At 47.8% G+C, this 144,179-nt stretch overlaps 4 protein-coding genes, 1 long non-coding RNA gene and 1 pseudogene across 13 annotated transcripts in view; 4 read left to right on the top strand and 2 right to left on the bottom strand.

Moving 5' to 3' along the window:
- DIXDC1 (DIX domain containing 1) overlaps positions 1-54,521 on the top strand; it is a 190,007-nt gene extending 135,486 nt beyond the window's left edge. For 3 of the 4 annotated variants that reach the window (XM_073657127.1, XM_073657125.1, XM_073657124.1), the window contains 14 exons: positions 2,558-2,703; positions 18,240-18,329; positions 18,417-18,470; positions 29,992-30,042; positions 36,167-36,271; positions 36,891-36,944; positions 37,193-37,285; positions 37,642-37,716; positions 41,977-42,066; positions 42,383-42,544; positions 45,075-45,141; positions 46,341-46,452; positions 48,335-48,443; positions 48,918-54,521. In XM_073657127.1, the coding sequence (XP_073513228.1) occupies positions 2,558-2,703; positions 18,240-18,329; positions 18,417-18,470; positions 29,992-30,042; positions 36,167-36,271; positions 36,891-36,944; positions 37,193-37,285; positions 37,642-37,716; positions 41,977-42,066; positions 42,383-42,544; positions 45,075-45,141; positions 46,341-46,452; positions 48,335-48,443; positions 48,918-48,998 (1,289 nt within the window). In that variant the 3' untranslated portion in view covers positions 48,999-54,521. The remainder of the gene's footprint in view (positions 1-2,557; positions 2,704-18,239; positions 18,330-18,416; positions 18,471-29,991; positions 30,043-36,166; positions 36,272-36,890; positions 36,945-37,192; positions 37,286-37,641; positions 37,717-41,976; positions 42,067-42,382; positions 42,545-45,074; positions 45,142-46,340; positions 46,453-48,334; positions 48,444-48,917) is intronic. The other variant, XM_073657126.1, reaches the window with a different exon arrangement.
- A 2,584-nt stretch (positions 54,522-57,105) lies between these two features.
- DLAT (dihydrolipoamide S-acetyltransferase) lies at positions 57,106-73,616 on the top strand. 2 transcript variants are annotated; one of them, XM_073657122.1, is made up of 14 exons: positions 57,106-57,463; positions 59,495-59,596; positions 59,704-59,828; positions 61,373-61,523; positions 64,976-65,102; positions 65,578-65,753; positions 69,691-69,823; positions 70,070-70,143; positions 70,342-70,437; positions 70,758-70,865; positions 71,500-71,618; positions 71,695-71,857; positions 72,459-72,595; positions 73,155-73,616. In XM_073657122.1, exons 1-14 carry the CDS (start codon positions 57,242-57,244, stop codon positions 73,282-73,284), a joined length of 1,863 nt encoding a protein of 620 aa, XP_073513223.1. In that variant the 5' UTR covers positions 57,106-57,241; the 3' UTR covers positions 73,285-73,616. The 2 variants fall into 2 exon arrangements, with proteins under 2 accessions (XP_073513223.1, XP_073513224.1); XM_073657123.1 differs by having other exon boundaries at positions 70,070-70,144; positions 70,358-70,437.
- Positions 73,617-82,230: 8,614 nt separating this feature from the next.
- Positions 82,231-92,182, bottom strand: PIH1D2 (PIH1 domain containing 2). The gene is made up of 6 exons (XM_073657116.1): positions 91,884-92,182; positions 89,218-89,436; positions 87,592-87,715; positions 86,334-86,567; positions 84,837-85,144; positions 82,231-83,375 (listed from the first exon to the last, which is right to left on the bottom strand). The coding sequence occupies exons 2-6, from the start codon at positions 89,398-89,400 to the stop codon at positions 83,241-83,243; spliced, it is 984 nt and encodes a 327-aa protein (XP_073513217.1). The 5' UTR covers positions 89,401-89,436; positions 91,884-92,182; the 3' UTR covers positions 82,231-83,240.
- On the bottom strand, positions 91,361-91,660 carry LOC141171808 (DET1- and DDB1-associated protein 1 pseudogene; annotated as a pseudogene).
- On the top strand, positions 91,935-102,248 carry NKAPD1 (NKAP domain containing 1). 5 transcript variants are annotated; one of them, XM_073657117.1, is made up of 7 exons: positions 91,935-92,067; positions 96,729-96,805; positions 97,253-97,350; positions 98,421-98,474; positions 99,484-99,636; positions 99,904-99,957; positions 100,592-102,248. In XM_073657117.1, the coding sequence occupies exons 2-7, from the start codon at positions 96,737-96,739 to the stop codon at positions 101,094-101,096; spliced, it is 933 nt and encodes a 310-aa protein (XP_073513218.1). In that variant the 5' UTR covers positions 91,935-92,067; positions 96,729-96,736; the 3' UTR covers positions 101,097-102,248. The 5 variants fall into 5 exon arrangements, with proteins under 5 accessions (XP_073513218.1, XP_073513220.1, XP_073513222.1 ...); XM_073657119.1 differs by having other exon boundaries at positions 91,950-92,023; XM_073657121.1 differs by having other exon boundaries at positions 92,014-92,170.
- A 14,865-nt stretch (positions 102,249-117,113) lies between these two features.
- Positions 117,114-120,098, top strand: LOC141172675 (uncharacterized). Its single transcript, XR_012252512.1, has 2 exons — positions 117,114-117,540; positions 119,362-120,098. It is a non-coding gene; the product is annotated as an uncharacterized lncRNA (long non-coding RNA).
- The last annotated feature ends 24,081 nt before the right edge of the window (positions 120,099-144,179 follow it).

Genomic DNA, 144,179 nt, shown 5'->3' with positions numbered 1-144,179 from the left:
ACATCATAATACTGCCATATCGTTCCTACATCATAATACTGCCATATCGTACCTACATCATAATACTGCCATATGGTACCTACATCATAATACTGCCATATCGTTCCTACATCATAATACTGCCATATCGTACCTACATCATAATACTGCCATATCGTTCCTACATCATAATACTGCCATATCGTACCTACATCATAATACTGCCATATCGTTCCTATATCATAATACTGCCATATCGTACCTACATCATAATACTGCCATATCGTTCCTACACCATAATACTGCCATATCGTACCTACATCATAATACTGCCATATCGTACCTACATCATAATACTGCCATATCGTTCCTACATCATAATACTGCCATATCGTTCCTACATCATAATACTGCCATATCGTACCTACATCATAATACTGCCATATCGTTCCTACATCATAATACTGCCATATCGTACCTACATCATAATACTGCCATATCGTTCCTACACCATAATACTGCCATATCGTACCTACATCATAATACTGCCATATCGTACCTACATCATAATACTGCCATATCGTTCCTACATCATAATACTGCCATATCGTACCTACATCATAATACTGCCATATCGTACCTACATCATAACACTGCCATATCGTACCTACATCATAATACTGCCATATCGTTCCTACATCATAATACTGCCATATGGTACCTACCTCATAATACTGCCATATGGTACCTGCATCATAATACTGCCATATCGTTCCTACATCATAATACTGCCATATGGTACCTACAACATAATACTGCCATATCGTTCCTACATCATAATACTGCCATATCGTACCTACATCATAATACTGCCATATCGTTCCTACACCATAATACTGCCATATCGTACCTACATCATAATACTGCCATATCGTACCTACATCATAATACTGCCATATCGTTCCTACATCATAATACTGCCATATCCTACCTACATCATAATACTGCCATATCGTTCCTGCATCATAATACTGCCATATCGTACCTACATCATAATACTGCCATATCGTACCTACATCATAATACTGCCATATGGTACCTACATCATAATACTGCCATATCGTTCCTACATCATAATACTGCCATATCGTACCTACATTATAATACTGCCATATCGTTCCTACATCATAATACTGCCATATCGTTCCTACATCATAATACTGCCATATCGTACCTACATCATAATACTGCCATATCGTTCCTACACCATAATACTGCCATATCGTACCTACATCATAATACTGCCATATCGTACCTACATCATAATACTGCCATATCGTACCTACATCATAATACTGCCATATCGTTCCTACATCATAATACTGCCATATCGTTCCTACATCATAATACTGCCATATCGTACCTACATCATAATACTGCCATATCGTTCCTACATCATAATACTGCCATATCATACCTAGATCATAATACTGCCATATCGTTCCTACATCATAATACTGCCATATCGTACCTACATCATAATACTGCCATATTGTTCCTACATCATAATACTGCCATATCGTTCCTACACCATAATACTGCCATATCGTACCTACATCATAATACTGCCATATCGTTCCTACATCATAATACTGCCATATCGTACCTACATCATAATACTGCCATATCGTTCCTACATCATAACACTGCCATATCGTACCTACATCATAACACTGCCATATCTTTCCTACATCATAATACTGCCATATGGTACCTACCTCATAATACTGCCATATCGTTCCTACATCATAATACTGCCATATCGTTCCTACACCATAATACTGCCATATCGTACCTACATCATAATACTGCCATATCGTACCTACATCATAATACTGCCATATCGTTCCTACATCATAATACTGCCATATCGTACCTACATCATAATACTGCCATATCGTACCTACACCATAATACTGCCATATCGTACCTACATCATAATACTGCCATATCGTTCCTACATCATAATACTGCCATATCGTTCCTACATCATAATACTGCCATATCGTACCTACATCATAATACTGCCATATCGTTCCTACATCATAATACTGCCATATCGTACCTACATCATAATACTGCCATATCGTTCCTACATCATAATACTGCCATATCGTACCTACATCATAATACTGCCATATCGTTCCTACATCATAATACTGCCATATCGTTCCTGCATCATAATACTGCCATATCGTACCTACATCATAATACTGCCATATTGTTCCTACATCATAATACTGCCATATCGTTCCTACATCATAATACTGCCATATGGTACCTACATCATAATACTGCCATATGGTACCTACATCATAATACTGCCATATCGTTCCTTCATCATAATACTGCCATATCGTTCCTACATCATAATACTGCCATATCGTACCTACATCATAATACTGCCATATCGTACCTACATCATAATACTGCCATATCGTTCCTACATCATAATACTGCCAAATCGTACCTACATCATAATACTATTATATCGGTTCTCTGCTTCTCTTGATCACAGATGAAGCCCCCGTTCCTCCACCTGACTGTCATCCCACCTGCCCCGCCATGTCCCCAGACACCTCCTGGGAGGACCATCTCTTGGAGCAGCAGGACCATTTGGAGAAGGAAATGGAGGAAGCCAAAAAAATGATATCCGGATTACAGGTGAGTCAGAGGTGGAAAAAGCTAAAATCCTGCCCCCTGCAGTCAGTAAAGTGTACTGCCCTATACAAGATTCCTACTAATGATGAGTGAGCACTAAAATGCTCGGGTGCTCGTTGCTCGGGTCGAGCACATTGGAATACTCGAGTGCTCGGTTCGAGTAACGAGCCCAATGTAAGTCTATGGGAAACTCGAGCATTTTTCAGGCGGCTCCCCCCGGCTGTCTGCAGAGGGCCTAAAAATTGCCCAAATCGATGGGAACAGTGCTCAAATGACATGGAAACAGCATGGGGAAGACCCCTGGAAGCATTTCTGACTCCCAGGTCACTGCTGTCAACAATGTTGTCAGAGTATTACGCCACTTTTACGGACTCACAATAAAACATACCGAAACGAAACCAAAATGGATTTTCCTGGGAAATATGTTAAGGAACATCCTTTCCAGTTTAATGACTTGTATATAAGGCAAAATAAATAACCAAAACCAAAAATATTCCTCCACACCTTGGGCTATGTTCACACATAGTGCTTTTGATGCGTTTTTGCACTTTTGCATTGCTTTCAACCAAGACAAATGCATTCACCAGGAAATGTCATTTTAACATTTTACAACCTTATCTGGCCATGTGGTGTGTGACACATCATCAGACACATGCATACAGTGCTGAAAAGACATGGGAACAGCATGGGGAAGACCTCTGGAAGCATCTCTGACTCCCAGGTCACTGCCTAAAAGTGTGCCCATCATAAATGATCCTTGGCGCATGCGAAGATGCCTCCCGCCATGCACCTGTCGTTGCAGACTTGCAACAATCACTGTCCACGTCCTTGTCCCAGTGCAGCGTTCAGTTGTCCCTATCCTTGGAATGCAAGCGCAAGTATGCAGCCAGCCACCCACCCACTCACAGGCTGCAATACTATGCTGCCAAATTTTTGACAGCTGCTTGCACTTGAAATGTGGCCTTTTAGGCTTGTGGAGGCAGAAGCTGTCCACAATCTTATGGCGGCGGCGACTGGGTGTCCATACTCGGTCCCCAGCCGCCACTATTTCTCCCGGTATCGTCTCCGCCTTCCACAAGCACGGGTCCCACAACATTACCCGTGCCCTCCCCAGTGAACTTACTGGGAAGGACCGCCTAACCACAAACACGTGGACTGGTGAATGTGGCCAGGGACGGTACGGAGCCAGTCCACAGCTTTTTTTGCTGAGTTGTATTTCACCACAGCCATATTCTTTACCTCGGTGAAAGGACAGGCATAGAGGGAAACCGTATCTACTCCAGCTGTCATTTCTCCGTCACCAGGTTTTGCCCATTGTCACACACGACCATGCCTGGCTGCATGTTCTGCAGTGAGAGCCACAGATCAGGCTGCTGTGTTACAGCTTTCAACAACTCTGCAGCGCTGGGTGGTTTGTCATCTAAGCATTAAGCATGTTATCTTCAGCACAGCCTGTTGCCTGTAACGGGTCTGGGAGGTGGAACCTCTGAGCTACTATACAAAGGGGCAGTCCTTGTAAGGAAGCGGGTGGCTCCCAGGGGAGGCGGGCAGGTAGACACGGCAAGTGACAGGAACAGGTTTGAGGAGAGATACATGGAAGGAGTTAGGGATCCGCAAGTTGGCCGGGAGTTTCAATTTATAGGCCACCGGGTTGATTTGTTTGATAACTTCCAGTGGGCCGATGAACCGAGGCCCTAACTTGTAGGAAGGAATCTTGAGCCGGACATATTTGGACGAGAGCCAGACTTTATCTCCAGGACAGAATTGGGGCGGATCCAGACGTCTTTTGTCAGCCTGTTTCTTCATCCGCTCGGAGGACTGAAGAAGTGCGGATCTGGTACTCTCCCAAATGGAGGAGAATTCGCTAGCAAGAGATTCCGCGGCCGGATTATCCACCGAGGCGGAGACGGGAAACGGGATCCGAGGATGTTGACCGTAGACAATAAAAAACGGGGATTTGGAGGAAGACTCGCTCTCGTGATTATTATAGGAAAATTTGGCCCACGGTAAAAGGTCCACCCAGTCGGAATGGTGGGCATTAACAAAGTGCCGGAGGTAACTGGTTAAAATTTGGTTGATCCGCTCTACTTGACCATTGGACTGTGGGTGATAGGCAGAGGAGAAGTCCAAGGTGACCCCCAGCAGTTTACACATGGCTCTCCAGAAGCGAGAGGTGAACTGAACTCCTCGGTCGGATACCATGTGGAGAAGGAGACCATGGAGACGGAAAATATGATGGATAAAGTCTTTAGTCAATTCAGATGCAGATGGAAGACCCGGCAGGGGAATGAAGTGAGCCATCTTAGAGAAGCGGTCAGCGACCACCCAAATGACCGTACAACCAGCAGAGACAGGGAGATCCGTTATAAAGTCCATGGCTATATGCTGCCACGGGGCAGCAGGTATGGGAAGAGGCAGAAGGCGGCCGGCTGGTAGATGTCTAGGAACCTTGTTGCGGGCGCAGGACGCACAGGCTGAGACAAAGTCTATTACGTCCTTGTGCAGGGTAGGCCACCAGTAATGCCGGGTAATAAGCAGGAGGGTCTTTTTCTGGCCAGCATGGCCAGCTAGCTTAGACGAATGTCCTCAGTGTAGGACTTTCTCATGATCAGGTACTGTTACAAACGTCTTACCAGGTGGAAGACGATTTAGATCCACGGGAGCCACCAGCATTACCTTGGTGGGGTCGATGATGTGCTTTGGCTCCTCCTCTAGATCGGAGAACAAAAAGGATCGGGACAAGGCATCAGCTTTGATATTTTTAGTCTGCCGGGCGAAAATGAAGAATGAAATCAAAGCGGGCGAAGAACAAGGACCACCGGGCTTGGTGCGGGTTAAGTCTTTGGGCACTCTGGAGATAAGCCAAGTTTTTGTGATCCGTGTAGATTATTACCGGGTGAAGAGCCCCCTCGAGCAGGTAACGCCACTCCTCCAGTGCCAACTTAATGGCTAACAATTCTCGGTCTCCTATAGAATAATTGCGCTCAGATGAGGAGAAGAGTTTGGAGAAGAAGCCGCAGGTTACCATTCTTCCGGATGACGACTTTTGGGTGAGCACCGCTCCGGCTCCGGAGGAGGAAGCGTCTACTTCTAAGAAGAATTTGTTGTTGCTGTCCAGACGGTGCAGCACAGGAGCGGAGGAGAAAGCTTGTTTCAAAGACAGGAAGGCCTCCTCTGCCTCAGGCGGCCATTCTTTGGGATTAGCGCCCTTACGGGTGAGCGCAGAGATAGGGGCAGTCCGGGAAGAGAAGTGCGGAATGAAGAGGCGGACGTAGTTGGAGAAGCCCAGGAACCACTGGATAGCCTTCAACCCCTCCGGTCGGGGCCACTTCTGGATGTCAGAAAGTTTCTCAGGATCCATTCGTAGACCGGTCTGAGAGATGATGTAGCCCAGAAATGGAAGCGAGGGCTGCTCAAAGAGGCACTTCTCAAATTTTGCGTAGAGGTGGTTTTGCCTGAGCCTGAGCAAGACCTGACGAACGTCCCTCCGGTGTGTGGGGAGATCCGGAGAGAAGACCAAGATGTCGTCCAGGTATACCACCACGCAGGAGTAGAGAAGGTCACGGAAGATATCATTGACCAACTCTTGAAAGACGGCGGGAGCATTACAGAGACCGAAGGGCATTACGAGGTATTCATAGTGGCCATCCCAGGTGTTGAATGCCGTCTTCCATTCATCCCCCTGACGGATACGAACCAGGTTATAGGCCCCACGGAGATCCAGCTTGGTGAAGATTCTAGCACCCCTCAGATGGTCAAATAATTCAGGAATGAGCGGAAGGGGGTATTTATTCTTCACCATGATCTGGTTAAGGCCTCTATAGTCTATGCAGGGACGAAGTGAGCCGTCCTTCTTTTTAACGAAGAAGAAGCCTGCTCCCGCCGGGGAGGTAGATTTCCGGATAAATCCCCGGGCCAGGTTCTCCTCGATATATTCAGACATGGACCGGGTCTCAGCAGCGGACAAAGGGTAGATACGCCCTCGGGGCGGAGTAGCGCCAGGTACCAAGTCGATAGGGCAATCGTATGGTCTATGAGGAGGTAATGTCTCTGCTTCCTTTTTATTAAAGACATCAGCGTAAGACCAATAGGGTACCGGCAGGCCGGGTAGATTGGCTGGGGGAGGAGAAGGACGGGCAAGGCGAACGGGAACTAAACAAGTCTTATGGCAGTCCTGTCCCCAGCGAAGGACTTCTCCGGTTTGCCAATCAAGCACGGGTGCATGTCTCTGGAGCCAAGGTAGGCCAAGCAAAAGGGCATGAGAGAGTCCAGGTAGAACATGAAAGAAGATGCTCTCAGAGTGCAGCATTCCCACCTGCAGAGTTATGGGTTCGGTGATAAGTTGGATGGGATGCGGTAAGAGACCCCCGTCCACGGAGGCGACAGATAAGGGTTCGGCCAGAGGTTTGGTGGGAATGCAGTATTTCTCTACCAGGGACTGAGAAATAAGATTTCCGGCAGCTCCAGAATCAAGTTGAGCTAGTTCAAAGTAACGGTTCTCCCCGCAGATGATAGAGACCGACAGCATCAGAGATGGAGAGGGTTTATTCTTGTCTAGGACGACCTCTCTGAGCGATCCTAGACACAGGCGTTTCCCGACCTCTCCGGGCAGGAACGGATCCGGTGCTCCTTGCTGCCACAGTAGAAGCAGCTCCCCTCGGCACGGCGTGACTCTTGATGGGTTTTGACCATCTTGGTCTGGTCGACCTGCATAGGCTCGGGTGAGTGCGCCTGGGGAGTAACAGAGGAAGTGACGGGATTCTGGAAGGTAGGAGCAAGGCGAGGAAACCTCCTCTCACGGGTGACCTCTTTGGTACGCTCCTGGAACCGGATGTCAATCCGGGTGGCAAGTGTTATTAAATCTTCGAGAGTGGTAGGAATGTCCCGACCGGCAAGTTCATCCTTAATCTGGCCGGATAGACCTTCCCAGAAGACGGACACCAGGGCGTCGTTATCCCAGGCAAGCTCAGAAGCAAGGGTACGGAACCGTATGGCATATTGGCCCACGGTGAGACTCCCTTGACGGAGGCGTAGCAGAGATGAGGCGGATGAGGTCTTTCGTCCTGGTTCGTCGAAGACTTTCTGGAAGGCTGTGAGAAAGGCTGGCAGGTTGGACACCAGGGGGTCTCCTCTCTCCCATAGAGGATTTAGCCAAGCCAGCGCCTCCCCAGTGAGATGGGACATGATGAAGGCCACTTTGGCTCGGTCGGTGGAAAACTGGTGTGCCAAAAGTTCGAAGTGCAGGGTGCACTGGTTAATGAAGCCTCGTGCCTGACCGGGATCTCCACCAAAACGAGGCGGGGCGGAAAGGCGGGGACCGGGAAGGGATGCCATGGTATTGATGGGCAGCGGCGCTGCCGGTGTAGTAGTTGTGCGAGTGGAAGCAGCTCCTGACGAGGCAGTCAGTGTGTCCAGGCGGGAGTGAACACTACGCAGGTGGCCCAAGATGGAGTCCTGTTGGGACCTCTGACGGGAAAGTTCATGACATAGGTCCGAGAGCGAGGGAGATTGGGTGCCACCGGGTTCCACGGCCCGAGCAAACTGTAACGGGTCTGGGAGGTGGAACCTCTGAGCTACTATACAAAGGGGCAGTCCTTGTAAGGAAGCGGGTGGCTCCCAGGGGAGGCGGGCAGGTAGACACGGCAAGTGACAGGAAGTCTCTGGGTAGAAGGGCAGGTGGTCACGGCAAGTGACGGGGAAAGTCTCTTGACAGGCGGGTGGTCACGGCAAGTGACAGCAGGGTAAGAGTCTCTAGACAGGCAGGTGGTTACGGCAAGTGACGGCAAAGCCTCCAGGTAGGCTAGCAGGCGGGTAGCAGGTGAGCGCTCCCAGGTGAGCGGGTAAGAGTCTCTCGGCTGGCTGGCAGGTGGTCACGGCAAGTGACGGCAGAGCCTCCACCGAACGTTGGATAGCGGCCGGCAGAGTCCTCACCAGCCGGTCGACCACCACCCTCTCCACCATCTGGGCTGGAGTCAAAGACTCAGGCTGGAGCCACCTCTTGACCAGCTGCAAAAAGTCATAAGCCTGAGACCGGGCGGGTCGGGTCTCCACATAGGCCCATGAAAATACATCCTGAGCCCTCACGTATGTATTGACCCCCAGTCGGGCAAGGATCTCACCTTTGAGCTTCTGATAGTCCTGGGCGTCCTCCCGACTGAGGTCGAAATAGGCCTTCTGGGCATCGCCGACCAAAAATGGAGCCACCACTTCCGCCCACTGGCCGGCTGGTAGGTTTTCCCGCTCTGCTGTGCTTTCGTAGACGGTCAGGAAGGCTTCCACGTCGTCCTTCGGTCCCATCTTCCTCAATGTTGAGCGAACCTTGTCCCGGGCTTCTCGACGTTCTGGAATCAGTGTTGCGGCCGTTTCTCGCAGGGCAGCAATCTGTTGCAGCAACAATTCATTTGTTTTTTTGCTGCTGCTGGTACAGTAACTGCTGCTGATTATGCTGCTGGTCCCGCTCCTACAGTTGCCGTTGGAGACTCTGGTGCTGCTCCTGCTGTTGCCATTGGAGACTCTGGTTCTGCTTCTGCTGTTGCCACTGAGACTGCAGCTTCTGCTGGGTAAGTACCAGCTGCTTTAACAGCTCCTCCATTTTGTCCACGGGGTGGGGCTGAAAGGTGGCAGGCCGGTTTGTAGTCATGCAGCTGCCGGTGGGGTATGCCTCAGTCACTATGCCCGCATTCTCCACCAAGCTGTAAGGTGGCGATGTTCACACCGTGCAGTAACTGAGGCAGTGACCCAAGCAAGTCCAACATAAACAGCTTTATTCAGCTACTCACGGGTAAACAGAAAAGTCCTCCGGTTCTCAGCCGGGTTAACACGAGTCCATAAACAACGGTTGCTGGGGACAACGGCCGCGCCGGGCCGCTCCGAGCCTGACAGGTGCAGAGCCTTCCCAGGCGTGGTTCAGCTATACACCGTTCTGCCAAGTTTTCCTGCTATGCTCCTAGCAGGTCCCAACACTGTACAACACTAATCCTTAGTGCTGGGTTTTTAAAGGACCTGTGGCAAGAGCCACTGGAAAACCCAGGTTGGAGGGAGGAGGCCGCCCCACTGCCTTCCTGTAGCCTCCTCCAAGAAATGAAGGCCCTGCCGGGTTTTACTTAATCTGCCTTAGCCAGGTAGTCTGACCGCAGGTGTGTCTGTGACTGCAATGCACTCCAATGATTTTAATAGGTCTCTGTACACATTCTGGGGATATATAACGTCCTTCGTATACGATCCCAGTCACTGCCTCACAGCAGTGAGTCCATCGGCTGACCAATTTTAGGAAAAACCCCACTAAGAATTTAAAAACACCTAGATCAGGGCCACAGTAAAGACAAATTCTCATTAGAAAGGAGAGGGTCTCCCATAGTGTTAGCCTATGCAGTGAATGCAAGGACTGCCAAAAATTGGGGGGGCACTCCAATGCCCCTTGGAAGAGACGTGGAGGAGGGCCTCATAAAAAAATGTTCCCATTAGAAAGGAGTGGGCCTCCCATACTTGTAATGCCCATGCACTAAGTGTATGGGCTGACAAACATTTACCCCTGGGGGGTATACATGAACATACTGTATAATTTTTTTTATTTTTACGGGCATCATAAACACCCTTTAAAAAAATTATGTGGGTGTTGCATCACGGACCACTGTCACCCTGGAGATATGGTGGTGGAGGATGAGGAGAAAGAGGAGGACAAGAGCAAATAGCCAAAATCAGGAAGCGTATACCCATGTCTGGGTGTAAAAAGGTGCATAGGAATATACCTCCCAAGAAAAGACACTGGATTTGAGATTATGTTACGCTGCTATCATTTGGTGGTGTTAAGAAGTCTGGCCCAATCCAGCCCTTGTTCATTTTCATAAGAGTCAACCTGTCAGCATTTTCAGTTGACAGGCGGATGCGCTTATCAGTTATAATTCCACCAGCGGCACTAAAAACCCGCTCTGATAAAACGCTGGCGGCAGGGCAGGCCAGGACCTCCAAGGCATAGAGAGCCAGTTCATTCCACGTATCCAGCTTGGATACCCAATAATTATAAGGCACAGAGGAATCACGGAGGATGTTGGTACGGTCAGCAAGGTACTCCCTCAGCATCTTCCCAAACTTTGCACTCCTTGTGAGAGTACCCCGCACTTCAGGGCCTATGCTATGGGAGGGTCTGAGAAAACCTGCTGGCCTGGCAGGTGGTGCAAACTCCCTTTTTGAGGTTATCGGCAGAGTCTTTAAAAAACAACCAGACTCGGGAAGACCTAACAGTTGTACTGGCAACTTACTTCGTATTGGTGTTACGGGGAACGGTTGCCTGCCTTCTGTCTGTGGCCACCACACTGCTTCTTCCTGCCTGTTGGGGTGCTCTGCCTCCCTCCCCCTATGTGCTGCTGTCCTCGCTCTGCTTGTCCTCCTGCCAGGTTGGATCAGTTACTATATCAGCCACCACCTCGTCTTCCACTTCCGCACTCTGGTCCTCCTCCTGACTTTCTGGCAATTGTGTCTCATCATCGTCCACCTCTTTGGAAACTTTCCCACCGTCGCCTTCGTGTGACCGTGCCTGCTCGAATATTTGGGCATCGCTATACGTGATCTCCGCTTCAAGTGGACAGGGCGAGAGGCCCGAATCTATAAATGGGAAAGTAAATAGCTCTTCGGAGTATCCAAGTGTGGGATCAGTTGTCACTGGGCACTCGGCATGGTGGGAGGAAGGATGATCAGGGTGAGGAATATGCGGTCCAGACTCATGGCTACTGAGACTTGACCGTGTGGAAGACAGGGTGGTGCTGGTGGTGGCTAAGTGACTGGAAGCATTATCTGCTATCCAACTAATAACCTTTTCACACTGCTCTGGGTTCAATAGTGGTGTGCTGCGGTCCCCTATTAATTGGGACAGGAAGTTCGAGCGAGAAGATGTGGGTGTTTGTTGTGGCACAATTTCAGCTTGCCCACGGGCTTGGCCTCTGCATGCACCATTACCCGCTCTGATAAAACGCTGGCGGCAGGGCAGGCCAGGACCTCCAAGGCATAGAGAGCCAGTTCATTCCACGTATCCAGCTTGGATACCCAATAATTATAAGACACAGAGGAATCACGGAGGATGTTGGTATGGTCGGCAAGGTACTCCCTCAGCATCTTCCCAAACTTTGCACTCCTTGTGAGAGTACCCCGCACTTCAGGGCCTATGCTATGGGAGGGTCTGAGAAAACTGTCCCAGATCTTTGACAGTGTTCCCCTGCCTCTGCTGGATTGTATTTGTGGCTCTCTCGCCTGTTCTCCTTGGTTGTCCAACGAAGTGTGCCCTCTGCCGCCAGCGTTTTCAGATGGGAATTTTTTTAATAGTTCCGCAACAAGGGCCTTCCGGTACTGCCCCATTTTTGTAGACCTGTCCGCCTCAGGAATAAGAGATATAAAGTTCTCCTTGTAGTGTGGGTCTAGAAATGTCACCAACCAGTAATGACTGTCACCCAAAATTTTGAGAACGCGAGGGTCATGGGAAAGGCAGCGTAACATAAACTCAGCCGGAAAGGCAGCGTAACATAAACTCAGCCATGCGTGCCAGACTAATAACAGGCAAGACTTCCGTGTCCTCACCAAGAGGATGACTGACCATGCTCTCCTCCTCCTCCTCTCTGTCCTCTGGCCATCCACGCTGAACAGACAGTTGTGCAGGTAGTACCGTCTATAGCGCATGAAACTAGCTCCTGTTTTTCCTCCTCCTCTTCCTCTTCCTCATTGTCACCCAATCCACGTTGGGATGAGATGAGGCTGGGCTGTGTGTAATCACCCCGTATGGTTCCTTGCTCCATCACATCGTGCTTCGCCTGCAATGCATCCTCTTTGATTGTGAGCAGAGAGCGTTTCAGAAAACAGAGAAGTGGGATGGTGATGCTAATTATGGCGTCATCGCCGCTCACCATCATGGTGGAGTCCTCAACGTTTTGCAGGATGGTACATATGTCTGACATCCATGTCCACTCCTGAGGTCTTATGTGTGGAGTCTGAACTGAATACAGACGGCCTAGTTTATGCTGATACTCAACAACTGCCCTCTTCTGCTCACAAATCCTTCCCAACATCTGCAGTGTAGAGTTCCAATGCGTGGGGACATCACATACCAGTCTGTGAGCTGGAAGCTGTAAACGCTGCTGAAACACGGCAATGGCGGCGGAAACTGTAGGTGACGTTCTAAAATGGGCACACAGGCGTCGTACTTTAACAAGCAGATCTGGCAGCTCCGGGTAGGATTTGAGAAACCACTGAACCACGAGGTTAAGCACATGGGCCAGGCATGGTACATGTGTGAACTCGCCTCAGAGCCGCCACCAGGTTCCGGCCATTGTCATACATGAGCATGCCTAACTGTAGGTTCACCGGTGTGAGCCACAGATCTGCCTGCTCTTTCAGAGCTGTCCACAACTCTTCAGCATTATGCGGTTTGTCATTTAAGCATATTAGCTTCAGCACAGCCTGTTGTCGCTTGGCCGAGGCAGTGCTGCAGTGCTTCCAGCTTGTGACTGATGTGGTCATTTCGGAGATGGAGGCTGAAGAGGAGGAGGAGGATGAGGCGCAGGAGCTGTAGACTGTGGGGGCAACCCTGATTGACCTACGGCCCGCAATCCTCGGCATCGGGAGGACGTGTTCTGTCCCAAGGTCCGACTGAGTCCTGGCTTCCACTATGTTAACCCAGTGTGCCGTCAGCGAGATGTACCGTCCCTGCCCATAAGCACTTCTCCACGTGTCCATGGTCAGGTGGACTTTCCCGGTAACTGCGTTGTTGAGGGCATGGCTAATGTTTTGGGACACGTGCTTGTGTAATGCGGGGACGGCACACCGGGAGAAATAGTGGCGGCTGGGGACTGAGTACCGAGGGACGGCCGCCGCCGTCAGGTTGCGGAATGCTTCCGTCTCCAAGAGTCTAAAAGGCAACATTTCGAGCGCAAGCAGTCATGAAATGTGGGAACTTAGTACTGTGGCCTGTGAGTCGTTGGCTGCGTATTTGCTCTTGCGTTCAAAGGACTAGGGTATGGACAACTGAACACTGTGCTGGGACAAGGACGTGGATGTGCTTCCTGATGCTGCTACTTGAGAGTGTGCAACGACAGGTGCAGGGCAGGAGGCATCTTCGCATGCACCATGGACAGGGGATTGGCTTGCATGCACAACAGCGGAAGAAGCAATGGTGCCACCCGCAGACACTGTTCCTGGACCCTGGGGTTCGGCCCACAAAGTCCGGTGCTTTGCTGCCATGTGCCTGATCAGGCTGGTCGTTTGGTGGTCAGGCTGGTCTTTTTGCCACCCCTGCTGATGCTGGCCTGGCAGGTGGTGCAAACTCCCTTTTTGAGGTTATCGGCAGAGTCTTTTAAAAAACAACCAGACTCGGGAAGACCTAACAGTTGTACTGGCAACTTCCTTCGTATTGGTGTTACAGGGAACGGTTGCCTGCCTTCTGTCTGTGGCCACCACACTGCTTCTTCCTGCCTGTTGGGGTGCTCTGCCTCCCTCCCCCGGTGTGCTGCTGTCCTCGCTCTGCATGTCCTCCTGCCAGGTTGGATCAGTTACTATATCAGCCACCACCTCGTCTTCCACTTCCGCACTCTGGTCCTCCTCCTTACTTTCTGGCAATTGTGTCTCATCATCGTCCACCTCTTTGGAAACTTTCCCACCGTCGCCTTCGTGTGACCGTGCCTGCTCAAATATTTGGGCATCGCTATACGTGATCTCCGCTTCAAGTGGACAGGGCGAGAGGCCCGAATCTATAAATGGGAAAGTAAACAGCTCTTCGGAGTATCCAAGTGTGGGATCAGTTGTCACTGGGCACTCGGCATGGTGGGAGGAAGGATGATCAGGGTGAGGAATATGCGGTCCAGACTCATGGCTACTGAGACTTGACCGTGTGGAAGACAGGGTGGTGCTGGTGGTGGCTAAGTGACTGGAAGCATTATCTGCTATCCAACTAATAACCTTTTCACACTGCTCTGGGTTCAATAGTGGTGTGCTGCGGTCCCCTATTAATTGGGACAGGAAGTTCGAGCGAGAAGATGTGGGTGTTTGTTGTGGCACAATTTCAGCTTGCCCACGGGCTTGGCCTCTGCATGCACCATTACCATCACGTCCAGTTCCCCGTCCCTTGCCACGTGCCTTGCCCATTTTAAATGGAGGACAATATCTTCCACGCTCACAACAAATGACTGAATTTGGAACGAACGTATATGTGAGCCATGTGACGCAGAAAACACAGTTTTAAATACCTGGCCTGTAGGTAAGTAGTTTGAACAGCAAACTGGTGTTAAAAACTTTGCTGACACAGTGAAAATAAATTGAATGGAGGCCAGAAATGGCAGTATTTTCTGAAAACGTATATGTGATCCGTGTGACGGAGAAAACACAGTTTTAAATAGCTGGATTTCTAGCTCTGTAATATGGAAAGGACCTGGCTGTATTCTGCAGTGCCAACAAGCAAATGGCGCAGAAAAACTGTGTTCTCTGGATTGCTTTTTAAGCAAATAATGAGGATTAAGATAAAAAAAAAAGTATTCCTGGCCCCTGAGACCTGGGCCTTAGTATAGAAATATCTAACAGCAGCAGAAGGCAGAATTGGAATGGAGCCTCTTGTGCTATATGCACTGCAGTCTGCTATATACACTGCCTGCCTGATATCTCTGCAGATGGATTAGTCCTCAGAAGTACTGTTTGTTGAGATGTATATGTGTCTCTAATATAGTTTGGTACACCATCACTAACTAGAAACAAGCAAATCTCTCCCTGACGCAGCAGCACCTCTCCCTACACTGTCTGATTCCGGAGTGACTGTGACGAGCATGGCGGTGCCAGGTCTGATATAGACCCGATGATGCTGTGCGGCCAGCCAATCACTGTAATGTCACAACCAACATGGCTACGGCATTACAGTGAGTGGCAGGCAATCCCTGCATGTTGATTGGTACTCTAAAGAGCGCCAAACATGCAGGGAGGGGTCCCGAGCTCCCGCCGAGAAACACCGGAAATACTCGGTGAGTGCCGAGCAGTGAGATGCTCGGGCGAGCACCGAGCAGTAGCGAACATGCTCGCTCATCACTAATGCCTACTAATTTTTGGGGACATTTTGCTCCATACAGATCTGTAAATTTGGAGCCTTGTACGCGGCTTTATCACATTTATGAGAGGCCGTTTTGGTGAAATGTGTAAATCACATCCAGAATTACAGGGTTTTCACAATGTGGTCGGAATAGAACCAGGAGGTGCAAACAGAGGATCCCGGGTGTTGAGTCATTGTCATGCATGTGACGGCTGTGAGTGGGAAGGGGTGCGGGTGGATTCTGGGATAAGGCACTGGCGTACCTTCTAATTATACTTCAGAGAGGACGGTAGCGTTATGACGGCCGCCGCATCTGTGGTGTGAAACCATAATTATCACTCACTTCATGGGGCTTCTCTATTATCTGCCCGTCTGTCATCCGTGTGCAGTGGGAGGAGAACCTGGGAAGATGAGCGATGGTGTTTTATGGGGACAAACTGGGATCACACGGCATATATCTGCCCATAACGAGTGCCGATCATTGGGGTCACACGGCATGTATCTGCCCATAACGAGCGCTGATCATTGGGGTCACACGGCATGTATCTGCCCATAACGAGCACCGATCATTGGAGTCACACGACATGTATCTGACCATAACGAGCGCCGATCATTGGGGTCACACGGCATGTATCTTCCCATAACGAGCGCCGATCATTGGGGTCACTGGGGTCACTTGGCATGTATCTGCCCATAACAAGAGCCCTTTTGGCTCAGGAATAAAAGTTAATCTGAGTCAATTGGTAACTATTTTAGACATGTATGCTCAGTTTCTTCGTTCTTTGTGGAGATTGGGCCTCTTGCATTGGTTTAACTCACATCATAACAAAATCCCCCATCTTTCTCTTCCCTGACATCTTCTATCAAAGGAGAGTCCCCCATACATATTAGGTGTTCTTGCACCCCACCAAAATAAATTGGCTCAGCATATATTATTCTAATGTGCTTAGGGGAATTAAAGGGGTTGTCCAGGACTAAGAATAGGTCGTCAATATCAGATCGGTGGGGGCCCGACACCTGTCACTGTCACTGATCAGTTGTTTGCAGCTGTCACGGTGGCCAGATGCACATGGCCTCTCTGTATGTTGTGTAGAGACCGTTCTAAGGTTCTGCAGCTCAGTTCCTACTGAAGTGAATGTGATATGAACTGCAGAATTAAGTGTATCTTTTCAGAACAAGCTGTTGTGTGTACATGTTGGAATAACATTATTTCTGGCCATTATATGGTTTGTATCCTGCAATTTTCACCAGTTTCCCCCCTGTAGACTCCTATTTGTCAGTTGTCTCTAAGCTAGTTGTTAAGATATTACAGTACACACATAGATGAAGGATTCCTGCTCTCCTGTCTCTATGTAGCACATTTTCAGAAGCAGCAGGAGTTTGGGGTTGACTATGCAGCAGCACTGAGCTGTGTAGCTGTGTATCCTGCAGTCAGGTGAGATTAATGTTTTTTTTTAAATGAGCAGTATGGAGGACATTATACAGGAGAACTGAGCTGTGTAACTGAACATAGTACTGGGATGAAATAAAACACTAGAAAGCAGCAACATGTAGGTCATTATACAACAGTACTGAGCAGTGAAACTGTGAATCCAACTTTGGGATGAAATAAAATATAAATATAAATCAGCAAGATGGGAGTAATTATACAGCAGTACTGTGAAAACTGCTCTGTGGTGAAACAAAGCACTTAGTAGAAAGCAACAGCAGCATGGAGGTCATTATACAACAGTAATGGGCAATGTAGCTGTGAATCTAGTTCTTGGATGAGGCTAAACTCTACTATAAAGCATCATGGAGAACATTATGCAACAGTATGGAAAAGTGTAGCTGTGAAACCAGCTCTGGGGTGAGATAAATCACTTAGTAGAAAGCAACTGCAGCCTGAAGGTCATTATATGTCAGTACAGAGCAGTGTAGCTGTGAATGCAGCACTGTTGTGAAATAAAACACTGGAAAGCAGCAGCATCTACGTAATTATACAACAGTACTGAGCAGTGTAGTTGTGAATTCATCTTTTGGATAGATTAACCACTACTCTAAAGCAGCTTGGAGAGCATTATGCAGCAGTACTGAGCAGTGTAGCTGTGAAACCAGCTCTGGAATGAGATAAAACACTTAGTAGAAAGCAGCAGCAGTGTCTTTTTTTGCTCCTATCCCCTCTCTGTCGGCTTTAATAGACAGATGGAATCTAATTCCTCAGTGAGGTTGCAGTCCTTCTTGTCTTGAGAAGTGGCTCATAAGTGGGAAAACAATACTTTTACATAAATAAAGTGTGCCCCAGATTCTGTAATTTTTGGGGCTGAAGTTAAGAATATAAGCGACACAATGTTATTGCTTTTTTTATTCATTGTGACTCAGGTCACAGAAATGTCGTCCTATTTTATCGTTCACAATGGAGCTCTTTATCTTCACCTTCATGGGCTCCGGTAACAGGCGGCTGCGCTCCTTTCTCCCCCTTGGTTACAGTATTGTGTTTCCTATTCAGGCCTTACTGCTAAATGGATCCCTTCCCGAAGACGAACAGGAGAGCTTGTTCTGCCTGCGTGAGGATGGGGCGTGCCCGGAGGAACAACTGGTGAGCCCGCACCTTTCCTTACCACTCTGACCACATGCACCCGGCCACCGCGCCGCCGGACCCCACTAACGAACACTCTCCTTTCAGGTCATCATCAAAAGTCGGCTGGACCAAAGTATGAGTGAGAACCAGGCTCTGAAGGTGAGCGGCGGCTGCGTGCCCTGGGCGGCTTATCTCTGGGGTAGATGGGAGTATATATATATCCACGAGGTGATGACTGATGAGCATTGTCATAGTTATCAACACGGCAATACCAAATATGCGTAATATTTTTCTTCTTTTTAATTTGTTTTTGGATGCTTTATTTGTTTTTGTCACTTTATTTTTAATTTTCCCTTAGGGAAGATCTCTGGAACCCCCACTGATCGCAAGAACGAGGGTCCCAAAGACGCCTGTGTGAATGGAGTGCAAGTGAACATGTGCAATCACTGCTCCATTCACTATAAGGGTGGTGGGGACACATCATTCACTGCAGGCCTTGGGACTCTGTGTTTGGGATTGGTGGGGTCTTACAGTAGCATCTGGACCTCCAGCGATCATACATAAGTTGTTTACGGGATAGCCCCTTTATGGGATGTAAAGGTGGCTCCTGGTGGTAATGTTGGGGGGAAGATTTCCTGATCTTTGCCCTCTATAGACATGTCTGCTGATCTAACGACAAGCAAACAAATGCATAAAACCGGGACATGAGCTGCCGACAATCATAATAGTGTAGGGGGTGACCGTGCATCAATGATGTAACCCAGGAGTGGGGAACCTTTTTTTCTGTCGGGAGCCATTTGGATATTTCTACCATCCTTCGGGGGCCGCACAAAATTATCAACTTGAAATTTATCCTGCGATATTTGGTCAAACATTTAATTACCTCCGCCCTAATGTGACAGCTGAATGAGTGGCTTCTCTTTGGTGCGACAATGTTAGGTGGTATGGATGATGTTTCTACTCGCAACTGCTTTAACAGATTTGCGTCGGTCTTTGAGATGAATTTTGAAAAGAACTCGTAGCAGTAAATTCTGAACACAAATGTATATTACACTGCAGGTCTCCCCACAGAGGGAAATCAATGCTCACGTTACATTTGTAGAACTCAAGCAGTGGGAGGTTTGCTGTATATACATCACATAGGAGATACCGAGACTGCTTTATATACATCACATAGGGGACACTGAGGCTGGTGTATATACATCACATAGGAGACACTGAGACTGGTGTATATACAGTGCCTACAAGTAGTATTCAACCCCCTGCAGATTTACCTGGTTGACACATGCGGAATTAACTTGGCATTGTGACATTTGTACTGTAGATCAGCCTGGAAGTGGGAAATGCACTGCAGCAAATTTTTTTTTTTTTTTTTTGTAAACGTAAAAAGTTAATTCAGAGTGTCATTTATTATTCAAACCCTCAAACCACAAGAATTCTGTTTGGTCCCCCTAAAGTATTAAGAAGTAGTTCAGGCACCAAGAATAATGAACTTCACATGTGTGGATTAAAGATCTCTTTTGCCAGCCTTTTCTGACTATTTAAGACCCTCCCCAAACTTGTGAACAGCACTCAGACATGGTCAACATGGGAAAGACAAAGGAGCATTCCAAGGCCATCAGAGACAAGATCGTGGAGGGTCACAAGGCTGGCAAGGGGTACAAAACCCTTTCCAAGGAGTTGGGCCTACCTGTCTCCACTGTTGGGAGCATCATCCGTAAGTGGAAGGCTTATGGAACTACTGTTAGCCTTCCACGGCCAGGACAGCCTTTGAAAGTGTCCTCCCGTGCCGAGGCCAGGCTTGTCCGAAGAGTCAAGGCTAACCCAAGGACAACAAGGAAGGAGCTCCGGGAAGATCTCATGGCAGTGGGGACATTGGTTTCAGTCAATACCATAAGTAACGTACTCCACCGCAATGGTCTCGTTCCAGACAAGCCCGTAAGGTACCTTTACTTTCAAAGCGTCATGTCAAGGCTCGTCTACAGTTTGCTCATGATCACTTGGAGGACTCTGAGACAGACTGGTTCAAGGTTCTATGGTCTGATGAGACCAAGATCGAGATCTTTGGTGCCAACCACACACGTGACGTTTGGAGACTGGATGGCACTGCATACGACCCCAAGAATACCATCCCTACAGTCAAGCATGGTGGTGGCAGCATCATGCTGTGGGGCTGTTTCTCTGCCAAGGGGCCTGGCCATCTGGTCCGCATCCATGGGAAGATGGATAGCACGGCCTACCTGGAGATTTTGGCCAAGAACCTCCGCTCCTCCATCAAGGATCTTAACCCCTTCAGGACCCAGCCTATTTTGACCCTAAAGACCTTGGCATTTTTGTCAATTCTGACCAGTGTCCCTTTACGAAGTAAAAACTCTGGAACACTTCAACGCATCCTAGCGATTCTGAGATTGTTTTTTCGTGACATATTGGGCTTCATGTTAGTATTAAATTTAGGTCGATAATATTTGCGTTTATTTGTGAAAAAATCAAAAATATGGGAAAAAATTTGAAAATTTTGCAATTTTCAAATTTTGAATTTTTATTCTACTAAACCAGAGAGTGATGTGACACAAAATAGTTAATAAATAACATTTCCCACATGTCTACTTTACACCAGCACAATTTTTAAAAAAAAAAAAATTTTGGTAGGAAGTTTGAAGGGTTCAAAGTTCATCAGCAATTTATCTTTTTTCCAGCAAAATTTACAAAACCATTTTTTTAGTGACCACATCACACTTGAAGTCCCTTTGAGGGGTCTTTATGACAGAAAACACCCAAAAGTGACACCATTCCAAAAACTGCACCCCTCAAGCTACTCAAAACTACATTCAAGAAGATTATTAACCCTTCAGATGGATCACAGGAACTAAAGCCACATGGAAGAAAAAAATGAACATTTTTATTTTTCTAACAAAAATTTTCTTTTAGCCTAAATTTTTTAATTTTCACATGGGTAACAGGATAAAATGCATCCTAAAATTTGTTGGTCAATTTCTCCTTAGTACACTGATACCTCATATGTGGTCATAAACCACTGTTTGGGCACACGGCAGGGCTCAGAAGGGAAGGAGCGCCATTTTACTTTTTGAATGGAAAATTAGCTCCAAAAGTCAAATTGCACTCCTTCTCTTCTGAGCCCTGCCATGCGCCCAAACAGTGGTTTATGACCACATATGAGGTAGGTATCAGTGTACTCAGGAGAAACTGACCAATACATTTTAGGATGCATTTTATCCTGTTACCCATGTGAAAATTAAAAAATTTAGGCTAAAAGAAAATTTTTGTGAAAAAATAAGTACTTTTTTGTTTTCACAGATCATTTTGTGAAGCACCTGGGGGTTCCAAGTGCTCACTATGCATCTAGATAGGTGCCTTGGGGGGTCTAGTTTCCAAAATGGGGTCACTTGTGGGGAAGCTCCACTGTTTAGGCACATTAGGGGCACTCCAAACGCAACATGGTGTCCGCTAACAATTTGAGCCGATTTTCCATTCAATTTGTTAGCGGACACCATGTCGCGTTTGGAGAGCCGCTGTGTGGCCAAACATTGGAGCTCCCCCACAAGTGACCCCATTTTGGAAACTAGACCCCCCAAGGCACCTATCTAGATGCATAGTGAGCACTTGGAACCCCCAGGTGCTTCACAAATTGATTCATAAAAATGAAAAAGTGGAAAAAAAAACACTTTTTTATTTTTACGGATTAATTTGTGAAGGACCTGGGGGTTCCAAGTGCTCACTATGCATCTAGATAGGTGCCTTGGGGGGTCTAGTTTCCAAAATGGGGTCACTTGTGGGGGAGCTCCAATGTTTGGGCACACAGCGGCTCTCCAAACGCAACATGGTGTCTTCTAACAATTTGAGCCGACAATTTGAAAGCGGACACCATGTTGCTTTTGGAGAGCCGCTGTGTGCCCAAACATTGGAACTCCCCCACAAGTGACCCCATTTTGGAAACTAGACCCCCCAAGGCACCTATCTAGATGCATAGTGAGCACTTGGAACCCCCAGGTCCTTCACAAATTAATCCGTAAAAATAAAAAAGTGTTTTTTTTTTCCACTTTTTCATTTTTATGAATCAATTTGTGAAGCACCTGGGGGTTCCAAGTGCTCACTATGCATCTAGATAGGTGCCTTGGGGGGTCTAGTTTCCAAAATGGGGTCACTTGTGGGGGAGTTCCAATGTTTGGGCACACAGCGGCTCTCCAAAAGCAACATGGTGTCCGCTTTCAAATTGTCGGCTCAAATTGTTAGAAGACAACATGTTGCGTTTGGAGAGCCGCTGTGTGCCCAAACATTGGAGCTCCCCCACAAGTGACCCCATTTTGGAAACTAGACCCCCCAAGGCACCTATCTAGATGCATAGTGAGCACTTGGAACCCCCAGGTCCTTCACAAATTAATCCGTAAAAATAAAAAAGTGTTTTTTTTTTCCACTTTTTCATTTTTATGAATCAATTTGTGAAGCACCTGGGGGTTCCAAGTGCTCACTATGCATCTAGATAGGTGCCTTGGGGGGTCTAGTTTCCAAAATGGGGTCACTTGTGGGGGAGCTCCAATGTTTGGGCACACAGGGACTCTCCAAACGCAACATGATTCCAATTTGTTAGCGGACACCATTGTAGGTGTATGTCAGGTTGGTGTGCGGTGTGGTATATTGTAGTGTATACACCACACACACACACACACCAACCTGACATAGCCTCCTAAGCTTAGTACGCCCTAGACTGGGATGAGTGGGACGGGCGGGACATTTTGTGTGCTGTGTGCGTGAGTAAAAAAAAAAAAAAAATCGAAACTTTATTATAGTGTGAGTGTACGTGTGTGTGTGTGTGCTTGGTGTAACCTTCTGCAGTCACGTGTGGGGGCTGTCAGGCGTAGGGGGCTGTCAGGCGTAGGGGGGGGCTGAAGAGATGGAGGAGCCAGCAGCTGCAGCAAGGGGGGTGATCACTGGGGCAGGAGCCGGCAGCAGCAAGGGGGGTGATCACTGGGGCAGGAGCCGGCAGCAGCAAGGGGGGTGATCACTGGGGCAGGAGCCGGCAGCAGCAAGGGGGGTAGGAGGCCGGCAGCATCAGGGGGGTGATTACTGGGGCAGAAAGGGGAGCAGGAGCCAGCAGCAGGGGGGTGATCACTGGGTTTGCGGGGGGGGGGGATGATCACTGGGATGGGGGGGTGCACACTGGGGATGGGGAGTGAACACTGGGGACAGGTGGGGGTGAACACTGGGGACAGGTGGGGGTGAACACTGGGGACAGAGAGGGTGAACACTGGGGACAGGGGGGGTGAACACTGGGGACAGGGGGGGTGAACACTGGGGACAGGGGGGGTGAACACTGGGGGCGGGTGAACACTGGGGATGGGGGGGTGAACACTGGGGGGAGGGGTGATTATTGGGAGGTGGGGGGTGATATCACTGGGACTGGGGGATGGTGGGTTTGATCACAGGAGCAGGGCATTTACACTGAGCCTGCTGCTGCTGTGATCACAGTCCACCGGCTGTCAGAAGGAGAGCAGCAGCCGGTGGATGAAGACGTGGGAGAGGGAGCAGAGGGAGCGGAGGTCGGGGTGCAGGTATGAAAGTGCAGGGAGGGTCGGGGGTGGAGGGGGGGTCAGGATGGAGTGGAGGGAGGGTCGGGGGGGAGTGGGGGCAATACTACCTGATGCAGATCAGCGGTGGCAGCAGGCGATCAGCAGCGGCAGCAGGCGATCGGCGGCGGCGGCAGAGGGTCCACGGGGGGGCAGCAGCAGAGGGTCCACGGGGGGCAGCAGCAGAGGGTCCACAATGGCCGGCACACGATCCATGGACGGGTAGGAGCTAGGCAGTTGCGGCCATCATGAAAAACTCCCTCCACATCTGATTGAGGCTAGTATCCATGTGACGCTAGCCCCCCAATCAGATCTGGGGGGAGGGGGGGACAGAGGTGACACTCCCCTCAGCCAATGGCTGATGCTGTAAGCATCAGGCCATGCCCAGATTTAAATATTACACCAATTTTCATTGGTGAAATATTTAATTCATACCGATTGGCAGTTTCACTAAAAGTGAAAATGAAACAGCCAATCGGAGGGGTCCCAGGCACGGGGGGGTTAATCCACCCCCCGGGGGGTCGACTTCAGGATGTCCAGTTGCAGTAGCAACTGTGAAACCTGAGCGAACCCGCTCGCAGGCGCTGCAGGGGCTCTTTCCCTCCATGTCACAGACGCTGTGACATGGTTCGGGAACGAACTGTTTTCCATGTCACAAACGGTGTGACACGGGTCGGGAAGGGGTTAAGATGGGTCGTAATTTCATCTTCCAACAAGACAACGACCCAAAGCACACAGCCAAGAAAACCAAGGCCTGGTTCAAGAGGGAAAAAGTCAAGGTGTTGGAGTGGCCTAGTCAGTCTCCTGACCTTAACCCAATTGAAAACTTGTGGAAGGAGCTCAAGAATAAAGTCCACATGAGACACCCAAAGAACCTAGATAACTTGGAGAAGATCTGCATGGAGGAGTGGGCCAAGATAACTCCACAGACCTGTGCCGGCCTGATCAGGTCTTATAAAAGATGATTATTAGCTGTAATTGCAAACAAGGGTTATTCCACAAAATATTAAACATAGGGGTTGTATAATTATTGACCCACACTTTTATGTTTAAAATTTAATAAAATTCAACTGAGCAACATAACTTTTTGGTTTGTAAGATTTATGCTTCTGTTCATAAAACCTACTCTCGTTTGCAGTTTGAAGGCTCTAACTTATTTGCATCTTATCAAACCAGCTAAATCTGCAGGGGGTTGAATACTACTTGTAGGCACTGTACATCACAGGAGACAATGAGACTGGTGTATACTGTATATATCACATAGGAGACACCGAGACAGCTGTATATATATCATATAGGAGACACTGAGACTGCGCTATTTACCGTACATCACACAGGAGACACCGAAACTACTCTATATACATCACATAGGAGACTCCAAAGACTGCTCTCTATATATTACATAGGAGACACCGAGACTGCTGTATATACATCACATAGGAGACATCAAGACTGGTGTATATACATCACATAGGAGACACTGAGACTGCTGTATATATACATCACATAGGAGACACCAAGACTGCTCTATATACATCATATAGATGACACTGGGACTGCAGCACATGCATCACATAGGAGACACTGAGACTGCTCTATTTACATCACATAGGAAACGCCGGTGCACATACTTCACAGGAGACTCTAGGGGCAAATACATCACAGGAGATGCCGGGGCACATACAGTACAGACCAAAAGTTTGGACACACCTTCTCATTTAAAATTTTTTCTGTATTTTCATGACTATGAAAATTGTACATTCACACTGAAGGCATCAAAACTATGAATGAACACATGTGGAATTATATACTTAACAAAAAAGTGTGAAACAACTGAAAATGTGTCTTATATTCTAGGATCTTCAAAGTAGCCACCTTTTGCTTTGATGACTGCTTTGCACACTCTTGGCATTCTCTTGATGAGCTTCAAGAGGTAGTCACCGGAAATGGTCTTCCAACAATCTTGAAGGAGTTCCGAGATATGCTTAGCACTTGTTGGCCCTTTTGCCTTCACTCTGCGGTCCAGCTCACCCCAAACCATCTCGATTGGGTTCAGGTCTGGTGACTGTGGAGGCCAGGTCATCTGGCGTAGCACCCCATCACTCCTTGTTGGTCAAATAGCCCTTACACAGCCTGGAGGTGTGTTTGGGGTCATTGTCCTGTTGGAAAATAAATGATGGTCCAACTAAACGCAAACCGGATGAAATAGCATGCCGCTGCAAGATGCTGTGGTAGCCATGCTGGTTCTGTATGCCTTCAATTTTGAATAAATCTCCAACAGTGTCACCAGCAAAGCACTCCCACACCATCACACCTCCTCCTCCATGCTTCACAGTGGGAACCAGGCATGTAGAGTCGATCTGTTCACCTTTTTTGCGTCGCACAAAGACACGGTGGTTGGAACCAAAGATCTCAAATTTGGATTCATCAGACCAAAGCACAGATTTACACTGGTCTAATGTCCATTCCTTGTGTTCTTTAGCCCAAACAAGTCTCTTCTGCTTGTTACCTGTCCTTAGCAGTGGTTTCCTAGCAGCTATTTTACCATGAAGGCCTGCTGCACAAAGTCTCCTCTTAACAGTTGTTGCAGAGATGTGTCTGCTGCTAGAACTCTGTGTGGCATTGACCTGGTCTCTAATCTGAGCTGCTGTTAACCTGCGATTTCTGAGGCTGGTGACTCGGATAAACTTATCCTCAGAAGCAGAGGTGACTCTTGGTCTTCCTTTCCTGGGGCGGTCCTCATGTGAACCAGTTTCTTTGTAGCGCTTGATGGTTTTTGCTACTGCACTTGGGGACACTTTCAAAGTTTGCCCAATTTTTCGCACTGACTCACCTTCATTTCTTAAAGTAATGATGGCCACTAGTTTTTCTTTACTTAGCTGCTTTTTTCTTGCCATAATACGAATTCTAACAGTCTATTCAATAGGACTATCAGCTGTGTATCCACTTGACTTCTGCACAACACAACTGATGGTCCCAACCCCATTTATAAGGCAAGAAATCCCACTTATTAAACCTGACAGGGCACACCTGTGAAGTGAAAACCATTTCCGGTGACTACCTCTTGAAGCTCATCAAGAGAATGCCAAGAGTGTGCAAAGCAGTCATCAAAGCAAAAGGTGGCTACTTTGAAGAACCTAGAATATAAGACATATTTTCAGTTGTTTCACACTTTTTTGTTAAGTATATAATTCCACATGTGTTCATTCATAGTTTTGATGCCTTCAGCGTGAATGTACAATTTTCATAGTCATGAAAATACAGAAAAATCTTTAAATGAGAAGGTGTGTCCAAACTTTTGGTCTGTACTGTACATCACAGGAGATGCCGGGGCACATACATCACAGGAGACGCCGGGGCAGATACATCACAGGAGACGTCGGGGCACATACATCACTGGAGACACTAGGGGTACATACATCACAGGAGACTCAGGGGCACATACATCACAGGAGACTCCGGGACACATACATCACAGGAGACTCCGGGACACATACATCACAGGAGACTCAGGGGCACATACATCACAGGAGACACTGGGGGCACATACATCACAGGAGACTCAGGGGCACATACATCACAGGAGACTCAGGGGCACATACATCACAGGAGACTCAGGGGCACATACATCACAGGAGACTCAGGGGCCCTTACATCACAGGAGACTCAGGGGCACATACATCACAGGAGACTCAGGGGAACATACATCACAAAAGACTCAGGGGAACATACATCACAGGAGACTCAGGGGCACTTACATCACAGGAGACTCAGGGGCACATACATCACAGGAGACGCCTGGGCACATACATCACTGGAGACTCCGGGGCACATACATCACTGGAGACACTGGGGGCACATACATGACAGGAGACTCCGGGGCACATACATCACAGGAGACTCTGGGGCACATATATCACAGGAGACTCAGGGGAACATGCATCACAGGAGACTCAGGGGAACATACATAACAGGAGACTCAGGGGCACATACATCACAGGAGACTGAGGGGAATATACATCACAGGAGACTGAGGGGAATATACATCACAGGAGACTCAGGGGAACATACATCACAGGAGACTCAGGGGAACATACATCTCAGGAGACTCAGGGGAACATACATCTCAGGAGACTCCGGGACACATACATCACAGGAGACTCAGGGGCACATACATCACAGGAGACTGAGGGGAACATACATCACAGAAGACTCAGGGGAACATACATCTCAGGAGACTCCGGGACACTAACATCACAGGAGACTCGGGAACATACATCACAGGGGAACATACATCACAGGAGACTCAGGGGCACCTACATCACAGGAGACTCAGGGGAACATACATCACAGGAGACTCAGGGGAACATACATCACAGGAGACTCAGGGGAACATACATCACAGGAGACTCCGGGGCACATACATCACAGGAGACGCCGGGGCACATACATCACAGGAGACTGAGGGGAATATACATCACAGGAGACTGAGGGGAATATACATCACAGGAGACTCAGGGGAACATACATCTCAGGAGACTCAGGGGAACATACATCTCAGGAGACTCCGGGACACATACATCACAGGAGACTCAGGGGCACATACATCACAGGAGACTGAGGGGAACATACATCACAGAAGACTCAGGGGAACATACATCTCAGGAGACTCCGGGACACTAACATCACAGGAGACTCGGGAACATACATCACAGGGGAACATACATCACAGGAGACTCAGGGGCACCTACATCACAGGAGACTCAGGGGAACATACATCACAGGAGACTCAGGGGCACATACATCACAGGAGACTCAGGGCCACATACATCACAGGAGACTCAGGGGAACATACATCACAGGAGACTCAGGGGAACATACATCACAGGAGACTCAGGGGAACATACATCACAGGAGACTCAGGGGAACATACATCACAGGAGACTCAGGGGCACTTACATCACAGGAGACTCCGGGGCACATACATCACAGGAGACTCGGTGGCACATACATCACAGGAGACTCAGGGGCACTTACATCACAGGAGACTCAGGGGAACATACATCACAGGAGACTCAGGGGCACTTACATCACAGGAGACTCCGGGGCACATACATCACAGGAGACTCGGTGGCACATACATCACAGGAGACTCGGTGGCACATACATCACAGAGACTCGGTGGCACATACATCACAGGAGACTCGGTGGCACATACATCACAGGAGACTCGGGGGGACTTACATCACAGGAGACTCAGGGGTACATACATCACAGGAGACTCCGGGGCACATACATCACAGGAGACTCTGGGGCACCTACATCACAGGAGATTCGGGGGAACTTACATCACAGGAGACTCAGGGGTACATACATCACAGGAGACTCCGGGGCACATACATCACAGGAGACTCCGGGACACATACATCACAGGACACGCAGGGGCACATACATCACAGGACACGCAGGGGCACATACATCACAGGACACGCAGGGGCACATACATCACTGGGGGCACATACATCACAGGAGACTCAGGGGCACATACATCACAGGAGACTCAGGGGCACATATATCACAGGAGACTCAGGGGCATATACATCACAGGAGACTCCGGGGCACATACATCACAGGAGACTCTGGGGCACATAAATCACATACATGATACAGGACAAAATTCTTTATTCCACGCGACACAGCGTTCAGTAGTGAGCATTGCTTGCACGCAGTATCAGGAGCAATTGAAGGAGCAAAACATCGGTCGCCGGCCTGAACACTGCGATCCTCAGGAATCTGCCCAGTGGCCAGAGAAAGGGACGTCTCTCGCCATAAATGGCCCTTGGGCCGGAGGTTCCTCACCCCTTTTCTAAGCAAACCAAGGATTTACAGACGTTATTTTGTACACAGATGCTTATTAAAACCTCATTTAATGGGGATGTCCACGATTACAAAAGTGAATGGTGCTGCAATACCAGTCACGGCCTATAGCTAAGAGTGGTGCTCTTTCCTGAAAAAAAAGTCAATTTTTCTAATTACGGACACGGCCGGGCCGAAAGCTGACGTTAGTAAATCTCACTCATGAAATGTTCTCATTGCAGAAGGAACTTCAGAGCTGCAAGCAGGAAAATCGCAACCTGCAAGCGATAAAGGTGAGGAGAGTACAGGGTGTGATGGCGGAGCCGTGTACCTAGCTGATCCTGGCTTGACACAGTTCCTATACCAATCTCACTACTAATATGTGTGACTAATACGATAATGGGATTTCGGAGAGAAGCGTTATCTGCTTATTGGAGGGAGGGCGGTTGAGAATATCATGTCTCATCCGCTGTCTGGGAAGATTCGGGGGCCTCCGTACACATTAGACGGCTGCGGACGCTTTATATCTGGACATCAGAAAATCCTCTGCTGGATATAGTAAGCGGAGAGGCCCTTGTTCTAGGACCGTAGGGATTGCAGGACCTTTGATCCGTCTCCTGGTGGCCCCCTACCCCTCACACACATATCCGGCTGCCCGTCTTCTCCTGCACTGGCAGCACTGTATGGCATCCCGTCTCCTCCTGCACAGGTGGCACTGTATGGCATCCCGTCTCCTCCTGCACAGGCGGCACTGTATGGCATCCCATCTCCTCCTGCACAGGCGGCACTGTATGGCATCCCGTCTCCTCCTGCACAGGCGGCACTATATGGCATCCCGTCTCCTCCTGCACAGGCAGCACTGTATGGCATCCCGTCTCCTCCTGCACAGGCGGCACTGTATGGCATCCCGTCTCCTCCTGCACAGGCAGCACTGTATGGCATCCCGTCTCCTCCTGCACAGGCGACACTGTATGGCATCCCGTCTCCTCCTGCACAGGCGACACTGTATGGCATCCCGTCTCCTCCTGCACAGGCGGCACTGTATGGCATCCCGTCTCCTCCTGCACAGGCGGCACTGTATGGCATCCCGTCTCCTCCTGCACAGGCGGCACTGTATGGCATCCCGTGTCCTCCTGCACAGGCGGCACTGTATGGCATCCCGTCTCCTCCTGCACAGGCGGCACTGTATGGCATCCCGTCTCCTCATGCACAGGCTGCACTGTATGGCATCCCGTCTCCTCCTGCACAGGCGGCACTGTATGGTGTAGCACCCTGAGGATTCGGCTGCTACAGGGGTATTGCACCTCAACCCAGAGGTGTGGTATTCCACTCCCGGGTAAGGATGGAGTGTGGAACTGAGCTAGTAGGCTGCATGCACTACATACATCCCATTTCCGGGGGACAGAACTACGGTACTCCCACCAGTATATGTGCAGGTACGACAGCGTCTGTCCCTGGCTGGAGTGGGAGGGGGATGGAACATCCCAGTAGTGTAGGGGCAGATAGGGGGAGCAGTCTGGGTAAAGCTAGGAGCTCATTGGGTGCTGGTCACCTGGGCTCACACATAGAGGGAGTATAAAAGGTGGGCACCATCTTAGATCAGGGTGAGTTCAGCCTGAGGAGAAGCAGAGCAGAGGAGCTCAGCCAGGAGGGCTGACAGGGAGCTGTGGCTCCGGCTGGGCCCAGCTCCAGAACAGAGCCTGCTGAGAGAGAGAGAGAGAGGAGTAAGAAGGACCCAGAGAGGAAACAAGAAGAGAACCCCAAGATCCCAGAATAAGGACAGAAGGGTGAAGGGTTGGCGGACAAGGGTACCGGATCCCAAGCTGGCAGAGGCCAAAACAAACCTTAGCCAGGAACCGGAGGTCGTGGTCAGGATCTGCCACGACCCTCACCAAATCCACTAGAAAGGCATACCAAGTATAGGGTCAGGGAGCCCAGAGGAGGCTTGACCACCAAGAGACCCGAGGGAGCCGGCCAAAAGTGGATCCCTGGTGGGAACGGCCAGAAGAAGGGAGAGTCAGAAAGGAGCTCAGGACCACGCTCCGGAATTGCCTGGGGGTTGGCCGAGTCCAGGACCTGGTGGACGCAGCACGGCTCGGGTGGTCACTCAAGGCCAGAGTGACTAAAAGGACACCAGTAAGTAAAAACCCTGAACTGCATCTCCCGACTCTGAGTCTTCTTACTGCACCATCACAACCCCCATCATCCACACCTGCTGCCCTGAGGCCATACCCCTCCCGTTGGGGGTTATACCATCACTGCTGCACATATACCACCGGCCTCAGCGGACTGCTCTGCAGCGGCGGCTTCAAAGCCGCACTCAACGGGTGGCGTAGTCGACACTTAACAACATCTACTGCCATAGACTGCCACTTAGTTTGACACCCTGGGCACGGACCGGGTCACCGCCACAAGGACTACTACCCCCATACAGATCCGGCTCCGGGTATCCCCCTGAACATGGCCCAGGGGGCGCGTCAACTTTTGGCGTAGTCGGCAGGATCACGTGCTCGCAACCACCGGGTACTGCGTGCCTGAAGAAAAGTTCGCATTTACCTCAAAAAGAAGTCTCCCGCCGATTCCGGAGGGTCCCCGCCATCGGACGCCATCTCGGATCGGTTCCCGCCATTTGCCCGTCATCTGCAGTCTTTTCCCGCCATCTGCAGAGTTTCCCGCCACTGGGAGACGATTCCCGCCATCAGAAAAGATTTCCCGCCCTGGCAGAGCGGACGCCATTATGGGCGTGCCAGAGGGTGGCAAGAGGCCACCTCCCATCGTGGGCCAGGACCAAGAATGGCGCCAAAAACGAAGACCGCCCCCACCAGCAGAGACTGTGATGCTTGAGATGTCCATCAGCGTGAGGGGACTGCCCCTGGGACTGACAATCACCAAGTTGCCCCGGGACCACCCTCAGTGTGGGCGGACCGAGAACAAAAGAGTGAAGATGGGAGCAGCTTGGAGGAGTCTGGAGGAGCCGTACCCGGAGATGGAGGGAGAGTCAGGCAGCACCGACCCAGTGGTCAGGAGCCTGTTGCAAGCGACAACCCCAGAAGGCCTGGTGGAGATCCTGGCGCAGCTCCCCAGAGATCGGGAGCATGCACGGACCGCACTGGAGGGCTTGGCTCAGAGGATGGCCCGAGTGCAGCGAGACGTACTGGCCGCATGGAGCAGAGAGATGGCCCAGCAGGCTGGAGCCCGCCAGCGAAGCACACCACCCGCAACGAGGAGCACGCCTGCCCCTGAAGAGGATGCAGAAGGGACTGAGGCCGGAGACGACGCCACAGAGGGAGCTGAAGATACGGAGGCAAGTAAAGGGGACGTCACTACCCCAAGCCCGGCCACCGTAAGCCTACCCCCGCTCCCCGTCGCAGAGCCCGAAATCCCACCGATCGTGCCCGTTGCCGCTCCGCTACCGCTCCAGACTAGGCCTCAAGCAGGAGCCGCGGCCACGCCTCTTGTGACGTCACGCGCCTCAATCCTGAGCGCGGCCAAGCAGGAGACGCCACCGGCCTGGTCGCAAGGCTGAGTGCCCCCGGGCGCCGCAGTACCAACAGCGCCCTCTACCTCTGCCGAGCCACCGGCCTGGTCGCAAAGTCAGGAACACCCGGGCGCCGCCGTCTTCACGGTGCCCTTCACGTTCAGGGTACCCCAAGCCTGGTCGCAAGGCCTGGTAAACCTGGGCGTCGCTACCACCACCGCGCCCTCAACTTCCACTGTGCCGCATCTGGGTGAGGACTTGTTGGCCCAGCACACTTGCCCGGATGGGCAGCCCTTTGTGTGGCCACCGGAGTACCACCATCCCCGACTCCGGAAAGAAAGACCCCTGTGCGAACCCCTGATCCCGGCTCCGGCGCCCGCCAAGATCACCCCACTCTCGTTGGAGGAGGCGCAGTTCGAGTGGGACCCCGCAGGAGGAGACCTCATCGGGTTCACCCAAGAGACCCGGGCGGCCGCAGCTGAGCGTGCGGAGTGCTGCCGCCAGCAGTTGGACGTCTTTGACCGAGAACGAAGAGAGAGGCGGGTCCGCGAGCAGCGGCTGCAAATAAAAAGTGCAGAACAAAAGAGCCGGACCCGAAGGAACCCCCGTGCAGCCCACGGTCCCCGTGCCACCGGGACTGTAATTAAATTCCAGTTGCAGCACGGTTGGGGCTTCATCAGAGACCATCACACCCCCGGCGACGTCTTCGTGACCAGAAGAGATGTCGAGTCCCACCTACCGGAGGGACACAGAGGTCGTGACCTTTACCTGGGTGATGAGGTCACCTTTACCCGGCACCAATGTGCCAAAGGACCCTATGCCCTTCATGTACATCGCCTGACAGAGAAAGAGCTGAGGTGTCAGGAGGAGCAAGAGGACCTGGACGGGTCTGAAGGGTACACGGAGGAAGTATTAGGAGGACGCCGCTACTAGAGTACGGTAAAAAGAACTGTGCATAGTTACCCGTATGTTCCTTCTTCCCACTGACCGAGGACTGAGAGCGGTCATTCTTTCCTTAATCCCACTGGTCGAGGACTGAGAGCGGCCACACCTCCCCTTGTATATAGTTGCGCTTTTTAAGGCGCCCCCTACTGGTTTTATAGGAAACTGTGTTTTTTCCAGAAGAGACTGTTGCACTTTACCCGGTCACAAGTTGCACCGTGGCCGGAGGAACAAGAATGTTTACTATGAAAAGTTTTATATGAAAAGTTTTATGCTGATGATATATATATAGTGTTTTATATGTTTATGATGTTTTTGAAAGAAAATTTGTATGTTTGTGGATGTTTTTATTCTTTTACAGCCCGAGGACGTGCTGTGATTTACCAGGGGGGAATGTAGCACCCTGAGGATTCGGCTGCTACAGGGGTATTGCACCTCAACCCAGAGGTGTGGTATTCCACTCCCGGGTAAGGATGGAGTGTGGAACTGAGCTAGTAGGCTGCATGCACTACATACATCCCATTTCCGGGGGACAGAACTACGGTACTCCCACCAGTATATGTGCAGGTACGACAGCGTCTGTCCCTGGCTGGAGTGGGAGGGGGGTGGAACATCCCAGTAGTGTAGGGGCAGATAGGGGGAGCAGTCTGGGTAAAGCTAGGAGCTCATTGGGTGCTGGTCACCTGGGCTCACACATAGAGGGAGTATAAAAGGTGGGCACCATCTTAGATCAGGGTGAGTTCAGCCTGAGGAGAAGCAGAGCAGAGGAGCTCAGCCAGGAGGGCTGACAGGGAGCTGTGGCTCCGGCTGGGCCCAGCTCCAGAACAGAGCCTGCTGAGAGAGAGAGAGAGGAGTAAGAAGGACCCAGAGAGGAAACAAGAAGAGAACCCCAAGATCCCAGAATAAGGACAGAAGGGTGAAGGGTTGGCGGACAAGGGTACCGGATCCCAAGCTGGCAGAGGCCAAAACAAACCTTAGCCAGGAACCGGAGGTCGTGGTCAGGATCTGCCACGACCCTCACCAAATCCACTAGAAAGGCATACCAAGTATAGGGTCAGGGAGCCCAGAGGAGGCTTGACCACCAAGAGACCCGAGGGAGCCGGCCAAAAGTGGATCCCTGGTGGGAACGGCCAGAAGAAGGGAGAGTCAGAAAGGAGCTCAGGACCACGCTCCGGAATTGCCTGGGGGTTGGCCGAGTCCAGGACCTGGTGGACGCAGCACGGCTCGGGTGGTCACTCAAGGCCAGAGTGACTAAAAGGACACCAGTAAGTAAAAACCCTGAACTGCATCTCCCGACTCTGAGTCTTCTTACTGCACCATCACAACCCCCATCATCCACACCTGCTGCCCTGAGGCCATACCCCTCCCATTGGGGGTTATACCATCACTGCTGCACATATACCACCGGCCTCAGCGGACTGCTCTGCAGCGGCGGCTTCAAAGCCGCACTCAACGGGTGGCGTAGTCGACACTTAACAACATCTACTGCCATAGACTGCCACTTAGTTTGACACCCTGGGCACGGACCGGGTCACCGCCACAAGGACTACTACCCCCATACAGATCCGGCTCCGGGTATCCCCCTGAACATGGCCCAGGGGGCGCGTCAATGGCATCCCGTCTCCTCCTGCACAGGCGGCACTGTATGGCATCCCGTCTCCTCCTGCTCAGGCGGCACTGTTGGCATCCCTCATCTTCCCCCATCTTCCCCTTTTCCATATAAAGTGGTGGGAAGATGAGGGATCACTCTGTACAATGCTTAGGGTGAAATCTTCAGAAAATCCGCATACATGTCTGTGCTGCGAGGACGGCTAAATGAGTAAAATCCCCGCAGAAAATCAGCAACAAAAATCGACACGCAGAAAAACAACATTAATCTTTATTTATGGAGCGCCAACATATAGCGCAGCTCTCCAGATTTTGTTGTCATCCACATGGCAGGTATTTCTGTCCCGTGTGAACGAACCCTTAGTGTTCACGTCTCCTCTTCCCCGCAGGATGCTCTGCAGCAGAGGATGGCCCAACAAGAGAGCAACGTGCTGCAGCTGAAGCAGGAATTACTAAGGACCAACATGGACAAGGATGAGCTGCACAACCAGAGCGTGAGTCGCACCGCCCAAATCTGAAGGGGTCTGGACAAGCTCTGCTGTCTCCGGGGGGTAGTGACTATCACTGTGTGAAGGAAAAGTGAAGGGATTGCCTATAGCCAGTATTAGACCACTGCCAAAAAATACTTAATTGGCCACTATCAGCAACTCTTTTGCTTCCTCTTTGATCTAATTTTGATAAATTCACATATACTCAGTCCCAATTCCCATGCTCTACCTTTTGCCTTCCGATTTTTTTTTGAGTAGTTGGTTCCCCTTTAATAGCATTCTGCTTGCACAATAGGTACTGGACCATACACCAGTGTGCATTGCATTTATAAATGCACATATAGTCAGTCTTAATTCCCATGCTCTACCTCTTGCCTTCCAAAAAAGTGGAAGGCAAGAGGTTGAGTCATCAGTTCCCCTTTAATAGCATTCTGCCAGCATAATAGGTGCTGGAATGTACACCAGTGTTGTGCATTTGGTGGTATTGTCTTTGGTTTTGCCAGCACTGCTCAAATGTCTGCAGTCACATGAGGCACTGAAGGGAAACCCTAGTGTTTTTGGGAAGTTTTGTGCAGGCAGATTTGATATAGACTAACACTTAAGACAATGTGTTTTATTTTTTTAGGTGGATTTGCAAAGAAAATTGGAAGAAAGAAACCAGATTATTGCAGAATATAAAGTACGGCTTTATTTTTATACTAAAGTACGGCTTTATTTTTATACGAGTTGCGTGAATGGATAAAGTGATATTGTATTGTAAGAAGTTACACAGTAATACTGGGATGAAAGTTGACTATTGACTATCTGACTATTGCGGGTGACCAGGAGGGATCGTGTTAACCCATTATTACCTGTGCATGGAAGGTTACACCCGCTGACTATACTGAGAAACACGTAATAAAAGGCGAAACCTCTTCTCTCCTGCAGAAAGAAATCACACAGAAGGACTGGCTGATACAGCAAATGCAAGGAAAAGTGGATGAGGCGCATCGAAAAGTGTCCGACGCCAATCACCAAAAGGTGCTGACTGCAGCCGAGCCCACAGGATATATCAGTATTAACCCCTCGTGCACATAGAGAAAGGTCGGCCGAGCCTGCTGATTTCGGGGGGACAGGCTGACCCTCTGATGTACAAGAGAATGGTACCACGCACAGCCACCATGCTCCGACCTGGGCCACCTCCGCAGTGCCGTGGCACCTTCAGGAGGTAGATTTATGGCGGTGCTGAGGTCATGTGATATTAAATCCTAAGGACAGGTCATCAGTATAAAACCCTAGAAAGATGTCTTCTGCGATCTCCTGACATGTCTGTATTAAACCCTAGAAAGATGTCTTCTGCCATCTCCTGACATGTCTTTGTTTGTTTTTTCATGCAGAACGATCTCCAGAAAGAGTTAGACAACAGGAAGGTTCTTCTCCAGCAGTTCCTAAGCCGGGAGGAAGATGACCAGGTACGTCTCCACCGTCTCCTTAGGTCTTAGCACTCAGATCAGCTCTGCAGGGCAGTCAGAAGGGTGAATTTCCTATGTAACTTGGTGTAATACACTGGCCCCAGTTACAGGAGAGATCCGTAATAAATAGAAATACTGGAACTGTAAAAAGCCTTCGTGTTCGGACAGAATGTGCGGGCTGAAGCTGATTGGCTGCAGCAGTCACATGACGCCCCCTTCCGGCTGTCGATGTTAGGAGAGTTTTAGTTTCTTTTCTTACACCACTGTGAAGCCATTGAAGGTAATGTGTACAGTAGTGGACATCGCTATGTTAATATTATCAGCCATTTCTCATCCTGATACTACAGTAATGAGCGGAGCATTTATACCGTGAGCCAATGATCCACACTTTTGTTTTTTGTAATATGCTGCATGTAGCGGCCGTCCATCCAGCACCTGTGCAAGTGCAGGAATAATAACTGCCGCCATCGCGTGCGCCAGGTACATGCTCACCGTGATAGCTTCCTCCCAGGCTAGGTCAGCAAACCCCTCCTAAAGTAGTTCAATAGCCCCTCCTAGATTAGGTCAGTCGCCCCCTCCTCCATTAGGTCAGTTGCCCCCTCCTCCAGTAGGTCAGTCGCCCTCTCCTCCAGTAGGTCAGTCGCCCCCTTTTCCATTAGGTCAGTTTCCCCCTCCTCCATTGGGTCTGTTGCCCCCTCTTCCATTAGGTCAGTTGCCCTCTCCTCCAGTAGGTCAGTCGCCCCCTCCTCCAGTAGATCAGTCTCTCCCTCCTCCAGTAGATCAGCCTCTCCCTCCTCCAGTAGATCAATCACCCCCTCTTCCATTAGGTCAGTTGCTCCCTCCATCATTAGATCAATTGCCCCCTCCTCCATTAGGTTAGTTGCCCTCTCCTCCAGTAGGTCAGTCGCCCCCTTTTCCATTAGGTCAATTGCCCCCTCCTCCATTGGGTCAATTGCACCCTCTTCCATTAGGTCAGTTGCCCTCTCCTCCAGTAGATCAGTCACCCTCTCCTCCAGTAGATCAGTCTCTCCCTCCTCCAGTAGATCAATCGCCCCCTCTTCCATTAGGTCAGTTGCCCCCTCCTCCATTAGGTCAGTCGCCCCCTCTTCCATTAGGTCAGTCGCCCCCTCTTCCATTAGATCAGACGCCCCATCTTCCATTAGGTCAGTCTCCCCCTCCTTAATTAGATCAGTCTCCCCCTCCTCCAGTAGATCAGTCTCCCCCTCCTCCAGTAGATCAGTCTCCCCCTCCTCCAGTAGATCAGTCGCCCCCTCCTTCATTAGGGTCAGTCGCCCCCTCCTTCATTAGGTCAGTCGCCCCCTCCTTCAGTAGATCAGTCGCCCTGTCCTCCAGTAGATCAGTCTCCCCCTACTCCAGTAGATCAGTCTCCCCTTCCTCCAGTAGATCAGTCGCCCCCCTCCTCCAGTAGATCAGTCGCCCCCTCCTTCATTAGGTCAGTCGCCCCCTCCTCCAGTAGATCAGTCGCCCCCTCCTCCAGTAGGTCAGTCACCCCCTCTTTCATTAGGTCAGTCACCCCCTCCTCCAGTAGATCAGTCTCCCCCTCCTCCAGTAGATAAGTTGCCCCCTCCAGTATTTCATTCGCCCCCTCCTCCAGTAGATCAGTTGCCCCCTCCTCCAGTAGGTCAGTAGCTCCCTCCTCCATTAGGTCAGTCGCCCCCTCCTCCAGTAGATCAGTCGCTCCCTCCTCCAGTAGATCAATCACCCCCTCTTCCATTAGGTCAGTCGCCCCCTTCTCCAGTAGATCAATCACCCCCTCCTCCAGTAGATCAGTCACCCCCTCCTCCAGTAGATCAGTCGCCCCCTCCTTCATTAGGTCAGTTGCCCCCTCCTCCGGTAGATCAGTCTCCCCCTCCTCCAGTAGATCAGTCTCCCCCTCCTCCAGTAGATCAGTCGCCCCCTCCTCCCTTAGATCAGTCTCCCCCTCCTCCAGTAGATCAGTCTCCCCCTCCTCCAGTAGATCAGTCGCCCCCTCCTCCAGTAGGTCAGTCGCCCCCTCCTCCAGTAGGTCAGTCGCCCCCTCCTCCATTAGGTCAGTTGCCCCCTCCTCCATTAGGTCAGTTGCTCCCTCCTCCATTAGGTCAGTTGCCCCCTCCTCCATTAGGTCAGTTGCCCCCTCCTCCAGTAGGTCAGTCGCCCTCTCCTCCAGTAGGTCAGTCGCCCCCTTTTCCATTAGGTCAGTTTCCCCCTCCTCCATTGGGTCTGTTGCCCCCTCTTCCATTAGGTCAGTTGCCCTCTCCTCCAGTAGGTCAGTCACCCCCTCCTCCAGTAGATCAGTCTCTCCCTCCTCCAGTAGATCAGCCTCTCCCTCCTCCAGTAGATCAATCACCCCCTCTTCCATTAGGTCAGTTGCTCCCTCCATCATTAGATCAATTGCCCCCTCCTCCATTAGGTTAGTTGCCCTCTCCTCCAGTAGGTCAGTCGCCCCCTTTTCCATTAGGTCAATTGCCCCCTCCTCCATTGGGTCAATTGCACCCTCTTCCATTAGGTCAGTTGCCCTCTCCTCCAGTAGATCAGTCACCCTCTCCTCCAGTAGATCAGTCTCTCCCTCCTCCAGTAGATCAATCGCCCCCTCTTCCATTAGGTCAGTTGCCCCCTCCTCCATTAGGTCAGTCGCCCCCTCTTCCATTAGGTCAGTCGCCCCCTCTTCCATTAGATCAGACGCCCCATCTTCCATTAGGTCAGTCTCCCCCTCCTTAATTAGATCAGTCTCCCCCTCCTCCAGTAGATCAGTCTCCCCCTCCTCCAGTAGATCAGTCTCCCCCTCCTCCAGTAGATCAGTCGCCCCCTCCTTCATTAGGGTCAGTCGCCCCCTCCTTCATTAGGTCAGTCGCCCCCTCCTTCAGTAGATCAGTCGCCCTGTCCTCCAGTAGATCAGTCTCCCCCTACTCCAGTAGATCAGTCTCCCCTTCCTCCAGTAGATCAGTCGCCCCCCTCCTCCAGTAGATCAGTCGCCCCCTCCTTCATTAGGTCAGTCGCCCCCTCCTCCAGTAGATCAGTCGCCCCCTCCTCCAGTAGGTCAGTCACCCCCTCTTTCATTAGGTCAGTCACCCCCTCCTCCAGTAGATCAGTCTCCCCCTCCTCCAGTAGATAAGTTGCCCCCTCCAGTATTTCATTCGCCCCCTCCTCCAGTAGATCAGTTGCCCCCTCCTCCAGTAGGTCAGTAGCTCCCTCCTCCATTAGGTCAGTCGCCCCCTCCTCCAGTAGATCAGTCGCTCCCTCCTCCAGTAGATCAATCACCCCCTCTTCCATTAGGTCAGTCGCCCCCTTCTCCAGTAGATCAATCACCCCCTCCTCCAGTAGATCAGTCACCCCCTCCTCCAGTAGATCAGTCGCCCCCTCCTTCATTAGGTCAGTTGCCCCCTCCTCCGGTAGATCAGTCTCCCCCTCCTCCAGTAGATCAGTCTCCCCCTCCTCCAGTAGATCAGTCGCCCCCTCCTCCCTTAGATCAGTCTCCCCCTCCTCCAGTAGATCAGTCTCCCCCTCCTCCAGTAGATCAGTCGCCCCCTCCTCCAGTAGGTCAGTCGCCCCCTCCTCCAGTAGGTCAGTCGCCCCCTCCTCCATTAGGTCAGTTGCCCCCTCCTCCATTAGGTCAGTTGCTCCCTCCTCCATTAGGTCAGTTGCCCCCTCCTCCATTAGGTCAGTTGCCCCCTCCTTCATTAGGTCAGTTGCCCCCTCCTCCAGTATATCAGTTGCCCCCTCCTTCATTAGATCAGTCTCCCCCTCCTCCAGTAGATCAGTCTCCCCCTCCTCCAGTAGATCAGTCTCCCCCTCCTCCAGTAGATCAGTCGCCCCCTCCTCCCTTAGATCAGTCTCCCCCTCCTCCAGTAGATCAGTCTCCCCCTCCTCCAGTAGATCAGTCGCCCCCTCCTCCAGTAGGTCAGTCGCCCCCTCCTCCAGTAGGTCAGTCGCCCCCTCCTCCATTAGGTCAGTTGCCCCCTCCTCCATTAGGTCAGTTGCCCCCTCCTCCATTAGGTCAGTTGCTCCCTCCTCCATTAGGTCAGTTGCCCCCTCCTCCATTAGGTCAGTTGCCCCCTCCTTCATTAGGTCAGTTGCCCCCTCCTCCAGTATATCAGTTGCCCCCTCCTTCATTAGATCAGTCGCCCCCTCCTCCATTAGGTCAGTCGCCCCCTCCTCCATTAGGTCAGTCGCCCCCTCCTCCATTAGTCGTCCCCTCCTCTTTATATGATTTCCTTTTCTTCCTTTCTATATTTCTTTATGTTGTGGTCTCGCTGTTCCCAGGTCGGCAGTTATATCAGTCGCCCGTCACAGACTAATGGATTCCTGCAGACGTCCGGCAAAGCTCCTACACGAGACCCTGTGCCTCGTACGGTGGGTAAATCAGGCCGGGGGGAGTCAGAAGGAATTGTGCAAAACTGCCCCATGTAAATATATTGTCAGTCCGTAGTCTCCAACCTGTGGCTCTCCAGCTGTTGTGAAACTACAACTCCCAGCATGCCGTGCTGTGCAGCCCCAGGTTGGAGACCAGGCCTTGTACTGGACAATAGTGACCCCTGCTGGTCATGATGATGAACTACTCTGACCTGATATGTCATACTGAAGTCCAGAGAGGTCAGATTGTGTATTGGTGGAATCTGAGCCTTACAATCTGTATACACAGAGATCTAATCCAGTGCCATCTGTTTAGGCGAATGATCTGCAGCTGGTCCGCGATGCTCTGCGCAGTCTAAGAAATAGCTTCAGTGGTCATGACCCCCAACATCACACAATAGACAGCCTGGAGCAGGGGATAGCAAGCCTGATGGACAGACTGCACGCCATCGAGAACCAGAGGAGGCAGGACAGGAAGGTAAGCGCCGTGTAACGTGCACCCATGGCACTCAGGCACCGGGTGATAGAAAGTATATACACACTGCACACACACAAAAGCTACACACAAACACTGCACATACCAAAACTGCACAGACATGTACATACATGCCCAAACACTACACACACATACACTGTACATACCAAGACTGCACGCACACACATATATATATATATATACCCAAACACTACACACACATACACTGTACATACCAAGACTGCACACACACACATATATATATATATATATATATATATATACCCAAACACTACACACACATACACTGCACACATACAGTATACACACTCACACTGCACATACCAAGACTGCACACACATACACACATATATATATATATACATACCCAAACAATACACACACATACATTGTACACATACAGTATATACATACGCTGTACATATACAGCATATACACACACACTGCACACAAACACTGCACACATACAGTATACACACATACACACACTACACACACAGTATATACAGTCACATATACACACATACACACACAGATATATATATATACACATAAATATATACACACACATACAGTACAGGCCAAAAGTTTGGACACGCCTTCTCATTTAAAGATTTTTCTGTATTTTCTTGACTATGAAAATTGTACATTCACACTGAAGGCATCAAAACTATGAATTAACACATGTGGAATTATATAGTTAACAAAAAAGTGTGAAACAACTGAAAATATGTCTTATATTCTAGGTTCTTCAAAGTAGCCACCTTTTGCTTTGATGACTGCTTTGCACACTCTTGGCATTCTCTTGATGAGCTTCAAGAGGTAGTCACCGGAAATGGTTTTCACTTCACAGGTGTGCCCTGTCAGGTTTAATAAGTGGGATTTCTTGCCTTATAAATGGGGTTGGGACCATCAGTTGTGTTGCGCAGAAGTCAGGTGGATACACAGCTGATAGTCCTACTGAATAGACTGTTAGAATTTGTATTATGGCAAGAAAAAAGCAGCTAAGTAAAGAAAAACGAGTGGCCATCATTACTTTAAGAAATGAAGGTCAGTCAGTGCGAAAAATTGGGAAAACTTTGAAAGTGTCCCCAAGTGCAGTTGCAAAAACCATCAAGCGCTACAAAGAAACTGGTTCACATGAGGACCGCCCCAGGAAAGGAAGACCAAGAGTCACCTCTGCTTCTGAGGATAAGTTTATCCGAGTCACCAGCCTCAGAAATCGCAGGTTAACAGCAGCTCAGATTAGAGACCAGGTCAATGCCACACAGAGTTCTAGCAGCAGACACATCTCTACAACAAGTGTTAAGAGGAGACTTTGTGCAGCAGGCCTTCATGGTAAAATAGCTGCTAGGAAACCACTGCTAAGGACAGGCAACAAGCAGAAGAGACTTGTTTGGGCTAAAGAACACAAGGAATGGACATTAGACCAGTGGAAATCTGTGCTTTGGTCTGATGAGTCCAAATTTGAGATCTTTGGTTCCAACCACCGTGTCTTTGTGCGACGCAGAAAAGGTGAACGGATGGACTCTACATGCCTGGTTCCCACCGTGAAGCATGGAGGTGGTGGTGTGATGGTGTGGGGGTGCTTTGCTGGTGACACTGTTGGGAATTTATTCAAAATTGAAGGCATACTGAACCAGCATGGCTACCACAGCATCTTGCAGCGGCATGCTATTCCATCCGGTTTGCGTTTAGTTGGACCATCATTTATTTTTCAACAACACAATGACCCCAAACACACCGCCAGGCTGTGTAAGGGCTATTTGACCAAGAAGGAGAGTGATGGGGTGCTGCACCAGATGACCTGGCCTCCACAGTCACCAGACCTGAACCCAATCGAGATGGTTTGGGGTGAGCTGGCCCGCAGAGTGAAGGCAAAAGAGCCAACAAGTGCTAAGCATCTCTGGGAACTCCTTCAAGATTGTTGGAAGACCATTTCCGGTGACTACCTCTTGAAGCTCATCAAGAGAATGCCAAGAGTGTGCAAAGCAGTCATCAAAGCAAAAGGTGGCTACTTTGAAGAACCTAGAATATAAGACATATTTTCAGTTGTTTCACACTTTTTTGTTAAGTATATAATTCCACATGTGTTAATTCATAGTTTTGATGCCTTCAGTGTGAATGTACAATTTTCATAGTCATGAAAATACAGAAAAATCTTTAAATGAGAAGGTGTGTCCAAACTTTTGGTCTGTACTGTATATATATATATATATATATATATATATATATATATATATACACATACGGTATACACTGATGTTATTATGCTGCTAAGGACAATGACTTGCACCTTAAAATACACATAACAGCTGCTGCAGAACCTTTTGGAGGACAAATAGGAAATATTCCTGTTGCGAAATACAAATGTCTGTTGATTACCAATTGTTATCCAAGAGGTTCTGCAGCAGCTTGAGTGGGGTCCTGATTTTTCTCTTTTAAGAATTATTTTCCCATTTTTACAGAAAAATTGTCACCTAATGTTTTGTGTCACCTCTCCCACATTTAGGCACGAGGACGACTGTCTGGAAATAAGGAGTTAAATGAATACAGAGACTCGTGGCCTCCAAATGCAAGTAAGGAAGGCAGACATTGTGTGAATGTGGCTGTACGTGTGAGAGCGTCCGCCTGCAGCTCGCTGCGCTCCAGAGTAATGGGGAAGTCATCTGTCGGCCCCACACCCTGGTTTATGCCCCATCCTGGAGACGTGTGATATAAGTAATATATATGGAGAGGTGATCTCCGCTCTTATCTCATCTTAGTAGTCTTGAACCAGGGTGGTGATAATAAGTGATCGGCTGAGAACTCGCTGACAGATAACGGGAAATCACAGAATAATGCAAATACAAAGTAGAAAAGTGCAAATATGTGAGAACAGAGAAGGGTTTTCCATAAACTGGAGACTACAATTATCCCCAGTGTCTTGTGCTGAAGATGAAGATTTCCTTTCACTAGAACTAAGGGGCTGAGGGGGTAACGTTCTCCTGGAATCACCAAACCCAGACTCCTCCATGAGACGCCAGATAGAGAAGTGCGATCCGTCACTGCACAGAACACGTCTCCTCCAGAGTCCAGTGGTGGCGGCTTTACACCACTCCGTCCGACGCTCGGCATTGTGCTTGGTGATGTACGGCTGCATGCAGCTGCTCGGCCATGAAGCACCCGGTGGGGGTGCAGTGTTTGTGCTGATATCAGAGGAGGTCTGTACTCTGCAGTTATGGGGTCAGCTGAGCGGTGGTGATTTTTCTGCCCTCTGCCCCTCAGCACTTGGCCCCTCGCTTTGTAATGTTACGGGGTCTCCACTTCGTGGCTGAGTTGCTGCGGTTCCTTCCACTTCTCAGTAATATCACTCACAGGTGATGGAGGAAGATTCAGGAGGAAGAAATGTCATGGACGGACTTGTTCCCCCAGTGGCTCCTATTACAGGACCACGCTGGTATCAGTGAGCTCTGCACCACCGACCGGTCTGTCACATGTTAATAAAGGCAGGCGGGGGGCCGAAGATTATATACTAGGGGAGAGGGGTCAGAGGTTATACACTGGGGGAGAGGGGCCGGAATTTATACACTGGGGGGAGCCAAGGGGTCAGATGTTATACATTGTCGGTGAGGGGCCAGAGGTTATTCACTGGGGGGCAAGAGGAGCCGTAGGTTATAGACTGGGGGGGGTAATGAGGCTGAAGGAAAAACCTGAGTTCAGTGATTAAGACGTGTCCTATCCTTCTCTCCGCATCTTACGCATAGAGAGTAATTTCTATGATTATCTTTTCTTCCAGAGATGCCGCATTCTCAAAGTGCCCCGGTTATGGGAAGTAGTAATTCCTGCACCAAAGTGCTCTACTTCACAGATCGCTCGCTCACACCCTTCATGGTTAACATACCAAAGAGGTAAAGTGCGTCATGTACTGTGATTTATCAATGCGCTTCACCCACCAGATCCCCTAATACCACTGCTGGAGATTGTGCAGTAGACAAGTGCCGCCGTGGCCTGTACCGCACTAATACAGTTGTGCTCAGAAGTTTACATACCCCGCAGAATTTTTCCTTTCTTGGCATTGTTTCAGAGAATATGAGTGATAACAAAAAAACTTTTTCTCCACTCATGGTTATTGGTTGGGTGACGCCATTTATTGTCAAACTACTGTGTTTTCTCTTTTTAAATCTTAATATCAACCAAAAACATCCAAATGACCCTGATCAAAAGTTCACATACCCTGGTAATTTTGGCCTGATAACATGCACAGAATGTGACACAAATGGGTTTGAATGGCTACTAAAGGAAACATCCTCACCTGTGACCTGTTTGCTTGTAATCAGTGTGTGTGCATAAAAGCTGAGTGAGCTTCTGGGATTCAGACAGACTCTTGCATCTTTCATCCAGCCACTGATGTTTCTGGATTGTGAGTCATGGGGAAAGTAAAAGAATTGTCAACGGATCTACGGGAAAAGGTAGTTTAACTGTATAACACAGGAAAGGGATACAAAAAATATCCAAGGAATAGATAATGCCAGTCAGCAGCGTTCAAACTCTGATTAACCAATGGAAAATAAGGGGTTCTGTAAAACCAAACCACGGTCAGGTAGACCAACAAAAATTTTGGCCACAACTGCCAGGAAAATTGTTCAGGATGCAAAGAAAAACCCACAAATAACATCAGCTGAAATTCAGGACTCTCTGAAAACTAGCGGTGTGGCTGTTTCAAGATGCACAATAAGGAGACACTTGAAGAAAAAGGGGCTGCATGGTCGAGTCGCCTGAAGAAAACCATTACTGCACAAATGCCACAAAGTATCTTGCCTACAATACGCCAAACAGCACAGAGACAAGCCTCAAAACTTCTGGAACAAGGTAATTTGGAGCGATGAGACCAAAATTGAACTTTTTGGCCACAACCATAAACGTTACATTTGGAGAGAGGTCAACAAGGCCTATGATGAAAGGAACACCATTCCTACAGTAAAGCATGGAGGTGGATTGATGATGTTTTGAGGATGTGTGAGCTGCAAAGGCACAGGAAACTTGGTGAAAGCTGAAGGAAAGATAAATGCAGCACGTTATCAGCAAATACTGGAGGCAAATTTGCACTCATCAGCCCGTAAGCTGCGCAGGGGACGTACTTGAACGTTCCAACATGACAACGATCCAAAACACAAGGCCAAGTCGACCTGTCATTGACTACAGCAGAACAAAGTGAAGGTTCTGGAGTGGCCATCTCAGTCTCCTGACCTCAATATCATTGAGCCCCTCTGGGGAGATCTCAAGCACTCAGTTCATGCTAGACAGACCAAGAATTTACAGGAACTGGAGGCTTTTTGCCAAGAAGAATGGGCAGCTTTACCTTCTGAGAAAATAAAGAACCTCATCAACAACTATCACAAAAGACTTCAAGCTGTCATTGATTAAGAACTGGGGTATGTGAACTTTTGATCAGGGTCATTTGGATGTTTTTGGTTGTCATTAAGGTTTAAAAAGAGAAAACACAGTAGTTTGACAATAAATGCCTTCACCCAACCAATAACCATGAGGGGAGAAAAAGTTTTTTTGTTATCATTCATATTCTCTGAAACAAGGCCAAGAAAGGAAAAATTCTGCCGGGGTATGTAAACTTTTGAGCACAACTTTATATCCTAGAATCAGCTACCAGTAATTTATATATTTTGCATTTTTAATAAAATGATTGGCAGAGGTGACTGTGATCAGTGCAGAACGCAGGGCACTATGGCAATGGTGCCCGCTCCTTGAGACTAATGACGGATTATATGTCCCCAGGTTAGGAGAGGTGACGCTGAGGGATTTCAAGGTCGCCATTGACAGAGAAGGAAACCACAGATATCACTTCAAAGCTCTTGATCCCGAATTTGGAACAGTCAAAGAAGAAGTAAGTTCTTGCGAGCAGTGTGGGTCACGGAGGTCAGACCCACATGGACATCCATGTGATACTCCATCCATCGTTATTACTCATGTGACCATTTAACCCTTATACAAGGTGCCAGATTTCTTGCAGATGCCACATTTATACCCGCTTCGTCTTATTTTCGGTTGCATAAGGGCTAATGTGTATGGGTGTATGTGCCCGTGCTGCCCCCCATATCCCACCGAGCTCATGGTAAAATGATGGCATGCTTTTTTACATCCTCCTATGGGAGAATATATCTCTATAGCACCTGGCAGAGCCTCTGTGGCTTCTCCCCGAGGCCATGAGGCTCCATACTAGAGATACGTGTGCCGCCATATGGGCCATAAATATGTCTGCAAATGGGACTGGATGGAAATATTGAATTTTTGCATAGGTGATTGGTAAATCCATAAGGTTGGTTATGAGGTCTAACTCTGCTTTCTTCTATTTTCACAGGTATTTCATGATGAAGATATCATTCCAGGCTGGGAGGGTAAAATCGTGGCGTGGGTAGAGGAAGACCACGGAAGCAACTAAGATCACCCAACACCTTCACCCGGAGGAGACAAGTGACGGACTCATCGTCTGAGTGCATTATTCTTCAAGCTGCCAAAAAAGGTCCCTATGGGCACCTTAAGGACATTGCTTATACAGAGAGCAGTGCCGACGATTGTGTACAGAGGAACGTGGTGGACGTGGTGGTTTACACAGCAGCTTGTCCACGACTTGTGGACATCACAAGCTTCTTGTACATATCCTAACGGAGCAGATTCAGTATTTTTTGAAAAAAAAGGGGGTGAAATGTCACCTTTCACTGAGGTTTTGGAGCGTCCTATTTTGATAGATATTAGTTTTCCTATAGACTTTCTGACCTCCGAGTTCTCACTGACGATACGTTTTAGATTGAGATACTTTATATTCACAGCATCAGAATATTTTATAACCAATGCCAATATTAGTGCAACAATATAACGTTCCGGACAGCGGGGCGAGGATCTGCTGTCACAGAGAGCGAAGGACGGGGATCCTGCAGGTAATGCCAATATCCTTGGCTTCTAGTAGCTGCAGACACTAGATCCTCAGAGCAGCTCCATCCACCATATGGCACTACACCGGCCTATGGGAGGATGATGGCCCCAACTCCAAACCACGGATACCTTGACTCATAGTCTGAGCATTTCTACCCTAAGCTACCTGGCAAGTGCTCAGGGGACAGTCCCTATCATGGCAAGTGCTCAGGGGGCAGTCCCTATCACAGCAAGTGCTCAAGGGGCAGTCCCTATCATGGCAAGTGCTCAGGGGGCAATCCCTATTGCGGCAAGTGCTCAAATTCCTCTTTGGCTTTAACTTTGGCATGTGCGGTGTGTGTCCATTCCTGACGCACGGGTGGTGCTCGCCCTGCTGTAGGCAATTCACACTTACCTACTTGCAAAATTCATTTTCCCCTTAACGCCAATTCTATCTGCAGCCAAAAAAAAGGAAGTTTGCACTTGTGTTTTAATCCCAAGCCCGACACTGGTATTGCCCCTCTCCCTTTAAATATGACTCCATTATTTGCGTATCTGCACTGGTAATGGTCACGTGTTTGATGGTTTACACTGGTGACTGCACGCTCTGAATATTGCCTGTGATGTGACCCACTATAACCTTGGCATTCAGATTAATATTTCACTTTGTATCTGGAGCGAGTTTCGTGATTTTTCCCCTTTTTAGTTTTTAGATCCCTGCTCTCTCACATCAGTAATCCCCCCATCAGTAGCACCTTTCCATGATCTGCTTTTAGGGTGCAGCAGACAAGTGTCATTTGTACTTGGTGCAGGGGAGCATTTGGGGACTTGGTAGATTCATTGCTTGGCTGCAGTCGGATCAATCATCCCTGACGTCCAGATCACTCTGTAGCGGTGGTCCTGAGGACTGGCTGATGTCTCCTCATCACTCTGTAGCTGTGGTCCTGAGGACTGGCTGATGTCTCCTCATCACTCTGTAGAGGTGGTTCTGAGGACGGGATGATGTCTCCTCATCACTCTGTAGAGGTGGTCCTGAGGACGGGATGATGTCTCCCCATCACTCTGTAGAGGTGGTCCTGAGGACGGGATGATGTCTCCTCATCACTCTGTAGCGGTGGTCCTGAGGACAGGCAGATGTCTCCTCATCATTCTGTAGCGGTGGTCCTGAGGACGGGCTGATGTCTCCTCATCACTCTGTAGCGGTGGTCCTGAGGACCGGCTGATGTCTCATCACTCTGTAGCCGTGGTCCTGAGGACGGGCTGATGTCTTCTCATCACTCTGTAGCCGTGGTCCTGAGGACGGACTGATGTCTCCTTATCATTCTGTAGCCGTGGTCCTGAGGACGGGCTGATGTCTCCTCATCACTCTGTAGCCGTGGTCCTGAGGACAGGCTGATGTCTCCTCATCACTCTGTAGCCGTGGTCCTGAGGACGGGCTGATGTCTCCTCATCACTCTCTAGCCGTGGTCCTGAGGACGGGCTGATGTCTCCTCCTCACTCTGTAGCTGTGGTCCTGAGGACAGGCTGATGTCTCCTCATCACTCTGTAACCGTGGTCCTGAGGACGGGCTGATGTCTCCTCATCACTCTGTAGCCGTGGTCCTGAGGACTGGCTGATGTCTCCTCATCACTCTGTAGCGGTGGTCCTCAGGACGGGCTGATGTCTCCTCATCACTCTGTAGCCATGGTCCTGAGGACGGGCTGATGTCTCCTCATCACTCTGTAGCCGTGGTCCTGAGGACGGGCTGATGTCTCCTCATCACTCTGTAGCCGTGGTCCTGAGGACGGGCTGATGTCTCCTCATCACTCTGTGTCCGTGGTCCTGAGGACGGGCTGATGTCTCCTCATCACTCTGTAGCCGTGGTCCTGAGGACGGGCTGATGTCTCCTCATCACTCTGTAGCCGTGGTCCTGAGGATGGGCTGATGTCTCCCCATCACTCTGTAGAGGTGGTCCTGAGGACGGGCTGATGTCTCATCACTCTGTAGCTGTGGTCCTGAGGACGGGCTGATGTCTCCTCATCACTCTGCCGCCGTGGTCCTGAGGACGGGCTGATGTCTCCTCATCACTCTGTAGCCGTGGTCCTGAGGACGGGCTGATGTCTCCTCATCACTCTGTAGCCGTGGTCCTGAGGACGGGCTGATGTCTCCTCATCACTCTGCAGCCGTGGTCCTGAGGACGGGCTGATGTCTCCTCATCACTCTGTAGCCGTGGTCCTGAGGACGGGCTGATGTCTCCTCATCACTCTGTAGCCGTGGTCCTGAGGACGGGCAGATGTCTCCCCATGATTCTGTAGCAGTGGTCCTGAGGACGGGCAGATGTCTCCCCATCACTCTGTATTGGTGGGTTTCATCCAATGCCCCCGCTCCTATGAATGACACTTGCCTGCTGGCGCCCCCTTATCCTGCTACCTCCTAGTTCTTCCCGGCTTGCTGCTATCTTCATTATGACATCATCATGACATCACTGGTAAGAACACAAATACTCATCAGCTTCACAAGGACATTCCATGCGTTCACCCCCAAACTGCTGCTATAAAACCTGCTATACCTCATAATCACACGTTTCCCCAATCACATGCAGTATTATGCACCAAGAACTATTAAGAAGGGTCGTCCAGCGGTCAAAAGTAACAAATTGGCGGGGATCCAACACCAGGCACCGCCACCGATCAGCTGTTTGCAGCAACCGCATATAAGCAGTGAACGGAGCAGAACAGTGCAGCACCGTACACTAGTGGCCGTTTTCGGTACTGCAGGTCAGATAATCTGACCTTCAATTTTAAAGTCCTGGACAATCCCTTTAAGGCGAGTTATATCGCTGCTCAGTTGTTGATGGAGTTGGCTCTTGCAGTCATCACCTTCATCACATACAATGCAGATATCTATTCCCAAACCTCCATTATTCAGGAATATTCGGGGAGGAGAAGGGAAGGTCGGGAATCTGGGTATGTGCTGAGAATAGACTATTCCAGAGGATATTCACACCCCATTGTGTATCACTTATCTGCAGATGTTCTTATATTTTCTATGACTTTGGTGACTATATCGGTGGCGTCATGGAGCAGCGGAGGCAGCAATAGGTGGACAATGTAGTGGCCTCATATGTGAAGTGCCTGTACAGACTAAGCAGCGACCTGCTGCACGTACTTCCACCTTCTGCGCGGTGTGGACGGCGGCTCTGTGTTATTTGTGTAGTAATTGTGATTGTTGTGATGTCGGATATTACGGCGGGATCGTGAGAAGACGAAAATCCAGCCATGATGGAAATCGGTAACCACCCAGAGGTTCCCATTGTTGCTCTTCAGGCCCCGATGGTTTGGGCTGCGGGTAACTCCAGGCAGAGGAGATCCTCCAGATCTGGACGCTCATGAGTAGATCCAGCGTGATTAACTCTGGAGGTCGTACACATTACAACAATGGTAGTGGGACCATGAGACAATTTAGGCTGAGGCTACACCGCGACATTGCCCAAGACATCTGCCAAGTGGCAACGTTTTTTATGCGTCGCTGCTACGTGAATTGGGCCACGTTGCGACCCCGATGGTACTGCGGACGCAAAAGGCAAGTCACAAGGAATCTGACGCAGTTGGACATTTTGCGATTTGCTTGTCGAAATCGCAGAATCCTCTGGGTCGCAATGCCACCCCATTCACTTGTTGCATTTACCGCGATGTAGCAGCAGCGTGTAGCGAGTTTTGGTTGCGCCAAAGTTGCCGTGCAGCCCCAGCCTTAATGTGTCTGGAGGGGTGTCCCGACTTTCCCAGATATGAGGGCAGAGAAGGACCGGGCTGTTACATTTCAGCATGCCTGACCCTTTGTTTTTTAGCCAGATAAGTCACTGCCAAAAGTGTCTGGAGGGAATAGAGGGAGAAAAGGGTCTAGAGTGGACAGGTGTTTGGAGGGGTCAAGAGGGTGACAAATGGGTTTAGTGGAAGACAGAGAGGAGTCTGGAAGGGAAAGGTGTGTGGCAGGGTCTAGAGGGGAGTGGGGTTTCGGAAGAGGGACAGAAGGGTCTGGAGGGGGACTGAGGTGTCTGGAGAGGAATAAAGGAGTCTGGAGGAGGACCCAGGTGTTTGGAGGGGGACACAGGTGTCTGGAGAGGATTCTGGAGGAGGACCCAGGTGTTTGGAGGGTCTGGAGGGGGACAGAGGTGTCTGGAGAGGAATAGAGGAGTCTGGAGGAGGACCCAGGTGTTTGGAGGGTCTGGAGGGGGACAGAGGTGTCTGGAGAGGAATAGAAGAGTCTTGAGGAGGACAGAGGTGACTGAAGGGGACAGTAGGGTCTGGAGGGGGACAGAGGCATTGGCTTAACCCCAATGTCATGTAGAGTGTGCATGTGTATGAAGGGGTCTAGGCAACAAATTTAGGGATGGGGTGGGAGGTTCAAGTACGTTATGTAGAAGTATGGAGCGAATGTGTCCATGCTGGGAGAGAGCAGACACTTTTAACCTGATAAACCATTTCATGGACAAGGACGTGGCTCCTGGGTGCCTCGTGCAGTGGAGCCTCAGTGCTGAGATTTTCCACATATAAATCAGGTTTATTACAGGAAGTTTCTGGTTTCGTGTAATTAAATGAGACGTTCTTCTCTTATTTTGGGGTTCAGTTTCTCCCCACCTTCAGCATTTCTGCCGTCAGTGAATTTTCTCCGATTTTCGTATCTGTGATGTGTGACCCCCGGCATCTGCCTGCCATGATGTTCGCACTGTACACCGCCTCATTGTATGTAGGCGCCATGCTCTGTGCGAGTACAGACCGCCTGTGTGTAGACGACATCCTTCTTTTCTCGTACTGTATCCGATTTGTATCTCATTGTATTTCGTACAGTTTTTTTGGCCAGAGTCGCGTCTATTTTTACAGGTCTTTGTATCGGCAGACGTACCGTCCGCAGCAGACGTTTCTCTACATGACTTGTACGGTTATTACTGTCTTCTGCCTCCAGTTCGTACTGAGAAAATTTCACTATTAGCTTTATTTTATTATAAAATGTTGGGGTTGTTCCCCCCGCACTGTACATAGCGAGTGTCTGTATATAAAGGATGTGTCACACCGTCTGCCGGCTGCTTATTTACCACCATTGATGACTTACTCCACACATATGAGCCCTGATACATCAATCATTGGCTTCACCTCCCGACTCCGGACAAACCCTCTAAATTACCTATGAGATTATTCCTCCTGACCTCCCATGCAGTGCTCGCCTGGCTCAGTGAGTATATGTTCACAATAGCGAGAGGAGACTTAGTCGCTGCCAAACTTCTCTTGAATCCAACATCCTGACCTTTCTTTCTTCTGACATTTCCCTGGGGTAGAGTTGGGACCTTACGACTCTTCATATATTCCTGAAAAAAATCAATTGCGACTGCCAATGTCCTCAGAATCCCGCCCCTCTAGTTATGCTTGTAGGGCTCAATACACTGACGTATTGGCTTGGCAGGATCTTCACCTGTCGATGCACATTTTGAGGTCCTCTGAGCCTCGGATCTGAGGGCTGCACATTATCTACGTGTTCGACTTTGCAGTGATTGGTGGCAGCTCATGGTCACTCTTCATCCACACAGGAGCGCGTCAGTGAAGGCCCCGTACGCATTAGACAAAGGTGGGTCAACCACAAACGCCCCTCCCTTCCCCCCAAAAAAACCATCTCAGTCTGTTTACGCCAAGTGCCGCCAGCGCCTATCATTGGCCGAAAAAATCTGATGGATCATTTTCATGATAACAACCGGTCAAAAGGAACAAACATTTGTTTCACCGACAATCGCTTGTTATGGAGGAAATCGCCCATATAGACCGACCTTTTATCTTGTGTCTACGGCGGCCTGAACGGCACATAGCAAATTGGGAATGATCCCTCTCCTTGATGTCGGTGGGGGTCTCAGCAGGTGGTCTCGACCAAACAAGCATTATGGCGGGATACTTTATACTTGTATATTATTATTATTATTTATTATTCTAGCACCATTTATTCCATGGCACTTTACATGTGAAGAAGGGGTATACATAGCAAAAACAAGTACAATAATCTTGAACACAATGTGACAGCGACTGGTACAGGAGGAGCGAGGACCCTGCCGGCGAGGGCTCACAATCTACAAGGGACGGGTGAGGATACATTAGGTGAGGGTAGAGCTGGTCGTGCAGCGGTGGTTACTGCAGGTTGTATAGCTGGAAAACCCCTTTGTAGCGCAGATGACCCCTACAGCAAAAAGTCCACGTACTCATAAAGGGTGCACTCAGCATAGAGGCTGCTGCGGGGCCCCTGTAGTGTGTGAGGGGCCCTGTGTTAGTTTATTCTGTGTACTTTACTACTGGGTGGTGAGAATCTATAGAGGACGGAGGAGCCGCATTGTTAGCTATTGAGTCACAGCAGAAGTGTGGAGGTGTTAGTGGGGCCGTCGCGGCTTCATCACCCATAGACTTGATGGCCAAGTGCGTTCCGATTATCGGAGGCAACATGTGCAGCTGCAATTTTTCTCCTCTCACCACTAGGTCCGAGGAATAAAATGGGACATTGCATGGCCTCATAGCACTCGTTATTATAGGTCATCAGTATCAGATCAGTGGGAGTCTTACATCCAGTATCCCAGCGATCAGCTTCAGCGGTGGCCAGACATACACAACGTACAGTGCTGGCACAGCGCCCCCTGTAGTGTCCATTCGCTCAGCTCCAATTGGAGTGAATGTGATCTGTGCTGCAGTACTGAGAATGGCCACTATATGGTGTATGGAGCTGCTTGGTGCACTGTTACTTCCACCCATCCCCGAACAACCCCTTTAAGCAAACACCAGACCTTTCTGCCCGGTTAGGTCCGTTTAGATTTTGGCAATGGGAAGCCAGGAAATAAATGTCTGTCTGATCTATGAGGAGCAGAACGATTGGGGGGCGGCACAGCATGGGCCTATAATGGGAGAAGCCAGGCCAATGGTGTACAGGAGTCACAGGTGCCTACCGGAGGGCTTCAGGTGGCCACCATACCCGTCTGCAGGCCATGCAGTGGTGGCAATAAGCCGCCTTACATGTGAGCCCGGACATCACATCAGACAATGGGAATGGGGGGGATTCACATGTTCCGATGCAGTTATCCCACCTGACACCTGCAGGGGTCACACCATCAGGACAATGAAAAGGAATATACAAAATAAAAGAAACATGGCTCATTTCTGCCAGAAAAACAGCGCCACATGTGCGCACAGGTTGTGCGCAGCACTGCGTCTGTAGAGAGCATGGATCCCGCCCCTCACATGCGCAGAGCGCCCCCTCCTGGCAGCCACAGTGTATCAGCTCCTCCCGGCGCCGATCAGGACGTGACCTGCGAATTCCCTCAGACGCTGCTCGTGTGATCACGTGACCTGCGCGTTGCCAGTAGCAGCTGTCGCTCAGTGACACCCCCCGCCACGCCCATCCAACGACCTCACGTTCCCCGAGACGAACGTCAGAACGCGCCATCTTACTGCACCCGAGTCTTCGGGTCACCGGAAGTCTCCAGTCGCCATCTTTGTCCTCCCCTTTGTGATGAGACTTTCGCCCCGTCTGTGACAGTTTTCCCTCCCTCTATATCACTATGAGGATTAGATCCGCGCACGGTCTGATACGTGACGTGTTTTGAGTAATACTACACGGGGTTTTCTTTTTCCCGTGGGTGTACTAAGATGGCGGCAATGGTAAAAGCGCGACCTCTAGGGGGAGGCTGAGGTTGCAGCGTCTGCCGTCAGTGTTCCCGTATCGCCGGGGAGGTCATTGAGGACCGAAGCCCTGAGTGTTCCCTCCGCAGCCATGCTCCGCCTGTGCCTGAGGCTCCGCGGCCCTCTCCGATCTGTCCTCCCGGCCCGGGGGAATGGGAGCCAAGCAGGGCGGCTGCGGCGGTACCACACGGGCACAGGCAGCCGGCTCCGGGCTCTAACAGCGGCTCCAGCTCAGGGGTGTACGGCCAGGCTGCCGGGGCTACAGGGACCGGAGATCGGGCGGCGGTGGTACAGTCTGCCCCCACATCAGAAGGTGAGGACGGCACCGAGGCCCCCAGAGCGGAACGACCAATCACAGCGCAGCTCTCATCCTACCAGCGCAGCGTGTTACATGAAAGCTACGCGCTGATTGGTCGCTACGGGCAACTGACACTAGTTCCTCAAGTATGGTTGTTATGGCTGCCCAGGAGTCCTGATTACACGGTATGTGTGCAGCACCGCATCGTCATGTCACAGGCGCAGCTTAATAGCCAAAATGTAGATTCTGCGATGGTCATGCTCCATTATGTGGCCTGTGTGTTTGGATAATGAGGGCACATTCACACATTGCAGAAAATGTCCTCTGCAGATTTGCTCACAAATCTGCAACATATCTGCAGTCAGAATCTGTCTCCTTTCATTCCTCCGCTGCGGTGGGTGGCTCTGTGGGGTCTTCTCCTTCACCCGTGAGGTGGGGGGGGTCTCCTTTCCTTCCTCCGCTGCGGTGGGTGGCTCTGTGGGGTCTTCTCCCTCACCGGTGAGGTGGGGGGGGGTCTCCTTTCCTTCCTCCGCTGCAGTAGGTGGCTCTGTGGGGTCTTCTCCCTCACCGGTGAGGTGGGGGGGGGTCTCCTTTCCTTCCTCCGCTGCAGTAGGTGGCTCTGTGGGGTCTTCTCCCTCACCGGTGAGGTGGGGGGGTTGCCTTTCCTTCCTCCGCTGCAGTGGGTGGCTCTGTGGGGTCTTCTCCCTCACCGGTGAGGTGGGGGGTCTCCTTTCCTTCCTACGCTGCGGTGGGTGGCTCTGTGGGGTCTTCTCCCTCACCGGTGAGGTGGGGGGGGTCTCCTTTCCTTCCTCCGCTGCGGTGGGTGGCTCTGTGGGGTCTTCTCCCTCACCGGTGAGGTGGGGGGGTTGCCTTTCCTTCCTCCGCTGCAGTGGGTGGCTCTGTGGGGTATTCTCCCTCACCGGTGAGGTGGGGGGTCTCCTTTCCTTCCTACGCTGCGGTGGGTGGCTCTGTGGGGTCTTCTCCCTCACCGGTGAGGTGGGGGGGGTCTCCTTTCCTTCCTCCGCTGGGGTGTGATTGCTCTGTGGGGGCTCCTTCTTCCTTCCTCAGGTGTGTGGCAGCTCTGTGGGGTCTTCTCCCCCTCCAGCGCAGTGGGGGGGGGGGGGGCGCGTCCCTCTTTCTCCTTCCCAAAACAAGTTACAAAACTTTTGCAAAATAACTGTAACTGTCCTCACAATGTGGCAGACTCCAGGTAAAGGCTGATTTTCGTGCTGCAGTTTGTGACTGACGATCTGATGGGCATTTCCAAAGATGTGATCCTTGCGGCTGGCAGGAAGGACGTCGCCATCGGGCAGGGAGCGCCGTCCTCTGGATAGCGGGTGCTGGCAGCTACGTGCAGTGTTTAATATCAATGTTGCTCGGAGCTGATGGCGGCATTAATAATGAGTAGCGATGAGCGAACGTGCTCAGATAAAGGGTTAACAGAGCACGCTCAAGTCCTAACTGAATATATTGGGCATGCACATATATTATGTGCGAGTCCCTGCAGCTGTTAGCCTCAACACATGCCTTGATTGCCTGTTTGTTAGGGAATCCTCACCATGTGTTGAGGCTGTCAAACAGCCATAAATCGTGCAGGCTCAGGGACTCGAACAGAACATAATATACGAGCACACCGAAGATACTTGGTTAGGACTCGAGCGTGCTTGGTTAACCCCTTATCCGAGCACATTCGCTCATCAGCAATAATGAGGATGTTGGGATCCTTCCTTGTCAGGTGGGTCTTGTACATACGCGTTACGCAATTGGTGGCCAGCGATCGCACTCAGTTTGTGACTTCAGAGCAGACAGCAAAAAAAGTGCCTCGACCCTCCCCCGCTCTCCTGGTTCTGCATTCATTGCTGTGTTTGGCATCCACCAGCCATATGTAGCTTTGTCTCATTCTTTATCCCTTGGCTCCTTTTTTTTTCCCGCTTTCTGAAATAATACACTTTTTATGATCACAAATGACCTCTGTCCCCCATTATGTGGATGTTGGAGGCATTCAGTGCCGGGTTTTTCATCTGACTGGATCTGCTCTTCTCTCAGGTGCCTTTGCCGGCTCTTTCCCCCACAATGCAGATGGGGACCATTGCTCGATGGGAAAAGAAAGAAGGGGAGAAAATTAGCGAAGGGGATCTGATCGCGGAGGTAATCATGCATGCGCCATCCATATTGGGAGGAATGTGACGGAGCGCAGGGGCCTTCATCCACTCTGTGCACAATTGCTCGGCTCTGATATGTTTTCTTATATACAGGTAGAGACGGACAAGGCCACAGTAGGATTTGAGAGTCTGGAGGAGTGCTACCTGGCTAAAATTCTCGTCTCAGAAGGAACAAGAGACGTCCCTATCGGCTCCATAATCTGCATCACGGTAGACAAGTGAGTGCCGGGTAGCGAGTGAATATTCTGTGTGTGGGCAGAGATCATAGTAATGTAGGTTGAAAAAGACCTAGGTCCATCAAGTTCAACCTTTTCTCCCCAAAATGTACTCCCCATACCAACACCCATCCCGCGTGATACAGGAGAGGCCTCCCATCCCGCGTGATACAGGAGAGGCCTCCCATCCCGCGTGATACAGGAGAGGCCTCCCATCCCGTGTGATACAGGAGAGGCCTCCCATCCCGTGTGATACAGGAGAGGCCTCCCATCCCGTGTGATACAGGAGAGGCCTCCCATCCCGTGTGATACAGGAGAGGCCTCCCATCCCGTGTGATACAGGAGAGGCCTCCCATCCCGTGTGATAATCTAATTGCCGCCTTTGAACTGACTCTAACTTCTGAATATCTTTTTCAAATGTGGAGCCCAAAACTGGATCCCATATTCCAGATGTGGCCTCACCAGTGATTTATAAAGGGGTAACAGTACGTTGGGATTGCGGGATTTTATTTCTCTTTTTATACATCCTAATATCTTGTTTGCTATTGCAGCTGCTGCTTGACATTGAGTACTGCTGCTCAGCCCTATTTGTAACCAGAAAACCCAAGTCCTTCTCCTGTTCTGTAGTCTCGGTACTCCCATGTAATGTGTATGCAGCAATAGGATTACTCCGTCCTTGGTGCATTACTCTACATTTATCTACATTAAACCTCATCTGCCAAGTGTTTGCCCATTCAGTCATCTTAACCGGATCGTTTTGCAATATCGTAATGTCAAGATCAGATTTTAATATCCTACATTGTTTGGTGTCGTCAGCAAAAACTGACACTTTACTCTCAATCCCATCCCCAAGGTCATTAATAAGGATGTTAAAAAGAATCGGTCCTAGCACAGATCCCTGTGGCCCCCACTGCTTACTATGTCCCATTTAGAGAACGTACCATTTATGACGACTAGTGATGAGCGAGTATGTTCTATTAACCCTTTGGGCGAGTATGCTCGGGCCGAGCTCCGAGTATTTACAGCTGCTCGGTGATATGTTTGAATCGCTCCCCTGTGCATGATTTGTGACTGTTTGACAGTTTTATTACATGAGAGGAATGTCTGCGTCTTACACATTCCTCACATGTAATAAAACTGTCAAACAGTTGCAAATCATGCACACGGGAGCGATTCAAACATATCACCGAGCAGCTGTAAATACTCGGAGCTCGGCCCGAGCATACTCGGACAGAACATACTCGCTCAACCCTAATCATTACCCAAAAGATAGATTTAAATTGTTATTCCAACGCCGCTCACGTCACATCTGCACACACCGACGAGGTGCGTATACAACTGGCAATATAATGAACAGGACGGTTGCACACGACCGTCGGGTGAGATGATCAGCACCACTCTCCTCCTAATAGAGAAGTGAACACCGTCGGACTAATGGTTTAGTCGGTTGTGGCTTTGACGCCTCTTAACATTTGGTATAGGACAGAATGCTTGGTTTAGGATGACTTATCCTACTAATACATATGTTTTCATTTCTTATGCTACAGACCAGAACTAATTGATGCCTTTAAGAACTACACCTTGGACTCCGCAGCTCCTGCCACTTCTGCAGCCCCGGCCGTCGCACCACCGGCTCCTGCACAGCAAGCTCAAGCACCTGTCCAAGCCCCCGGCAGCTCCTATCCCACTCACATGAAGGTAATCCAGACACCGCCGTCGTCCAATAGACAAGGACATGGCTTCCATTACCAGCATGTTTCTGATTTTCGGTGGATTTTTCATCTGGATTTTCAGATGGAAAATTTGCATCTTTTTGCAATAACTGCACATGTGGTGGATAATTTCCGTGCAAAAATTATCCTGTAGTGTCGATTTTTAAGTCAACCATTTGTCAACTCCATGCAGTGCATAAGATAAAATCAGTGGCGAATCCACTACAGATTTATCTCTTCAATCACATCTGGACATAGTGGAAATGTCTGCGTTACAGACAAGGCGGCCATGAAAGGGCATATATGGATGTAATGGTTGCACCGTCGCCGCCACCAGTAAGCAGTTTTGGAAACTCTGTCCCATGTTGTTCACATTGTTGGAAGGTCGTCAATAATCGGGTGAATGTATTGTCCGTGGTCTTATGTTCTGTACGAATCGCTAGGAGAGACTTGAGCGTATGTGTCTGCAGAGCTGCGGTGCCATAGACGCTGCAGTCACGTGATTAGATCAGTGATTTATGGCTGAGCGGTTTCTCCAGCGCTCAATCATGAATACTGAGTAGACATTAACTCCTTTAACCCCTTTACAGCCCATGACGTACTAATACGCGTCTGTGCCCTGGGCTTTAAGAGCCTGACCCGTATTAGTACGTCAGCGCGCGCGCACACAGGCTGTGCGGGCGCGATCGCTACCGGGTGTCAGCTGTGACTATGTGCAGGGAGCGGTCCCGCACCGCTCCCGGCACATTAACCCCCGCAATGCTGCGATCGAAGTCGATCGCTTCATTGCGGTGGCAAGGGGAGGTGATGGGTATACTCGCCTCCTCTTCTGGCCTCCAGCGCTGTCTGCTGCGGCTTCCCGGGTGTTGCCATGACGACCCGATGTCGTCATGACAACATCCGGGTCACCAGGCAGCAGGAACATTGTTTGGTCGTGCACTGCGCATGACCAAACAATCTCACTGTGCAGCGCTGACTGCCTGCATGGCACAGGGATGGTGCTCCATCCCTATGCTATGCAGGCGATCAGAATAAAAAAAGTGAAAGTCCCACAGTGGAACAAAGTAAAAAAGTGTAAAAACTCCCAGAAAGTGAAAAAAAAAATTGTAAAAATATTTTTTTAAAAAAAAGAATCCACCAAAAATAAAAATATAATGTACCCATCAATAAATATTATTATGAAAAAAAAAGCAAACAAACAATAAAAGTACACATATTTGGTATCGTCGCGTCCGGAACAACCTGACCTATAAAACTGTCCCACTAGTTAACCCCTTCAGTGAACACGGTAAAAAATAAAAATAAAAAACGAAGCAAAAAACAATGCTTTATCACCATACCGCCAAACAAAAAATGGAATAACACGCGATCAAAAAGACGAATATAAATAAAAATACCGCTGAAAACGTCATCTTGTCCCGCAAAAAACAAGCTGCCATACAGCTCAATCATCCGAAAAATCAAAAAGTTATAGCTCTCAGAATAAAGCGATGCAAAAATTTTTTTTTCTATAAAATAGCTTTTATTGTGTAAAAGCGCCAAAACATAGAAAAACTATATAAATGTGGTACCGCTGTAAATGTACTGACCCGAAGAATAAAGCTGCCTTATCAATTTTACCACACGCGGAACAGAATAAAAAAAAATTAAAAAACACAATTCCTGAATTGTTGGTTTTTGTTTATTCTGCCTCCCAAAAGCTGGAATAGAAAGCGATCAAAAAATGTCACGTGCCGGAAAATGGCATCAATAACCACGTCAACTCATCCCGCAAAAAACAAGCCGTCACATGACTGTCTGCCAAAATATGGAAAAATTATAGCTCTCAAAATATGGCGATGCAAAAACTAGATTTTACAAAAAATGCGTCTTTTAATGTGTGACAGCTGTCAATCATAAAAACCCCATATGATTCTGGTATCGCTGTAATTGCACTGACCCGAAGAATAAAGTCGTCTAATCACTTATACCGCACGAGGAACGGCGTAAAAAATAAACTCTAGGTAGGGTTAGGGCTGGGGTTGGGGTTAGGGTTGTGATGGGGTTGGGATTTTTTTCAAAAGTAAGAAAAAAAGATGACGATATGGCGACTAGTGTTGAGTGCAAGTGCTCGCTACTTGAGTTTGCATCGGGTGCTCTGGTATGCACTGAGTATCGTGGGTATTTGAGTGACATGCTCGAGTCTCCGCCCCATATGCTTCGCGGCCAAAAAAACCTTGCGGGGATTGCCTGCCATGCACGAGCGATCCCCGCATGTTTTTTTTTTGGGTGTCTAATAACCGTGAAACATGCGGGGCAGAGACTCGAGCACACGCAGTACATGGTGCATACCGGAGTACCCGATGCAAACTCAAGTAGCGAGCAATTGCGCTCAAGACTAATGACAACTTATTCAATATGATGACCTAATGTTATCAAATTTTGTGTCGTACCTCTGGGCTCAAAATGTTCACTATACCCCTTGATAAAATCCTTGAGGGGTCTAGTTTCCAAAATGGGGTCACTTGTGGGTGTTTCCACTGTTTAGGCACACAGGGGCCCTCCAAAAGCGACATGGTGTCCGCTAACAAATTGAATGGAAAATCAGCTCAAATTGTTAGCCGACACAATGTTGCGTTTGGAGAGCCCCTGTGGGCCTAGACATTGGAGCTCCCCCACAAGTGACCCCATTTTGGAAACTAGACCCCCAAAGGCACCTATCTAGAAGCATAGTGAGCACTGGGAACCCCCAGGTGCTTCACAAGTTGATTCATAAAAATGAAAAAGTGGGAAAAAAAATACTTTTTCATTTTTACGGATTAATTTGTGAAGCACCTGGGGGTTTAAAATGCTCACCATGGGTATCTGCGTGCCCAGGGGAAATTGCACAACAAATTTTGGGGTCCATTTTTTCCTGTTACCCCTGCGAAAATAAAAAAAATTGGGTCTAAAGTAACATTTTTGTGAAAAAAGTTAAATGTTCATTTTTTTTCTTCCACATTCCAAAAATTCCTGTGAAGCACCTGAAGGGTTAATAAAGTTCTTGAATGTGGTTTTGAGCACCTTGAGGGGTGCAGTTTTTAGAATGGTGTCACTTTTGGGTATTTTCTGTCATAAAGACCTCTCAAAGTGACTTCAAATATGATGTGGTCCCTAAAAAAAATGGTTTTGTAAATTTTGTTGTAAAAATGAGAAATTGCTGGTCAACTTTTAACCCTTATAGCTCCCCAATAAAAAAAATTTTGGTTCCAAAATTGTGCTGATGTGAAGTAGACATGTGGGAAATGTTATTTATTAATTATTTTGTGTGACATATCGCTCTGATTTAAGGGCATACAAATTAAAATTTTGAAAATTGCTAAATTTTTGCCAAATTTCCACCTTGGGTTGTAAAGGGGTTAATATCGATGCCATCAGTGGATTTGTATCATAATATCGTTCTTTTCTCTTGTTGCACAGATCATGTTACCCGCACTGTCGCCTACAATGACCATGGGCACAATACAGAAATGGGAAAAGAAGGTTGGAGAAAAGCTCAGCGAGGGAGATCTGCTAGCCGAGATCGAAACGGACAAAGCCACCATAGGTATCTGCCCTCAGACACGGGGTGGAATATAATATGTGCTGTACATGATTGGGTTTATTTTATCAGTTTGCAAGGAATCAGTGATGCTGCTTAAAGGAGTTGTCTCATGACGGACATTGAGGGCTTATCCATCTCTGCGTCCTGCACCTGTATCCAGAACTGGGTTCATCCAATCTACCATCGTGACTAGTGCCCGATGGCAGTGGCGAGAGAGGTGGCTGTGAGCCTGCGCATGTACAGCCTCCTGTCCTGTGGTCAGACAGCAGTGGGAATCGGGGGACCCCCGTTCTGGAGACAGGTGCTCATCCAGTTAGATATGTGCTTCCCATCAAATACCTTGGCGGAGGCATTTTGTTTTTATCACATGTTCAAACTTTATCATGGGATTGAAGCCGTCAGTAAGTGATGGGTTAATGTGGATAATTGATTATTCAGTGCGAAGGGTTAATAACATTAATTCTTTACTTTTCACAAGGTTTTGAAGTACAAGAAGAAGGGTATTTGGCCAAAATCCTGATAGCCGAGGGCTCTCGCGACGTTCCTCTCGGGACCCCCCTCTGTATCATAGTGGAGAAGGAGTCCGATGTCGGAAGCTTTGCGGATTACAAGGAAGTGGCTGCAGCAGTGGATATTAAGCCGCAGCCGGCCCCGGTATGTAACGTGAGCCATACGGGCAGTCGCTAACCATTGTAGAAGTAAGGCTTTGTGCACACTCATCTCTGATGCGGGTCCGCATAAAAAGGAAAAGACTCTTCCTATATAGTTCAGTTGTGAAGCTGCTTTGCTGGTGACGCGTTCAGTCTTTTAAGCGTTTTTCCGTTTCAGGTCTTGATAAACTCCTGGTGGAGTGCAGGTCACTACTTTATAACCACTCCTGGTGGAAAACGGCCCAAACTAGCCACTGTCCAATCAAAAAGCTTCATGAAAAAAATCTCTCCAAAACTTTTTCACACTCCTTCAAAACTTCCCAAATAAAGGAGCGTTTCCTGAAAAGGCTTCTGCTAGAAAAATCATTCATTTTGATGGCCTCTTTGTGCACATAAGCGATGGCTCCGTTCAGGGGTGGATTAAGAGTAGCAAGGGCCCCGGGCAGTTTAGAAGGCACGGGCCCCCCACCCCACACACACACACCTGATGTATCACGTGACATGTCACATGATCCCCTGTGATAGATCATGTGATAGTTCACGTGAAATTAATTTGGCACAATATTAATTCTAAAAATTTTTTTTAGGCTGTGCGCCCACTACGTGTTTTTTTTTAAGCGTTTCCGCAGCGGCAATTCTGCTGCAGAAACACTTGAAAACCGCTTGGTAGAAGGTCTGCCATGTTCCCCAATGATAATCCGCATGTGCTATGCACATGCTGCGGAAATTTCTGCTGCGGATTATCATTGCGGAAAAATCCGCAGCACTAACAATTATTTTGCGGAAGCGCGGCGTTTTCGCCGCCATTGACTTGCATTGGAACGCATGTAATCCGCATCCCTGCATCTGTAGATGCAGAATCCATGCGTTTCAATGTGCGGATGGTACCCGGGTTTGGAGAAAAGGAGACTCTCTCCTCTGGACCCAGGTACCATAGAACCTGTAAAAAAAGAATAAAATAAATATTATACTTACCTTCTGACGGCTCCCGGTGTCTTTATCCGATGCGTCTTGGCTTGCAGGCAGCTCGCGATGGTCTGAAAAGGACCTGCCATGACGTCATTTAGTCATGTGACGGGTCACGCGACCGCTGACGTCGGCAGGCCATCAGAAGGTGGTTGCATGGATTTATATAGTGTGACTAAGTTGTCAAGCACTTTCCAAGTGATGCTAAAATCGCTTGGAAAGCGCTTGTCAACCCACATGCGGAAATGCATGTGAAGAACGCTTCACATCCGCATGTCCCTGGCAGGAAAAATGCATGTACAATCCGCATGCGTTTTTTCTGCCAGGGAGATGCAGAAACTCTCAAAAAAAATCCGGAGCATTTCTGCATCGTGGGCACATAGCTTTACATTAATTGTATGACTCAATATTGAGCACACGGAGCCATCTAGACACAGCGGGCGACCGCTCGTAGCCATCTAGACACAGCGGGCGGCCGCTCGTAGCCATCTAGACACAGCGGGCGGCCGCACGGAGCCATCTAGATACAGCGGGAGGCCGCACGGCCCCCCCTCCAGAGACAGCGGGAGGCCGCACGGCCCCCCCTCCAGAGACAGCGGGAGGCCGCACGGCCCCCCCTCCAGAGACAGCGGGAGGCCGCACGGCCCCCCCTCCAGAGACAGCGGGAGGCCGCACGGCCCCCCCTCCAGAGACAGCGGGAGGCCGCACGGCCCCCCCTCCAGAGACAGCGGGAGGCCGCACGGCCCCCCCTCCAGAGACAGCGGGAGGCCGCACGGCCCCCCCTCCAGAGACAGCGGGAGGCCGCACGGCCCCCCCTCCAGAGACAGCGGGAGGCCGCACGGCCCCCCCTCCAGAGACAGCGGGAGGCCGCACGGCCCCCCCCTCCAGAGACAGCGGGAGGCCGCACGGCCCCCCCCTCCAGAGACAGCGGGAGGCCGCACGGCCCCCCCCTCCAGAGACAGCGGGAGGCCGCACGGCCCCCCCCTCCAGAGACAGCGGGAGGCCGCACGGCCCCCCCCTCCAGAGACAGCGGGAGGCCGCACGGCCCCCCCCTCCAGAGACAGCGGGAGGCCGCACGGCCCCCCCCTCCAGAGACAGCGGGAGGCCGCACGGCCCCCCCCTCCAGAGACAGCGGGAGGCCGCACGGCCCCCCCCTCCAGAGACAGCGGGAGGCCGCACGGCCCCCCCCTCCAGAGACAGCGGGAGGCCGCACGGCCCCCCCTCCAGAGACAGCGGGAGGCCGCACGGCCCCCCCTCCAGACATATACATACACGCATAAACACATTTGAAACACAAAAATACATATAAACAGACATCACACAATGATATCTGCCTATACATACATACACACACACACACACACACACACACACACACACACACACACACACACACACACACACACACACACACACACACACACACACACACACACACTCTCACACTCTCACACTCTCACACTCTCACACACTCACACACTCACACACTCACACACTCACACACTCACACTCTCACACTCTCACACTCTCACACTCTCACACACTCACACACTCACACACTCACACACTCACACACTCACACACTCACACACTCACACTCTCACACACTCTCACACACTCTCACACTCTCACACTCTCACACTCTCACACACTCACACACTCTCACACTCTCACACACTCACACACTCACACACTCACACACTCACACTCTCACACTCTCACACTCTCACACTCTCACACTCTCACACACTCACACACTCACACACTCACACTCTCACACACTCACACTCTCACACACTCACACACTCACACACTCACACACTCACACTCTCACACTCTCACACACACACGCTCACCATCCCCCGGCTCCAGTCCTCCTGGCTCCTGCTTCTCTCCGGTGGTAAGTAGCAGTGCAGGCCGGGCGCGCACAGCGTGACGTCACAGCTAGGAGACACGGCCGCGCACAGGGCCGTGTCTCCTAGCAGTGATGCGGCCGGGCCAGCACAGGGAAGTTAACTGCTGCAGTGCTGGCCCGGCCGAAGAAGAAGTAGCGGCCGTGCACCGCTGCTGGGGGAGTGGTCCGGGGCCCCCCTCCCGCCACTGTCTGCCGGTATGCGCCGCGCGGCCACACCTATAATGAGGGCAATCCGGCCATAGCCCCCCTGGAGACCCGAGGCCCCGGGCGGTAGCCCGGATTGCCCTCATTATAATCCGCCTATGGCTCCGTTCACATCTGCATCGGGAAGGAATGCCAGTGACTTACAATATTGGCCTCGGTGGGTTTCGGCATTGCTTGTTTAGTTTAGGATTGGGGCTTCCAAATGCAAAAGTCCTGACATCTCGCACAGCAGTTTGCACCCTGAAATGGCTGCTCAAGGCTGCGTACATGGGAATGGCTGCATGATTAAATACAAGTAACGGCCTCCTGAGTCTGAATTCTCAGTGCAGAACCTCTCGTTACTGCACTAATGGCACGTGTCCGATATCGGGTGCAGTCTACACAAGCAGCGGCGTCTCTCCACACCAGAGAGGCTCAGCACAAGTCTCTGCCCAAATCTGCATTTCCCCCTCCATTTATAACAGAAAGCAAAACACTTTGCTGGATCTGTTGCACAATGGTTCCCAGCAGAGCCAGGGATACGTCACTGAATTATAGGGACATCGATTTTTCCAGTAAAGTGTCTGTCACTCTGACATTCCCCTCACGTGCCCGTCCATCAGTCGCCTGCTCTGGTAGATGCCACAGATGACTCCTCCAATTGTAAGGTTTGTTAAATCCGCAGCCATTGCCTTTAGTAACCGGTCACTTCCCAGCACTTTATTTCATCAGAGGCCCCTATGAAAATGACAACTACAACACCTATCCTCCACACTGTTACCCAGCCAGGAGCTTTATCAGTCAAAGAGAAACACGCAGATTATTGGTTGTTTCTTTATCTTTACTAGTTGTGCGTTTTCTTTCTTTTTTATGGCAGGCTGCAGCACTACCTCCTGCTCCGTCTGCACCAGCTCATCCCCCGGCTCCCTCATCCAAGGGGAGAGTGTTTGTGAGTCCTCTGGCCAAGAAGCTGGCAACAGAAAGAGGCATCGACACTAAGCAAGTGAGGGGTAAGAGCGTCATGCCCGTCATCTGTGCCTCCTTCCATAGGATACAATGTCTCCTGCATGCTCAGTGATGCCATATGGGGGGTCCTCACAATAACGTGTATGTGACATGATGTAATGTCAGGCGAGCCCCGCAGACACGCTGCCAGTCCTGGAGGTTTTTCTTACATGGGGCTCTTTTTCATATAATAAGGTTTCGTCCAAGTCATTTCATTCACAGTTTTCATTTGTTTTCCGGTAATATTCCAGGTACGGGGCCGGACGGCAGAATTACAAAGAAAGATATTGAGTCGTTTGTTCCTCCCAAGGCCGTGCCGGTCAGTGTACGTATCACTCCGTCATCAATCCCTGATGTGATAAATTCTCTCCGGTCTCGGCCTGACGGCTCATAATGCGCCGGTTCTGTCCATTATTTGCCCCCGAGAGTGTATAATACAGCGGACGTGGAATAAGACATGTATCCAGACATGATGGTAAAGCTCTGTGCGGCTTATGAACTGCAATAATTTTTATGCCCATAGGCTCCCGCCACCCCGGCTCCTGCGCCGCCATCTCCCGCTGTGGGCGCCGTTCCTACTGGAGTTTTCACAGATATTCCTATAAGCAACATCCGAAAGGTGAGATCATTATTCTGTCTGACATCTGTGATTATTCATTGTCGTCTGTCATGGGCAAATGAAAGATAAAAAGCTGCTGAGGTGTTGCTAAAAAAAATCTATTTCTTTAAATAATAGGAAATTGCACACACATGTTTTAATATACTCCTACCCTGTGGGTGAAAACAGTCAGGTATGACCGATCCACCTGATCGAGTCTCCTTGCAAGGCAGGGAGAGATGCGATGCTCCTATTCCTCCATCTCAGAACGCTCTCGTACGGAGCCGAGCCCATAGGATCTCTCCTCCGTCTCTGACCTCCTCCCTGATCTCTGCCCGCAGGTGATCGCCCAGCGGCTCATGCAGTCCAAACAAACCATACCTCATTACTATCTGTCTATCGACATAAACCTGGGAGAAATACTGAAGTTAAGGAAAGAGTTAAACGAGGTGAGTGACTGTATATTTCGTGCTGCACTCCACACAGACATCTGTATCCCGCTGGATATAACGTCAGATCTGCCGACTCTGTCACCTCATTGTGTGAGTACTGAGGTGCCTATAATGTTATGAAAACATGTTGGCCAAGCAGGGTGCACAATCGGCAGGTATCGTGGCTGCTTCCTATTTATTAGGGTACATGCACGCAGCGCCTCAGCATGTGTGTGTGATTGTATCGGCACCGCGCACTTCTGATAAAGACTTGATCAGCAGCGGATAACATGCCGTCGTTATAAAAAGCAAGAATAGTCTTGGATTGGATAAGATGGTAAATACTAGGAATGGGAGCGTTGAGTGCAGCGTACGTTTATGAACCACGTAGTGGTAAATGATGGGAGTTATAGTCTTACAGCAGGATGGGAGCCACATGTTGTAATGTCAAGGTTGGGTAATAGGAGTGCAGTCTGAATCATGGCATTAAAGGGGTCCTCTGACGTTGCCCACTTCTACGTCTGGAGGTGATCAGCGCTTACGGTTTTGCATTTTCCTGCATGATACATACTAATCGCAGATGTGACGCCATTGGTGCCGCTCCCTCATGTGACGCTTTAGTCCATGGTCACGGTATTTTCATATTTTCCAGGTTACAAAGTCTGAAAACATTAAGCTCTCGGTCAATGATTTTATTATTAAGGCCTCGGCTTTATCGTGTCTGAAGGTGCCTGAGGCGAACTCCTCCTGGATGGACACTGTTATTAGGCAGTAAGTCCGGCTGTCCGGTGACAAGCGGCTTCAGAACGGTTCAATGTGTCTAATCTTCACTTATCCGTATCTCTAGAAACCACGTGGTGGACGTCAGCGTGGCGGTCAGCACACCCGTCGGTCTCATTACACCCATAGTCTTCAATGCTCACATAAAGGGCCTCGCATCCATCAGCAAAGACGTGGCGTCCTTAGCGACACGGGCACGAGATGGCAAACTAAAGCCCCATGAGTTCCAGGTATGTACCATAAAGGAGAAGTTATTAATTGCTGAGGGTCTCTGGGTCCCAGACCGATTCTCTGCAGGCCCGTCCTGAATGTAGGGGAGCTCCCATGCTTGCTCTATCCATTCATTGTCTTTGGGACTGCTGGAGATAACGGAGCGCTGTCCTCTGCTTTCTGTAGCAGTCTCATACACAATGGATGAGACTGAGGTCGCACATGCGCACCATTGCTTTACTTATAGCACGACTCCACATAGCCCCAATTTTGGCATTGCTGGGGGTCTCTGGTCGGACCCTCTTCGATTAGTAAGTTTTTCCCTTAACACTGAGCTTGAAGAAACTTTGGTGAAGGAGGCATCTATACAGTGTTCATTAATGGGCAAGTAGACCGGCGCCAATAAAGGTCCATGTCTGGAAAAACTTGGCTACTTTTTACCAAACCGGCACTGAACCTTTCCACAGGTTGTGTGTGGTACTGTAGCTGAGCCCAATTCACATCAATGGAGACGGACTGTTTTTTGGAAGACAGCCGACATGTTTTTTTCTAATGTATCAGAGGGTAAAGCCATGAGATAATTGTATAAAATCCAATTGTCATCCATGTGATCTATTCTAGGGAGGAACCTTTACTGTCTCCAACCTGGGTATGTATGGGATCAAGAACTTCTCTGCAATTATTAACCCGCCTCAGTCGTGTATCCTGGCTGTGGGAGGATCGGAGAACAGACTAGTACCAGCCGATAACGAGAAAGGGTAAGGATGTTATTTTTGTGGCCTCACGGGCAGTCTGTAACTAACCAAGAATAAATTTGCAGTAAATCAGAGTGCCTGCAGATAGATTTATCAATGTAGACAAAATCAAGTTTGTTCAATCATGTAAATGAACAGGCGAGGGCTCTGGCGGCGGCCCCAGCCCTGGCGAGGGCTCTAACTCTGTACACTAAATCCTGCCTCATGTCGCCCCTTGGCCTCGGTGGATGGTTGTGTCATTGTGTCTTTTTTCCTAATATTATTCAGTATTGTCACAGATGTAATTGAACTAACAAAATATTTATCCAATGCATTAAATATTGAAATGGCAGAATCACGGTTTATTGGCCATATCGCCACTCAAAAATAGAATAAAAAGGTGAGAATATTAAATACCCCCCAAAAATGTAGCTTGCCCTATAAAAAATAGTTATGGCTAATATAGTCATTCCCAACTACAACTCAGCCAGTAAAGTGGCAGAAAACTTTTTTTTAGTTATGGTTTTTGGAAGAAGGGAGGGAAGGAAACTTCAATGAGCTTTATGTCTGAATTGTTTTCCAGGTTTGATGTTGCCAATATGATGTCGGTGACGTTGAGCTGCGATCACCGCGTGGTGGACGGAGCGGTCGGTGCTCAGTGGTTGGCTGAATTCAAGAGATTCCTGGAGAAGCCGACCACCATGCTGCTATAGATCGCTGGATCTCCTTCCCCGTGGGTCATCTGCTGCGCTCATAGGACTATTTATATGCTCCTATCTCCGAACACTCACATACATATACGTAACTTTTTTTTTTTATTTAAGCGAACAAATGAAAAAAGAAACCTAATTGTGTGGCCGTACAGATCACTCCAATGCCGGATCTCCTGAGATCTGTGCTGCGTCCAGGTCATCGGTGTCTTCTCACAAAGGTCAATGTTTCCTAGATGGTTTTAAATCCTTGCTGTCAAATCAGGTCCGCTGATGATATTTACGAGGTCTGCAGATATTGGCAATGGATGAATAAATGTCTGTTTAGACAATAAGACGTTGGGTTCTTTATATGGATTTATTTTAGCACTTGCGAGGAGTAACAATAAGATGATGATTATGCAGAACCCGAGTATGTATCCTACTATCAGCAATTCCGGATCTGCTGGGTTTCCCCGAAGTCTGGATCGGGGACAGGTAAGTGAAGATGCCGTCCTGGTCCGATGACTGAAGAACGTGACCCCCGCCCTCTCTGCACTGTGCAGGAACGTGTGCTGCGGTGCCGGAGCCAGCTGGGCTTTTTATTTTATATCAAGGCTAGTAAATCCTTTAATGCAAAGTCCTAAAAGTTGAATGTTATTTCAGCCCCTAAGGCTGGGCAGCTAATGGAGTAATGGAAACTGTATGAATAATATCTGTGCACTACACACTGTATGGTGGTGGGAATGACCAGTTTTCAGCACTACTTTTTACATGCCGTATATATTAGTCATACAGTATACATATATGCGGTCAGGGGCAGACCACTGTTTATATCTGTAGCTCCTTACATACAGTACCTTTAAAGGGGTTGTCCACTACTTTGACATTGATGCCCTATCCGTAAACAATGTATGATCGGCCGGGGTCCCGCATGTGGCACCTCCACCGATCAGCTGTTATCGGCGGCCGGAAGTCCTTACCTGCGGTGCCTGGCCGTCAAGTTGCAGTGGCCGCCGCTTGTAACTGCACATCATCAATTGAATAGGAGGTGGATGTGCAGTTACAAGCGGCGGCCACTGCAACTTGACGGCCAGGCACCGATCACAGCTGACCGGCGGGGATGCCGCGGGCGGGACCCCGGCCCATCATACATTGATGCCCTATCATACGAATAGGCCATCAATGTCAAAATAGTGGACAACTTCTTTAAAATATATATTGTTTTTCTCTGTATTTCCAATTACTGGAAGGATAATCACTTTCCGTACCATTAGCTTTAGTAATCTGCACCATCACCTGCCTTCAATTCATCCTTCTTTTTTAGAGTAAATGTTTGGATTCTTACTTTTGCACCATCTTTATACAAGGTTTTTCAGGCTGTAATTTTGGGGGTTTGTACTACACTACGGGCGAGGTTCATTATCCAGGTGTTTTAGGCTACATCACTTGCAACTGTTGAAAAAAAACTATTCTGTAGTGGAGTACAAACTTTAATATGGAATTTTTTATATATACATAGAAATATATATATATATGTGTACCTAAACACAGCCTTGCACAATTTTAAAGCTTACTGAAATTCAGACGAAATGCAGACATCTTGTGCTGTTCTGATTAGCTTGTTGTAAAGTAAAACATGACCCTTATGAATCAGGGCCTCGGAGTTGTTTCACATATGATGGACCCTTTATGCCAATTTCCACAGGAGTTCAGCTTTTTGCAAAGAATTGACATTCTGCACAGGTCAATGTCCACATATAAATTATCTGCGGGGCGTGGATGAGAATTTTCATATTTCATTCTCTATACTTCTACTGTTTTGGATTTTTCCATGCAAATTTCGGAAAGGAAAATCCACAGCAAATCGAAGGTGTAAACAGCCCTCCAGGTATATTCATATGTGGCAGATTTGATACTGGAAACCCCCCCATCCTTTTTGAACAGGGTTCTTCTGGGGACATGCAGGTGGATTTCTTTTTACGAGCAGCATTCACATGACTGTTTAATTTCAGTTTTTGTATTACAGAAATTACTGTACATTGTCTTATTGTTCGTCAGTAGTAAATGTCACAGTTTACGGAAGAATACAAAGAAATATTCAAGTAGAGTGATGGAAACATACAATCTCTTCTTACATGCCATCTTAAGGCTATGTGCCCACGATGCAGAAATGCTCAGGATTTTTTCCTGAGCGTTTCTGCATCTCCCTGGCAGAAAAAACACATGCGGATTGTACATGCGTTTTACTGCCCGGGACATGTGGATGTGAAGCTTTCTTCACTTGCATTTCCGCATGCGGATTGACAAGCGCTTTCCAAGCGATTTTAGCATCACTTGGAAAGTGCTTGACAACTTGGTCACACTATATAAATCTATGCAAACAGCATGGATTTATATAGTGTGACCGAAAGAATGGTAAAAACTAAATATCATACTTACCTTCTGATGGCCCCCGGTGTCTTCATTCGATGCATCTCGGCTTGCCGGCAGCTCGCGGTACACTAAAGGAGCTGCCGACGTCAGCAGTCGTGTGACCCGTCACATGACTAAATGACGTCATGGCAGGTCCTTGAGTCCACTGCGATCTGCCAGCAAGCCGAGACAAGCACACCGGGAGCCATAAGAAGGTAAGTATAATGTATATTTTTTATTTTATTCTTTTTTTTTACAGGTTCTATGGTACCTGGGTCCGGAGGAGAGTCTCCTCTTCTCCAAACCCGGGTACCATCCGCACATTGAAACGCATGGATTCCACATGTACAGATGTAGTGATGCAGATTCCATGTATTCCAATGCAAGTCAATGGCGGAAAAAACACCGCGCTTCCGCAAAATAATTGGTAGTGCTGCGGATTTTTCCGCAATGATAATCCGCAGCAGAAATTTCCGCAGCATGTGCACAGCACATGTGGATTATCGTTCGGGAACATGGCAGACCTTCTACCAAGCGGTTTTTAAGCGTTTCTGCAGCATTATTGCATCATGGGCACACAGCCTTACAAGCGGAAAACATTTTTTATCCAATAACCCCCCACGACAGCACCAAAGGAGGATGTCACCCCACCCAAATAGGGACAGGAAACACAAAGCGGTCAAATAGCCTCTCCCTCCAGTGTTTTTTCCTGTCCCTATTGGGATGAAGAGGTCATCCAGGGTGCTCTGTGCCGGCGGCAGACACCCAGCATACCTTTAAGCCGGGCAGCTGGGACCGGGTAGTTTTCCTCCTCCCCTTATGCTGCTCCAGTCTCCTCCGGGACTCTGGACCCCCATCCCCACCAAGTCCGCGCCTGCGGGTAAGGTCCAGTAGGTGTCGGACTGGAGGCCTCCTCAAGCTCTCCAGCACAGCTCCTCTCCCCTCTCAAGGTGGCCTCCGGCGGTCTCCATAGTGGAGAGACACGTGCTGGATCCCAGAAGTGACGCGGACTGCTGATGGTCACTTCGGGTGTGCGTTTCACCCTGGAACGCAGTAACCTGAAAACGGCCGGAAAGTGACGTGGGACGCCGAAACAGGGTCCCTTAGGTCACTTCCGGTCCGTTAAGGGACATCCTCTGCACACAAAAAAAATAAAAAAAAAAAATATATAAATAAATTAAATAATCCCGCAGGTGATCGCACGTGTTCCTGCTTCACCAACTGGACCAAGGGGGACCAGGGAAAGAGGGAGAGCGCTGAGTCCAGTTGCCTATATAAGCCCTGGACAGAAGACATTTAAGGTAGGACCTAATCTGTTTTTGTATTTTTATACACTGGATGGTCAGGAATCTATCTTCTCCATGTCTGCGGAGCCCAGCGCAATTCCAGTCCCAGTAAGTCTGGCACTGGGGGTCCTTTCCTAGGTGCAGGTTAGAATTGATACATTAATTACCCTTCTCCCTCTTTTAAGGGGGACAAGGATCCTGCACCAGGAAATAAATCTAGCCGGAAGTGTGCTATATGTTCAAAAAAAACTCTTCTTCAAAAAAAAATATTTATGCCAGAAATGCACGGAGAAAATTATTAGGGAAGAGCAGCCGAGCCTCATAGACTAGATCAAGGGGATAGTCCGTCAGGAGGTTGTCTTCATTGGCCTCCTTTTCCTATCCACTTCTGTTTCGCCTCCAAAGGCTAAAAAGAGGAAGATTTCCCTGGAAGAAAAAAGAGACTCGGACTCCCAGGACGAAATATCCCTTCCAGAAGACCTTATAGAGGAAGGTGAACTTAGCCTAGCAGAGGAAGGTCTGGGAAATAAGAAATATTATTTCTCAATGGAATTTATGGAAGATCTCACAGCAGTAAGAAGAACGATGGAAGTGGAAGAAGAGAAGCCCACTAGATCAGTCCAGGAAGAGATGTTCAGTGGTCTCCGCTCAAAGAAAAAGATGGTGTTCCCGATACATAAAAACATTCAGGATCTAATCCTGGACAAATGTGAAAATCCTGAAAGACAGAATACACCAGCAGAATTTAAGGACAGGTTTCCGGTAGATGAAAAAACCTCAAAATGTTGGACCGAGATACCTAAGGTCGATATTCAAGTGGCAAGAGTCGCTAAAAAGACAGTATTGCCATTCGAGGATTCGTTGCAACTAAAGGATCCTCTGGATCGCAAGATGAACAGCCTTCTCGGAAAATCCTGGGAAACATCAGCAGTCCTTTTGAACACAAACGTAGTCTCCACGTGTGTTGCACGATCCATGTCAAGATGGCTCAACCAGCTTGTATAGCATCTGGCTATGGGCACATCCAGAGAGGAGATGCAAGCTTCCCTACCTTTACTGCAGAAGGCCACTGACTTTCTGGCGGATGCTTCAGTGGAATCTGTGAGGGTAACCGCCAGGGCAGCAGTCCTATCAAACTCCACAAGGCGAGCACTATGGATGAAATCGTGGAACGATGATGTGGTCTCTAAAATGAAATTTTGTTATATTCTCCCCTGAAGGGAATGGATGTTTGGCCAGGCCCTCGACGACCTCCTGGAGAAGGCGGCTGATAAAAAGAAATCCCTGCCTGAACCCAAACCCTACAGGAAGACCCCCTTTCGCCCCCCTCGGGAGCAGAATCCCCAGTACAAGGGGAAAGGGAAGTCTGGTCGATGGAGCTACCCCAAAGGGGGGAAAGATAGGAATATTTTTTTTCCCAAAAGGACAGCGACAACAGAAGCGGTGACGCCAGAGCAGTAGGGGGACGAATCATGAGATACCTTCCCCAATGGCAAAATATTTGCTCCAGTCAATGGGTCTTAAAAACAATTCAAGAGGGGGTGAAGATCGAATTCTCCTCATATCCACCAAAGAAAGTGAGAATAACCCGTCTAGCCTCCCCAAGATTAAAAACCGCTCTGATATCCGGCCTAAGAAACCTGTTATCATTGGGGGCTATTTCACCGGTCCCAAAAACAGAAAGGCAAACAGGCCACTATTCACGGCTGTTTTGATAAGAAAACCAAACGGCACTTACAGAATAATAATAAATCTGAAACCCTTAAACCAATACATCTACCAAAGATTCAAAATGGAGTCAATCAGATCAGCAGTTCCCTTGATAGGACAAGGATATGTAATGTCAACCATCGACTTACAGGACGCATACTACCACGTCCCTATATATCCAACATACCGGAAATTTCTAAGGTTTGCGGTGGTTTAAGATGATCAAACGTTACATTTTCAATTCAACGTATTGCCGTTCGGAATATCCTCAGCACCAAGAATATTTACCAAAATTATGTCAGAGGTAGTGGCTTCTATAAGAAAGGAGAAAATCTGCATCATTCCGTACCTCGACGATTTCTTGCTAGTAAGTCCCTCTGTGGCATCACTCCAGGAAGATCTGCAAAGAACAATCCAAATCCTGACCACCCTAGGGTGGTTGATAAATCATCAAAAATCAGACCTGGTCCCTGCCACAGAAAAAACGTTCCTGGGTGTTCCATTAGACTCCGCCAGACAAACCTTCTTCTTACCAAAGGACAAGCAGATACTTTTGAGATCCAAGATATCGAAGCTGAAGACCCTGAACAAGGTGTACCTAAGATTTGCCATGTCAGCCCTCGGCTCCATGACAGCCTGCATCCAATCAGTAGCCTGGGCTCAAGCTCACACCAGGGTATTGCAAACCCATATTCTCGCACAGTGGGACGGTTCCCCAGACTCCCTCAACAAGAAGATCCCAATCCCTCATTATGTGAAAACATTCCTGTCATGGTGGCTCAGCCCAAGAAACCTAAGAACAGGGGTTCCATGGTCTCAGTCCCCTCTGATAACAGTCACAGTAGACTCCAACAAGACAGGATGGGGAGCCGTCGTCGCCCAAACCCCCTTCCAGGAGGTCTGGACAGAAGAGATCAGCAGGAGATCCTCCAACTTCCGCGAATTAAAGGCGGTGGAGGAGGCACTCAAAACATCGGCTCCAATCATTGCGGGCAAACGCATAAAAGTCTATTCAGACAACATGACTACCGTAGCTCACCAGTCCCATCGAGGGAGTACAAGGTACGAGAATCTAAAAGGTATCTCAGCAAGAATATTCTTCTGGGCGGAAAGACATCTTCGTTCCTTATCAGGTCTGCACCTAAAAGGCTCAGACAACATCCAGGCCGATTTTCTGAGCAGAAGGAATATCGATCCCGGGGAATGGGAACTGGACTCAGATATTTTCCACATGCTGACCAGACAATGGGGTCATCTGGAGGTGGACCTCTTTGCAAGATGCCAAAACACCAAGGCAGAAAAATACTTCTCCCTAGATCCGGACGACGTATGCCTGGGGATAGATACATTCGCTCACCCGTGGCGTTTCCATCTACAGAAAGAAAGGACCGAGGAGGTCAAGGTAATCTTGATAGCCCCACTTTGGCCCAAAAGGAGCTGGTTCTGTGCACTAAACAGTCTAAGCATAGAAGGCCCCCTCATTCTACCAGCAATCAAAAACCTTCTCCATCAGTGTCCAATACTCCATCCACAGAACCTTCATCTAGCTGCCTGGCTTCTGAGTTCACAATCCTAAAAGCCAAAGGACTCTCAGACCGAGTAATTCATACCCTACAAAGAAGTAGGAAACACATAACAAACTCCATATACAGCAAGATATGGAAGACCTTCCTAATATGGTATAAACCAAATATGCCAGATCTTCGGCATCCTGACATGACCCAGATCTTGGATTTTCTACAGGAGGGGCTGGAAAAAGGCCTCAGGCCCAGCACCCTCAAGGTACAGATTGTAGCGCTGAGTGCCTATTTCGACCATAGCCTAGCCGAACATCAACGGGTAAAAAGGTTCATGACAGCAGCTACTCGTCTGCGTCCCAGAATAATCATTAAGATCCCAGGAGGGAACGTGGTTATCGTCCTTAAAGGTCTGATACTACCACCTTTTGAACCTTTGGCCTCAATAGAGCTGGATAAGTTAGCCTGGAAAACAACTTTTCTAGTAGCAATTACCACTGCCAGGAGAGTGGGAGAAATCCAGGCCTTCTCAGTGAATGACCCGTATTTGAGAATCCTGGATGATAGGATTATTCTACAACTGGCTCCATCTTTCTTACCAAAAGTGGTCTCAGACTTTCATAGATCACAGGAGATAATTCTGCCCTCCTCCTGTCAGAACCCAAAAAAATAAAAGAGAAGAAGAATTCCATTCTTTGGATGTAAGACGGGTCTTTCTTCACTACCTCCAAAAGACAGAGGCCTGGAGGAAGGATCAGAACCTCTTCATTCACCCATCTGGTCAAAACAGAGGAAAGAGTCTCAAAAGTTACCATCGCTACTTGGATCAAGAAGGTAATTGTGGAGTCATATCAGATCCGGGATATCTCACCAGCAGAAAAGCTGAAGGCATACTCTACTAGAACCATGTCCGTCTCCTGGGCAGAGAAGGCTAACGCTTCCCTCGAGCAGATATGTAGAGCAGCTACATGGTCCTCGGTCCATACCTTCACCAAACACGCAAACTTAATTTAATGTCCATTAAGGACTTGGCCTTTGGGCGGAAAGTGCTTCAGGCCATTGTCCCTCCCTGAGCATGAGTCTTTGGTACTCCTCCTTTGGTGCTGTCGTGGGGGGGTTATTGGAGAAAATAGAATTAGACTTACCGGTAATTCGGTTTCTAATAACCCTCCACGACAGCACTGGTAATTCCCTCCCAGGGTTGGTTAGCCAATCATTTAATTTGAATAAGAATAAATATAATTTGAAGCATCCATACTTGTGTGGTCCTTTATAAAAAAAAACCACATGAGGGAGGGGCTATTTGACCTTTGTGTTTCCTGTCCCTATTAGGGTGGGGTGACATCCTCCTTTGGTGCTGTCGTGGAGGGTTATTAGAAACCGAATTACCGGTAAGTCTAATTCTATTTTTCCTTTTTACAAAGTGAAAGATTGTCCGGGCGTACGCTATTGATGATAACCTATTCCATGGCTAAGTCAATAGCAGATCAATGGGGGGGCCAACGCCCGATGCTCCCACCGATCAGCTGCTGTTTGCTTTGGTGGATGTAAACACTGAACAAAGCTGAGCTTAGCTGACCATTAAAAGTGTAGCGGCCTCTGCTGGTCCTTGCTAGCTACTGCAGCACCACCTCTATCAAAAATACAAAAGTGTGCTGCAGAACCGGGCAGAAGATGCTACACTTTGACAGGGGTTGATTCCTTAAGATGTTTCTCTAGAAATCTGGTACCTTTAAGTTATTCGGCAGTTGCACAATAATATGGTCTAACAGCTGCTCGGTGGGGGCTCCGGACTCCCACTGATTTGCTATTGATGACCTGGATTCACATTTAGTTACCGGAGCTACAATAAAGAGTGGATACAAGAGAATAAATTCTGAAATTAGTAAAATAAACACACCCCAAAAATAAGCTCTACAGTAATAGCGGAGTGTGTCCACTTACTTCTGTAACCTCAAATAATGACACTGTTGAGAGGAATTTGTGCAATAACTTTATATCAAACAAATAATACAGATGGAAACTGCCCGTCATGTTCACACTTTAGAAACAGATTCATTAAAGTTTGTGCACACGGGACAGGGAAAAAATTATAGCAATTTTTCTATGCTCTAATATCAGTACAAAAAAAACAATGCAAATGCATTGTGTAACCACAGCCCCAGGTTACATCTAACACTAGAAAATCCACAGAGTATAATCTGTAGTGAAATTCACAATTTCCTGCAGATTTCACCCCCCTGCATTAAAAGGGTGTAAATTATGCTGCAGAAAGAGACATATTGTGGCTTTGAACATTCCCCCGTAGCTATGATTTTCTATCGGGGCTGTGTTCACCCAATGCATTTGCATTGTTGTTTGCACTGATATTCCGATAGCATGGAAATATAGCTACAATTTAACAACATTTTTGGAAAGTCGCATTACAAACAGCATGTGAACACGACCTAAGGACACATTTACCGTTAAAGATTTTAGCTGTTAAATGCTAGCTGATTGCACCAATGCAAGTCGTTCAGACAGGCTGACAGCACCTTCATGCACAGAGAACATGAACGCAATCATTTTGTGCTCATAAAATACCATTATCAGCAGCATGTTGACACAGGACAACCTACTGTTAAGAACATTGATTTTTCAGAAGGCTTAATAATCATTTCACCTGATGAAAGACGACCGCTCTGCTCATTTGTCGGCTGATTCGTAGCTTGCTTAGGCAGAACGACTATCAGCAAACCTTCCAGTGTAAATGCGTCCAGGCTCCTGAACATACAGCCACAGCTCTGTCGTCTTCACATCTACTGTGCCGTTTTGGATTTATCGATTTAGGGTTTTGCAATTGGGTGTGATCTGCTCATTGCTGTAGAGAATATGTGGTACTAAACTAATTGTAGAAAATAAAATCACAGGGTGACACAGGTGCTGAACTCTACATTCAGGCCAGAACACTGCACAGAAGCTGTGAACAAATGGAAGACATTCCCACTCCACAGCCTGTGGGTTACTAGGCCATGGTCCTGGCATCAGACTGCAGATTTGTCCAAAAGTGCAGCTATAGTACAGACATGGAGACGGTGAGGCTGCTGTTTGCTTTGTTGTACTTTGCAGTGACCGTATCTTCATTTATCAGCACGGGAAGATCTAAGCACAATCTGTATTTTCCCGGGACTTCAAGTAGCAAGTCATCCTAAAACGTAAAAGGAATTTAATTGTCAGATTTAGTAATCCACAGTAAAAATTATGAAGCACATTAAAAAAAATATCTGAAAACTCAGGGAAGTCATGAGAATAAAATAAGAGCAAAACAATGGCCACTTTTGACCTTGTGTTAGATTCTCTTTTAATGCCCGGATCTGTCAATATTAGTGAATACAAATATTCCCTATAAAACAATTTCTGAACCAACTTCACTTAGTCTGTGAACGCCGGATGTGTAAATCAGCCTAAGTCTGGACCTGAGGCCACGGCCCCACTATCAGTATTTTTTCTCAGGAGTGGGTGATAAATACAGAATTGGTGACTGGTTCCTATTATACCTTTTCTCTGATTGTTCCCCTCCTGGTTTTGGCTCCCACTCCTGAGAAAAAATACTGACCGAATACTGATAGTGGGGCCGTGGCCTTAATGTGAGGACTTGGCTCTGCATCCTCTGACCCAAATGGAGCTGTTGAGTCCTGATCAGGAGACCTTCGGTCTGTACTCAGACCATGAATGTTGGACATGTAAACTGGCCTGTGAATTTGGGCTCACATCTAGGCCTCTTTTACACAGCATTTTTCTGTGGCTTTTCTTTACCTGCATTTAAAAAACTTTCAATGTCAGGTTTTGTTTTTTTATTTTTTTGGGTTAAACATTGATATCTTTTATGGCTATTTTTCCTAGACAATGCTATTGGAAAAATACTATACTTGCTGAATTTTTTTTAAAAAAAAAAAAAGCAAATGTATATTGGTGAGCGAGTGCTTCATCATCTAATACAGTGTTTCTCAACTCCAGTCCTCAAGACCCACCAACAGGCCATGTTTTCAGGATTTCCTTCGTATTGCACAGGCAATAAACCCATCACCTGAGCAATACTAAGGAAATCCTGAAAACATGGCCTGCTGGTGGGTCTTGAGGACTGGAGTTGAGAAACACTGATCTAATATATACTATAATCTCTTAATAATCAGACAATTTTCTTTTTTGCCTCTCTGCCTTTCAACTTTCAGAACTTTTTTATTTTATTGCTCACCTGACCAAAATGACATTTTTTTCAGTAATTTTTTTTTTAATCACAAATAAAGAAAAAAAAAAAAGTTGCGTCTCTTCTCCACCTCAGACCCTACCATAGAAGAAGTAACAGAATTTTCCCTATGTGCATGCTATTGCCTGTGATTGATGCAACAGATTTATCAAATAAGGGTGCAGACAGACGCCCGGCCGTATTTCACATATGAGGATCACATCGCAATCCTTGGACTGACCGTCACCTCCTGACCTGAGCGTGACAGCTGCACAGAAATACATCACACTATCATGCTCAGGTGGCAGGAGAGAGGCGAGGCCAGGCCGGCCAGTGCACGATCCTCGCAGAGAAATAAGGCTGTCTGTCTGCCCCAAGTGATGCACTTCTTGACGCTCCTTGTCAGCACCTCGATCCTCTTACCTTAGATACACTTAGATCACAGCTGGAGACACAGTGCACCCCTTGTAGCTGTGCCGTCAGAATTAGTTTCTGTGTTTTCCAAGACTTGTCCTTAATTACAGTCAGGTCATACTGTGGAGGGGGCGGCAGGTCACACTGTGGAGGGGGCGGCAGGTCCTCCTCGCGCAGCTCTGTGCTAGAGATCACTTCTATCAGGCCTACTTTCGGCTTAGTCGTGCTCTCAGTCATCCTCTCTATGGATGGTTTAGGTTTCTCTTCTTCTTTCAAGGCAATGTTTCTTAGTTGTTCCAGTAATGATCTGTCCGGGACTGAGGGGTAAAACCATTATTAATAATCTGAACCAATCATTAGCTAAAAACAAAATACACTGCAGTAGATTAATAAAAAAAACAACAAACTATTAACCCCTTTGGCAGGCTGGAGCCTGAAATGTATTTTGTCCTCTGTTTCACACATAAGGCCACGGCCCCACTATCAGTATTTGGTCAGTATTTTTCTCAGGAGTGGGAGACAAAACCAGGTGAGGAACAATCAGAGGAAAGGTATAATAGAAACAAGTCACCAATTCTGTATTTATCACCCACTCCTGAGAAAAAATACTGACCAAATACTGATAGTGGGGCCATTGGTCTAAGTCCCATAATCTTTCCTTCAGTTGGGTATTTTATTGATGCCAAAAAAAAAAAAAAAAAGCTCAATTCAGATGAAAGAGCTGTGGATTTTGGGTTGAACTTTATTAACACGCCGATTATGACTCTCTGCAATGCTGACATAGGGGTGTATGACCTGTATGTTTGTTGTCCTATGAGCAGTTTGTGCTCTCTGTCATGATCACTGCAGGACCCCTTTAAAGGGCTACTCCAGGTCTGTATACTTCTGTATTGGGGGTGAGCAGGGCTGGTGATGTCTACTACAATCCACTGGGACAGGTGGACAATTGTCAGGTACCATGCAAACATCCCAATTATGAGACTGGGACAGGTGCACGATAACTTCTGGTAACAGACGTGAGGTCACCAATTCCACTCACCTCTCGATGAAGAAAATGAAAGAAGTATTATGGTTTCAGAAAATAATTATATTCTTTGCATAATAACAATTTTTGAATTCCTCAAGATCTTTGCTTACCATCATTCAACATTATCCTACTTCCAATGAATAAGGGGTGGGTCATGTAATGATCACACAAGTACGTGGCTTGTCATATGACGCAGCTCTGCTATCTGTACTGCAACTATTTCCCTGTCCATCACATAACCAGGAATTATTTTCTATCCTTTGGAATGAAGGTTCATACTGAATCACAGCAACTGGAACTTGCGTGCAAAAAAAATGCAGTATAATGCAGTACCGACTAAGTAAAGCATGCCAAGAAATCTCATCCACACATGGAGGATATGTTTGGGACATTAGGGTGAAAATTGCAAAAAAAAAAACACACCAAATATGCAATGTGTGAACTCAACCGAAATATATTATTAGAACACAATCATTCACCTGCTTCAGTTTTCCCTTTTGTCTTTTTCGGCTTTTTTCCTTTTAATTCTAAGCTGTTCCTCATCTGCTGGATGGCACCTTTCAGCTTGAATGGAGCGATGCGGTAAGAATGGCTGAGGACGACACGGAGCTGCTGCTCTATGTACTTCATTGCTAGGCGGATGAGCTGGTCCTGTTCTACCAGGTCTTCATCAGCTTTCTTCAGGACTTCTGGGCTGTAGGCAATGCTAATTACTGGCAGAGAAGAAAACGTCACACGTAGTTACTACACAATTGCATATCTGCAGAACTACAGTCACCAAAGGAAGATAAATGGAGGTTTTTTCTTATTTAGTTTCTAGAATAAGAAACAAAACCATTTTCTAATATACATTTATTTAAAATTCTGCTTCAATATCTGGGTTATACTCATGCTATAGCCCCTTGTCCATGCACCAAGAAATTGTAAAGCCTGTGTAACCCATCATAGGGTTACAGGAAATCGACTAAACACGGCATCAGTTACGTGACCCCCCCCATCCGTCATCCAAGCATTACAACAGGTAAAGAACATCATGTCTGACGGTATCTGTGCAGGTGCTTTACACTCCGTAACAGGAGTAGAAAGAAATGACAATGATGGAAGTGCTGGATCCTTCACATAATGGACAGCAGCGGTTCCCACCAGACCCCACTGACTATAACAGGTGCAATGTAAGTCGTACACATGTCCAGACACCACTCACCTCCCAATCAGAAGTGAACAGCACTGGGATCCCACCTCTTTTTCCCCCTGCAGTTTGCGCAATGTGTGACCCACCGGGGTCACCAATATCTGCACAACACCATTGCATATGTGGCCATTCATTATAAGGTCGGTTTTGCACATTGGACAGTCAAGGTCGGAGTACAGACAGCGATGTCCGGATTGGCCACGGATCTCCTGACCCGAACTTGACAGCCTCATATATTGAGTTTGGGTCAGGAGACACCTGGCTGCTCCACACACCATAGTTCATACTAGGGCCATGAATGAAACAGCAGACAAAGGGTGGAGTTTCCCTTTAAATCTGGATGACCCTGCTCGGGCTGCAATCTTATTTTTTTCTTAGTCACTTCATTCTCTTAGGTTTTTAATAAAAGCGTCTGATTACAGATTTCAACTTTCATTCAATCACTCATGTCCATCTTTTTACATTCCTGTGTAGAAAATATATAATAACAATTTTCTGTTTCTTTGCCAGTTCCGGATTGGCAGAAATCATTTTGGTGCTCTCACCTGCTCCATCCGTCAGGTCCACCAATTCCCCAGCTACGAGGGGCACAGGATGTCCATCCGATTCAGGAGCCGGGATCCTTCTCCATCCACAAATGTTAATAAATAACAATCGTTCGTCTGGATCCTATACGTATAGTTAATGAAAAACTTCAATACACAAGTAGTTCAAATATTGTTTAATAATGTGAATATATCAGTCTATGCATATTAGGATTAGTAAGATGTCCCCTCTATTGGGAAAATTGGTTTTTGTACTGACAGTAAAATCCCTTCTCATTCAATACATTTGGAGACAGAGGACCAAGGGTCCCCTGCCAAAAGTGTTAGACGGCGGGTTACAGCCTCTCCTCAAACATTAGGCAGCTCTGTTTAGTGCCATAAGCAGTACAAGAGCTAAAACATGATCTGTAACAACTAAAAACCAAGAGGAGCCTAACCCCGGAAAGAGAATGATGACCAAAGGCAACCTGAACTACCTCCAAGACAATGACAAAAAGGAACAAGGTGGGATCTGTGTCCTCCAATATATTCAATGAGACAAGGATTTTACTTTTAGGCCTCGGCCCCACTATCAGTATTCGGTCAGTATTTTTTCTCAGGAATGGGAGCCAAAACCAGGAGTGGGTGATAAATGCAGAATTGGGGACTTGTTTCTATTATACCTTTTCTCTGATTGTTCCTCACCTGGTTTTGGCTCCCACTCCTGAGAAAAATACTGACCGAATACTGACCAAATACTGATAGTGGGGCCGTGGCCTAAGGAAAAAAAAATCAAATTTTCCTGTTAAAAGCATCAGGGGACTCAGTACCATAGGAAATCCTAGGGCCGTTTCAGTGGGTGGGCAGTACCAAAAACTATCAGTGCAGACCACCTAGCACACAGCGGCCTACAAGACCTTACACATCATATTAGCATCAGTAGGTGCCATGATGAGAAATCTGAAGAACTAGGCAAACGTACAAACCAAATGCGAAGTGGCAGCTTTGGGAATAGAAGTTAAATATCCAACAGACCATAAAGCCTCGACCACCTTCGAATGAGCAGTAACGTGACAGGGAACAGATCTAAAGCCTTGGCTCAGATTGCAATGCCTGGCCCAACTTGCGAACCTCCTGACCTGACAACTGCTTCATATATAATGTAGTTAGCTCAGGTAAAGCTCAGGTAAGGTGAACTGTCAGTCAGGCTGAGTATTGTGATCTGACCACAGACTATATAACAGACGTGCAACTAGTGAGACAAGCTTAGCTTACATAAATTCAGTACCCGTATATAAATCACCATGTACTGTGTCCATTCACCTATCTGCTGGTGCCAACACATGTCAGCAAGTCCCAGCACTAAGAGGCCTCACTTTAAGGCCAGGGCCCCACTATCAGTATTTGGTCAGTATTTTTTCTCTGGAGAGTAGGAGCCAAAACCAGATGAGGAACAATCAGAGAAAAGGTAGAATAGAAACAAGTCACCAATTCTGCATTTATCACCCACTCCTGGTTTTGGATCCCACTCCTGAGAAAAAATACTGACCAAATACTGATAGTGGGGCAGTGTCCTAACACTGTGTCTAATGCTATGGCATTAAGCCAATCTAATGAAGTCACAAATTGTAATGAATAGAATAGTACCGGTATTTTCGTCTGAAGACACCAGTGTGGTTCGGGGGGTGCCATGAACTCCTTCCCTTCCTCCACATGTCGCTGTATGAACTTCTGGTAGCTCTGCGGGTTGCTCTCGGCCATGTCGTCCAGCATGCTCCAGAACTGGTTGACTTGAGATAACAGCTGGTCTGGGCTCATATTCGTGTCCATTTTGATTTCTGGCAGAAGAGCTGTGGCCTGTGTTCTCTAATAGAGAAAAAAAAAGAGATAATGTCAAATGAAGAAATGGAAAACAGAAGTAAAATGTAGACAAGTCCTGACCGGTATAATAACAACAGTGTAAATGCTTGGACTTTCCTGCCCACACTATTAGCGGAGGAGAAGGAAGACAGTGATTGCACTGCAATCCACGATTTTTCCTTCTTGGTGCTGCAATTTCAATGATGAGGAGTGTGAGTGACGTGGTGTCGATTGACTAATATCGCTCAGCACTGGCACAATGTGTCCAGCAGAGAAATCCCATCAATCAACTCTAAGTAGTAGGCAATGAGGAAAGTTTACTGATGGGAGCCAGAGCACTTTTCTGGCTTTGGAACCGCCCACTGGACACTTGTGACCAAATTTTCACACAGAATAAAAGTTATTTTACTCAGCAACACTACATCAAAAGTAAATGACTTGTCTATAATCTATGGAGTACACTGTAACGCCATGCACTTGTTTTCATATAGAGATCTACAGAAGCTTGTATTATTTCTTATGGATTCAAAGAATCCAGTAAAATTTAAAACGTGGCATGCTCCAATAAATCATGTATCATGGGACCTTCCTCGCAGAAACGTAGCTTTTAAGGGTATGTGCAAACATTGAGTATTTGCAGCAGAAATTTCTCCACCAAAAACGCTGCAAAATGAATGAGATTTCCTAAATCCCATGTATAAGCCGCTTATTTTTTTCCTAGCAGATTCACAGAAGTTTCAAATCTGCAGAACGTCGTCTTTCAGTGTTTTTTGCAAATGAATGGGGAGAAAAAAAAATTGCAAAAACGGGTCAAAAACAGGCGTTTTTCCTGCTAACAGATGAGTATTTGCAGAAGAAATTTCTGCTGCAAATTCTCAACGCGTGCACATACCCTCAAGAGGATTACGGCTGCAGAATGTGATACTAAGGGCGCATTCAGATGTCTGTATCAATTGGTCTGAGATCCGACCACAATGCACAGATCAGCTGCGGGTCACACTAGCATCAGGGCGGGGCGTCATTGCATGAGCAGCCACAGAGCAAGTGGAGGCGCTGCGGGCACTTATACAGCAGGGTGTCACTGCATGAGCTGTGGGGCCCCTATACCGGAGGACATCACTGCATGAGCAGCCACAGAGCCCCTATACAGCGGGGTGTCACTACATGAGATGCGGGGCCCCTTATACAGCGGGGCGTCCTTGCACAAGCAGCCACAGAGCAAGTGGAGGCGCTGCGGGCACCTATACAGCAGGGTGTCACTGCATGAGCTGTGGGGCCCCTATAATGCAGGACATCACTGCATGAGCTGTGGGGCCCCTATACAGCAGGGTGTCACTGCATGAGCAGCCACAGAGCCCCTATACTGAGGGGTGTCATTACATGAGCTGTGGGGCCCCTATACAGCAGGGTGTCACTGCATGAGCTGTGGGGCCCCTATACAGCAGGGTGTCACTGCATGAGCTGTGGGGCCCCTATACAGCAGGGTGTCACTGCATGAGCTGTGGGGCCCCTATACAGCAGGGTGTCACTGCATGAGCAGCCACAGTGCAAGTGGAGGAGCTGCGGGGCCCCTATACTGTGGGGCGTCAGCTTTTATCACTTTTAACCCTTTCTGGGCCTCAAAGAATCCATCATACTGGGGGACGGCGAGATCCTTGTGAATTGGACGAGGGAACATTTTTATTTCTTTTGCTACTTTCATGTAATCTGTGAGAAATCTGATCGGTGTCGAGTGTTTTCGCTCGATTGTCAGTGAGGAATCAAAGAGGCGACAACAAGTTTTTTCTTTCTAACTTAACCCCTTGATGCTCTTGGCGAGGTGATTACAAGTCTCGGATGTAGCGCAGGAGCCGTCATCGTGGTCAGATATGCCGCCATTCTGGGGTCCCTGCGACTGGTCCGCACGTGGGGTCCGGCCATTGTCGGAGGGTTACGGGTCTTGCTCCATCTCTTGGCTCTTGGTTGGCGCCATCTTGGGCACTTTTGCAGACGTCTCCCCCGTCTCCTCGCGGTTCTGGCTTCTTTTCTTGGCGGTTTTCGCCCCTTGCAGCTGCAGGTAGCGCAGCAGGATGTGAGTCTGGTCCGCCACTATGGTCTGTGGGGACGCGCTCTCTGTGGTGGGCAGGTGCGCTGACAGCCGCATGTCTGAGGATTTACACGACGTTTCCGCCTGAAATCTGGTAAAATTTCTCTCATTATATGATGGAAGGTCTTTTAGGAAATGCGCCATGTCCTTCTTGTCAGTTTCCCGCCTAAACTGCCGCTGACGTCATCAGGCCGTCACGTGACCGCCGCTTAGGCACAGCCGCATGGTCACGTGAGGCCGCTGGCGCCGGTAACGGAACTTTTTGCGCCGCCGACAGGTGTTATAATGATAAACTCTGCGCCGTGTATAGATGTGCGCGATGAGGAGGCGGATTACAGCCGGTGTGACGGCGGGCAGTTATACTCACGCGCTTCGTCCGAGAGACAGCAGAGACGCTGGGGTTTCTATGGAAACTAGAACGCGGTGCATCCGTTAATTATTCCCCGTTACAACTGGAGCTTCACACAACAGGTTCCGCTCCCGGATCTGTGCAGTGGCCGCTGGGAGGTATTTCCGGAAAGAACGGGAAGCGCCGACACCGGGGGCCTGAGGTGGGGAGACTGCGGCCCTGTCATAGTGACAGTCTGTGTACAGCGCCGCCAGCGGATGTCACCGGGACTGAGCCGCGCTGGGATGTGGAGCAGAGTGATCTGTGTACGGGGCGGGGATAGGATGTAACTGCTGTGTGATCACCCCGGGGTCATACGTGTATGAGGGGCTGTCATACCTGATACATCTGTATGGGGGGGTGAGTGATATTTGTGTGTGTCTGGATACGTGATCGGCCACGGTATGTGGTTGTGTGGGGGGAATGCGTGATCGGCCACGGTATGTGTGGGGGTGGGGATACGTGATCGGCCACGGTATGTGTGGGGGGGGGGGAATGCGTGATTGGCCACGGTGTGTGTGTGGGGGGAATACGTGATCGGCCACGGTATGTGTGGAGGGGGATACGTGATCGGCCACGGTATGTGTGGGGGGGGGATACGTGATCGGCCACGGTATGTGTGGGGGGGGGATACGTGATCGGCCACGGTATGTGTGGGGGGGGATACGTGATCGGCCACGGTATGTGTGGGGGGGATACGTGATCGGCCACGGTATGTGTGGGGGGGGATACGTGATCGGCCACGGTATGTGTGGGGGGGGATACGTGATCGGCCACGGTATGTGTGGGGGGGATACGTGATCGGCCACGGTATGTGTGGGGGGGGATACGTGATCGGCCACGGTATGTGTGGGGGGGATACGTGATCGGCCACGGTATGTGTGGGGGGGGGGGATACGTGATCGGCCACGGTATGTGTGGGGGGGATACGTGATCGGCCACGGTATGTGTGGGGGGGGGGATACGTGATCGGCCACGGTATGTGTGGGGGGGATACGTGATCGGCCACGGTATGTGTGGGGGGGGGGGATACGTGATCGGCCACGGTATGTGTGGGGGGGGGGATACGTGATCGGCCACGGTATGTGTGGGGGGGGGGATACGTGATCGGCCACGGTATGTGTGGGGGGGGGGATACGTGATCGGCCACGGTATGTGTGGGGGGGGATACGTGATCGGCCACGGTATGTGAGGGGGGATACGTGATCGGCCACGGTATGTGTGGGGGGAATACGTGATCGGCCACGGTATGTGTGGGGGGAATACGTGATCGGCCACGGTATGTGTGGGGGGAATACGTGATCGGCCACGGTATGTGTGGGGGGATACGTGATCGGCCACGGTATGTGTGGGGGGGGATACGTGATCGGCCACGGTATGTGTGGGGGGGGATACGTGATCGGCCACGGTATGTGTGGGGGGGATGCGTGATTGCCACGGTATGTGTGTGTGGGGGGGAATACGTGATCGGCCACGGTATGTGTGGGGGGGGATACGTGATCGGCCACGGTATGTGTGCGCGTGTGTGGGGGGGGATACATGATCGGCCACGGTATGTGTGCGTGTTGGGGGGGATACGTGATCGGCCACGGTATGTGTGTGGGGGGGATACGTGATCGACACGGTATGTGCGTGTGGGGGGGGTACGTGATCGGCACGGTATGTGTGCGTGTTGGGGGGATACGTGATTCGCCACGGTATGTGTGTGTGTGTGGGGGATACGTGATCGGCACGGTATGTGTGTGTGTGGGGGGAATACGTGATCGGGCACGGTATGTGTGGGGGTGGGGATACGTGATTGGCCACGGTATGTGTGTGTGTGTGGGGGGAATACGTGATCGGCCACGGTATGTGTGGGGGGGGGATACGTGATCGGCCACGGTATGTGTGGGGGGGATACGTGATCGGCCACGGTATGTGTGGGGGGGGATACGTGATCGGCCACGGTATGTGTGGGGGGGATACGTGATCGGCCACGGTATGTGTGTGTGGGGGGGAATACGTGATCGGCACGGTATGTGTGTGTGTGGGGGGGATACGTGATCGGCCACGGTATGTGTGGGGGGGATGCGTGATTGCCACGGTATGTGTGTGGGGGGGATACGTGATCGGCCACGGTATGTGGGGGGGGGATACGTGATCGGCCACGGTATGTGTGTGCGCGTGTGTTGGGGGGATACATGATCGGCCACGGTATGTGTGCGTGTTGGGGGGGGGATACGTGATCGGCCACAGTATGTGTGTGGGGGGGATACGTGATCGACACGGTATGTGCGTGTGGGGGGGGGTACGTGATCGGCACGGTATGTGTGCGTGTTGGGGGGATACGTGATTCGCCACGGTATGTGTGTGTGGGGGGGGATACGTGATCGGCCACGGTATGTGTGGGGGGGGATACGTGATCGGCCACGGTATGTGTGGGGGGGATGCGTGATTGCCACGGTATGTGTGTGTGGGGGGGAATACGTGATCGGCCACGGTATGTGTGGGGGGGGATACGTGATCGGCCACGGTATGTGTGCGCGTGTGTGGGGGGGGATACATGATCGGCCACGGTATGTGTGCGTGTTGGGGGGGATACGTGATCGGCCACGGTATGTGTGTGGGGGGGATACGTGATCGACACGGTATGTGCGTGTGGGGGGGGGTACGTGATCGGCACGGTATGTGTGCGTGTTGGGGGGATACGTGATTCGCCACGGTATGTGTGTGTGGGGGATACGTGATCGGCACGGTATGTGTGTGTGTGGGGGAATACGTGATCGGCCACGGTATGTGTGGGGGTGGGGATACGTGATCGGCCACGGTATGTGTGCGTGTGGGGGGGGGAATGCGTGATTGGCCACGGTATGTGTGTGTGGGGGGGGGAATACGTGATCGGCCACGGTATGTGTGGGGGGGATACGTGATCGGCCACGGTATGTGTGGGGGGGGATACGTGATCGGCCACGGTATGTGTGGGGGGGGATACGTGATCGGCCACGGTATGTATGGGGGGGGATACGTGATCGGCCACGGTATGTATGGGGGGGGGATACGTGATCGGCCACGGTATGTGTGGGGGGGATACGTGATCGGCCACGGTATGTGTGGGGGGGGATACGTGATCGGCCACGGTATGTGTGCGCGTGTGTGGGGGGGGATACATGATCGGCCACGGTATGTGTGTGGGGGGGATACGTGATCGACACGGTATGTGCGTGTGGGGGGGATACGTGATCGACACGGTATGTGCGTGTGGGGGGGGTACGTGATCGGCACGGTATGTGTGCGTGTTGGGGGGATACGTGATTCGCCACGGTATGTGTGTGTGGGGGATACGTGATCGGCACGGTATGTGTGTGTGTGGGGGGAATACGTGATCGGGCACGGTATGTGTGGGGGTGGGGATACGTGATTGGCCACGGTATGTGTGTGTGTGTGGGGGGAATACGTGATCGGCCACGGTATGTGTGGGGGGGGATACGTGATCGGCCACGGTATGTGTGGGGGGGATACGTGATCGGCCACGGTATGTGTGGGGGGGATACGTGATCGGCCACGGTATGTGTGGGGGGGGATACGTGATCGGCCACGGTATGTGTGGGGGGGATACGTGATCGGCCACGGTATGTGTGTGTGGGGGGGAATACGTGATCGGCACGGTATGTGTGTGTGTGGGGGGGATACGTGATCGGCCACGGTATGTGTGGGGGGGATGCGTGATTGCCACGGTATGTGTGTGGGGGGGGATACGTGATCGGCCACGGTATGTGGGGGGGGATACGTGATCGGCCACGGTATGTGTGTGCGCGTGTGTGGGGGGGGATACATGATCGGCCACGGTATGTGTGCGTGTTGGGGGGGGGATACGTGATCGGCACGGTATGTGTGTGTGTGGGGGAATACGTGATCGGCCACGGTATGTGTGGGGGTGGGGATACGTGATCGACACGGTATGTGCGTGTGGGGGGGGGTACGTGATCGGCCACGGTATGTGTGCGTGTTGGGGGGATACGTGATTGGCCACGGTATGTGGTTGGAGGGATACGGGACCGGCCCCGGTGTAAAGAATGGAGGGGGGGTGGATAAGTGACCAGCCCCGGTGTGAGGAATGGAGATGGGGGGAGGGGTAAGTGACCAGCCCCGGTGTGAGGAATGGAGATGGGGGGAGGGGTAAGTGACCGCCCCCGGTGTGAGGAATGGAGGGGGGGGGGGGTAAGTGACCGCCCCCGGTGTGAGGAATGGAGGGGGGGGGGGGTAAGTGACCAACCCCGGTGTGAGGAATGGAGGGGGGGGGGTAAGTGACCAACCCCGGTGTGAGGAATGGAGGGGGGGGGGGGGTAAGTGACCAACCCCGGTGTGAGGAATGGAGGGGGGGGGATAAGTGACCGCCCCCGGTGTGAGGAATGGAGTGGGGGGGGATAAGTGACCGCCCCCGGTGTGAGGAATGGAGTGGGGGGGGATAAGTGACCGCCCCCGGTGTGAGGAATGGAGGGGGGGGGGATAAGTGACCGCCCCCGGTGTGAGGAATGGAGGGGGGGGGCATAAGTGACCGCCCCCGGTGTGAGGAATGGAGGGGGGGGGGATAAGTGACCGCCCCCGGTGTGAGGAATGGAGGAGGGGGGGATAAGTGACCGCCCCCGGTGTGAGGAATGGAGGGGGGGGATAAGTGACCGCCCCCGGTGTGAGGAATGGAGGGGGGGGATAAGTGACCGCCCCCGGTGTGAGGAATGGAGGGGGGGGATAAGTGACCGCCCCCGGTGTGTGAGGAATGGAGGGGGGGGATACGCGTCCGGCTGCAGAACGGATGTAACGTCTCTAGTTACAATGTGCGTTTCTTAGGTTCTGGCATGTCCCGAGTGCCGCTTGGAAAAGTTCTGCTGAGAAATGTTATCCGGCACACAGACGCACATAACAAGGTGAGGGATCCCGTCCACCCCACATAATGCTGCACCAATAACTGTAACTCTGTGTCCGGAACAGGCGAGTTACAAAATACGAAACTGGATGCAGACAGGAACAGGCGAGGACCACGTGCCCGGCGGGGTCACAGGTCTGTGCGACATAGCTGTGTACTAAGGCGCTCGGAGGCCTCACTGCACCCCCCCCATGTACACTATGCTGCTAATCCCCCAGGCCTGTCAGCACATCCTGACACTTGCCAGATGGCAGGACACGCCAGTAAGGGGTTGTCCTACAGCTGGATGCCTCGTACAGGGTCTGCGTCTGTGGTGAATACACGGACCATTGGATTGTACCCACCATCTTTTGTTGGTGCGCTCCCGTTAGCTTTTCTTCCTTCCTTAGGAACGATGAGACCGCAATAAAATACAAGATCTGATAACGTACATGTTTACTGTATTTAGATCCAAGAAGAAACGGAGATGTGGAAGATTCGGGAAATGGAGAAGCAGACGGAAGATGATAGGACGAAGCGGAGACGCGTGTCACCGGATGTTAATAGGTCAGCTATAGACAGTATTGGGCAGGGCGCATTCATAGAGCAGTACCTAAATCTTTTGTGTATTTTTAATGATGTTTTAGGCGACTTAATTCTGAGTAGATTACCGTGGAGGTCCGGGTCCTGAACTACCGCCCCCCTTCTCCCCAAAGTCTGATCAAAACGCCTATTAGAAATGCATGGCTCTGGAGACCGAAGCCTATGACTTTGTACTGCATCCGTACTCCGCTGTGTGTGCGCTCCTGTCTCTTCTAAAAGGTCTTTTGAGCAATTATTGGGGGGTCTAAAGACCTGGATCCCCATCGATGGTGTCCAGGACGTAAATATTGATGGATGATCCTTTGGAGTCTTCAATATCAGATCGGCGGGAGTTTGGCTGTTCCCAGGAAGCCTTGCTTCAGCCCCTGGGTCGCCTGTTATCATCTCCCGTTGCTCCTGGATGTTCATGGTGTATATAGCACAGCTCCGTACACTGTAGTTTCTACTCTCGGTGCAGTGGTGTTGTACCTCAACATCCTTTGGAGTGAATGTGCTTTGAGCTGCATTACCAGTGTACGGCCACTACGCAGTGTACGGCACTGTGCTGGTCTGGCTCTCTACACTGCGTACATCCAACCACCGCTGCAGCTGATAAGTGGGGGAGCCAAGTGTCAGACCCCACCGACCAGATATTGATCATCTATGCAATGTAGTGACTTTAAAAAAAAATTACAAAATTCAAGGTGGTCAGATAATTTTTTTATTGCTCCAGTGCAAAAAAAAAAGAGTAAATAACCTGCTATGTAAATAATCTTGATAAAATATTTAATTTTTACTTTATGCCTAAAACAGAGGCCAAAGTTGCTCCATCTGCCTCATTAAAGTGAATGACCCCGTCTGAGGTTTCACCTATGTCCCATTTTCAGGGCGTCAGACTGAGCCACCGACGTGTGGCCCAAATGCAATGTGAACGTTTCTTGGCATCTCTGGCTTCCAAGGATTTCGTGTGAACATCTTTTCTTTTGCTCACTGAGCATCCTGGTGTAATCTGTATTATTTCTGTGTGGTTATGACTGTGCTTCTCTCCTGTACAGATGGGATCACAATGGCTATAAGGAGCTATATCCGGAGGAGTTCATTGATAACAGGTAGGTGTCTCCCTTCGTCATCATGGTAATTACTATTTATGAAGGACGTTCTCATCAGATTACTGGCAGCATTACTTTTGTAAAGCAGTTGACTCCAGCGTCCTTTCGCTTGTGCACTGGAGGCAGATCCTAGTGCCGAGGTGTAATTCTGGTCTCTGTAGTTATCACTCCCCTGCTGTCATATCAAATCAAGAGCCATCAATCAACCGCAGAGGAGCTGGGAGATGCTCGATGCAGAGACCGGAACGTCAGATCTAGGGTCTGCCTACAGTGCACTTGTGGGGCCAGCAGTCACTGGAGTAAAACTTTATTTCAGAAATCATCCTTCCCTGTACTGGTGTATATAAAAAAAAATAGAGTTAATAGCATTATGGAGGTGCACAGATGTCGTACTGAAAAAGCGGGTTCTGGGTGAGAATTAACTTTATTCCTCCCAGAAGCCACCAGCTCTCAGTCGGGGAGGCGCGGCCGCCGGCTCTCACTCACCGCTCATAACATAGTGAGCGGTGGCTGTAAGCACGCCCCGGCTCTGTACTGCTGTCAGTCAATATGCCAGGGCGTGATTACAGCCTCAGAGTGATTGAAGCCGCACAGGCACGCCTCTATGACTGAAAGCCGGGAGGAATAAAGTTTTTAAAAATAAAGCTGAAATAAACTTTCAGTGCCGGCGGCTGGTCGCCTTCATAACTTTATTAACCTGCATCTGTGCGTTAATATTGTTATTGGACCTGACAGGTTCTCTTTAAGCTGCAAGCAAAAAGGCATCTAAATCTACTGTATTTGTGGGAACACATCCTTATCAGTCAAAGCATTTTGGGCTTGACATATGCCGTATACATGTGTGTTTCCCTCTCCTGAAATTGTCACACACTGGAGGATCCGCTTGCAGAAATCCTTCCTTCCTTCCTTCGGCTTGTGCGTCATTGGTGTCGTGTCCGGTGTAGTGGTCCACCTTGTATGCATTGAAAAAATTAAATTGCAGTAATTATACCAAACTATTTAATTTTAGGAGCCGCATGAGATCTGATGGTTTTGATGCTGAAGGAGGCAAAGAAGTTGCGAGAAAGGCGACCGCAGAAGAAGTGACTCCGAGACCAAACGCGCTGAGCGTGCGAGCCCTGACCAAAAAGTACTACGAATGCGAGTCCAGCATCGCTGACCGGTGAGTGTTTCCCCCTTTGTAATCCAGCGTAGAAATGTATAAAATATTTCACAAGCTGTAAGTTTATTTCCTGGTAATATTGGCAGCAGGAGATGTTTGCGCAGCCGTCTGTGTCAGTGGCTTCTGATGTAACAGTTGCATTGGCAATCAGGTTATCATTTTGGATGCTACATAATCTCATTGCCTTTTTTTTTTTTTTCTACACTAAAACTTTTTGCATTTTTTTTTTATTCTTACAGTAAACTATCATATTCTTACTTTTTCCAGGTGGGGCCATAGCGGTTACAAGGAGCTGTACCCGGATGAATTTGACACAGACAGGTATGATATAAGTTCTTAAAGTTTACTATGACTTTTATGGAGGAGTAACGTAGTGGAAGGACAGGGGACATTGCAGTTTGACATCCCTGAGCCAACGGAGAGAAAAAATAAGCCGCCCATTACTTATTTGTCATTCATGCTGTCACCCCTTGGTTTTCTTTTTTTTTTCTCCATGGGCAACGTGACGACACCGATTGCACAATCTCAGCCAGGTGTGTTTGACTCTGAATCGTTGCGGCATTTCAAGGAAAAAATACTTAAAAAGCCGCCAGGGACTGAGCTGCACAGGTGACTAGTCAGAAAGTTTGGTCCTCGGCGGCTTCTCCTCTGGAGTGACAGGTTTCTCCCTGCCTGCATGTATACGGGAGACCAGTCAGTCATGAGACTGATATGTTGTTGATTTTCCAGTGGATTACAATATCATTATTGTGGATGAGATTTTCATGTGGAAAAAATCCAAAGCATAAATTGAGCGGAGCTGTGGGTTTCATATCCACAACTTGTCAATTTATGTTATGGGTTGTCATCAAGGGTAAAATTGCAGCGGAAATCACAATACAGATACATCCCGGGAGGGGGATCAAAAGTGCCGGTACCAGTATTGGAAGGTATTGACTTGTGCTTCTTTTGGCAGTGATGAAGAGGAAGGGGGAAGCAAAAGAACAACCAACGGAGACAAGAAACCCAGACGCAAAGGGCAGAAAGAGCAAGAAACCCATAAACGCAAACGGTCAAAAAAAACTCACAAGAAAAAACAGAAGAAACGATCGCACAAAAAGTTGAAGAAAAGGAAAAAAGAGCAGGAGGACAGCACCGAGCCCTCGAGCGACAGCGACAGCTCCAACCACGCAGAAAAGAAAGCAAAGAAATCCAAGCGCAAGAAGAAAACTCTGAAAAAGACCTCAAAAAAGCAGCCGTCCTCGTCCGGACAGGACAGCGACACCTCAAGCAACGAGATGAGCGGCTCCGAGGATCACCATACACAGGAACATAAGGAACGAAGGACTGAAAAATCCAGCAGGAAACATCACCGGAGAGCCAAGTCGAAAAAAGACTCCGAAATGGAGGCCAGGAAAAGCCGGAGGACCAACTGGAAGGTGGCCAAAGACGAGAGCTCGGAAAGTTCTGACGAAGACTAAGATACTCCGCCTCATGATATACTATAGGAATAAGGAATGGTTTACTCTTCTGCGATTTCATATGTGCAATATGACTTTTTTATATAAATAGATAAAAATATGGATATTGAGCGTTGGTAATTCTTCTCTTTGGATTGGAGGACATGTACAAAGGTGTTTGAGTCGCATGCAACTTTACAAGCGTCTCCTTCCTAAGAAATATTTTGTAGCATAGGAGTTATTGTGCTGTGGAATAAACGTGACGTAGAAGCTCGGCCATGACACATTTATTACTAACTGGGAATATGTGCACACGGGACGGTCGGGCTGCGGATTTTACAGACGCTTTTGCAGGGCTAAAATCTGCTGTGTGTCACCTTACTGGCATTGTGGGCGACATTTTACAAAAGTAAATGGTGCGGAAATTGACCTACAGATTTTCAGCTCACAGCCGGACAATGTACGATGCAGACTTTCAATCTGGAATTGTAGAGCGGAAAATCTGCAGCATTGCCGCAAAGGAATCCGCACAATAATTTGCACAATTTGGTGCATATTTTGCTGCGGTAAAACCCAGAACAATGTAAGTCCTGTGCGCTACGTACTAATAGTCCAAGGGCAATGATTTCTATTCCATCACTTTCAGTTATCAGATTCAATACCAGACAAAGCCATGAGCAAGAATGGCGCCATTTCTGAAAAAAAATAAACTACCCTTTTGTTTCTTAATCTTGTACACCCCTTGGTAGAGCTGGACAATATACATACATTTCTAAAAACTAAACAGGGAAGAGATAATCTTCTTGATCTTATGACGTTTTTCCCCTTGTATTAAACCTTTTTACGCTGTCACTTGCTTATTTTTATCACATGATCGGATCCCCTTGTTGCGTCCAAATCCGTGGCGGTCAGACCCCCATACTCTCGTCCTGCACCTCCTCCAATCAGCAGCCCATCTCTGCTGACCACCATAATGGCTAAAGGTGTAACGTGACGCCCCAGGGGCCTGACTATCACATATAATAATTTAATTATTTTTTTTATGCTGGTCAAGTTGTAGTTTAGTATGACACCATTCATTTTACCCATGTAATGTACTGAAAAATTGGAAAAAAATCCAAGTGCAGTGAAAAAAATAAATAAAATTCCATTACGCTATTTGTGGGGTAAAAATGACCTGAAAATGTGTTTTTGTTTTATGTATTTTTTTTTTATATTATGTATAAACATTATTAGACTATATATAATTGTATAAAATATATAGATATTATAATAGAGATGTATATATTATATGTAATGTATGTGTGATAGAGAGAGATATATAATCTAATTTCTCTAATATATATTACATAATGCATATCTCTTATAATATATATTTTATAAATTTATTCTAAAATCTATATTATAGTTATATATAGCAGGGGTCGACAAAGTTGTTCAGACTCTAGGAGCCAGCCAAAAAATTTAGGAGCCAGAATTTTTTTTGTTGACAAACTGTACATATAGACCCCCTCACACACGGCGTCTCCCCGGGGAGCACGGCCTTTGTATGTACTTACACAGGTAGCGGGAGTTGAGAACGGGCCCCCGGCCACAGCGATCCTTCCCCCCCCCAGGGCCGGCTCCAGGTTTTTCTGGGCCCCGGGCGAAAGAGTCTCAGTGGGCCCTTTTAACACATACACGATTCATGATGCAGAGATACGGCGGAGAAATAAATATATATAAATAAATATATATATTTATTACACATGGCCCAGCCTGCCCCCTCATCCTTCACATACGCAGACATATGCACACGCACACACGGTACGCAGACATATGCACACGCACACACGGTACGCAGACATATGCGTGCGCGCACACGGTACGCAGACATATGCACGCACACACGGTACGCAGACATATGCACGCACACACGGTACGCAGACATATGCGTGCGCGCACACGGTACGCAGACATATGCGTGCGCACACACGGTACGCAGACATATGCGTGCGCACACGGTACGCAGACATATGCGTGCGCACACACGGTACGCAGACATATGCGTGCGCACACACGGTACGCAGACATATGCGTGCGCACACACGGTACGCAGACATATGCGTGCGCACACACGGTACGCAGACATATGCGTGCGCACACACGGTACGCAGACATATGTACACATACAGACATACACATAGATAAAACAGACAAATATATATACACTGACATTCACATACATGCACTCACACAGACCCATTACTAATATTTTTAATATGGGGATTGGGGAAGCCTCACTCACCTGTCCCCGGTCCAGTGTCCTGTCCAGCAGCTCCTCGGGTATGGGGCAGTGCAGGGCCCCCGGCGTGTCACAGACTTCATGGCCCTGGAACATCAGAGGGGCCCACTTGCGGTCCGGGCCCCTCCCGCCCATCTGTGCAGGACCTCCGCTCCGACGGTGTTTGATTGCCGGCACTCCCCAGACATGGCCGCGCGCTGTGCGGCTGTGTCTGCTAGTAATGACGCGGCAGGAGCGACACACAAGCACAATTAAAGGTGCAGTGCCGTCGACCCTGCCGTGTCATTACTAGCAGACACAGCCGGACAGCGTGCGGCCATGTCTGGGGGAAGTGCCGGCAATCAAGCAGCGCCTGCGTCCCTGAACAGGTGCCGAGGAAGCGGCCAGGGCCCCGACAGTGAGCACCAGGCAACATTTTCTAGGCGCCAGACAACATTTTCTAGGCGCCACTGGCGACCAGGCGCCTGGGTTTGTCGAGCCCTGGTGTATGGGTACCACCCCTGTATTAATTGTTTAAGGGGTTGATAAAAATTGCAAAATATGGCTCTTTATTTAATTGGAGGTCTCAGGAGCTCAGATCCTAGCAGATCAACAAATTATCATCACTTACCCTGTGCATAGCTGATACATTTTCATGGTCAGTCTACCCTATTAGAGGGTTTACCCCTTTTGAAAAATCCCTACAAAGTTATCAGCAAGCTCTTCATGAAGTATTTCCAGCTTGGAGACCAGTATTCAAAATCCCTGCAGCGCCCCCAACAGAGAAAACCAAGCACTGCCCGATGCTTATCACTAGGATTCGGACAAATTCTTATGTCCCCTTCTCAAGGGTGACCTAGGCAGCTGCCTACGCTGCCTGCTCCCTGCTCCCATAGCGGCTCTGGACGCAGCTGGTTGCTCTCCAGCACTACTTAAAGGCTATTTCCCAAAATGCAGAGAAGTAGAGTAATAAAGCTCAATAATATAGTTATTTTTGCGGATCTGGCATTAACTACCTATAAACGAGACTTTAATAATGAGAAAGTACGAACAATAAGACCAAATTAATTGATTTTTTTGGAGCTGGAATGTCTGCCAGTAATCAGCAGCATGTTGCCTAAATACATGTCCTACGTTGTTGAAGAAATGAATCCCGTTTTGCTCCAGAACATTAGGAGTCCTGGCACGGTGACTGCAGCGAAGACGCGTCCCAATGGTTTGATTCCTTAGTCTGGAGCTCAGCCGGCCGAGCAATCATTACATTCCAGCTCATTCACGCCCTCGGTGCCGCCGCTTCCAAAACTAAGTGAGCAGGCGGCCAAAAGCTGGAGAATAGGCCTTGTGGTTAAATAATGAGGGTTAATAAATAATAATACAACAAACAACGGGGCTTTGTTAAGACTTGCGTCGGCTCCTTAGTGTTGGTTTTGCTCACATGATGACATTGCTATTCTCCTAATGACCTTAGCAACTAAAGCTTTACATGCACTTGCCGCGTCGTGTTGGCAAACATAAGCAAAAAGTAGCACGCGGCGAGCCGATGATCATCTATACCGACCCTCATCGGAGAACGTATTCCAACATACCACACCGAAATGTAAAGGGAATCTTTTAAAAGGGTGTGGACACTTGTGTATGTGTATTTTTGGATAAAAAGTTTTTTTTGTTTTTTTTTTGCGGGCCCATGAAACCAGCAGCCTTACGGCGTGGGGGGTTGATCAGGCCCCTTCGGCGTCCGGCCGTGGGTTCTGCGCCCAGGGGTTCCCTTAGGAGGGGAGGCGAACCCCTTGGGAGGGACAAAAGCTTGTCTCGAGGGATGACTTTCAATAGATCGCAGTGAGGGGAGCTGCTCTGCTACGTACGAAACCCCGAGACAGAAGCAGGTCGTCTATAAATGATTTACTGTAGCACCGGGTTCCCAGCGAAACTTGCGGTGCGCTCCGGGAGAGAAGCGGCGGGGCTTCCGGCCACTCTTCGGTCCACGGAGCGTGCGGCGTTACTCGCCGGGGGTTCGGGGGCCCCCAGCTATCAAAGTATTTTTGTAAAAGGGTTTTATTTAACATTTAAGACTGTTTGGCTTCTACAGCCTCTATGTATCACTGTACATAGCAAACAGAGTTCATAGTAAAATACATCAGCGAGTCTGTTGTGGTCGAAACTCTTATCTCTCTTCTCCGGGGCTATCTTCTATTCTGATTTACAACCAGTTGAAAAGTTAGTTTGCGGTGATCCAAGACGTTTTATAGATTGATACATATATGTACTGTGACACATAGAAGCTGTAGAAGAAAAACAATGCAACATTTTAAAGGATACCTTATTGCAAAAACTATTTTCATCTAAAAATATATGCATTTAAAGGGTATGTCCACTGGATAGGTGGTAACTTCTAGAACTTTGGGGGTCCGACTGCCGACACCCCACCCCCTATCATCAATCACCAGAATTGGGCACTTTTACGCTCAAGCCTGATTGTTTCTCCTTGATTTCTCCTTGGGGATACCGGATAAAAAACATTTCACAGGTGAAATTGTTGCACCTAGAGTGCGGAGTTGCACTTGTAAGACACTGGCCACGTTCACACGCTCAGTATTTGGTCAGTATTTTACATCAGTATTTATAAGCCAAAACCAGGAGTGGGTGATCAATGCAGAAGTGGTGATGAGTTTCTATTATACTTTTCCTCTGATTGTAAGCCGAAATCAGGAGTGGAACAAATACTGATAAAAAAACTGACCAAATACTGAACGTGTGAATGTGGCCTGACTCAGATTGTGAAAGAAAAAAAAAAAAAGCACAGATTGCACTTTTTGGAAACTTTTTGTACTATTATAAATAATATGATAAAAAATACTAAATATAAAGGAATAAATAATTGGGCACTTTGGATTTGATCCGCTCCTTACATCGCCCTCGTAGGATGTGTGCATGCGCTTAGTATTTGCAGCAGACTTTTGTGCTATTAGCATGAAAAATGCCCGATAAAAACACGTGTTTTTCCCCATTTATTTGGGTGAAAAATTCTAAAAGAATCAACACGCTGCACATTTGAAAAAAACGCATTGAAGGTACAAATCTGCAAGGAAAAAATAAGCAGAGTGCAGGAGATTTCAGAAATCGCATTCATTTTCGGTAAAACGATTTTTTTTTTTTTTCGTGTGACAAATGCAACATGTGAACAAGCATTTAGATTTTTGCCTTTGAGCTTGGAATACGTCATGAAACTGCTAATAAATAATAGGTACAAACTGGAAAGAGATAACAAAAGGCAACAAAAATGATGCAAACTGAAAATCGAGGAGGTGAACTCCAAGTCACAGAGTTGTGAAATGCTAACAAGTCAATGTTGGGAAAATGATGACTTCCTGTGACCTCAGAGGGGTAAAGCGGAGATCAGATAGAGGCCTAAACTGGGAATAAACATTTCGTCATCCTGGGCAGATCATTAACGGAGTGGACAGAGTATTCTGTTCTGTCCAAAAATGTTATATTATTTTTTTTTAAAAATTATATATATATATAGGGCACCTTCTCATTTCAAGATTTATCTGTATTTTCATGACTATGAAAATTGTACATTCACACTGAAGGCATCAAAACTATGAATTAACACATGTGGAATTATATACTTAACAAAAAAGTGTGAAACAACTGAAAATATGTCTTATATTCTAGGTTCTTCAAAGTAGCCACCTTTTGCTTTGACGACTGCTTTGCACACTCTTGGCATTCTCTTGATGAGCTTCAAGAGGTAGTCACCGGAAATGGTTTTCACTTCACAGGTGTGCCCTGTCAGGTTAAATAAGTGGGATTTCTTGCCTTATAAATGGGGTTGGGACCATCAGTTGTGTTGTGCAGAAGTCTGGTGGATACACAGCTGATAGTCCTACTGAATAGACTGTTAGAATTTGTATTATGGCAAGAAAAAAGCAGCTAAGTAAAGAAAAACGAGTGGCCATCATTACTTTAAGAAATGAAGGTCAGTCAGTGCGAAAAATTGGGAAGACTTTGAAAGTGTCCCCAAGTGCAGTTGCAAAAACCATCAAGCGCTACAAAGAAACTGGCTCACATGAGGACCGCCCCAGGAAAGGAAGACCAAGAGTCACCTCTGCTTCTGAGGATAAGTTTATCCGAGTCACCAGCCTCAGAAATCGCAGGTTAACAGCAGCTCAGATTAGAGACCAGGTCAATGCCACACAGAGTTCTAGCAGCAGACACATCTCTACAACAACTGTTAAGAGGAGACTTTGTGCAGCAGGCCTTCATGGTAAAATAGCTGCTAGGAAACCACTGCTAAGGACAGGCAACAAGCAGAAGAGACTTGTTTGGGCTAAAGAACACAAGGAATGGACATTAGACCAGTGGAAATCTGTGCTTTGGTCTGATCAGTCCAAATTTGAGATCTTTGGTTCCAACCACCGTGTCTTTGTGCGACGCAGAAAAGGTGAACGGATGGACTCTACATGCCTGGTTCCCACCATGAAGCATAGAGGAGGAGGTGTGATGGTGTGGGGGTGCTTTGCTGGTGACACTGTTGGGGATTTATTCAAAATTGAAGGCATACTGAACCAGCATGGCTACCACAGCATCTTGCAGCGGCATGCTATTCCATCCGGTTTGCGTTTAGTTGGACCATCATTTATTTTTCAACAGCACAATGACCCCAAACACACCGCCAGGCTGTGTAAGGGCTATTTGACCAAGGAGGAGAGTGATGGGGTGCTATGCCAGATGACCTGGCCTCCACAGTCACCAGACCTGAACCCAATCGAGATGGTTTGGGGTGAGCTGGACCGCAGAGTGAAGGCAAAAGGGCCAACAAGTGCTAAGCATCTCTGGGAACTCCTTCAAGATTGTTGGAAGACCATTTCCGGTGACTACCTCTTGAAGCTCATCAAGAGAATGCCAAGAGTGTGCAAAGCAGTCATCAAAGCAAAAGGTGGCTACTTTGAAGAACCTAGAATATAAGACATATTTTCAGTTGTTTCACACTTTTTTGTTAAGTATATAATTCCACATGTGTTAATTCATAGTTTTGATGCCTTCAGTGTGAATGTACAATTCTCATAGTCATGAAAATACAGAAAAATCTTTAAATGAGAAGGTGTGTCCAAACTTTTGGTCTGTACTGTACATACATATATATATATACATATATATATATATATATACATATACACACATACATACATACATACATACACACACACACACATTCTAAAATAACCAAAGATATTATTAACCATTCCTAAGGCAAAGCATCTGTCGACAGCTGGATCATTGAGAGGAAACAGGAAACATTCAGCTTGTCATACACAAAAACATAGAATTCAATGTTTGTTTAGTGGAATTATAAAGTCATTCAAGATTTTTTTTTTTATCCTTGAAACAGCACCACTCTTGTCTGATAGGCTGTATGTGGTATTGCAGCTCATTTTAATACAAAGTTGCAATACAAGGCGCTGTCAGTGGACAACAATGGAAAAAAAGGACAGCCTTTCGAATATCCCCCTTTAAAAGTTCTCGTTACACGGGATCCACGGAGTCAGGACTTTGTTGCAATAAGCCAAAGATAACCCGTAATTGTATGTGTGATGCGTGCCAATCTGCTGGTCCGCTTTTATTATAGTATATATGGTATTTGCAAAGTTTGGAAATTAAACGTATAAAAGCTATTTTTAATCGATTTCGGTTTACTCAGGTGTCGTAAAACACAAGTTTAACAATCTGACAACCGCCTGTTTATACGCCCACCGCACTGCACAGGCAGAAAATATGGATATACCTACACTAGAACTATGAGAATATATTAGAGCAGGGGTCGACAAAGTTGTTCAGACTCTAGGAGCCAGCCAAAAAATTTAGGAGCCAGAATTTTTTTTGTTGACAAACTGTACATATAGACCCCCTCACACACGGCGTCTCCCCGGGGAGCACGGCCTTTGTATGTACTTACACAGGTAGCGGGAGTTGAGAACGGGCCCCCGGCCACAGCGATCCTTCCCCCCAGGGCCGGCTCCAGGTTTTTCTGGGCCCCGGGCGAAAGAGTCTCAGTGGGCCCTTTTAACACATACACGATTCATGATGCAGAGATACGGCGGAGAAATAAATATATATAAATAAATATATATATTTATTACACATGGCCCAGCCTGCCCCCTCATCCTTCACATACGCAGACATATGCACACGCACACACGGTACGCAGACATATGCACACGCACACACGGTACGCAGACATATGCGTGCGCACACACGGTACGCAGACATATGCACGCACACACGGTACGCAGACATATGCACGCACACACGGTACGCAGACATATGCACGCACACACGGTACGCAGACATATGCGCGCGCGCACACGGTACGCAGACATATGCGTGCGCACACACGGTATGCAGACACATGCGCGCGCACACACGGTACGCAGACATATGCACGCACACACGGTACGCAGACATATGCGTGCGCACACACGGTACGCAGACATATGCGTGCGCACACACGGTACGCAGACATATGCACGCACACACGGTACGCAGACATATGTACACATACAGACATACACATACAGTTATATGAAAAAGTTTGGGCACCCCTATTAATCTTAAGCTTATTGTTTTATAAAAATTGGTGTTTTTGCAACAGCTATTTCAGTTTGATATATGTAATAACTGTTGGACACAGTAATGTTTCTGCCTTGAAATGAGGTTTATTGTACTAACAGAAAATGTGCAATCTGCATTCAAACAAAATTTGACAGGTGCATAAGTATGGGCACCTCACCAGAAAAGTGACATTAATATTTAGTAGATCCTCCTTTTGCAAAAATAACAGCCTCTAGTCACGTCCTGTAGCTTTTAATGAGTTCCTGGATCCTGGATGAAGGTATTTTTGACCATTCCTCTTTACAAAACAATTCCAGTTCAGTTAAGTTTGATGGTCGCCGAGCATGGACAGCCCTCTTCAAATGATCCCACAGATGTTCAATGATATTTAGGTCTGGGGACTGGGATGGCCATTCCAGAACATTGTAATTGTTCCTCTGCATGAATGCCTGAGTAGATTTGGAGCGGTGTTTAGGATCATTGTCTTGCTGAAAGATCCATCCCCTGCGTAACTTCAACTTTATCACTGATTCTTGAACATTATTGTCAAGAATCTGCTGATACTGAGTGGAATCCATGCGTCCCTCAACTTTAACAAGATTCCCGGTGCCGGCATTGGCCACACAGCCCCAAAGCATGATGGAACCTCCACCAAATTTTACTGTGGGTAGCAAGTGTTTTTCTTGGAATGCTGTGTTTTTTTGCCGCCATGCATAACGCCTTTTTGTATGACCAAACAACTCAATCTTGGTTTCATCAGTCCACAGGACCTTCTTCTAAAAAGAAATTGACTTCTCCAAATGTGCTTTTGCATACCTCAGCCGACTCTGTTTGTGGCGTGCTTCTTTCGCATCACTCTCCCATACAGCTTCTCCTTGTGCAAAGTGCATTGTATAGTTGACCGATGCACAGTGACACCATCTGCAGCAAGTTGATGCTGCAGCTCTCTGGAGGTGGTCTGAGGATTGTCCTTGACTGATCTCAACATTCTTCTTCTCTGCCTTTCTGATGTTTTTCTTGGCCTGCCACTTCTGGCCTTAACAAGAACTGTCCCTGTGTTCTTCCATTTCCTTACTATGTTCCTCACAGTGGAAACTGACAGGTTAAATCTCTGAGACAGCTTTTTGTATCCTTCCCCTGAACAACTATGTTGAATAATCTTTGTTTTCAGATCATTTGACAGTTGTTTTGAGGAGCCCATGATGCCACTCTTTAGAGGAGATTCAAACAGGAGAACAACTTGCATGTGGCCACTTTAAGTAGCTTTTCTCATGATTGCATATACCTGGCTATGAAGTTCAAAGCTCAATGAGGTTACAAAACCAAAAAAACTCAGTAAAAAGTAGGTAGGAGTGTTTAAAACAAGAAAATGATAAGGGTGCCCATACTTATGCACCTGTCAAATTTTGTTTGAATGCAGATTGCACATTTTCTGTTAGTACAATAAACCTCATTTCAAGGCAGAAACATTACTGTGTCCAACAGTTATTACATATATCAAACTGAAATAGCTGTTGCAAAAACACCAATTTTTATAAAACATTAAGCTTAAGATTAATAGGGGTGCCCAAACTTTTTCATATAACTGTAGATAAAACAGACAAATATATATACACAGTCATATACACTGACATTCACATACATGCACTCACACAGACCCATTACTAATATTTTTAATATGGGGATTGGAGAAGCCTCACTCACCTGTCCCCGGTCCAGTGTCCTGTCCAGCAGCTCCTCGGGTATGGGGCAGTGCAGGGCCCCCGGCGTGTCACAGACTTCATGGCCCTGGAACATCAGAGGGGCCCACTTGCGGTCGGGTCCGGGCCCCTCCCGCCCATCTGTGCAGGACCTCCGCTCCGACGGTGTTTGATTGCCGGCACTCCCCCAGACATGGCCGCGCGCTGTGCGGCTGTGTCTGCTAGTAATGACGCGGCAGGAGCGACACACAAGCACAATTAAAGGTGCAGTGCCGTCGACCCTGCCGTGTCATTACTAGCAGACACAGCCGGACAGCGCGCGGCCATGTCTGGGGGAGTGCCGGCAATCAAGCAGCGCCTGCGTCCCTGAACAGGTGCCGAGGAAGCGGCCAGGGCCCCGACAGTGAGCACCAGGCAACATTTTCTAGGCGCCAGACAACATTTTCTAGGCGCCACTGGCGACCAGGCGCCTGGGTTTGTCGAGCCCTGATATATAGTGTGTATATGTTTTTAAAAATTAAGAATTTTGGAAAAGAAAGATATTTTACTGTCTGGAGCTGAGTGAGGGCTTGTCTTTTGCGTTGCAAGCTCCTCTTTTATAGCTTTTTGGGGTGCACACAATATTTTGATAGCTTTTTATTGCATTTTTTTGGCAGGAGGTATCTTTATTTTTTAAGCTATTTACCTTATTGGTTAAACAATGTAATATTTTTTCATTGATCAGCTATACTCAATGTGCTTGATTTTTTTTTTTTTTTTTTTTTTACTTATTTTTGTATTGGAAAATGGGGAGGAGGGGGATGAGTTTAGTTTTTTTTTTTTTTTTTTTTTTCACTATTTTGCCCCATTTGGAATTTCTCTCCCCGTTTTTCAGTGCATTATAAGGTAAAGCGAATGGTGTTGCTCAAAACTAAGAAATCTGGCCGCACCCCGAGCCTTAACACGGATGTGTGACTGCAGGCTAAGGAGACCTGTCCGCTCCTGTAAGCTTTGTCTGCAGCTTTTCTTACAAGCTGAGATTTGGGTCAAAACATTTCTTGAGAATTTGAATTCAATGTTTAATATCAGAGGTCAGAAAAGAACAGAGAATTGTAAAGAACGATAAGGTTATTATTGTTTGATGTGGTTACACAATCCAGGTATACAACCGGAATGTGTGCAACCTTAACTAACTTACGCTACCACTGTGTTACCTGTGCTGTTACATAGGACTGCAGGTGACATCTACTACATTATCTGTACTCAGAGAGCGATCACTGTGATCTGTAGTGTTACATAGGACTGCCGGTGACATCTACTACATTATCTGTACTCAGAGCGCTCACTGTGTTGTCTGTGGTGTTACATAGGACTGCTGGTGACATCTATTATGTTATCTGTACTCAGATGGTTATCAATGTTACCTGTGCTGTTACATAGGACTGTGGGTGATTACTATCTGAGTACAGATAATGAAGTAATCACTGTGCGATCAGTTGTGTTACATAGAACTGCAGGTAACATATACTACGTTATCTGTACTCCACTGTGTTATATGTGGTGTTACATAGGACTGCAGGTGACATCTACTACATTATCTGTACTCAGATAGTTATCACTGTGCGATCAATTGTGTTACCTAGGACTGCAGGTAACATATACTACATTATCTTTTTTCCGAGTTATTACTGTATTATCTGTAGTGTTACATAGGGCTGCAGGTAACATCTACTACGTTATCTGTACCAAGGGAGTCCTCACTGGGATATCTACTACCCAGCCCCCTTTCACAGACCACAATGATTTAAAAAAAGCCCCTTCCTCTCATACAATTAAAGGATTATTACAAAAAATATACATGCGGACTAGACCTAGATTTTCATAGAGCAGCAGGTAGGTTGGGCGTCAGACCTGTCATTCCCTTTCCCGTCACTTCAGGTTTTCCCCCTAATTCATTGCTATAAGAACACCTCTTCAGAGTCCCCCCTCCCTTCAGAATCGCTGTTGGTCAATGTGCGTTCAGCTAAAAGTTTCTTAGGAACTTGAGATCGTTCCCTCTATCCAAGTGAGCAAAAAAATGTCTTGCAAAAAATTGCTGAAGGAATGCGGCCTGTGTAAGTCCGGGCACTTAGAAAGGAGAAGAGCCACCATTAGGCCTTACCCTGCTCCTCTAAACTAGATGCCACAGTGAGGGTCCGGGATCGGTGGCCTCCCAACTGTGAAGCTTGTGAGTGAGTCCACATCCATCTGGACTCACTCCAATGAAAGAGAGTGCTCGGTCTGGTTCAGCTCTTTTTCTGGAGGACGGGAGCCCAGAGAATGCAAGGACCTAATGGCCACATTCACACCCCCCCAGACAGCTCACTGCACCCTGCGTGGTCCCTGTAACAAGGACACAGTGACAAATATAAATAGTGAAGTAATACAATGTAAAATGTGAATGAAGCTTCAGTTGGAAAATGTAAACGCTCCCCATCTTAGTCACAAGGTCTGGAAAAAGGGTGCGTGCAAAAGTGCTGTTATTCACACCCAGGCATGGCGGGGTCCCCACTCCTGGAGCGCGTCTGCACCTAAATGTCAGTATCACCTACAGTTGGATGTGTATGGGCGTGGACTGTACTGTCGCGTTCCCGCTCCTGAAGACACCAATCGCGTCATGGGAATAGTGTCATGTGACCGGCAAAGGACACTTTATACATTGGGAAAAAGAGAATGTTAATTTTATGTGATTGTGTATTTTATGTGTTTAGGGGTTGTGTTGGTGTCTTCCAGGTTCCTAAATCTTCCTTTGATATCCCCACTAGTTTCCACACTTCTCTAGCATCTTACGCCCAGTGCCTACCACTATGGGATTATATAGTTTGATTTGGTAATGCTCTATTATTCAATGGACGCTATCTGGTGCTCTAATTGTTATAGCCCAGGGCATCTTACTTATTCATTCAGTCATTGCACATTCCAATACACTTGATTCTTGGCATATTTCCTACGTATGCTATTATACACTGCTCAAAAAAAAAATAAAGGGAACACTTAACAAAATATAACTCCAAGTAAATCAAACTTCTGTGAAATCAAACTGTCCACTTAGGAAGCAACACTGATTGACAATCAATTTCACATGCTGTTGTGCAAATGGAATAGACAATAGATGGAAATTATTGGCAATTATCAAGACACCCTCAATAAAGGAGTGGTTCTGCAGGTGGGGACCACAGACCACATCTCAGTACCAATGCTTTCTGGCTGATGTTTTGGTCACTTTTCAATGTTGGTTGTGCTTTCACACTCGTGGTAGCATGAGATGGACTCTACAACCCACAGAAGTTGCTCAGGTAGTGCAGCTCATCCAGGATGGCACATCAATGCGAGCTGTGGCAAGAAGGTTTGCTGTGTCTGTCAGCGTAGTGTCCAGAGGCTGGAGGCGCTACCAGGAGACAGGCCAGTACACCAGGAAACGTGGAGGGGGCCGTAGGAGGGCAACAACCCAGCAGCAGGACCGCTACCTCCGCCTTTGTGCAAGGGGGAACAGGAGGAGCACTGCCAGAGCCCTGCAAAATGACCTCCAGCAGGCCACAAATGTGCATGTGTCTGCACAAACGGTTAGAAACCGACTCCATGAGGGTGGTATGAGGGCCCGACGTCCACGGATGGGGGTTGTGCTGACAGCCCAACACCGTGCAGAACGCTTGGCATTTGCCACAGAACACCAGGATTGGCAAAGTTGCCACTGGCGCCCTGTGCGCTTCACAGATGAAAGCAGGTTCACACTGAGCACATGTGACGGACATGACAGAGTCTGGAGGCGCCGTGGAGAGCGATCTGCTGCCTGCAACATCCTTCAGCATGACTGGTTTGGCAGTGGGTCAGTAATGGTGTGGGGTGGCATTTCTTTGGAGGGCCGCACAGCCCTCCATGTGCTCGCCAGAGGTAGCCTGACTGCCATTAGGTACCGAGATGAGATCCTCAGACGCCTTGTGAGACCATGTGCTGGTGTGATTGGCCCTGGGTTCCTCCTAATGCAGGACAATGCCAGACCTCATGTGGCTGGAGTGTGTCAGCAGTTCCTGCAATATGAAGGCATTGCAGCTATGGACTGGCCCGCCCGTTCCCCAGACCTGAATCCGATTGAGCACATCTGGGACATCATGTCTCGCTCCATCCACCAACATCACGTTGCACCACAGACTGTCCAGGAGTTGGCGGATGCTTTAGTCCAGGTCTGGGAGGAGATCCCACAGGAGACCATCCGCAGCCTCATCAGGAGCATGCCCAGGCGTTGTAGAGAGGTCATACAGGCACGTGGAGGCCACACCCAATACTGAGCCTCATTTTGACTTGTTTTAAGGACATTACATCAAGTTGGATCATCCTGTAGTGTGTTTTTCCACTTTAATTTTGGGGGTGACTCCAAATCCAGGCCTCCATTGGTTAATAAATTTGATTTCCATTGATGATTTTTGTGTGATTTTGTTGTCAGCACATTCAATTTTGTACGGAACAAAGTATTCAATGAGAATATTTCATTCATTCAGATCTAGTTTGTGTTATTTGAGTGTTCCCTTTATTTTTTTGAGCAGTGTAATTATCAGTGCCCTATAGCTATTATAGCCCTACCCGTTTCATCAATCTATCATTACTGGCTTGATTCTTCAGGGGCTAGGCAGCTCATAGGGGGTACCTAATCCACAATATCATCAGATCACTGATACATCACAGTATTCATAATGTGTCAGCGTGGTTGCTAGCCGTTGCATAGTGTGTGAAGTGTTCAGTGCAGAATAAGTAAAGGATTTAGGACACAGGAAAGTGTTAATGTTTGGGACTAGCCCATAGTGGGAAGGAAAATTGCCAGCAAAAAGGAAACTACTTCTTGATTGAGAGGGGTTCGTTAGTGACAGTGACAAGTTCGATGCGCAATGTGATGATAACAAAGACAAGTACATATTGTTCTGGGTGAATGAGACCTTATAAAATTCCCTGAGGACATTCCTACAGCGTCCGGAGCCCAAGGCTCGATACAGGTGCTAAGGAGAGCAGCTTAACCCTTCCGTACAGAGGAAGATAGACGTGAAATCGTGTGTGGGAAAGGTAATGGACCTCGGCAATACTGCAGAACTGGATTGGGATGCGACATGGAGCCGCAGCTCCCTATGGCTACCGCCCTCTGGCACCTTACAGTTGTACAAGCCGCCCACCGTGCACCCCAAAGCTTCCTCCAGTGTGCACGGGTCGTCCATATCAACAGGAAAACCAGCAGAGCCACTGATAAGAACGGATCCTACACTTGATCTCATCATTTGATCTCATTAGCTAAAGCTCTGTTCACATGTGCGCTTAGCATGCATTTGTAAGTGATCAAATATATAAAAAAAATGGTGCAAAACTGTTTCAAAATTTCCCTCCCTGTGTGATTGAATGGATCCTCTACTGGATCATTTTGCTTTCTGTTTTTGTCATCCGAAAACAGAAATAACTACTGGACATGTGAACACAGCCTAACAGATATTGCTACTGACTCCCCCCATAAACCTGCATGCTTGGCCATGTGTGCAAGTTTATTCAATGCAACCTGGTGGGAAGTTCAGGTTCTTCTTAGAGGGGGTTTCTGGTTTTGGAAACCACTATTTTCCAGCTTCAATTTTTTTTTTTTTTTTACTTTTTTCTTAACCTCTCCGGGTGCCCCTTTGTGAAATTCTTCTTGCTTCTAGAGAAAAGTCAGTTTGTTTCCTGGCATGATAAAACTGAAACCTTTGTTCTTATTTTATATTTGTGCCATATTCTCTTTTCCTGAGAACTGATAGTGCAGCCCACAGAATATCACACAACCTATAAATACTGAGCGGTGCTGTCCTCTACATGCAGTTGTGTGAAGAGCAGTTTCCAGGGTCGGTGATTTCTCAGCTGAATCGTAAGTTGTTTTTTTTCTGTCCTGTTATGTAAATGCTTCTGGATTCATGGTGCAATCAGACAGCCATATAGATCAGAACAAGATTGGAACACAGTGCACGGACTGGCCGGCGGCTCTCCCTATCTGAGTGTGACAGCTTTATGTATTGCTATGCGGCTGTCACGATCTGGTCGGTAGAGCCGCCGGCCAGTTCTTTCCAATCTCCGATGCCGCTTGCGCTCTATAGCTAAAGTTTAGGCTGAGGCTGCAACTAGAATTTCTGTAACAACATTTTCCAAGTTTAATTAATGAGTTAGATCTGCTGTAAAAAGGAAATCATGGAGCTGCATGTAATTCAGTGCACCCCCATAGTTAAAGGGGTTTATCTATAAGCAACTTTGCAATTTACCTCTTATGAAAAATCCTCCTTTAATCTCTATGGATGACTGATGGTTGCCTAGATTACCGACCACCCCTGCAGTCTATCGGTGGCCTGTCACCTAGACAATGAGCGCGTGCTTGCAAGCTCGTAGCACTAAAGCTCACAAGCTCTACTCTAATGCTGCCCGGAGCCCTGAATCCAGCCGTCTCTAGTGTCCCTGCGCTCCTCCGATGCTGCAGAGGCAAAGTTGTCTCTGCTAGGAGCATGGGAGGGGGCACAAGCTTGGCCAACCGGCAGGACCATGCTGCTAGACCGAACTGTCAATCTTCAAGAGCGCATTTATTTATTAATATTATCATTATATCTCACGTTGCACCAATATGCAGCCGAAAACCTTGTCCAACTGTGTGAATAGGCGCTAAAATAGTCTGCTAATTCACCAAGGGGAATGCTATGTCCTCTGCTTAATTCAAGCTTGGACCAACGGCAGAACCATACTGCGAGACTGAACTTTCTCTCCTCCCTACTCTATCTTCTTTCTGTTTCTTCTCTTGTCCCTTATCGTTCTCTTTCCGCTCCTCTATTTTGTCTCCTCCTCTTTTCTCTCTTTCTCTTATTTCTCTTTTTTTCCTCTTTCTTTCCATCTTTATTTTTTCTATTTATTTCCTTCTTTCTCCTTTACATTTATTTCCTTCTTTATTTCTTTCCATATGGTTCCTTCTTTCTCCATTCTATTTAGTTCTTTCCTTCCTTCCTACCTTCTTTCCTTCTTTCTCTCCTTCTTTCCTTCCTTCGCTTTCTTTTCTCTCCATTCTTTCTTCTTTTTCTCATTTCTCTTCTCTCTATCCTTTCTCTTTTCTCTCTTCCTTCTCTCATTTGTCCCTCTTCTAGTTCTCTTCTCTCCACTTTCTATCTTTTTTCCCTCCTTTCGCTTCTTCCTCTCTTCTCCCCATCCTCGTTCTCTTCTCTCTTCCTTCTCTTCTCTCATTTGCTTCTCTCTTCATGCTCTCCTCCCTCTCCCCACAACATACACCAGGAGTTGTATCAAACTTCATCCTGTATGTTGGTGTTGATCCATTTATTTTATCTTTTTACAAAGTGGCAATAAGCCATATGGAGAACCTTGCAATGGCAGAATAACATCAGCCAAAGATCTATGTTCCACTTGTGCGAGGCTCTTCTTCCTGGCAGCCATTGCATCCAATACAAAATTGTATCAAACAATATTTGCAAATTGAAATTTTTTATCTTTAAGAAGTAAATTGCAATTATATAAAAATAGTGCATGGAAGAACAAAGGCAGATTGTAACAAAAAATAAACCTTTATAAAAGAAATGTAAGGGTGGGATGGCAGCAATCAGAACAGCTGGGTTAGAAGCAGCACTTTTTGCAATTTTATCAATTATACTCCTTCCTACGGACTAATCATGTCGCCTCCTATATATATGTATTTTTTCAGATAAAACATGGACCTCGCTCCACAGAATTGCCCTCCATGCCCTCCATGTCCTCCATGCCCTGCATTTGTGGTGGATCCATGTCACTTTTGGCATGCAGAGTGTCTGCCGACATTTAAAGAACTCTGCCTGCACAGCACTCAGCACCCGACCCATCATTACATCTATATAATGTACCATGGCACCACGTACGCAGCCGCCGTGCAGATCATCAAGCACGGATTTAGACCATCCAAGGATGGCATGTTAGGGCCGGGGGTCTACGTGAGCCGAGACATAAATAAGGCCATGAAATACCCATTGAACAACGATCCCACAAAGGTTGTGTTGAAGTTAAGGGTGAATGTTGGAAAAGTCAAGAAGATAGACCAACAAAACCATCCATTACAGAAGACGTGGAACAAGCATGGGTATAACACGGCCTGGGTGCCACCGCACTGCGGCATGAATCCCAGCGGCCAGGAGGAAGATTGCGTCTACAATCCTCACAGGATTAAAGTTGTCGACGTTGTCTGCGGGAATCCCAGTTATGTTTCTAAACTGAAGCATTTATTGTGACATTATATATATTACTCAGCACAAGCAAATAATATAGAGGAGGGAAGATTTCACCTTCGCCTCCACTCATGTTACTCACTTGTCGCTTTGCAAATCAATGAAATCAAATCTCTAATTGTTATTTTCAAAATGATTTCACTTAATAAAAACAAAAGCAAAAATAAATATTTTTCTCATTGTCTTTTTTGTTATCATAAGTTCAGTATTATAGGTGGCTTCACTCTATGATGTAAGGGGTGTTATAGGGGCTGGTGTATAAGAAAATTAGGGTATTTAGTGCAAAGTTTACAAGGACCCCTAAGGTCTCATTCAGATACAATGCCTGATAACACCTCTATATACAGTAGATTACCCCAGAAATCACCACTCACAATAGGTGATGTCACAGCTCACCTCCTCCTCTTCCAGTACAATGCCTGATAACACCTCTATATACAGTAGATTACCGCAGGAATCACCACTCACAATAGGTGATGTCACAGCTCACCTCCTCCTCTTCCAGTACAATGACTGATAACACCTCTATATACAGTACATAACACAGGATCCACCATTCACAATAGGTGATGTCACAGCTCACCTCCTCCTCCTGTACAATGACTGATAACACCTCTGTATACAGTAGATAACACAGGATCCTCCATTCACAATAGGTGATGTCACAGCTCACCGCCTCCTCCTGTACAATGACTGATAACACCTCTATATACGATAGATTACCCCAGAAATCACCACTCACAATAGGTGATGTCACAGCTCACCTCCTCCTCCTCCAGTACAATGACTGATAACACCACTATATACAGTAGATAATACAGGATCCACCATTCACAATAGGTGATGTCACAGCTCACCTCCTCCTGTACAATAACTGATAACACCTCTATATACAGTAGATAACACAGGATCCACCATTCACAATAGATGATGTCACAGCTCACCTCCTCCTGTACAATGACTGATAACACCTCTATATACAAGATATAATACAGGATCCAACATTCACAATAGGTGATGTCACAGCTCACCTCCTCCTCCTGTACAATGACTGATAAGACCTCTATATACAGTAGATAACACAGGATCCACCATTCACAATAGGTGATGTCACAGCTCACCTCCTCCTGTACAATAACTGATAACACCTCTATATACAGTAGATAACACAGGATCCACCATTCACAATAGATGATGTCACAGCTCACCTCCTCCTCCTGTACAATGACTGATAACACCTCTATATATTCAAGATATAATACAGGATCCAACATTCACAATAAGTGATGTCACAGCTCTCCTCCTCCTCCTGTACAATGACTGATAAGACCTGTATATACAGTAGATAATACAGGATCCACCATTCACAATAGGTGATGTCACAGCTTACCTACTCCTCCTGTACAGTGACTAATAAATAACCCTCCCCCATATACAATATGTGAAGACCCGGGGTATGCCGTGGGCATAATACTACTCAGACAGCACAGGGTAAAGGTAATACAGCGTGGCAATACTTTATTGAACCACCAAAGGACAAAATTACAGTCTCACCCTTCCACTAGCTGCCGGGAATAGAGCAGCTCCGACTTTGGGACTTTCAGAGCCAACTACCTCAACTAGTGGCACCCTTCTTTGGGTGGACACCCACAGAGAGGAGGTAGGTGCAAGCTTAGGAAGCTGACAGTCCATGGAGGTACAAGTCCAGGAGACCCAAGGGTCCCACCCTGGCCTCTCCAAACAACTCCATATGTTCCAAGTGACCTCATTGTCCCAACCTGGTTTCCCCAAATGTATCCATGGGTTCTCTGATGGTCAATGGAGCAGATCTGTATCCTTCCAGCCAGGGCCGTGTACCCTTAGTCTGGAATCCTGTAGAATCCAAATCTGTGTCTCTCGGGATGGAGCCATGCTACCAAACTACTGTCCTGAAGAGTCTCTCTGATCTTTCATTCTCCTTTCTGCTTGCAGCAGGATAGAAACCCCTTTTTATATTTACATATGTGGCTAAGGTCAAAATTCACAGGTCAGGGGGGAAGATGGAGTGTTCAGGTCTTATTGTTTGAGCATTTAATCAATTTACATAGTTGGTATCTCCCTGCTCTATAAATCAACAACTAGCTGGCTTAGTACAATATGTAATTATCATATTAACAAACATTATTGTTCCCAGACCAAGAGAAGTCAGCATTCAGGTTTATACAAATACTAGTATGTCCTTCTTGACCAGCCAAAGAAAAACACATACATTCAAAATTCAACGCAAACACAATAGTGTATTTCTCTTGGCCTAACAAATCTAGACTTCTGACTAATTAAGATTGTAAGCTGTGTCGTTACATTGCTCCCCCATCTTAATTAGCATGACATGATAGGATCCCAATCATCCTTCTCCACTTATTGGAGACAGTCCATCAGCATGTCTTTAAGCACAGACACGAATGTAAGAGGTCTCACCTTCATGAGAATTTTTTTTTTATCATCCAGTTTCCTCAGAGCATATTCCATGTGTTCCTTGTGAATAAACTCCACACGTAATTGAGGAGAACCGACTCGTACCCATTGCGTCCACACATGCCATCCTCAGCATCCTGTGGTTCCTGAATTATATCCGATGAGCATCGGTGGCCTGTTATTCAATCCATTGCAGCTGGCACAGCTACTATAGTTTCCGTTTCTTGTTTCTTCTGTATATCACCTCCGGTCCTCTTCCCAATGCCAGGCTGGTGGGGTTGGACATGATAGCATCCGAAACCCACTTTGAATGCCTCAACTAGGGTCTTCTGGGTCTGTCTATATGCCTTCCTGGCTGTGGAGCCCCTTGGATGGTGTGTGCTAACACCAGTCCCCTTGCAGCTCCCCCAGATCCGCTGGGCTGAGTAGTACCCACTGTTGCCAACAATATGTGAAGACCTGGGATCTGCCGTAGGAATAATACTACTCAGACAGCACAGGCTGAGGGTAATACAGTGCGGCAATACTTTATTGAACCACCAAATGGACAATAAACACATTGAACAGACCCAGCAAATACCCAAGATGATGAAAAATGACACAGTCTCACCCTTCCGCTGGCCGCCGGGAATAGAGCAGCTGTGACTTTGGGACTTCCAGAGCCAACTACCTCAGCCAGTGGTAACCTGCTTTCGGTGGACACCCACAGAGAGGAGGTAGTGGCAAGCTTAGGAAGCTGACAGTCCATCAAGGTACAGGTCCAGGAGACCTAAGGGTCCCATCCTGGCCTCTCCGAACAACTCCATGGGTTCCAGGTGATATCATTGTCCCAACCTGGCTTTCTCTGAGTGTCTCCATGGGTTCCAGGTGACCAGATGGTCCCAACCTGGCAACCCCAAACAACATATCCATAGGGCCAAGTGACCTCATTGTCCAAACCTGGTATCCCCAAATGTGGGTACACTGATGGTCAATGGAGCAGATCTGTACCCTTCCAGCCAGGGACATGTACCCTTAGGCTATGTTTACACTAGGCATTTTTTCAGCGCTTTCTTTTGCAGCAAAACCTGATCTCTTGCAGGAAAGAAGCTGCATTAAAAATGCAGGTTTTGGTGCATTTTTTGGTACATTTTTCAGGATCCCATAGTTCAGCTTTGCCTTCACCACAGAAGCATGAACATAGGTCACTAATGCAAGACATACAGTACAGACCAAAAGTTTGGACACACCTTCTCATTTAAAGATTTTTCTTTATTTTCATGACTATGAAAATTGTACATTCACACTGAAGGCATCAAAACTATGAATTAACACATGTGGAATTATATACTTAAGAAAAAAGTGTGAAACAATTGAAAATATGTCTTATATTCTAGGTTCTTCAAAGTAGCCACCTTTTGCTTTGATGACTGCTTTGCACACTCTTGGCATTCGCTTCAAGAGGTAGTCACCGGAAATGGTTTTCACTTTACAGGTGTGCCCTGTCAGGTTTAATAAGTGGGATTTCTTGCCTTATAAATGGGGTTGGGACCATCAGTTGTGTTGTGCAGAAGTCTGGTGGATACACAGCTGATAGTCCTACTGAATAGACTGTTAGATGCTTTTTTCTTGCCATAATACAAATTCTAAGTAAAGAAAAACGAGTGGCCATCATTACTTTAAGAAATGAAGGTCAGTCAGTGCGAAAAATTGGGAAAACTTTGAAAGTGTCCCCAAGTGCAGTTGCAAAAACCATCAAGCGCTACAAAGAAAATGGCTCACACGAGGACCGCCCCAAGAAAGGAAGACCAAGAGTCACCTCTGCTTCCAAGGATAAGTTTATCCGAGTCACCAGCCTCAGAAATCGCAGGTTAACAGCAGCTCAGATTAGAGACCAGGTCAATGCCACACAGAGTTCTAGCAGCAGACACATCTCTTCAACAACTGTTAAGAGGAGACTTTGTGCAACAGGCCTTCATGGTAAAATAGCTGCTAGGAAACCACTGCTAAGGACAGGCAACAAGCAGAAGACACTTGTTTGGGCTAAAGAACACAAGGAATGGACATGAGACCAGTGGAAATCTGTGCTTTTCTGATGAGTCCAAATTTGAGATCTTTGGTTCCAACCACCGAGTCTTTGTGCGACGCAGCAAAGGTGAACGGATGGACTCTACATGCCTGGTTCCCACAGTGAAGCATGGAGGAGGAGTTGTGATGGTGTGGCGGTGCGTTGCTGGTGACACTGTTGGGGATTTATTCAAAAGTGAAGGCATACTGAACCAGCATGGCTACCACAGCATCTTGCAGCGGCATGCTATTCCATCCGGTTTGCGTTTAGTTGGACCATCATTTATTTTTCAACAGGACAATGACCCCAAACACACCTCCAGGCTGTGCAAGGGCTATTTGACCAAGAAGGAGAGTGATGGGGTGCTACGCCAGATGACCTGGCCTCCACAGTCACCAGACCTGAACCCAATCAAGATGGTTTGGGGTGAGCTGGACTGCAGAGTGAAGGCAAAAGGGCAATCAAATGCTAAGCATCTCTGGGAACTCCTTCAAGATTGTTGGAAGACCATTTCTGGTGACTACCTCTTGAAGCTCATCAAGAGAATGCCAAGAGTGTGCAAAGCAGTCATCAAAGCAAAAGGTGGCTACTTTGAAGAATCTAGAATATAAGACATATTTTCAGTTGTTTCACACTTTTTTGTTAAGTATATAATTCCACATGTGTTAATTCATAGTTTTGATGCCTTCAGTGTGTATGTACAATTTTCATAGTCATGAAAATGCAGAAAAATCTTAAAATGAGAAGGTGTGTCCAAACTTTTGGTCTGTACTGTATGTGAAACTATATTAACCAGAATTACAAATGTAACAGTGGGGGGAGGTGAATTGTTCAAGAATAGTTATTCCAAGACATTGGCAGTGCATTGAATTTGTAGGACACAATTTATTTTCACACTATGGTCTGCCATTGAGTTGCTCAGAGATTGTTCAATTTCACACCTCTTTGGGCCACAGATATTGTTCAATCTCACACCTAGGTGAGCGAATGTTTACACTGTACACGTCACTAATTTAATTAAACTGTCCTAATCCCAACTGCCATCTCAGGTGACCAAGACAAGATGGTAAAATCACAAAAATAAATGAATTTCACCTACTGCTGTACTTGCTTTTTTTCACTAAAAACGCAGCAAAACCTGATAGCTATGTTCACACTAGGCGTTTTTTCATCACCCATTACTTTTAATGGGTGAAAAAAGCAGAAAAAAAGCAGAAAAAACACTGAAAGAAGTGACATGCTCTATTGTGCAAAATCCCATGCAAAGCACAAAATACTAATAACACAAAAAAACAATGTGTGTGCATGAGATTTCTGAAATCTAATAGACTTTGCTGGTACTGTAAAACGCAGCAGAAAATTTGTATTAAAAAACGCTGAAAAAACGCCTAGTGTGAATATAGCCTTAGGCTAGAATTCTGTAGAATCCAAATCGGTGTCTCTCTGGATGGAGCCATGCTACCAAACTCCTGCCCTGAAGAATCTCTCTGATCTTTGATTCTCTTATTTTACCTGCAGCAGGATAGAAAACCCTTTTTATATTTACATATGTGGCTAAGGTCATCATTCACAGGTCAGGGGGAAAGGTCTTATTGTTTGAGCATTTAATCAATTTACATAGTTGGTATCACACTGCTTTTTAAAACAACAGCTAACTGGCTTAGTGCAATATGTAATTATCATATTAACAAACATTATTGTTCTCAGACCAAGAGAAGTCAACATTCAGGTTTATACATATACTAGTATGTCCTTCTTGACCAGCCAAAGAAAAACACATACATTCAAAAGTCAACACAAACACAATAGTGTATTTCTCTTGGCCTAACAAATCTAGATGTCTGGCTAATTAAGATTAGAAGCTGTGTCGTCACAGTAGATAACAAAGGATCCACCATTTACAGTAGGTGATTTCACAGCTAACTTCCTCCCCCTCCTGTACAATGACTGATAACACCTCTATATACTGTAGATAACACAGGATCCACCATTCACAATAGGTGATGTCACAGCTCACCTCCTCCTCCTAACCTACAATGACTGATAACACCTCTATATACAAGATATAACACAGGATCCAACATTCACAATAGGTGATGTCACAGCTCACCTCCTCCTCCTGTACAATGACTAATAACTCCTCTATATACAAGATATAACAAAGGATCCACCATTCACAATAGGTGATGTCACAGCTCACCTCCTCCTGTACAATGACTGATAACACCTCTCTATACAGGAGATAACACAGGATCCACCATTCACAATAGGTGATGTCACAGCTCACCTCCTCCTCCCCCTTCTGTACAATGACTGATAACACCTGTCAATTCATGTTGCAGATTCCAGATTAAACCTTTCACTATGTGACATCTTCTGTGTTTCGGCAAAGGAATATGCAATACAATTTGCAGAGTTTGGTGCAGATTTTTCTGCAGAAAACCAGCAGCAGCGGATCAGTCTTGTGCTCACATGCCGATACTCTAAGAGGCATAATTTATTCTTGACATAAAGCCACACTTCTCTGCGGCTTAGTCCTTTTCACCAGACACAACCATGAATAGAAGGGCAGTTATTTCTTGATCTCATTAGATTTTGCTTGCAGCTTGTTATGTAGTGTGCTGCTTCATATCAGCCCCTCTACCCTTCTATTGAACATCTGCTTGTATAGATAGGGGGTGCACTGTTTTGGGCCACGTTCACACGTTCAGTATTTGTTCAGTATTTTACATCAGTATTTATAAGTCAAAACCAGGAGTGGGTGAAAAATGCAGAAGTGGTGACATGTTTCTATTATACTGTTCCTCTGATTGTTCCTCTCCTGAGACAGTTTGTATTCAATCCTTCATACATTTCCTTTGTGTTTTAGGCAAAAAAAATATATACAGTATATTGTCATTTTTTACATTTTAATTAAAAATTACACAAAGAAAAATGGGCCAAAGCAGGAGAAGGCTATAAGAAGATAGCAAAGTGTTTTCATGTTGCCCTTTCCTCCGTTCCAAATGTAATTAAGAAATGGCAGTTAACCGGAACAGTGGAGGTCAAGATAAGGTCTGGAAGACCAAGCAAAATTTCAGTGAGAGCTGCTTGTAGGATTGTTAAATAGGCAAATCAGAACCTCTGCTTGACTGCAAAAGACCATCAGAAACATTTAGCAGATTCTGGAGTTGTGGTGCATTGTTCTACTGTTCAGAGACACCTGCACAAACAACCACGTGGTTGTCCTGAGGAAGAAGTTTGTATACTTCAAAACGCATTGGCTAAATAAACCACTTAAACTCGGATTGGCATCCCTCATCCTTTCTACATGGCAGCGCAGAATTAACCCATTGGTTTCTCCATTACCTGCAAATATGGCCTTCATGGAAGAGTCAGCAGAAGAAAACCTCTCCTGCCACCTCACCATAAAATTCAGCCACAAAAGTTTGCAAAATAACAGATAAACAAGCCTGATGCATTTTGTAAACAAGTCCTGTGGACCGATGAGGTTAAGATAGAACTGTGGCCACAATGATCAGTGTGGAGAAAAAAGGGCACAGAATTTCAGGAAAATAACATCTCACCAACCATTAAGCATGGGGGTGGATTAATCATGCTTTGGGGTTGTGTTGCAGTCAATGGCACAGGGAACATTTCAAAGGTTAGAAGAAAGAATGGATTCAACGAAATTTCAACAAATTCTTTATGCAAACATAACTTCATCTGTAAAAAAAAGGTGTAGTTGAAAAAAGGATGGCTTCTACAAATGGATAATGATACGAAACACACATCAAATTCCACAATAGACGACCTCAAAAGGCGCAAGCTGAAAGTTTTACAATGGCCCTCACAGTCCCCTGATTGGAACATCATTGAAAATCTGTGGCCAGACCTCAAAATAGCAGAGAATGCAAAACGACCCAGGAATCTCACACAACTGGAAGAATATTCCAAGGAAGAATGGATGAAAATCCCTAAAACAAGAACTGAAAGACTTTTGTCTGGCTACAAAAAGTCTTTACAAGCTGTGATACTTTCAAAAGGGGGCGCTACCAGGTACTAACCATACAGGGTGCCCAAACTTTAGCATTAGCCCATTTTCCTTTTTGCAATTTTTAAAATGTAAAAGATAAAAATATATATTTTGTTTTTTCCTAAAATGTAAAGGAAATGTGTCATCTGTAACTTTAGGCCTTTTAGAGATCATTTCATATTCAACTTGCTGAACTGTTCACAATAATAGTAATTTTGACCAGGGGTGCACAAACTTTTAGATGCTACTGTATGTGAATTCTTCCTCCTTTTTTTATTCACCTATTGGACTCAAAGGTTATTTCAGATAACAACGTACAACATTGGCGAAGGCTCAAAGAACGGTCTTCATCCGGTGCTTTTTTTTTTTTACAGACTTGTCGGACTGATTTCTTTTATTGCCCTTCTCAGGTAGTCAGAATATTGACATTAAATGACCCAGATATGGTGCTAAATTTCTGTATTTTGCTGATTTGACAAAAATATTAATTAAGGGATATTAGGACCAGGGTGAAAAGTGCAAGTGCTGAACATTATCCTGACCTAAAAAAAAACCTTCATCTGAGATTTCACAAGGTCGAGTTTCCTGGGATTCCCAGATGCTATAAATTAATTTCTTGAGAATTTTTAAAGAATAGATTTGGATAAAACTTTGATGTGATAAATCCGCACTCTTTCCACTACTGGATATTGGCAAGTATAATTCTAGATTAAGATACAAAAAACTTTTTATTTGCTGATGTGATTAGGAAATCCACATGTACTGACACATTAGTAGAACATACAACCTCCTCATACCATGAAAAGGTGGGAAAAGCCTTTCTGGTGAGTCAGATTTTAAGAATAAGGAAATATAGAAGCCTGGAACAATATCGTCCAGAAAGCTCAATAACAAAGTCAGGACTAAATGTGCAAGTTAGATGAATGGTTGTTAGTGTTGAGCGATACCTTCCGATATCGAGAAATATCGGATCGGATTGTATCGGACCGATACCCACAAAATATCGGATATCGCCGATTCCGATACCGGAAACCAATGCTAGTCAATGGGACACAAATATCGGAATGAAAATAAACCCTTTCTTTCCTTGTAGGTTAATTCTACATGAAGGAAAACAACTAAGAATAATGTAGAATGTATTGGGGGCATAGAGGTTTAGCCCAATCAAATGGAATAGCAGGAATTAATATTTTTTTTAAGACGTTCTGAGTTACAAAAATATTGACTATGTTAAGTTTTTTTCTATTTTGTCAGATATTTATGTTTCACTACTTCCATGCTCTTCACCTTCTTTTTTACTTCTCCCACACTTTCTCCTTCATCATCCTCAGCATCAGCATCTTTTCATCAACTTCTTCTTCACCTTCTTCATCTTCTTCTTCTTCACCTTCTTCCTATTATTCTTTTTTTTTTACATTCTTCATATTCTTCTTATTCAACTATTATTCTTCTTCATATTCTACTTCTTCATCTTCTTCATATTCTTCTTCTTCATCATATTCTTATTTGTGACAGGCATTCCTGTAGTTGTTATCTATAAAAGTTTATAGATACACCTTTCGTTCTGCCTGTCACAAAAGATTTACAACAGGATTTGTCCGCGTTCAGTTTGGCCTGCAGCAGCCGGTCTTTTCCAGGGGCACCACGAGGAGGAACGGACTCACCCCCATACATTGCTTAGTCTTCTTCTGCTTATAATTTGGATAATATCTTTTGCTCTGATTTTTAGTCTTATGCTTAATGTTCTTCCGCTTTTTGTTCTGCAGCTTCTTGTTCTTCTGCTTCTTGGTTTTCTGTCTCTTGTTCTTCTGTATCTTGGTGGTTGTCTTCTTGTTCTTTGTCCTCTTGGTCATCTTCTTCAGGGTCATCTTCTTAGTCTTCTTCGGGGTGGTCTTCAGGGTCGTCGTCTTCAGGGTCGTCGTCTTCAGGGTCGTCGTCTTCGGGGTCCTCGTCTTCTTCGGGGTGGTCTTCAGGATCGTCGTCTTTAGGGTCGTCGTCTTCAGGGACCTCGTCTTCTTCGGGGTGGTCTTCAGGGTCCTCATCTTCAGGGTCCTCGTCTTCGTGGTCGTCGTCTTCGGGGTCCTCGTCTTCTTCGGGGTGGTCTTCAGGGTCCTCGTCTTCAGGGTCGTCATCTTCGGGGTCCTCGTCTTCTTCAGGGTGGTCTTCAGGGTACTCGTCTTCAGGGTCCTTTTCTTCAGGGTCGTCGTCTTCGGGGTCCTCATCTTCTTCGGGGTGGTCTTCAGGGCCCTTGTCTTCAGGGTCGTCGTCAGGGAGATCCAGAGTGATTACCAAGAACCATTTCAAAAAGCTTGAACTTGGAAATGTAGCAGAAGGTACAAGAAGGTTGAGGAACTGCCGAGAACCCGGTACTGGAACCCGGATGGGTAGCAGAAGGTACTAGAGCCAATGGAACTACCGAGGACCAGCTGACGGTACTGGAACCCGGTTACTAAGCAGGAGGTACCTGTGCCAGAAAGCACTACCAAGGACCAGCAGACGTTGGTGGAACTCGGATACCGAGAAGGAGGCACCTAAGCCAAAGGCACTGCCGAGAACCAGCTGACGGTACTGGAACTCGGATGGGTAGCAGAAGGTACCCATGGAAAAAAAAGTTGCAAGACCGCGAGCCGGCCTGAGTTACCGAAACCCACAGTCCTACAGGGGGTGCTTGTCCTATTGGCACTATGGAACCAGTCTTCATTGCCAGCTCCCGCAGCCCACATAGGAGTCACCTAAGCTGCAGGCACCATAGAGTCGGCTAACCCGACCGCAACACGACAGGACAACGTATTGGAGGTAAAGTGACATTGACACTACCCGGAAACAGCTGGCGTGCTGGAACCAGGCTGGGCAGGAGGGAGTACCCGTGCCAAAGACACTGCCAGGAAACAGCTGGCGGGGCTGTAACCCAGGGTAAATACTGAAAAAAGAGTGGAGCCAGAGGTGTAATTGGAGCAAGTTTTAAATCTGTAGTAGTAGTGAGAATGTGGACAGAACAGGAGAATTTGCCGGACACACAGCTGGGGATCAGCTGACATTACTGAACCCCAATAACACTGGAGCAAGCGTTTACTGTGCAGATGGTACTTCTGAGCAGCAACTAGCGGTGTTGGAGCCCAGGGTAAATACTGAAAACAGAGGAGCCAGAGGTGTAATTGGAGCAAGTTTTAAATCTGTAGTAGTAGTGAGAATGTTGACAGAGCAGGAGAATTTGCCGGACACACAGCTGGGGATCAGCTGACATTACTGAACCCCAATAACACTAGAGCAAGCGTTTACTGTGCAGACGGCACTTCTGAGCAGCAACTAGCAGTGTTGGAGCCCAGGGTAAATACTGAAAACAGAGGAGCCAGAGGTGTAATTGGAGCAAATTTTAAATCTGTAGTAGTAGTGAGAATGTGGACAGAGCAGGAGAATTTGCCGGACACACAGCTGGGGATCAGCTGACATTACTGAACCCCAATAACACTGGAGCAAGCGTTTACTGTGCAGACGGCACTTCTGAGCAGCAGCTAGCGGTGTTGGAGCCCAGGGTAAATACTGAAAACAGAGGAGCCAGAGGTGTAATTGGAGCAAGTTTTAAATTTGTAGTAGAGTGGATGTGGACAGAGCAGGAGAAATTGCCGTACGCACAGCAGGGGAACAGCTGACGTTACTGAACCCCAATAATGTAGCACCCCGAGGGCTCGGTTGCTACAGAGGTATTGCACCTCACCCAGAGGTGTGATATCCCACGCTCAGGTAAGGATGGAGTGTGGAAAAGGACCCCGAAACCTGCATGCATTACACCACATTTCCAGGGGGCAGGGCGACCGATATGCCCCTAAGATGGGCACGACAGTCCATGTCCCTGGCTAGAGTGGGGGGAGGGAACACCGAGGAAGGGGGAACCCTGTAGTGCAGGAGCAGGGAGGAAGTAGTTCCTGGGTGCACAGGAGAGAGAGATATAAAAGGGAGGAGCCATCTTAGATGTGTGCTCAGAGTGAGAGGAGGAGACAGGGAGCAGAGCTGCTGCATGGCTCTGCTCCACAGGCAGGCCCTGTCAGGAGGCCTGAGTCTGGAGGAAGGAGAAGGAAGGAAGAGGAGCGGAGGAGCTCCAGGAAAAAGGAACGAAGGGGCCCCAGGGGTGCAGACTGGCCAGTCGCCACTGCACGCCCGAATCTACCTGAGTGGAGGGGTCAGGCCAAAGGGGGAGACCAGTCCCCGAAACTAGTGAAGGCGGGAAACAACCCTCAGCTAGAAACCGGAGGCTGTGACATTTCAAGTGGCGCAGCCCCTTGCTACACCCGCTAGGAAGGCACCACATAGGGTCAGGGAAACGGAGGCCAACTTTTGCCCGCCAAGGCCCGAGGCAGCTGGACAGAAGCGTGGTCACTGGTGGGGTATGAACAGCCAGAGGAAGGACACACAAAGGGGGTCCTGTGAAGCGCTCCAAAGTTATCTGGGAGTTGGCCGAGCCCCTCACCTGGAGAGCACAGCACGACGTGGGACGTTATGACCAGCTGGAGTAACTTGGATAAAGAACTGTGAGTAAAGCACTGCACTGCAACACCTTGTCTCCGTGTTTCTTACCGCGCCAGCACTAACGGTACTGGGACGCCCTGCACCATCACTCCCATCATCCCTTTACACTGCCCTGAGGCTACACTCCTCCCGTGGGGAGTTATACTATTCTCTGCTGCACCCACAACACCTGCCTCAGCGGTCTGCCCTGCAGCGGCGGTTCACTCTGACCGCAATCCACGGGTGGCGTAGTCGGACACTTAAACATCTAAAAACCCAATAAACAGATCCGCCACTGGTTTGACCACCCTGAGCCACGGGACCGGGTCATCGCCACGCAAGGACTACAACTTCCAGCATTCATTCACAAAAGGCCCGGTTCTGGGTTCCCCACGGCCCAGGGGGCGCGTCAACTTTGGCGTAGTCGGCAGGATTTCGTGCCCGCAACCACCGGGTACTGCGTGCCTGAAAAGAGACTGTTTCACTGTATTGAATGTGGCGCCCGCCCCAGCAGAACGGACGCCATTATGTGCGCGCAAAAAGACAATGAGAAGTTACCTCCCATCGTGGGCCGGGTCCCAGAATGGCGCCAAAAGCGGAGCCTGCCCCAAGCAGCAATGATCACGTATGTGGATGTGTCCATCAACGTGGGAGGGCTGCCCCTGAGAGTGATCGACAGCAGGGTGCCACGGGACCGCCCCCAACGAGGGAGGGGAGGAAAGAAAACTGGAGAACAGGGTGTGGCCTGGATCAGTCCTGGCAGACCGCACCCGGAGGGCAAGGTGGAGGATGTCAGCCCTAGAGCCCCAGCCAGCGACTTGCTGCAGCCGGCAGCACCTTACACCGTGGGGGAGCTCGTGGCAAAGCTGCCCCAGGAGGATTTGGAATTCCTCCGCTCCGCGATGGTAGATCCTGGGCCGGAGGATGGAGAGGGCTCAGCGCGACGCCATCGCCGGATGGAAGCGGGAAATGGAGAGGAGGCTGGTGGTCCGGCAGCAGACTAAGCTGCCCAGCATCAGCAATGCCCCAGCCGTCGCGGATCCCGACCAGTGCCAAGAGAAGACGCGTGACGCAGGAGCAGTCGCGGGAGCAGGTAGGAGGAGTATACCCTGTCCCGGACGCTTCCAGCGTCAGCCTGCTTCTGGTCCCCCTGGTGGAGCCACCGATACCGGGCGCTACCGGCACCGACCTGCTCCAGACCCCGCAACAAGTCCCGCAGCCGAGCCCTCCAGCCCTGGATGCTACCACCACCAGCCCGCGCCCAGGCCCAAAGCCGCGCCCTCTGACCCCGGGCATCATCAACAGCGGCCCTCTCCAGGCTCCGCCACAAGGCCTACTGCACCTCGGCGCAAGGGGCTGGTATGCCCTCAACATCCACAGGGTGGGAGCACAGAGTCACCCTCCGCGCTGCTGCGCTGAAGACCTGGATGGGTCTGAAGAGTGCGACGAGGAGGAGGAGCGTGCACAAGGATGACGCCGCTATTAAAAGAAAGCAGCGTGAGTGAACTGTGAATAGTTACCCGTCAGGGTGAGAGAAGAAAAGTTTGATAAAAGTTCACCCCGGTTGGGGATTGTTGTCCGTTATTTGTTAAAGTTACCCGAGGAGGGTCAGTGAACTATCCGGCTGAGGACTGGGAGCAGCCAACCCTTTGTTTATATCCGGCTGAGGACTGGGAGCAGCCAAACCCTGTAAATAGTTGCACCTTAAAAGAATGGACACCTGGTCGCAGAATGAACTGTGACTTGTTAACCGGTTCCCGACGGCCCACTGTAGATAAACGTCGGCGCTTGCTGGGCTCTGTGCAGCACCGACGTTTAAAAACGGTGGGTGGTCTCGCAGCGCTCAGGACCCCCAGGGTCCTGCAAGCGCTGCGATTCCGGTGCAGAGCGTTAGCTCTGACAGGGGACATCATCGGGACCTGATTGGATCAGGTCCCAGTGATGTTAACCCTTTGCTATGTTCTATATGCCGCGATCTATAGTGATCACGGCATATAGAAGATAGACAGAGGAGAGGGGGTCGTCTTACTTACCTCTCCGACGACCCCTGATACCTTCCAGGACCTGGGGTTGCTATGGCAGCTGGAGGTCACATGACCGCCTCCAGATCTGCCATATATGGTGTCCTGCCTGGCTCAGCCTGCAGCTGAAGCCTGGCAGGAGACTCTGACTGTGAAACAGTCAGCGAAGATCTCATGTAATGTAATACATGTCTATTACGTTACATGAGATCAGTGATCAGAAAAATAAAAATTAATGTCCCATACAGGGACTAAGTAAAAATGTAAAAAAAAGTAAAAAAAAAAATGTTTTTAAACTGTTAAAAAAAAAAATCACAAAATAAATAAAAATAAATAAATAAAATATTAAACCAATAAATCCGTATATTTTTACAAAACCCAAAAAAAGTACACATATTTGGTATCGCGTCCGAAACAACCCGAGCTATAAAACTGTCACACTAATTAACTCCTCCTGTGCACACCATAATAAAAATAAATAAAAAACGGAGCAAAAAAATATGCTTTTTCATCATATCGCCAAACAAAAAGTGGAAAAAAATGCTATCAAAAAGCAAAATAGAAATAAAAATGGTACCGCTGAAAACGTCATCTTGTTCCGCAAAAAAAAAGCCGCCATACAGCTCCATCAGCCGAAAAATAAAAAAGTTATAGCGCTCAGAATAAAGCAATGCAAAAAAAATATTTTTTTCTATAAAATTGTTTTATTGTGTAAAAGCGCCAAAACATTAAAAAAAATACAGTAAGTGTAGTATCGCTGTAAACGTACTCACCAGAAGAATAGCGCTGCCTGATCACTTTTACCACATGCAGAACGGCATAAAAAAAAACCTCAAAAAACAATTCCTGAATTGTTGGTTTTTGTTAATTTTACCTCCCAAAAAACGGAATAGAAAGCGATCAAAAAACGTCACGTACCCAAAAATGGTACCAATAAAAATGTCAACTCGTCCCTCAAAAAACAAGCCGTCACATGACTCTGTCGGCCGAAATATGGAAAAATTATAGCTCTCAAAATATGGTGATGCAAAAACTAGATTTTGCAAAAAAAAGCGTCTTTTAGTGTGTGACCGCTGTCAGTCATATAAACCCGATATAAATCTGGTATCTCTGTAATCGCACCGACACGAAGAATAAAGTAATCTAATCAGTTATATCACACTAGGAATGGCATAAAAAATAAATAAAACCAATTCTTCACCTGCTACTGATTTGTTTATTATGTCTCCCAAAGATCGCAGTAAGGCTCTGCCCACATTTATCCTTCGCTCTGTGCTGAGCGCTTACATCAGAGTTTCCATGTAAATTTCTGAAATACGTGATTCAGCCGGAACCCATGATGGAAGATTCCCTGTAATGAGGCAGATATAAGCCACTGTGGACGCCGTCTGGCCTCTGATCCCACAGTGTCAGTTTTTTTAGGCGTGCATAAAAGTGCGGTTGGCCACAGTTTTGTGCACTTCTGAAAAAAAGGACACCGCTAAACAGAGGCCAGACGGAGTCCAGAGTAACTCTGCTGCCTCATTACAGTGAATGGATCCCGCAGGGGTTTCATCTGAATTACATCACTTGGAAATTTAGATGGAAACCCCGATGTAAGTGCTCAGCCTAGAGCGCCGGATAAATGTTACGTAAAATGTTCCCAATAAAAGCTTCAACTCAGTCCTCAAAAAAAGCTAGTCCCCACTCAGGTCCGTCATCTGTTAAAAATATAAGGGACTTCCAAGTTACTGGTAGCAGAAAGGCTCTGGAAAAGCGAAATGGCCCTTGCCCCCCCAAAGAAATTCAGAAAATTTTGTGCTCCCAAATCCAAATGCCTATTCTACAATAATTTGTTCTCCAATTGTCAAATAGCACTCCGTCCCCCCCAGATCTTGCCGTATGGCTGAGCGGTACGATACAGCCACATATGGGGTATTGCCACTTTTAGAAGAAATTGTGTGACACATTTCGGCACCATTTTTACTCATTGCCCTGTGTGAAAATGTAAAATCTGAGGGTAAAACATTTTTTGTGGTAAAAATATAATTATGCTTTTTTCACTGCCCAATGGTATAAATGAAAAAATTAAAAAATACTCACTACTTCCCTAGATGAATTCCTTGAGAGGTGTAGTTTACAAAATGGGGTCACTTGTGGGGGTTTCTGCTGTTTCGGCATGTCAGCGACTCTTCAAATGTGACATGGTGTCTGCCACCTATCCCAGCCAACATAGCGCTCCTTTCTCTTCCGAACCCTGCCGTACACCAAAGTAGTGGTTTTCCCCCACATATGGGGTATCGGCGTACTCAGGAGAAATTGCAAAACAAATTTCATGGTGCAATTTATCCTGTTACCCGTATGATAATACAAAATTAGGGAATGAAAAACATTTTTTGTGGGAAAAATGTGAAATTTTTATTTTTACGGCTCAATATTATAAACTTCTGTGAAGCAGCTGGGGGTGCAAGGTGCTCACCACACATCTAGATAAGTTCCCTAAGGGGTCTAGTTTCCAAAATGGTGGCACCTATGGGGGGTTTCCACTGTTTAGGCACATTAGGGGCTCCCCAAATGCGACATGGCGTCTGCTAATTATTCAAACAAATTTTACATTCAAAAAGTCAAATGGCGCTCCTTCCCTTTCAAACCCTGCCATGCGCCCAAACAGTAATTTGCCTCCACATATGGGGTATCGGCGTGTTCAGGAGAAATTGCACAACAAATTTCATGGTGCAATTTATCCTATTACCCTTATGATAATGCAAAATAAAGGGATGAAAAACGGTTTTGTGGGAAAAATGTGAAAATTTTATTTTTACAGCTCAATATTATAAACTTTTGTGAAGCACCTAGGGGTTCAATGTGCTCACCACACATCTAGATAAGTTCCCTAAGGGGTCTAGTTTCCAAAATGGTGGCACTTGTGGGGAGTTTCCACTGTTTAGGCACATCAGGGGCTCCCCAAATGCAACATGGCGTCCGCTAATTATTCAACAAATTTTACATTCAAAAAGTCAAATGGCGCTCATTCCCTTTCAAATGCTGCCGTGCGCCCAAACAGTGGTTTGCCTACACATATGGGGTATCGGCGTGTTCAGGAGAAATTGCACAACAAATTTCATGGTGCAATTTTTCCTATTACCCTTATGATAATGCAAAATTAAGGGATGAAAAACGTTTTTGTGGGAAAAATGTGAAAATTTTATTTTTACAGCTCAATATTATAAACTTCTGTGAAGCACCTTGGGCTTCAATGTGCTCACCACACATCTAGATAAGTTCCCTAAGGGGTCTAGTTTCCAAAATGGTGGCACTTGTGGGGGGTTTCCACTGTTTAGGCACATCAGGGGCTCCCCAAATGCAACATGGCGTCCGCTAATTATTCAAACAAATTTTACATTCAAAAAGTCAAATGGCGCTCTTTCCCTTTCAAACGCTGCCGTGCGCCCAAACAGTGGTTTGCCTCCACATATGGGGTATCAGCGTATTCAGGAGAAATTGCACAACAAATTTCATGGTGCAATTTTTCCTTTTACCCTTATGATAATGCAAAATTAAGGGATGAAAAACGTTTTTGTGGGAAAAATGTGAAAATTTTATTTTTACAGCTCAATATTATAAACTTCTGTGAAGCACCTTGGGGTTCAAGGTGCTCACCACACATCTAGATAAGTTCCCTAAGGGGTCTAGTTTCCAAAATGGTGTAACTTGTGGGGGGTTTCCACTGTTTAGGCACATCAAGAGCTCTCCAAACGCAACATGGCGTCTGCTAATTATGCAGACAAATTTTACATTCAAAAAGTCTAATGGCGCTCCTTCCCTTCCGAACCCTGCAGTGTACCCAAACAGTGGTTTTCCCTCAAATATGGGGTATCAGCACGCTCAAGAGAAATTGCACAAAAAAAATTGCGGTCCATTTTTTCCTGTTACCCCTGTGAAAATAAAAAAAATTGGGTCTAAAGTAACATTTTTGTGAAAAAAGTTAAATGTTAATATTTTTCTTCCACATTCCAAAAATTCCTGTGAAGCACCTGAAGGGTTAATAAAGTTCTTGAATGTGGTTTTGAGCACCTTGAGGGGTGCAGTTTTTAGAATGGTGTCACTTTTGGGTATTTTCTGTCATAAAGACCCCTCAAAGTGACTTCAAATATGATGTGGTCCCTAAAAAAATGTTTTTGTAAATTTTGTTGGAAAAATGAGAAATCGCTGGTCAACTTTTAACCCTTATAGCTCCCTAACAAAAAAAAATTTTGGTTCCAAAATTGTGCTGATGTAAAGTAGACATGTGGGAAATGTTATTTATTAACTATTTTGTGTGACATATCTCTCTGATTTAAGGGCATGAAAATTCAAAGTTTGAAAATTGCAAAATTTTCAAAATTTTTGCCAAATTTCTGATTTTTTCACAAATAAACGCAAGTTATATCGAAGAAATTTTACCACTATCATGAAGTACAATATGTCATGAAAAAACAGTCTCAGAATCAGGGGAATACGTTGAAGCGTTCCAGAGTAATTACTTCATAAAGTGACAGTGGACAGAATTGAAAAAATTGGACCGGTCACGAAGGCAAAAACAGGCTCTGGTGCGAAGTGGTTAAAAAGAGACTTCGCCGTTGAAGTATTGCTGCTGATATTTCATATATTTTCTGCTTAAAAGAATGTTTCATATGCGTATAATGAAAGTAATATCAAGAAAGGAGTAACCGTAAACACAAAGAAATGTTTTATATGTTAATAAAGAGAGAAAAGTTTCATGACCAGTAACGTAAAAAAAAAAAAAAAAAAAAACTTAATTCTGCATGTCTTGTAAATCAAATGTCTTTTACTCTGTTCCAGCCCGCGGACGTGCTGTGATTTACCAGGGGGGAATGTAGTACCCTGAGGGCTCGGTTGCTACAGAGGTATTGCACCTCACCCAGAGGTGTGATATCCCACGCTCAGGTAAGGATGGAGTGTGGAACAGGACCCCGAAACCTGCATGCATTACACCACATTTCCGGGGGGCAGGGCGACCGATATGCCCCTAAGATGGGCACGACAGTCCCTGTCCCTGGCTAGAGTGGGGGGAGGGAACACCGAGGAAGGGAGAACCCTGTAGTGCAGGAGCAGGGAGGAAGTAGTTCCTGGGTGCACAGGAGAGAGAGATATAAAAGGGAGGAGCCATCTTAGATGTGTGCTCAGAGTGAGAGGAGGAGACAGGGAGCAGAGCTGCTGCATGGCTCTGCTCCACAGGCAGGCCCTGTCAGGAGGCCTGAGTCTGGAGGAAGGAGAAGGAAGGAAGAGGAGCGGAGGAGCTCCAGGAACATGGAACGAAGGGGCCCCACGAGTGCAGACCGGCCAGTCGCCACTGCACGCCCGAATCTACCTGAGTGGAGGGGTCAGACCAAACTAGTGGAGGCGGGAAACAACCCTCAGCTAGAAACCGGAGGCTGTGACATTTCAAGTGGCGCAGCCCCTTGCTACACCCGCTAGGAAGGCACCACATAGGGTCAGGGAAACGGAGGCCAATGTTTGCCCGCCAAGGCCCGAGGCAGCTGGACAGAAGCGTGGTCACTGGTGGGGTATGAACAGCCAGAGGAAGGACACACAAAGGGGGTCCTGTGAAGCGCTCCAAAGTTATCTGGGAGTTGGCCGAGCCCCTCACCTGGAGAGCACAGCACGACGTGGGACGTTATGACCAGCTGGAGTAACTTGGATAAAGAACTGTGAGTAAAGCACTGCACTGCAACACCTTGTCTCCGTGTTTCTTACCGCGCCAGCACTAACGGTACTGGGACGCCCTGCACCATCACTCCCATCATCCCTTTACACTGCCCTGAGGCTACACTCCTCCCGTGGGGAGTTATACTATTCTCTGCTGCACCCACAACACCTGCCTCAGCGGTCTGCCCTGCAGCGGCGGTTCACTCTGACCGCAATCCACGGGTGGCGTAGTCGGACACTTAAACATCTAAAAACCCAATAAAGAGATCCGTTACTGGTTTGACCACCCTGAGCCACGGGACCGGGTCATTGCCACGCAAGGACTACAACCCCCAGCATTCATTCACAAAAGGCCCGGTTCCGGGTTCCCTACGGCCCAGGGGGCGCGTCAATAACACTGGAGCTGTGCAGATGGCACTTCTGAGCGGCAACTGGCGGTGTTGGAGCTCAGGGATAATACTGAAAACAGAGAGGAGCCAGAGGTGTAATTGGAGCAAGTTTTAAATTTGTAGTAGAGTGGATGTGGACAGAGCAGGAGAAATTGCAGTACACACAGCAGGGGATCAGCTGACGTTACTGAACCCCAATAACATGGCAGCAAGTGTTGACTGTGCAGACGGCACTTCTGAGCGGCAACTGGCGGTGTTGGAGCTCAGGGATTACAGTTCAGGTGGTAGAAACATGAACACAACAGGAGACCTGGATACTGTTGCCAACCAATTATTTATTCTGGAAGAGGACTAGCAAATTCATGCGAGATTCAGGCCTTGTTCATTTTCAGAAAAGTAAGCCGGTCAATGGTATCGGAGGATAGGCGCATGCGACGGTCTGTTAGTACACCACCTGCGGCACTAAAGACGCGTTCCGATAATACACTAGCAGCAGGGCAAGCCAGCACCTCCAATGCATACTGGCTAAGTTCTGGCCATGTATCCAGCTTAGAGACCCAAAACTTGAAGGGGGAAGAGCCGTCTGGGAGTACACTGAGAGGGCAAGACATGTAGTCTGTCACAATCTGACGGAAACGTTGCCTCCTGCTGACTGGAGCCGTCTGTGATGGTGTAGACATTTGTGGCGGTGGGGACACAAAACTTTGCCACATTTGGGCCATACTGGTCTTGCCTTGTGCTGAGGCACTGCTTCTGCTCCCTCTTTGTGCAGAGCTTCCTCCACTGCCTCGACGCACTGAGCTGCTTTGTAAAGCACTAGCAGCACTGCTCTCGGTTGGAATGGAGAACATGATGGAATGCACCAGTGCGTCTTGGTACTCCCGCATTTTACGCTCCCGGTTCAACGGTGTTATGAGGCTTTGTAAGTTGTCCCGGTAGCGAGGATCTAGGAGGGTGGACACCCAATAATCAGCCGTGTTGAGAATGTGGGTGATGCGGCGGTCGTTTCTCAGGCACTGCAGCATGAAATCAACCATGTGCTGCAGACTGCCAACTGGCCAAGAAATGCTGTCCCCTGCTTGAGGCGTGATCTCTGCCTGCTCTGCATCACCCCACCCTCGCTCTAGATACTGACTACTAGAGCATTGTGTACCTCCCTCTTCTGGACAGATGTCTTCCTCCTCCATTGACTCCCCCTCATCCTCCTCACAAAGTGTCCCCTGCCTAGGCCTTTGTGAGGAACCACGTTGCGCAGACTATACAGAAGCAGATGGCATTTGTGACTTCTCATCCTCCACCTCTTTCAAAACCTCCTCCCTTAGTGCTGGCAGTGTTTTTTCAAGCAGGCAGATAAGGGGGATAGTCATGCTGACTAGCATCATCTGCACTCGCCATCCGCGTAGAATAATCGAAGGCACGCAAAACATGGCAAATGTCCTTCATAGAGGCCCACTCAGTGGTGGTGAAGTGTGAACGGCGCGCACTGCGACTTGTTTGCGCCTGCTGCAGCTGGTACTCCATTACTGCTGCCTGCTGCTCACACAACCTCTCCAACATACAGTGGTGGCCAAAAGTATTGCAATTCTGTCAGATAATACTCAGTTTCTTCCTGAAAATGATTGCAATCACAAATTCTTTGGTATTATTATCTTCATTTAATTTGTCATCAATGAAAAAACACAAAAAGAATTGTCCTAAAGCCAAATTGGATATAATTCCACACCAAACCTAAAAAAGGGGGTGAACAAAAGTATTGGCACTGTTTGAAAAATTATGTGATGCTTCTCTAATTCGTGTAATTAACAGCACCTGTAACTTACCTGTGGCACCTAACAGGTGTTGGCAATAACTAAATTACACTTGCAGCCAGTTAACATGGATTAAAGTTGACTCAACCTCTGTCCTGTGTCCTTGTGTGTACCACATTGAGCATGGAGAAAAGAAAGAAGACCAAAGAACTGTCTGAGGACTTGAGAAACCAAATTGTGAGGAAGCATGAACAATCTCAAGGCTACAAGTCCATCTCCAAAGACCTGAATGTTCCTGTGTCTTCCGTGTGTAGTGTCATCAAGAAGTTTAAAGCCCATGGCACTGTGGCTAACCTCCCTAGATGTGGACGGAAAAGAAAAATTGACGAGATATTTCAACGCAAGATTGTGCGGATGGTGGATAAAGAACCTCGACTAACATCCAAACAAATTCAAGCTGCCCTGCAGTCCGAGGGTACAACAGTATCAACCCGTACTATCCGTCGGCGTCTGAATGAAAAGGGACTGTATGGTAGGATACCCAGGAAGACCCCACTTCTTACCCCAAGACATAAAAAAGCTAGGCTGGAGTTTGCCAAAACTTACCTGAGAAAGCCTAAAACGTTTTGGAAGAATGTTCTCTGGTCAGATGAGACAAAAGTCGAGCTTTTTGGGAAAAAGCATCAACATAGAGTGTACAGGAAAAAAAAAGAGGCATTCAAAGAAAAGAACACGGTCCCTACAGTCAAACATGGCAGAGGTTCCCTGATGTTTTGGGGTTGCTTTGCTGCCTCTGGCACTGGACTGCTTGACCTTGTGCATGGCATTATGAAGTCTGAAGACTACCAACAAATTTTGCAGCATAATGCAGGGCCCAGTGTGAGAAAGCTGGGTCTCCCTCAGAGGTCATGGGTCTTCCAGCAGGACAAGGACTCAAAACACACTTCTAAAAGCACTATAAAATGGTTTGAGAGAAAGCACTGGAGACTTCTAAGGTGGCCAGCAATGAGTCCAGACCTGAATCCCATAGAACACCTGTGGAGAGATCTCAAAATGGCAGTTTGGAGAAGGCACCCTTCAAATATCAGGGACCTGGAGCAGTTTGCCAAAGAAGAATGGTCTACAATTCCAGGAGACCATTGTAAGAAACTCATTGATGGTTACCGGAAGCGGTTGTTCGCAGTTATTTTGGCTAAAGGTTGTGCAACCAAGTATTAGGCTGAGGGTGCCAATACTTTTGTCTGGCCCATTTTTGGAGTTTTGTGTGAAATGATCAAAGATTTGATTTTTGCTTCATTCTCTTTTGTGTTTTTTCCTTGCAAGCAAATTAAATGAAGATAATAATACCAAAGAATTTGTGATTGCAATCATTTTCAGGAAGAAACTGAGCATTATCTGAC

The sequence above is a fragment of the Phyllobates terribilis genome, unplaced genomic scaffold (assembly GCF_046119375.1).
Source record: "Phyllobates terribilis strain yellow unplaced genomic scaffold, ASM4611937v1 Scaffold_12__6_contigs__length_324123572, whole genome shotgun sequence".
NCBI classification, from domain to species: domain Eukaryota; kingdom Metazoa; phylum Chordata; class Amphibia; order Anura; family Dendrobatidae; genus Phyllobates; species Phyllobates terribilis.
The sequence above is the reverse complement of the archived record's forward strand: the minus strand, read 5'-3'. Positions and strand labels throughout refer to the sequence as shown.

Excerpts from the sequence above, each read along its gene's own strand:
- DLAT (XM_073657122.1), top strand. The coding sequence starts at position 57,242 with ATGCTCCGCCTGTGCCTGAGGCTCCGCGGCCCTCTCCGATCTGTCCTC. Across the intron at positions 61,524-64,975 it reads CCTATCCCACTCACATGAAG|ATCATGTTACCCGCACTGTC; the intron begins GTAATCCAGACA and ends CTTGTTGCACAG. Across the intron at positions 70,866-71,499 it reads TAAGGAAAGAGTTAAACGAG|GTTACAAAGTCTGAAAACAT; the intron begins GTGAGTGACTGT and ends CATATTTTCCAG.
- PIH1D2 (XM_073657116.1), bottom strand. The coding sequence starts at position 89,400 with ATGGACACGAATATGAGCCCAGACCAGCTGTTATCTCAAGTCAACCAG. Across the intron at positions 86,568-87,591 it reads GGACCTGACGGATGGAGCAG|TAATTAGCATTGCCTACAGC; the intron begins GTGAGAGCACCA and ends CTTCTCTGCCAG. Across the intron at positions 85,145-86,333 it reads AAAAGGGAAAACTGAAGCAG|TCCCGGACAGATCATTACTG; the intron begins GTGAATGATTGT and ends TTTACCCCTCAG.
- NKAPD1 (XM_073657117.1), top strand. The coding sequence starts at position 96,737 with ATGTCCCGAGTGCCGCTTGGAAAAGTTCTGCTGAGAAATGTTATCCGG. Across the intron at positions 97,351-98,420 it reads GTGTCACCGGATGTTAATAG|ATGGGATCACAATGGCTATA; the intron begins GTCAGCTATAGA and ends TCTCCTGTACAG. Across the intron at positions 99,637-99,903 it reads GAGTCCAGCATCGCTGACCG|GTGGGGCCATAGCGGTTACA; the intron begins GTGAGTGTTTCC and ends TACTTTTTCCAG.